Genomic DNA, 142,842 nt, shown 5'->3' with positions numbered 1-142,842 from the left:
TGGAGAACCCATTGCCTCCCCACCCATGCTGCACACACACACACACACACACACGTGCACACTCACACACACACACACACACACACACACTCCATATCCCATTAAGTCTGTTATCTGAAAACAAAGGAAGGGAAAGCTTTGAATTGCCCCTGGGATTAGGATCTCAAACAGATGGCCGTGTAATAACTGAATGTGACCACAACACCCTGGGATCTGCCACTGAACAGTTGGGGCCAGTGACTGGAGAAAAATGGAACTGTTTGCTGTTAATACCCCTGTAATCAGGTTGCTCATTAAACTGACTACAGATGCTCAATGTCAGCTCCCCCTGGAGCATAGACTCCTTGAAGGCAGGGACCACTGGGTCTGGCTCGAGCCCAGGGCCCAGCACAGAGCCGACACATCGTGGGTCCTCAGTCAACATCTGACGTATGGACGAAGAGCCTCCTTCATTAGACAGAAAAGAAACTGAAGCCCAGGGAGGCCATGGCCCTGCCTGGGGCCGCACAACCAGGGAAAGATGGCGGCCAGGACCAGAACCCAGATTTCCATCTCCTGCGGCCCAGGCCCATGACGGGCAGGGCTGGATTCCACGGACAGCCCCTCCTCCAGCTGTGCACATCTGTTGGCCTCAGTGGGATGAGGCAATCACCCAGGAGCCCGGCCAAGAACTCAGACGTACAGGACAGAACAACAGGAGGCACTTCCAATGGGCGGGGTTGGCAGCTTAGGGCCAAGCCCGGGGCCCCACAGGGCTGCCTCCTCCTGCCTGGCTCCGGGAGCTTCATTCCGGAGGCCACACCTCACCCTGTCACCCGAATTCCTCCTGGCTGGGAGGCAGGAGTCCTGGGATCCTCCTGGAGATGATGAGTAGTCTGCTGCTCCCAGGGGGGGATGAACTCAGCAGGTCCCTGGCCCTCCCTGGGTCTCAACTTCCCCTTCAAGGTACTCAAGCTCCGTCCAGTTCCGTGAGTCCCAATCTGCATGGCTCAGCGGACACTGACCTCTGAGAACACTCAGCCCTGCCTGGTTTGAGGGGAGAGACATCCCACCCTGAGATGCCCCAATCCAAGGGGGGAGACACAGCCCTGCGCACACAACCTCCTGACCGTTGGAAGAGGTGTCACGTCACTGGAAGGTTCCCCCCAGTCTAAGAGGGAGAGCATCTCAGATTCAGGAACTCCTAGTCTGCTGGGGGAGACCTGGGCCTAACCCCTCAGCACAGAGCCCACCTTGGATCCTCTGTCCCCTCCTCTCTCTGCCCCTCCCCCACTTGCTCTCTCTCAAAAATAAATAAATATCCAAAAAAAAAAAAAAAAGGAAGTGCCCAGACTGGATAGGTTCCTTCCGCCTGTGCAAGGCCCAGAGCCCAAGGCTGGCCTAAATTTCGGACAACCGCTCTAGAAACCTGGCTCTGAGCTGTCTAGCATCCATGGTCCAGCCTGGTCCTCACAGCACCCCTGAAAATCCAGGTTTATTAATGCTGAAGAAACCCAGAGCTTGTCTCCCCAGCTGTCAGATGAGGTTGGTAAAAGGAACACCCTTCAAAAGAGAATTGAGAAAGAATAAAGGTAAGGCAGGCAAAATGTTAGCACGGTGCCTCGCCAAGGGGAGCATTTGCTGTTTTATGGGTTATTTCTTCCCTGTTCGGCATCCAAACCCTTTGCTTGTTTGGGGGACTACCTCATGGGGTGAACCCTATAGGAAGGCGGCTGTCGTCCCAATGCTGAGGCTGACCCTCTCGCCCCATCCGCCAGGAGCAGGCATGTGACCTGACTCGTCAGTCAGGAGCCCGCCCTGGATTCGGGGATGACCACGGTGCTGCAGAGGACAGCGGGCATCATTCGTGGGGGACAGCCGCTGCGCCCAGGCCGTGACACCCAGCGATGGAGGCCCCGGCAGCAGCATCAAAACCAGACATCTCCAGGGGCCCCCTGATGCGTCCTAAGCTGCCAGCCTCCTCCGCCGCCTGCCCTTTCCTGAGCCCGGCTGGTGCCCTTCCAGCAAATTCCTGCTCTGCTTAAATCAGTGAGCGTCAGTTTCTGTTGTTTCCACCTAAAAAAACTTGACTGGTTTAGAAATTGGTCTGAGGGGGTGGATTTCAGACAACACACCCTCAGGGAAATGGGGAAGATAATTATCTGGTCTAGCTGGGGCTGAAGGTAGCAAAAATCCAGTTAGTATCCAGGGACGAGAATCTAGCAGGCTGTGGTATGTCGTGGTGAAACAGCTAATTAAATTAAATTAATGAATTACATTATGGCCTGTGGCCATCTGGAAAAAAGTGCCATTGAAGGCATAGCTTGGAGGGCCTGAATTGCTCCTGCCATTGAACACACGAACGGCACAGAGATCTTAAAGATCGGGCGGCCGCTTCCATGAGACTGGACAATGAAAAGAATAACAGCTTCCATCCCTAAATTCTTGGCTCCGGGCGTGGACTGGAGCCTAGGAACTTTTTTTTTTTTTTTTTTTTTTTTTTTTTTTACAGCTGGGCTAGGAAATTCTCTTATCTTTTACTGCAGCAGGTTTAAGTGTGAGGAAACCTGAATGCAAACGTGACCTTTGGCATTGCCAAACTACAGTGGCAGCTGGGTTCACAGCCTCCTCTTCCTCTGCCGCATTAACGCCTACGGGTCAAGGCTGGTCCCCGGGTCCCTTCTCGCTCCGCACCCTGCAGCACACGGGATGCATTTGGCTGCAGGTGACAGAACACTCTGGGAAAGAGGAAGCTCTGGGGGGGGGGGGGGCGGTCCTGGGCAGGGCACAGTCACCAGCAGCTCCCAGAGCCCTCGGGGCACCCCTGCTTTTCTCTCTCAGCTCTGCCTGCCTCAGGGTCGGCTTCATCCAGCCGTGCTGGAGCTGGCTTATGCGGGCTTGCAGGTGCTCTACAGCCCTGCGTTCAGGGACGTCCTGTTGGCAGCTTGCAATTGGCCCTGAAGGGGATATTTACACCGTGGAAATCCACAAACGCTACAAATCGGCGCCTTTCTCCCCCCCTTTTTTTTTTTCAGTTGGAAAGGCGGGATACCAGCACAGACCGGCTTCCTGCTAGGTCTGGTTCCCTAAGGGGTGGCAGTGGGGCCACGTGCTTCTTGGTGTGTGTCCTGAAGACGGAGAGGGGGAGAATCTCGCTCCCCCGACCACGGAACCAGGTCAGCTTTTCAGCCTCGTTGAGCACCGGAACCCGGGGGAGTGCCATGACCCGACTGGCGGAGTCTCACCCGATCCCGCTCTGGAGCTGGAGTCAGGTCAGCTGTCCTGAAGAGCACGGGCTGTGTGGAGGGCGGGTCTCTGAACAACATGGGGCCTTCAGGGAATGAGGAAAGAGGGAGTGGAGATGATGGGTGGCACCTGTACCCGCCACCCCGTCTTAGGGTGCCCACCCACAACCCGTGGCTTCACTACCAGAGCCAAGTTCCCGCCCAGACGCGCATACCTGACCAGCCCTGGAAATCTCCACTTGGATAATAAGAAAGATAATCCTGGGGCACTTGGGTGGCTCTGTCCATTAACCATCCGACTCTTGATTTCGGCTCAGGTCATGATCTCCGCGTTCATGGGCTCCCAGCCCCGCTGTGCTGACAGTGCAGAGCCTGCTTGGGATGCTCGCCCTCCCTCCCTCTGTTCATCGCTCCCTCTCTCTCTCTTTCTCTGTCTCAAAGATAAATAAATAAACATTTAAAGAAGAAGGAGGAGGAGGAGGAGGGAGAAGAATGATAATGCTAACAGCTAATGCACACAGCGTTGGCCACCTATCAGCTCATCTAATCACAGAACAGCCCTTACGAGGTGGGTGCCACTGTTGCCCCCTCCACAGATGAGGAAAATGAGGCTCAGAGGGGTGGCATAATTTGCCAGAGTCCCCAGTGGTGGCACTGGGATGGGGAACCAGCCCAGCTACCCAGCTCCAGGTCCTGGCTCCAGAACTCCACTCCGCCCTGCCCCCCTCCACCCCCCCAGGAGCCTCAAAGTCACTGCCTTCTCTCCAAACCTGCTTCAAGCCCTTCCCCTCCTCGTAAAACTCCAACCTCCAACTCAACATTCAGGTGTCACCGAAGGCATCTCTGTTGTAGGAAGCCTTTCTAACCCCACGCCAGGCCAGACGCCCCCTCTATGGCTGGCACAGTCATCTCTGCTTCCCCCACTGGAGTCCCCAGCGCTGGGCCTTGTAACTGTCTGGCGTCTTGTCCGTTTCCCGTGAGGGCGGGAAATGGGTCCGGCCCCTCTCCACATGCCCGGTGTCCTCAGCGGGACCAGTCCCCTCTCCTGCCGCCCCACTTCCCCAGCTGGGTCTACTTCACACGCTCAGCACGGATTTCCCCACCTCCGCTCCTCTGCCTCCTTCCTGCTTTACTCTTTTATTAAGATTCTAATTAAATAATTCTAATGAAATGTAATGAGCTGAATCGACAAACTTACTGCAATAAAGCAGCATTCAAGACATTCTCTCTCCTGCTCTCTCTCTGCGGCAGTGCAAGTGAGGAGGCATGGGGCCTTTACTGCCCCGGGGGACCGAGCGGGGCTGGGACAGACACCACGCCCCAGGGACATCATCATCATGGGCCAGAAACACTGGCCTGGCACCCCCAGCCCGGCTGAGGCCTCCCCTGACAGAGCCACCTTGGGGCACCACGCTGTAGGCAGAGATCTGCCTGGACCTCACCTTCTGGCCCTCTTCTGGTCTATGTCTCAGGCCAGCCTCGATGCCTCTGCCCCATGGCCCCACATTGCCTCCTCCACACCAGGATGGGCGGCCAAAGGCTCTAGACCGATCGAGGTTTGCTAAGTGCATGGGCAGCTGCCCTTCGGCCCTGCTCTCTGAAGAAGAAGAAAAGCCTGGACCTGAGTCTGGCCCCGGCCCTTCAGTGTGGCCTCTGACAAGTTCCTTCCCTTCTCCAGGCCCCAGCCCAGTGTTCGCCGACCATCAGGCTGGTATTGGCATGAAGGAGCTTCTGTGAAGCAGAAAGAGCACGGGTGTGTTGAGTTAGGCCCGGCCTCATACCCTGGTCCTGGCCCTTCCCGCCTGTGTGACCTGAGGCAAACTTCATCTCTCTGAGCCTCAGTTTCCGCATCTATAAAATGGGACCCACATCACCTCCTCTGCAGAGCTCTTGTGAAAACTGCATGAAAACAAAAATGAGGCACAAAGCACTTGATACATTATGACCACGAAATATCCCAACCCATCCACCTGCCTTCCCACCCTGGGTGAGACCAGACCAATCAGCTAGTGTGGCACACAGCACCCTCGTGGCCTCAGGCACGACTTTATATCCCGCCCGGGCAGCGGCCCCAGTTACAGCATCCTGTGAACTCGTTCCTGTGCCTGACCTCACAACCTCCCTGCACGCGAGGCAGAGATTCATTCCTGGTCCCTTTTCACAAAGACAAGGCTCAGAAAGGGGGCAGTGACTTGCTCAAGTCACACAACTGGGCAGCAGGAGTCAGGACTGGACCCCGGGAGCTCTGGCTCTGACACCAGTGAGCCACTAGCCGCCATCTCCCCCTCCAAGTGCCCTGTGGCCCAGGCCGTGAGACCCAACGGCCACGGAGGCAGGCAGGGGTGCGGAGGAGGACGGGGAGAGGCCGCGGAGCAAAGCTGAAGAGCGGCGCCCCGGTTCCTGGGCTGCTCCGGGCTCCCCCGGCCGCCTGGCCTCCAGCCTCGGCCTCTGCTGCCAGGCAGAGCAACACGGACTTTGGAGTCAGGCGGACCTGGGTTCGAGTCCTGGCACTGCACCCACTTGATGTGTGACGCGGCCGCCGATGGCGCCTCTGTGAGCCTGGGTCTCTTCACAGGGTTCGTGGGCGGGGTGGGGTGTTTGTATCCCCAGAAAAAACGGAGGGCATTCTGGATGTTCTGGCACAGCCTGTGTATTAGCTTCCTGGGGCTGCTGTGGCAAAGCACCACAAACGGGGTTGCTTAGAACAACAGAAACGTATCGTCTCGCAGTTGTGGAGGCCAGAAGACGGTGCTCCGTCTGTCACCTGCAGGGGAAGGACCACACCTTGCCTCTGCCAGCGTCTGACTGCCCTAGAGTTCCCTGGCTCACGGCAGCGAGGCTCCAGCCTTCACATGGCGCTCTCCCTGTGTCTCCCCCGTCTTTCCTCTGCGTGTGTCCGTCCTGTCCAAATGCCCCCTTTGATAAGGGTCTCAGTCACATTGGATGAGGGCCCACCCAAATGACCTTGTTTAAACTCAGTTACTGCTGTAAAGACCCTATTTCCAAATAAGGCCACATTCTGGGGCGTCTGGGTGGCTCAGTCGGTTGAGCATCTGACTTCGGCTCAGGTCACGATCTCACAGTTCGTGAGATCGAGCGCCACGTCAGGCGCTCTGCGTGGAGCCTGCTTTGGATCCTCGGTTCCCCCTCACTCTCTGCCTCTCCCCTGGTTTCTCTCTCTTGCTCTCTCTCTCTCTTGCTCTCTCTCCCAACAAATAACCATCAACTAAGGCCACATTCTGAAGTACCGGGGGTTGGAATTTCCATGTATCTTTTTGGGAGGGCACAAGTTGACTCACGACAGGATGCGAAGCCCTTTTGTACACATTTGATCCTTACAGGCAGGCCGGTGTGAGTGTCCTCATGTAAGATGAGAACACGTGGAGGCTCACAAGGTCACACAGTGAAGGACTCTCAGAGCCAGGGTTTGAACTTCTGTCCCCTGTGCCTGGTGCTTTTCCACTACCTTCTCTAAATTTAAAATGAGAGAAGAGAGCCCCGAGCTACCCTTTGGGGTCAGGAGCTTGATCCTGAATAGGATTTGGCCTCAATAATAACAACCACCACTGACCAAACACTGACCAGGAGTCAGGCACCCTGCTTTCTCCTCTCCCGTCTCACGCTGCTGCTTCTACAGCCGGACTACCTGGCCCAAACCCAGACTCTGCCCATTCCCAGCAGAGTGATGGGGTCAGTAACTGCACCTCCCCAGGCCTCGGTTTCCTCTTCTGTGAAATGGGGACAGCAGCCATTTTAGAGGGTTATTGTGAGGAGTAAGTGCGGTGGCTTCACGAAGAGCCCTTAGCACACAGGGAGTGCTCACTTAGACCCCACAATAACACCCTGAGGTGGGTCCCCACTCCACAGATGGGGACGCAGCAGTCATCCGACCAACGTTATGAGGTAGGAGGTGGCAGAAATGGGATTTGATCTCCGGTCCTTCTGAGTCCTAGCTCTGTGTCCTTTCCACAGTTAGTACTGAAGGCGTACGTGGCTTTTCCTGAAGGCCCTCGGGTTTAGGAATCTGGCTATTACTTAAGGTTGGCAGGGATCAAACATCAGTCTTCCCGACTGGGTGGAGGGAACCCTCATCCATCTTGGTCACCGGGGGGAGGAGGAGGTCTCTGGGTTTACAGCACGTGGCTGGGAGTCCTCCCTACTTCAGTGAGACCCCCCCCCAGGGGGCAGACCCTCCACCCAAGTCCCCAAGAAGCACACGCCAGCTCTGCTGGGTCCCACGGGCCATCTGTTTTGATTCACTATAAAAACTAGAGCTGAGCTCTGTGGAAATGTCAGGCAAGCAGGGGGCCCGGACAGCGAGTGAGCCAAAATCAAAGACATTCCCTACTGCTGCCCCCTACAGACAAGCAGGGACCCACATATATGCACAAAGGGATACACACGCCCGCTCCCCGCTGGACTCATGTGTTCCCAGGCTCACGTTCGGGTATGCACGGGCCTGACCTCGGATGACCGTGGTACCCCTGGGGCCTTGCACCAGCTTTGCGTGTGGCCTGTCTGCACTCTCGTCTCTCCCCGCACAGAACTTCCTCATGACTGTCTTGCTCAGAAGCCGGTCGAAGGCCCCTGCCATGGAGGCCCCACACACCTGACCTGCTCTCGGACCTCGCTTCCCAGCTTTCCTCTCCAGCCACACGGATCTTGTTCCTTCTTCTGTCCCTGACACATTCCACATTTCTGCCCGCCTCAGGGGTTTTGCACTTGCTACAATGCCCCGTCCTCAAATACGGCCACAAGTTTGGCTCCTTGCTTCCTGTAGGTCTCTGCTCAAGGTCCCCTGCCCACCCTATCGCCCATCCCCTCGCCCTGAGGCGAGCATCTTCATAGGACTGAGCACCAGAGACTGATTCATATTTGCAGGGGAGGGGGCTCGGTGTCCCCTCCCCATAGTGAAACGTCAACTCCCGTTTCCTGCCACGTTCCAACCACCTAGAACCCTGCCCGGCATGCGGGGGTACTCAATCAGTGGTGAGCCCAGCCAGCATCCAGGGGCAGAGGCCGGGCTCACGTGGAGACAGCTCTGGGGTGCGGTCCTCGTTCTGTCATTTATCAGGTCACTTTGCCTCTCGGAGGCTTGGCTCTCACAGGGCTGTCACGAGGATTAACGATCCCGTGTGACTCTTGGTGCGGCACCTGAGGGGGGTCAGTGTGGCAGGTAGGTTTTCCCTGGACTATCCAGCCCCCGGAGTGCAGGGTGGGAGGGGTGCCAGGTGGTCTGGTGGCTCTTCGGCACCACTTCCCTTCTAAATTTTTTTCGTAAGTTTATTTATGTTGAGAGAGAGAGAGAGAGAGAGAGCGCACAGGGGAGGGGCAGAACGAGAGGGAGAGAGAGAATCCCAAGCAGGCTCCGCCCTGTCGGCCCAGAGCCCAATGTGGGGCTCGAACCCACAAACCGTGAGATCCTGACCTGAGCCGAAACTGGACGCTTGGCCAACTGAGCCCCCCCCAGGCGCCCAGCACCATCTCCCTTCTATGTGCCCTGTTGGATCTCAGGGCTAGAGGCCTACAAACCACTTTCCCACCTCCCTTTGTGAGCTGACCCCAAGCAGCTTCCGCCTGTGAGACCGGATCACATGAGAGCCGCAGGAGAGGGGGCGCCAAGATCCCTGACAGCACTTCCCTCGACCCCAACCTTCCCCGACTCCCCGAGCCCTAGCTGGGGCCTGCTTCATGCCCCTAGCCCTGCCAGCGAAGTCTCTTTATTAAGAGATGTATTTCCTACTTGAAACTGCTAGCATAGAATGTTTCTTGACTGAATCCCGAAAGGACAATGAAGTTTCTCAAGTTTTCCCAGAGGGGCACACTTTGATGGTGGGGACAAGCCGGACTGTGCACTCGAGTGGCATCAGGGTAGAAGGTGGGGGGACACGACTCATCTCCTCCTCCACTCTGCCGCCGGGAAAGGTGGGGTGAGGCTCTCCCCTGGGCTGAGTGAGGTTGGTCTTCCCCACCCCTGCCTCGCCCCGCCCCCAGAGCCACCCTCACAACAAGGACAGAGGGACAGCGCCAGTGGACGGTGTTTTCGGCACCTTATGATACCAACTAGTCCTTAACTCATTCATTCCTCAAAACGCCCTGGCTTGGACAATACTGTTATTCTACTTTACCCGACAGGGAACCGAGGCCCGACTATGAAGTCGTTTACGCGGCCAAGAAGTGGTAAAGCTGAGATTCGGACCCAGGCTGGCTCTAGAGGCTGTGCTCATAACCACAGCTCTTGGTTCTCTCTTTCGGGGCTTGTGAGCTGGCAGCTTGAGCTGCAGATGAGACCTCGGGGCTCGAGGAGGGGCCGAAGAGGTGATGAGTTGACACCCACTCCATGCCTGGGAATTCACCAGGCCCTTTCTCCAGCCCTTCTTCTAATCTTTTCCACTTTCCCAGAAGCCCCCGCGCCTCGAGCACATGGTCCTTCCCAGCGAATGTGGGGAAGGGACTTCTCTTTCCTCCCTCTGGGGTGGAGGATTGAGCAGGAAAAAAAAAAAAAAAACTATGGCTGGAATATCAGCTCTGCTTAACTTCCCGCACAGCTTGGGGAAGTCCAGTCCCTCCGTGGGCCTCAGTTTCCCAGCTATAAGCAAAGTGGGTGGGCTGGAGGACCGTTAGGGGCTCTTCTGGCACTAACATTCTAGAATGCCGCTTTGAAGACATTTGGAAAACTAAGATGTCTGGTCAGGGCAGCAAAGCAGACCACACACGTTTTACCAAACCAGGCTGGGCCGTGCGTGGTGGAGACTAAGAGCACCCAGTCCAGGGCACCTGGAGAAGTCTGTCCTAGGATGGGTTTGTCTCCAGAACAGATACCCTGCCAAATGGACCATGGCGCCCCAGAGGCGGGTCTTGCCTGCTGATCCAGGGTGCCTCCCCCTTCAGGGTCCTCATTAGGAAGCCAGGTTGGCTGACCCCCTTTGGATGAGCTGACTCCAGTGAATGACAGCCACTGTGCCAGGTGCTATGCTGAACACTGGGCCCACAGGGGTCTCAAACACAAGCTCTGGCCGCCCAGAGCTCAGGGTAACGAAGGCAGTCTCCAACCTTTGTGCCCCCCTCCCTTCAAGACCCAGCAGGAACACTCCCCTCTTCCAGAAGTTCTTGCTGGCTTCCTCAGCTCTGATTTCCAATGTCCACCTGGTGTGGTGCAGACCTGGCCCGTGCCCAGCTCCCTGGGGCATCGTGACCCACAACCCCTAGACTGTGAAGAGATCAGGACGGGCCCTGGTGGACCCACCCCACGCGGGGGCTCAGCAGGTGCAGTCAGAATTGTTGCTTGGCAACCAGGACTTGTGACACAGCTCACATCTGTCCGGGCTGGAAGCACCAACCTGATCCAGCATCTGTGTGCCGAGCGCCTGGCTCAGAATGTTCCTAAGGAAGCAAGGTATCGTCCAAACGTTCCAAGTGACCCACAGGGAGGCAGGGCCATTCCAGGTCGGTGGAGAACACACAGGCTTTGAATCCCAGGCCTGCCTCTTACCACGTGCGGGAGGCTGGCAGGCCACATAAGCTCAGCGAGCCTCAGTTTCATGGTCTCTAAAATGGGCATATAATGCCTACTAGCCCAGTCACTGTGCAGCCACTTCAACTAGCTGATGTGTGTAGGTGCTACCAGTGTTCCAGAGCTGTTTTCCCCTTCCTGGTTCCTCTGCGGCTGCCCTGCACCACCAGAAATGCGTGCAGTCTGCTGTCAGAGGAAGCCTTCCTCCTCTCAGAGACCCCCAAGCTCACTCTGGCCACCCCTTCCCTGCCCGCCACAGGCTGGGCAATGCCCACTGGGGGGTGGGGTGGGCACCACCTGGCGCTGACGTGAGGAGACACGGCTGCCAAGCGTTCAACTGGGCGTGTCCAGAGAAGCAGCCCCACAGGGCAGCTACCTGGTTACAGGCAGGCAGGATGTGTTCGGACCAGTCTGGAAGATGGTCCCTGTCCCAGACCCTGCCACTCTGCCCGTGGACGCCCCCACTGGCCGGCAGCTCTCATCTGTCCCCTGGGAGAGGCTGCCCATTGCTGGGTGCGGGCGGCTCGGCTTGGACTTGCCCTTCACTCCACAGGGTGGGTAGTGCCGTGTAAGTACACAAGCACTGCAGTCGGGCCACCCCCCAGGGTGCGAATCCAGGTCTGCTCTTTACTGGCCGTGAGACTTTGCTCAACTCATTTATCCTCCCTGACCCTCAACTTGTCCCATCTTGAAAATGGGACCGCGACCACCCATCTCCTAGCGCGGTTGTTACAACCAGTATCACCAACGTTAGGTGTGAAGGACCTAACAGGGCCTGGCAGGTATCCAACACTGGAGAAAGGTTCACGTCCTCTAACAGATAAAGGGGCCACCTGCTGTGATCTGTATACACGCAGTGGCGGTGGGGCAAGGCCAGACCCCAAGCCATAACTGAGGGCACGGAATCCACCTCAATTCCTTATCTGGGCTTCTTGAGAAGTCCTTGGAGAGGTTTAACTGGGATGGTATCTCCTCCTGGGAGAGGAGACCTCAACACCCACCCGGTGAAGCTGAAGGTCACATCAAATCTGAAAGGCGACTCTGTTCTTCCCGGCTTCATCCGTTATGCATGAAAGAGCAGACGGCGGGTGCTCGGGATTCATAATCTGAGACATCCGGAGACTAAAGGCACTGGCCAAATTTAAACCGAAAGATGAACTTGTTGGGTGTCTTTTCAGATTATGGGAGAAGAAGAAAGGAGAGAATTTCTTAGTCATCTACGATCCACTCAGAATTCACAGTGAGTCTCCTGACCGGCTGACATCACAGGGACCTGTGAACCACCTCTGGGTTCCAGGCATATTAAATATCACTGTTTGGAAGGGACAAAGGGATAAATGTTGGACACCCCCACCGGAGCCTGAAGAGAGGGGCCTTTCTGTGGCAGACACCGGGGGGCTAACAAGAGGCTAGGAGCAACAGGACTACTGGTGTGGCTCCAGGGAGGTCAGGATGTGGTGGGGTCAAGGGTCAGACAAAACTGAGTCTGCCCTATGGTTCTGCAAAGTACTGGGCACATGACTGACTTTCTCCCCAGCCTTAGTGCCTGCAGCAAAAGAGCTAAAAAGCACCTGGGCTCAGATGAGATTACGTTTAGCACAGCACCAGGCACATAGTAAGAGCTCAGTTAACAGCAGGTGCCTTTGCTATCCATTTTACTTGGACTTCCTTAAGTGTACTTAGCCCAGGGGCACCTGGGTGGCTCAGTCAGATTCCGACTCTTGGTGTCAGCTCAGGCTTTGACCTCAGGGTTGCAAGTTCAAGCCCTGCATCGAGTCTTGATCTCTGGGTCATGGGCTGAAGCCCCAGGTCAAGCTCCACACTGGGTGTGGAGCCTGCTTAAATGTATTTGGTCCAAATGCCTTTTGCTCTGAATGAGCTTTGAGCCGTCTCAGTAGCCACAATGACATAATGGTTCCCCCCGAGTCTCACAAAACCCAGGGAGGGTGGGGGGCATGGAGCTTGTTGAACCCTCTTCCCAAACAGGGAAACTGAGGCTCAGGAAAGAAGTGACTGATCCAGTGTCACCGCCTGAGCTAGACACTTTCCATCGTCCTCCACCCTGGTCCCTAGTCACACCAAAGCCACACCTCTGGAGTCCGTCTGGACCCCGTCTGGACTGCCAGCCCCAGCACGGAGCCCCAAGCCCAGTCTGTGTTTAGCAATAGAGTCCATCGAACGAATGAATGTCACGGACCCAAGTGAGAATGAGATGGAAGCGATGGTCATCCTCCCCAAGAAAAGCGCACATGTGGACATACACGTGATCATACGCACATTAGATGGGTTCACAGACCCCTGACCAGGACGCCCTGACCTAGGTCTCTGTGGCCCTGGATCACTGGTGTGGCCTCTCTGAGCTATCCAGGAACGACCTCACCACACCCCACATCTGCTGGGTGAAAAGGGGCTCCCAGCTGGGCTTCCACCAGGGGACCACAGAGCACTCCCCACCACCACATCTCGGCCTGTGGTCACTGCTGTTATAACCACTAAAACCAGGAACTGCCAAACCAACCACGCTCCCACATGGGCCCAGGCCGCTCCCTGCAAGTGCTCTTTGTATTTCAAAAAGAGAACCTTTATTACTTATTCTTTTCCTCATTAGAACAACTTTAACAGCAACACAAAGTAAAGCATAAGACTTATCTGCAGACACACTGGAGCATACCCAAAGGCTTATCAGCCAAAGACCACTGTGAAGGTCAAGTCTCTCTCTCTCTCTCTCACACACACACACACACACACACACACACACACACACACACTCTCAAGCATGGCCTTTCTTGGGGCTCCCAGATCCTCCTGCCAGGGACAGCTTTCAGGCCCAACACGTGCTGCCGCGTAACAAATCCAGGGGCCAATACCAAGGAGGTCTGGGGTGGGCAGCGAGGTGCAAGAGCTGGGCAGGGAAAGAAACGACCCCATATTCTGATAGACTCTACAAGTGCCACCCCACTCCTTGCCCAGGCCCTTCTGTCTTTGTGCTGATTCAAGTGCTTGGACAAGCAGATTCTGAGAAATGGTGTGTGTGTGTCTCCTGGGCTGGTGAAACCTGCTCGAACTGTGATCAGTGACTTGAGCTTAGCAAAGCCAGGCCTGGGAGGCACCTCTGGGTGGAGAAGACTCTGGCAGCTCTGATGGGCGCCCCGAGGGGTGACGTGGTGGGGGGGAGGGGGGAGGAAGGGAGACTGAGGACAGACTGCTGCTGACATGTCCCGACCCAGGGGTGAGAGTCAGGAAGAGGGTGACGCTTCCAGAGTTTGGTTTTGTTTCACCCTCCAAATTAGCATCAGTACTTCCATTTGCACGGAAGTCGGCAGCCAGACAGCTAGCAGGGCACGGAGGCTCAAGCCAGTTCTGTGTGGAAAGGCACCAGATGGTTTGTTATGAAACACATTTTGGTCAGAAAATAGCTGGGGTTTTTGGTTCCTGGGAGGACAACAAAACCAGAAAGGAGGTGCAAGCTGGGAGAAGGGAGGGTGAGAAGGCAACTTTGGCATGGGATCTGGTTCTAGTGTGCGCCCCACCCCTTCCACGTTCGGGGCCCATTTCCTTGCCTGTAAAACGGCGACCAGATAGTCCTGACCAAGTCTAGGTGTTGGGCTCCACGCATTGTCCCAGGGAGCATGGGGACTCGGGGCTCAGAGACACCCGCGCAGACGAAACAGGAGAGTGGGCACACGCTCATCGACGGGGGGAGGGGCGGGGCGGGGGACGCCGACAGGGCAGTCACACAGAGATGATTTCCACTGTTGCAGTCAGACCCTGGGAACCTACGGGCAGCCAGACAGAAAGCTCTATGCCAACAGCACCATCGAGGAGCCCCCGGGGGCCACACCTGCCGTGTGTGCTTTAAAGTGCCAGCTACGCGTTGTCTTTGGTCAGGGGCTGCCCCTCTGTCTCTCAGAGCCCGGGGAGGGCCAGGGGCTCAGGCCCACACCTGCTGGGGCCCCGGCACAAGACTCGGGGCTCCCCTGAAGCCACAGGGCCCTCCTGTGCTCAAAAATGACAGCTTTCTGTAAGGTGTGGGGACGCCTCCAGGGAAATTTGGGTCCTTAGAAAAAGAGAAGGGACAAGAAATGCTTTGGTCACCGTCCTGATACCCACAGCAGAGCAGAGCTTTCTCAGGACAGGGCAAAAAGCTGGTTAAAACACTGCACTTGTGCCTGATGCAAAACTGGCTTCCGAGGTGAACCAGGAGTCGCTGAATAAATATTCAAGGCATCCTTCAGTTCTTAGGATAAGAGTGTGGCAAAAAAAACACACCAACTTCTCCTTTCCCCCTGCTTGACCGGACGCGGCTTTGATTTGCAGGCCAACGGTGCTGCCAACCGGAAGAGGGTGGTTGGGGGCCCTGGAGCTGGCCCCCCCCCCGCCCCCCGCCACAAGAGGCTTTGGTCTGTCACGTGTCCCGCCAGCCCCGGGGACCTCAGAAGCTGAAGAGGTCATCCTGCTCGGCGCCGCTGCTGTCAGGCTTGTCCCAGTCGACAGGTGAGAGGCACTGGGCGTAATGGATGTCCTGTGCTGTCAATCCAGTGTCCAGGACCTGAGGGTTCGTCCGAGACTGGGCAAGCCTGGAAGGCAGAGCTGTGTGAGCCGAGGGTCCCCGAAGGGGCTGGCGGGGACCTGAGCAGCCAGTCCAGGGTCAGAGTGAGAGGGCAGGGATGGGAGAAGGCCAGGACACCGGGGCCAGAAGGGAAACCCCAGGATGTCAGGAGAGGTGGAGCCTCTGACCAGAGTCTACCCTTGAGGGCTAACGGCTCAGAACACTGGGGGGCAGTGGCATTCCCGCCACGGAGAGAGGGGCTCCACACCCCCGGCTCCACCAGGAAAGGGCAGGGAAGGGCCGTGCTGGCGAGGTCAGTGAGGGGCATGTGCGGGACGGAGGCAGTTCAACTAGGAGACTACTGGCTAGAACTGTGTTCAATACAGTGCTGTTCAAAACACAGACTTAAAAAGGAAGAGAACCCAAACATCCAAAGAACAGGGGGGAGTTAAGTAAATTACGACTCAGGTCCTTAGAAGCACGTGAGGGAGCAGTGAACAAATGAGGTGTTTACAAGGAGTTGTTAACAGCCTGGGGAAACACTCCTGGTATGTCAATGTTAGGTGAAAATCGGGATCCCCAAATGCAAATACCATGAGCTGATCAATGCCAAAAAAAAAAAAAAAAAGAAAAAAGAAAAAAGAAAAAGAAAAAAAAAGTGTATATGTATAGGATTAGCGTGAATTAAGCCCAAAAGTCTGGGCTGTGGGATTATAGGATGGTGTTCTTTCCTGTTTAATGCTCTGCTGATTTTCGAAGTTGTTAATAAAGGGCACATGATACTTAAGTAATCTGGAAAAAGCGAACGGAAGATTTTCTTAAAATGAGGGGGTTGCAGTCAGTTAGTGAAGTTAGTGAAGCAGGGAGGACAGTGAAAAGAACGTCTGCCTCCGCGAAAGGGCCAACCGTGCTGACACCCCCCCTCTTCCCTGGGCTGCGCCGAGGGGTATCTACCAGGCTCCAGCAGGAAGGGGCTGGGGAGGAAGCAGAGGGCTGCAGGGGGCTGCCCAGGGTCCCCAGGGAGACAGGGGGTCCTGACTGCCCAGGCCCAGTGCTCAGAACCCTGAGCTGCCCAGGCCTCTCTTCAGCCCAGCCTTCTCAGTGCCATGTTCCCAAGCTGAAGGTAGTCATGGCTACAGGGAGGGCCCCTGGGAAGATGGGGAAATGCCACCACCCTCAGGCAAGACCAAAATACCTCCTTGCTGTGCCTGACATCCCTCCTCTGTGTATCGCTCTACGGGCTTAATTAAGCATTGCCCCCTCCCTGCCCCTTTCCACAACTGTAGAACCTCTGGCGGGAACAAAGCCTGCAAAAAGCCAGGTTCTGAAGGCTACACCAGGTGCAGGGCGAGGAAATCAGCCTGAGCTGCGGAGTGTTCAGTTCAGCTCAGGCTGTGGTAGAGAAGCCACAAGGAATAGCTTTTGATTCAATAGCAGGGGCTTTTTAGCAGACACGGGCAACCCCGGATAGTGAGTTCCCCATCCCTGGAAGTATCCGACTTGAGATTTTTGCTCTGGAGAAGATCAGAGTTCATGTTCTCAGACAGGCAAAGGACCCCGGAGAGCAGCCCACACCTCCTTCCCCAGCACGAGGAGCCCAGCTAATGTTACCTTGAAAATGCTTCATCCAGGCCGTCATCCAGCTCCTTGGGGAAAACAAAGCAGGAGATATGAACCCTCAGTGGGGGAGCACATGCTCACAGCCAGGGTGTCCCAGCCCTGGATAAGCCACAGGGACTCTGGACACAAGCACAGGGGTCTGGCGGGTGCCTGGGGAAAGAGGCACAGGCCGACCCCCCACCTGGCGACTGCATCTCAACCCAGGGACTCAAACCTGGGATGCGGAACAGGAAAAAGAGCACAATTGGGTGGGTACAATTCCCAGCTCTGCCACTAGTCGAGGGACACCTTGGGCAAGTTGCAGCTCCTCTTTGGGACTCAGCTTTTCCTTCCATAAAATGAGTGGGTCGGAGTGGATGAGGTCTATGGCTTTCAAGTTCCAAGAGCAAGAGGGTAGGGAAGACGGTGTTCTTGCTTTCATCCACTTCCAAGAGCCATGCCAGAATTCCAAGCTCATGAGGGATTAAATGATGGCAGGAATCCCAGAGCCTAGGTGGGAAAACACTGGCAAGGGCTCCCTGCAGCCTCCCTGAGTGGATGGGTGGGTGCCAAGGGTGGATCCCAGGCCGCAGAGAACAGGTTTGCGGTGCCTACAGGTGGCCCCCAACAGGGACCAGGATATGAGTTTTCAAGTCTGCCAACATTCCAGATTCTTTAAAATTAAACAGACATGACAAAATAACGATTCTGCAATGGATTCTAGACGAGGAAAAGGACACGGGGAGGCGGTGGGGGGGGGGGGGGACACGTGGAGAAATGTGACTATGGCCTGTAGATTACATAACAGTATCAGATTGATGTTAATGATTTTGATCACTGTAACGCAGTGATGTTAGATGCTGACATTTGGAGAATTTGGGTGAAGGGTGAACAGGAATGTTTTGTACTGTTTTCACAACTTTTTGTAGTTCTAAAATTATTTTCAGATGAAAAAAAATTTTAACTTTTGATAAAAAAAAAAAAAAACCCAGGTTCCTCTGGAAGACTCTGCAGGCAGAGGTCATCATCTTTATTGAAGGGATGAAAAAGCTGAGACACAGAGAGGTCAGGGGGCTTGCCTGGAGTCACAGAGCGAGTCAGAGGCCAACTGCTGACCGCCAGACCTCAGACTCCTCCTTTAGATGGTGGGGCGGGGACGGGTGTCAGGAGCAAACTGTGCCCACACCAAGAACAAGGGAGCCTTTAGCTGGTCCTGTGGTGGGCCGACTATGGACGCTCAGACCAAGAGGCTGGCCATTGTGAGGAGACAGCTGTGCTGGGAGCCAAGCCTGCTGGGGAGGCAGCCCCGAGTTCAAAGGGGACATTGTTTGCCCCCCACCCTGGGCCTGGGCGCTGCTGGGCTGGGTCTGGCCCTCCCAGAGGACTGAAGTCATGCGTGCCAGGGCCCAGGTCCTGGAGCAGCCTTAGGCCTCAACCAGGATCAGGCTGAGGCTCGCTGTGAGATCCCTGTGGGGTCCCCAGGCCACATGACCACTCACCCAGACAACGCTGCTATTGTTCAAGGCTTGAGGCCTCGGTGCCTCATCCATGTTAGTGGTATTAGCGCTGACTGTGGACAGCGGGGCCTTGGCCGTCTCTTCCAAGTCCAGCAGGTTCCCAGTGGCAACCACTAGGAGGGGTCCAGTCAGGTGTGTCAGTGGGAGGAACCGCCTGTTTCCAAGCCCCATCTCCCAGCCCGATCCTGGAGCCTCCTGGGCTGTTGTGGTCTTGACTCCCTCCTCAGGCATGGCCTTCCCAGGCCCATCAAGCAGACCACCCAGAGCCCCACCTGGGCACCTCCCGAAGCAGCTGGACGGTGAGAACCTCTACCCAACTAACATTTTAGGTTGAAACTTTTACATTCGGAACAGGTGTTAAGTTTTGTTAAGCGATCACATAATAAGATGTTAAATGTATACAGAGAGATGTATACATACATTTATATAGCTGCACAGGAACATATTTGCAAGAACATGCACCAAAATGAGCAATCTTCCCTTCTAACCACATGTTCTAATTTATCTATAATGAACATGTATTATTTATTTAACAATAAAACACAAATAAAAAACCAAGGGTTTGCCCCAGCCCAGGAGGGAGGGGGGCCCTCAGGATGAAGGGCAGACCCAGAGACATGCAGCTGATTCTGGTCCCACCCCCTGCCCAGGACTCACAGCTCTTCAACGATGGGGTGTTGTCACGGAGGCCCCCACCCAGGACGTCCCCTCCTTCTTGGCTGGCTTTCTCCCTCTTCTCCTTCTCTGTGGGACCAAGGCACAGGGCGTTGGAGCCCCACTCCCAGCACTCGCTGGGCAGGGGAGGTCTGCGGCCACTCTCAGGCGGCAGGCATTAGATCTCCAGCAGAGAGGAGAGAAACTCTGTAGACTTAATCCTCACAATCACCCTGGGGGGGGGGGGGGAGGGGACAGCTGTTCCCATTTCTTCACAGGGGGAACAGGGACTCACAGAGGTGAAGGGACCTGTCCAAAGTCACCAACCAGGCAGCTGATGAAGTGGACAGTCAGGCCTGGACTCCAGGGACTTTACCACCCCCGCCACCCCCTCCCCCCTCCCGCCAACTCCTCTCTACTCTGTCAGCTTCCTCAGCTCCACCCCCACCCACCACAGTGTCCCTGAACAAGGCTCACCTTCCTTGGACACCTGCCAAAACTCAAAGGCAACTTTGAAGGCCTGGGCTACTGTGAGGGTGACAGCCTGGGCCTGAAAAACAGGAAGCGGGGTGGGGGATGGGTACAGGTCAGGCAGGTAACAGCAAGTGAGAAATGTAGGCCCGGAGGCTGAGGCTCCGCTCCTTCAAGGCTCTGAACTTCCAGACAGGCAAAAGCAGAGTCCTGGCCCCGCCCAGGTCACCGAAGCAGCCTGGGGTGTAATGAGGCCAGAACCACTCCAGGCAGCTGGGGGCCCCAGGTTCAGCACCTGTGGCCCAGCCTCGGCTCCCACCTCTATTCCATTCCCAACCTTTGCAATGACTGCTCACCTCCACCTTTTCCCCTTCCCCTTTGGGCTTCCCTATATTCAATTAACTAGGAGGCTTACTTCCTCCAAGAGCCCTCCCTAATTACCTGTGGACTTCACACAGAAACTGAGTCCTTGAAATTAGACAACAGAAAAGCCAGAACTGGAAAGGGCCCAGTCACTGCCTGAATGAGCCACAGTCAGAAGCAAAGGTTACACTCTGGTTAGCCCTATGCTGGGTTGGAGGGACTTACAACTGGATCCCAAAAAAGGGAGGAGGAGGCTTGTACATTGCCTGACAGGAGCAAAATGTCAATGTGTACCTGTGTCAGGGCACCAAAACCATTCAGCGCCATATACCTGTAAGAGGGGGCCACATCTTGGCCTTTCACCCCTGAGGAACTCCCATCCACCCCTTCAAACCCGACTCAGACGTCACCAGCTCTCTCAGGTCACCAGCACTGGTGCCCCACACCTCCACCTACCTCTCTCTGGCATCATGCATATGGAAGTGTCACCAGTTCACATGCCTGTGTCACCCTATCTGGGCCGCTGCCCAAAGGCAAGAATCTAGTCTAAACACCCCTGATCCCCAGAGCAGGCCAAAGCCCTCCAGAGGTGCAATAGGCTGGCTGCACTCCATCTGCCCAAGGGGCAGGCCTCCTGAGGCCTCGCTTGGCCAGGATCTGCCCCAGCCCACATTCATCTCAGCCCCTTCCTCTCTCTGCTTCCAGTTCAGGGTTAATCACAGTCCGGCTTCTGGGAGCGGGAGTCCCAGAGCTCAGCTGTAGCCGGAAGCGGCATCTAGTTTCCGTCTGACAGCCTGGGCCTAGGGAAGAAAGCACCAGATTCTTTCAAGTGCACAAGTTCAGGCCTAACCAGTCTCAGACCCACTCTCACACCATGCACCAGACAACTTGGTTTAATTGAGAAATGAAGCTGTGGCTACTGCCTTCAAAACGCTTTTTTTTTTTTTTAAATTTAAAATCCTTAAACAAGCTGACTGATCCATGCCAATTAAACTTCACGAAGTATAAAATCTCATTTGAATGTCTCCGTCATTTACATTTTTGATGGAAGTACTGGCGCTTTATGGCAAAAACCTAAATATGGTAATTAAGTATGAAACTCTTCACAGCTGTTTACAATTTAAGCTGTCACGTCTGAATCAAGTTTAATAGACCCAGTTACCATTGAGAATTGCCCATGAACTAAAAATATGGGCTGATTAGCAGCCAGAGTCAAATCACTATACACCCAAGAAAGGGCTGGTCACCTAAGGTGGCAGGGAGATGGAAACACCGCGATTTTTGCCTCCAGGATATCTGCGGGCACAAACCTGATACTGTTTTTGCATAAATCAACTTGTTCATTTGCATACATCCCCGCCCTTTTGCCCCGAAATCCCGAGCTGTAAGTAAACCAAATATAACCCGAGATGCACATGTGTGCAGGTGGCTGCAAGCCCAGGCTGGGCAGGGACTGGGAGCGGGGTGGGCCCGGCTCTCTGGGGCAGCATTACAAGAAAGGACTGCTAGGGCCTGCCCACCCCCCCAACCCCCGGGAGGCCTGTCTTCCCTCACTCCACAGGCTGCGAGCCCAGCCCTCCTCAGAACGCCTCTGGCCCGTGGCATTCTTCTCACCAGGACTGGGTTCTAACACCCAGTGTTTCATGTCCCTGTCTCGTTCCCAGTAACCAGGCTGTTAGCTCCTTCAAGGGGCCAGGTCTATCTAGCTCAGGACCCCCCAGGATCCCAGATCCTAGCTTGGTACTCCCACCAAGTCGGGCCACGTGTCCCTTATGGCCCTGCTGCCCCAGAAGCATAAATCCTGCACAAAAGGATTACCCGAGGCATGCCAGTGCCCACGTGAGGGAGAGCAGCTCTGCCCCCCGCCTGCTCGGGGTAGAATCAGGGGGTGTCACCTTGCTTGCTGTCAGTCCACCTGCACTGTATTCCTGGGTCCCCCACTGAAGCCCTAACCCCACCTTCACTTCAGAACCCAGAGGCAGGCTGCAGTGCTGGCCGAGGCCTCCCAGCTGGGCAGATGGAAACAGTTCCTTGTAGAGAAACTCATCCTGGCCGTGCCTAACAGCAGTCACCGGGAGAGGGAGGCCTGGTGGCATGCTGCCCGAGCTAAGCTGAACCGGTGGGTGACCCAGAAAGGAACCCCTTCCCCCGACCCCGGGTGGCCACAGCTTCTCACTCATGCAGGCAGCCAGGCGAGAAAGAGTGGGGAGGTGGAGACTGTGGGCCGCCGGCCAAAAGCAATGAGGGCTATGTCAGCATCCAAATTCAAGTTCCCCCTGGCGGGCTGCCTCTGCTTTGCCACACCCCAGCTCCAGTGACATGGGAGTCCTCACCCACCAATCCTACCATTTAATTCTGCACCTGTCTTTGCACATGCTGCTTCCTGTGCTGGGGTGCACGCAGCCTTTCACCACCCGGACCCCTTTTGTCTTGGCTGGCAAACTCCCACTCATTACTCAGCTCTCAAAGCTCGATTCAAAATGTCTCCTGCTCTGGGAAGTCTTACGGAACTCCAGTGAGACTTAAGAACTTCCACCCTAGAGCCATGCCCCCCAGTTACTGAATCCTGGCTCTTCCCCCCCAACCATCTTGTTGGTGTCTCCATGGCCGATCCCCTGGGGCCCCAGTGCCCACCACAGGGCTCAGCCCCGGGCCAGGCAGCAGTGACGTCTGTGGAGTGACAAGTGACACTTGTCAGCAGGTGGGCTGCAGAACCTGAGGCCCTCGTTTCACCTCTGCCTCCTTCTCAGATGTGTCCACTAAGCCCTGAGAATCTCAGCATTTCCAACGTGGCCAGGCTCCTGCCAGCTTGCGCTTGGCTGGGGCCTTAGGAAGGGCACAAGAACACCACATCTGCATCAGGTGGCCCATACACTGCCCTGGGCTGGGCGGGCTGAGGGGCTTCCCCGAGGCTCCCTGAAGGGGGAAGGCCAGCTGGGGGAAGGATGGGTACGCTGTGATCGAGCCAGTCAGCCCCTGGCACAGAGGACAACGTGCCGGGAAAAGTGAAGAGCCTGGGCCCAGGTGGCCCGCAGGAGCCGTTCCCTCTGCCGGATTAGGGCGCTGTTGTCAGCACCAAGCAGTGGGTAGGCTGTTTTCCTCAATAACTGACTGACCTATTGGCCTGGGGCAGGGTGATTTTGTTCAGGCCTGTCTAAAGTCCTCTGGCCCGAGGGCAGGCCTCCCTTGAGCCGCTGGGCCAGCATCCGCTTTCTTTTGCCTCCAACCTTCCCTTCCCAGAGGAAGCCTCTGCAGCTCAGAGCCCCTCCACACCAGGGTCCACATTCTGCAGCAGTGGCCGTGGGCCAGCTGCCCCAGCCCAGCGCCTGCTCTGGTCAGTGGAGAGGAAGAGACAAACAATGGAGATGTAATGAGCCTGTATTTTTAAGTCAGTGTGGCCTCATAAGAGACAAAGCCAAGAGTCACTGTGACAACAAGGCTGTCATGGGAGAAGCCACTGTAGCTCAGGGACCTGGGGCATCACGAGGCCTCGGGTGAGTGTCTGGCGACACTGAGTCTGCAGGAAAGAAACAAGGTGCACAAAAGAAAGGGGCCTTTCAGAACAATCCTGGAGGTCACTGAGGTGACCTCTTCATTCTGCTGACGGGCGGGCAGCCCACAGAAGGGCAGGGTCTTATCCGCAGTCACACAGCACATCAGCCAGGATCAGACCCCTAACTGGTCTTGTCCCATAGTGCTCCCTACACGAGACCTGTGAATCACAGCCCCAAAAGATGTCCAGCCCCGTCTAATCCCTGGAACCTCTGAGTGCTACCTGGCACCACAAAAGGGACTTTACAGGTGTGACTGAGTGGAGGATTTTGAGATGGAGGGGGATTATCCTGGATTCCCTAGAGGGCCCAATCGCAAGGGGCCTTGTAAGAGGGAGGCAGGAGGGTCAGAGCTAGAAACGGCAATGTGACAATGGAAGCAGGAGGGAGACTGGAAGGGGCTTCACCGCTGGCTCTCAGGTTGGAGAAGGGGCCCGGAACCAAGGAATGGTGGCCTCTAGAGACTAAAAAAGGCAAGGAAGTGTGTTCTTCCCTAGAGCCTCCAAAAGGAACACAACCCTGCCGACCCACTTAAGACTTCTGACCTCCAGAACTGTAGCAGAATAAATCCAGGCTGTTTTAAACCACTAAGTTTGTGATTTCTCACAACAGCAATAGGAAACTAATACTATATCTCAAGCAGGCCCTGATGCATAGCAGGAAGCCTGAGGGGCACTTAAAGACTGTGATGTCCTTGACGAGTCCTGGATGAGAGGGGTAGGGGAGAGGATCCAAGGACCACTGGGCATGGGGACTGGGGCTCTGGACTCTGTACACAGAGGTCAACGGAGGCCAACACTCAACGAGCAAATGTCAGGAACCTCCTCACAGAGCAGATGCTCAGACCTCAGGGGGCTCCAAAACGAAAGCCCCAACACCAAAGGTGGACACAGCCTGGCTGCTTGTCCCAAAGTTCAAGACAAATGCCCAGAGACCACTGAGGCCCCACCCATCTCAGCTGGACACGGCCAGGGAGTAGCCTGGAAACTGGGGCAGGGAGCTCGTGGCTCCTCACAGTCGCGCCGGGAGGGGAAGAACATGGGTTTGAACCCTCACTCTGCCCAGCTGGCTGTGTCATCTTCAGCAACAGCTGACCTCTGTGAGTCTGCTTCCTCATTAAAGATAAAAACAATAAAGACAGTAACAGCCGCCACCTCACAGAGGGTTAAACAAAAAGATCCCTTAAAGCCTACCACTGAAAGACACACATCGTAGATGCAAAAAATAGCCATTTCCCTCCCCACTCTGGCTACAGCAAGCCAGGTCCCTTTGTCATTCCCGGGACCCTCTGATCACCATTCCCCAAGGACTAATTCCTACAAGACCCTGCACCCCCAGACCATGCTACAGACCGCCCCCACCCAAATCTCAAATCCAATCACTCATGTTACAGAGAGGAAGGTGCCAGGGCACTCACTGGGGACACGGGCCTGTCACCACCCACAGGCCAGGCTGACCGCCTAGGGCAGCCCACTCTGACAGGGCTGCGGCCTTACTCAGTGCTCTCAGCATCGTCTTGGGGTCCCCGGGGATTTCACACTTCCTGTTAAGTGATGCCATCTTTGGGTCCTGCCTCCCCTACCACACAGAGCCCCCAAGGGCAGGGTTGCCAAGGCAAAGCTAAAGCCTGCCTAGGCCCAGCCTCTCCGCACTGACCATTTTCCGCTTGGTGCAGAGGAAGGCATGGCACTCGAGATTCTCGTTGTGCTGGCTCTGTGCGATGTACGCAAACACTTTGTCGTGCATCTTGTCTGCTGTGCAGTAGGAGATCCTGAAAGGCAAGTGGGAAGTGTCACCAAACCCTGGCATGGGGCCTGACCACATCTGGGATGCCCCATAGGGCATCTCCTCTGAGTCCTCCAGAGCCTCCTATCCCACTCCCTGAAGGTAAAACTCAGGAGATGTGGCCTTGATCTCTGGGCCTGGCATTCTGGGTCATTGATGGCATTGGGGGGGGGGGGCGGGTACCCAGGCTAGGCACAAAGGAGCGGAAGGAAAGACTGAGGGCACCTCCCCCCGCTGCCCCCCACTGAGCCACACCTCAAAATGGTAATAGCTAAGCCCTTCCTTCTAGATATCGCTTCATTTAATTCTCAGAGCTGCCCGAGATGGGCTCCATTATTCCCACTTTTCAGATGAGAAAACTGAAGCTTACGGTCTCAGACCACCAAGCTAGTGGCAGAGCTGAGATGTGCGTTCACCTGAGGATTCCAGAGGCTGGAATCCTTCAGGGCTTGGGCTGACTAGACACGGAAGGGGAAGCTGGACACTTCCCCGCCCAGATGCCCTGCACCAGGCCTCCTCTCCTGCCCAGAGGTCGGAGGAGTTCTAGGTCCTCTCTCCCAGGGTGACTGAGACTGCTGGCAAATTCTCCCAGAGCTGTGAGCAGAGGCGGAGGAGCTGGGAATAGCATGAGGGTGTGTGAAGACGGCCAGACCAGGAGCCCCATTGGGTCCAGGAGGAACACAGAACAGCTCCCTTCTCTTGGAAAACATGCCCCTCCCACCGCCCCCCCCCCCCCCCCCCCCCCCCCCCCCCCCCCCCCCGTCTGCTGCCTCCCTGCTGGCTGCTCATCCTGAGAATCTCAATCTGAGAGGAACTGGCAGCCCAGAGGTGGGACAGGAGCTCAGCAGACTCTTTCCCCAGTGTGGCCCCAGCTTTAATCAGACATGGACACGGGGATCAGCACCATTAAGACCCCCAGACCAGCAGCTCCCTCTTCTTTATCTCAGGGGATCAAGCTTCCTGCCACCTCCCCTGGGAGGCCTTCCCAGGTTTCCTCAGACAGGCCCCTTCTTCTCTGCCCTCTTGAGAAACACTCTAATCTCCTATTTCTTCCCCTCCATTCCCTCCTTAAGGGCAGGGGCTGAGGCCTCCCCTGGTTAAAGGAGGCAGGCAGAGTCAGAAAGGTGAGAGGAAGACACCAGCCAGAAACTCTAAAGCCACACCCTCCAACACACCCCCACCCTCAACGCCCCCAACACTGCTTATGCTTCAGCGGATGGAACCACCTGCTTGGAGACAAAGCAAGAGGGTGGAGGAATGCCTGGCAGCTGGGTGCCTGCCGGTCAGAGCTCCAGCCTCGGTGCTCCCAGCTCAGCTACTACCTCACCGTGGGGCCCTGGGCAATTCCCTGGGCCTCAGCTTCTCCATCTATAAAATGGACTGTCCCTTCCAGCGCTGAAATCCTACAACTGATCAGCCAGGAGAGGGAGTGGGAAGAGCTTGAGGTTCCAAGGGCTAGGCTCTGTCTCCTTGAGAATGGCCACCCCCCTGCCCCCATACCATTTATACTCTGGCCTTGGACTCTGCCTTGAGGCCTCCCTGAATGCCTGGCCAGATGTCCAGAGCTGAGCTGCTATATTCACAGCGGAAGGAAAAGGCAGCGACTCCGCAGCCCTCTGCTCCAAGCCTGACTCAGCAGCATGCTTGCGGAAGGGGAGTGGGGAGGAGGGTCCTAGCCCTGACTAGGCCTCAGCTGCCTGCTGCAACTAGCAATAATGACAGCAGCAGCTGCCTTTTAACCAAGTACCCACTGTGAGCCAGGGGCTGTGTACTCAGCACTTCCTAACAGCACTGGGAGGTGGGATCTGGCTCCTCCCCCACATACACACAAGGAAACTGAGGCTCCAAGTTCACCCAGACAGGAAGTGCTGGTGCATGGATTCAGGAAGGGCACCCCACCCACCGCCCCAAGGCACAGAGCGAGGGTGGCCAATGCTGAGCATACCTGTAAATGGACACGTTCTCAATGAGCTGGTTGGTGATGTTGTCGGTCAGGATAATCCCCCGTGGTGACACCTTGAGAGTCACTTTCTGCAGCTTCTTCCCGCTGGCCTTTGCCTTGGGGCAGACATGGGTCAGAGAAGCCTGCCTGCCTCACTTGGGAGCTGCTCTCATGGGCTACACCTAGCTGGTCTAAGTCCCAGACCTGAGGCCCATGTGAGGTCTCAGAGACGGCAGACAAACCGGGGAAGACATTAGTCAACAATGCTCTCTTCTAATAAACACAGGGACAACTGCTGTTCATTAAGTACCCACTGTCTGCCAGACACTGGAACTTGAGTCATCTTATAGGCAACAGAGCTCCTCCCGAGGAGGAAATAAATGAACTCAGAGAGGTCAAGGGACCTGCCCAAGGACACACAGCTAGGAGGGACTTCAGGCTCTGAGTGCTGAGTGGGCGATCTCAACCCAGCAGGATCACTCCTGGGGACTCTCCACTCTACCCACTGCACCTGTGAGGGTCTGAGCTGAGGGGTCTGAGACCACCAAGGGAAGAGCATTTCTAGGCCACGTTTACTCAGGAGGGGGAGTAAGGGAATGGGGAGATCTGGTCTCTGGTGGGCTACCCTGTCCCTCAGGCCACAGGGCAAGTGGTTGGGTGACAGCAACCTCCCCACTACTCCCTGCACTAAGTCACTAACCCTTAGGCAGGGGACCCGAGTTGGGGGGAGGGGAGACTAGGAGGGGCCATGGCCACAACAACGGGAGAGGAGGACACTGACCCTGACCCCACAAGCCCAGTGGCTCCTGTCTACCAGAGTCCCTAGGCCAGATGCAAGGGGACTCAGGGCAAGAACGGCTCAGATGCATCCAATCAGGGGAATGAGCAGGGGATGAGTGGCACCCCAGGAAGAAGCTGGCCCTTGGCTCACGGCTCCCCCACCCTGATCGGGGCTCACCGTGGCCACAATCCTCTTGACGGCAGCAGCCGACAGCTCCTCGCCCTTGGGCTGCTCCACCAGCGTCATGCCCAGGTACTTGAGGCTGAAGAGCATCCCCTCGAGCAGTGTCTCCCGAGTGTCCGTCCAGTTCTCTGGCAGCTCTGGGCAGGACAGGGACAGGCCTCAGACCCTGTCCTCCCGGCCCACATTTCCTAGGAAGACCTAGCAAGGCACACTGGGGTCGTCCATCTATCATTACTTTTTATCTACAATAAAGGAATAACCCACCAAGCACCATGGCAAGAAGTCTTACGTAAAATATTCTCATTAATCCTTAGGACAACCTATGAGGTAGGATGCTTTTATCATACCCACTTACAAAGACACTGAGGCCCGGGGAGGTGAAATCACCCAACCAAGTCCACTGAGCCAGCAAGTACAAGAGCCAAAATCAGAACCCGTATTTTCAAGTTCAAACTCTTTAACACAAACTTGCTGAGAGCAAACTATGCTATTTTCTTCCTGAATCTTTCATACAATCCTGTGAGATGGATTTTATCCTCACCTTACAGATTAGGAAACTGAGGTTCAGAGAGGCAAAGTCATCAAAGTTCACGTGCAGTGAGTAAAGGGCTGGAGTCAGAACATAATTCAAACCTGGGTGGTTCCATGGCTCCAGCCTGCCCTGCATAGCCGTAGAGAGGAAGAGAGGTGTGGTTGTGGTGGGGAGGAGGTGGTTTCTCAAATGACATTGTATGAAGGCTGCTGAATCAGCAAACCTGGGTTCAAGTCCAGAGCAGGGCACATGGGAGGGGTCGTCTGAAAACTCTACCCACAACTGAAGTCAGGAAGGTTGGAAAAGGCCAGCTCACTGGGTAGGGGAACAGACTGGGAGAGAGAACTGGAAAAGCCCCTACATAGCCCTACTCATGTGAGAGAGGACCCTGGTCAGACAGAGGAACAGGAGGGCAAGTGTGGTCTTCATGAGTGGTTTGAACCATCCCCAGGGTTCTTCCTTAGCAGCTCAGGCCCAGAGGCACCAGATCACTCAGCAGGGAAGTAATGAGGACCGAAGAGGAAGGAGGTTTCTAGGAATCCTTCCAAGCCCAATCAGCGGGACGAATGAACACTCCACGATCCTGTCAGTCAGCATCTCTGATGCTGCAATGGAGGAGGTGTTATGATTTTACCCATTTTACAAATGAGAAAACTGTGAGCTCTTCAGCTCACACACAATCTAGGACAGGGCAGGATCCAGATAGGAATCAGTTTCCAGGGTCCACCACAGAGATGGCCAGGGCCAGCTTCTCTGGACTACTTTTTGGGAGAGGAGCTAGGACAATCCTGTGCCCTCCCCGCTCTTCCAGGGGCCCTCAGTGGCTCTGAAGGAAGAGCCATAGGAAGAAAGCTCAGGACTGGGCATCGCTGGTGCCAGGGCAGTGGGCCCCACCTACGAAGCACAGCAGGTTCCGGGGTTCCTGTGCTACTGGGCCCAGCTGGAAGCACTGGGTCCTCTACCCTGTCTGGGCCCATGCTGCTCCTTACAACAACCGTCCTGGAGTTCTAGTCCTCCAGGGGCTCAGCCTCCTTCTCCACCAGCCAGAAGGAGCCTTGTATACCCATATCTCTCTGGGTTTGATTTGAGCAGGCCACTGTCCCTTTCCGAGACTGCTTCCTCATGAAAAAGAATCCATGTGTGTTGAGGGAGGGTACAGGTATACCCAGTCCCCCTATTTGAGACCCAGGTGAGCAGGGACTTGCTGACTGGTCATCCAGAGCCTGGCATGCAGCTGGCACTCCATATTTGCTGAGCGAAGAAATGACCTGGACAACTCCAAGTCTTCTTTCAGGCCTGCAGGGCCACCCTCAGCTCTGGGCCCTGGCCCACTGCCCTCCAACCTGTGCACTTGGGCCACCACCCCAACACGAGGCCCAGTCCCTGCTGAGAAGCCCCCAAAGTGACCTTATCCTCTGCCGTATCAACCACGAGGCCTATTTCATTTGATCTTCCAAAAAAGAATCAGAAAGTCCCTGAGGTGTCCCAGTCCTGCGTTGGGTGACGGGGGCCCCGGAGCAACTCAGACCCGAGCCTTGTTCTTAAAGAAACCAAGAAAACCACCACATCATCAGCGCAGAACAGAACTATCAAGTAACACAGACAACAATAACAAAGCAGCTCTTACCATTACTTCTAACATTCACAGCTGCCTTGCAAGCAGGCATTCTTTCATTCCGGTTTCACAGAGGAAAGGGAGGCTCAAAGGACCAGTAATTTGTCACAATGGTTGACTCTCAAGTTCAAGCTCCTGACCATTAGCCGATACTAACTTCCCATGAGGCAAACTACCTTCATTTTAGCAAAAGGTTAGGAGGAAGTTCCTAGAGCCAGAGATATTTCCTCCCACAATTCCTAATTCCTTAGGCTTCCTCTCTGTAGGTACTCAGAACAGCACTTTCAACCCAACATGCATCTAAGCAAGAACGGCAAACTACATGTCGCCATGCCTATCACTAGTGTCCTTGGCAGACATTGCCAATCAATTGCAGCTCTATTCCCTCTGATTTACAGGCTTTGGACTGTTTCTCAATACAAGGCTCCAGGCAGGCAACACTAATCAATCAGGGGTGGCCTTGTTCATCTGCCTATCCACCCCTGCTCTACAGCAAACATCCTTGCTCCCCCCATTCTTATGTCCCTACTCTCCCATTTCCTCAGGCTCAGCCTTTCCTGGCCCCTCTCCAAAGCCACTTCCGCTCCTTCCATTCCAAAGGGCCAAAGCTTGCCAAGGTCACAGATGACCTTTTTGCTGTCAAAATATTCCCCAGTCCTCCCTGACCTCTGAAATGTTTGTCATAGTCTGCATTCTTCCTTCCCTGGCCTGACCCTTCCCCTATTCTATGGCCCCCTGCATGAGGAGGGCCCCAGTAGACTGGTTGCCACTCATCAGCCATGGAGACCCTTTGCCAGAACTCCTCACATGACAGATGATGAAGCTGAGGCCCAGAGAGGGATGGGACTTGTGCAAGATCACACAGCAAGTCAGAGCTTTCTCCCCCTGCGCCCCCACCCCCACCCCAAGCTCCTAATCTACTACAGGCAATTCTCACAATGACTACTGGGGAATGACAGTCTCCTCTCCCACAATATCCCTGCGTGCACAGACAGGCACACGCACACCCAACACAGAACACACACACGGAAGCTCCAACCATGTAGAACTTCTTCCTCCTGATGTAACATTTACTTTCCCACTCCTACGCCTTTGCTCAAGTTCCTTCTACCAGAAATGCCTTTCCCTTCGTTTGATTGAAACCCCTTGCATCCACCCTCATCCAGGAGGCCTTCCTTAAGGGCAAAGGCCTTAATCCAAGAATCCCAGTTCTGACATTGAGTGATCTTGAACGAATCAATTCCCTTCCCTGAGCCTCAGTTCTCTCATCCATACAATGGGGGTAACAACAGTCCCCAGCTCACAGGGCTGCTGTTTCCACCCTCTGGTGAAATAATAATGAAATTATTAAATGTAATGTGCTTAGCAGAGGGCCTGCCCATGGTCATACCTCCTGATGGGGTCTCATCCCTCCTGTCAGTGGGTTGCCTGTGCCTCTCTCGAGCGTGGACTTCCTTCTCCTCCTCCTACAGCCACATCACCCATAGCCAGCAGCTGTCTTCCATCTGCCTTCTTGAAAGACTTCCAGTCATGTCTGTCTCCCTCAGCAACTGGAAACGGTGAACTCCCGGCTAATGTTGCTTGCTCTGCTTCGCCCTTGTCCCCGTTCCCATTACGCTGCCCTCCCAGGCCCAGCAAGATCCTCCTTCCCCTCTAAGGAGGGAACCCTGCTTCGGCTCATGTACTTCTTTTTTTTGAATGTTTATTTTTGAGAGAGAGACACACAGAGCAAAAGCGGGGAAGGGGCAGTGAGACAGGGAGACACAGAATCCGAAGCAGGCTCCAGGCTCTGAGCTGTCAGCACAGAGCCCGATGCGGGGCTTGAACTCATGAACCATGAGATCATGACCTGAGCCCACTGAGCCACCCAGGCGCCCCCTAGGCTCCTGTCCTTCTAGGTATGACTCATCCTTTCAATATAAGGTCTCCCACACCCTCCCTGAAGAAACCAACACGTAAGAGCACTGGATAAAACAAACACAGAGTTCACGCCTGCTCACCATCCAGAGACTAGAGGCCACATGCTCCTCCCTAGGAAGAGCCTGGGACTTCAGGAAGAACTCCCAGAGGCCCCTGGGCAAATACAGGCCTGAGTCCACAGCCCTGTTCCGGTCCTGGTTATTTTTGGCCCTGTGGTGGGTAATGACTGTGCTATTTTAACTTAGCAATTTTACAGATGACCCTGCTGTCAGAGTTGGCTGGGGATGGACCATATGCCCAGTTTTACTTGCGGCTGCAAACGTGTGCTCTTTCCTCATTAAGGTCCCCTGCCCAGGATTCAGAGCTGGGCGAAGGGACCCTGTGCCCCTTTTGCTGCCCAGGAGACCCAGCCTGGCTGGTGTCTGGAACATCAGAACTACAGCCAAACCCAGGGGCCATGGGGAAATCTCAAAGGGCCTTGGCCTCCAGCCTCCTCCAGCCTGGTGGGGAGATGGCCTCAGAAGCCACAGAGTGACATCTCAGAAGGGGACTCAAGCTCTGCCATGACCTGGAATGCGGTTGCTTCTCTAGGCCATAGCCTTCTTGTCTGACAAATGGGTTCAGTCCCTCAAGAGCATCATTCAGAAACGGGTTCAGCATGTAAAAAGTGCCAGGCAAATTTCAGAAGTTGTTAAGATTATCCAAAGAAAATTATTAAATGATAATGGCACAAGCTTTCACTTCCTAGGCACCTCCTTAGTCTGTAAGAGAAAAGCACGCTGTCAAGGTTAAAACCATGCGGTCTGGAGATGGGCTGTGGGCTTCAGTCACGCCGCCTCCCTGGTCCTCAGTTTCCTCACTTAAAAACTGGGACAAGAAGCATGTCCACCCCGTGGGGTTGCTGTGAGGATGAAATGAGTTCACATGCCAGGTGGGCTTAGAATCATGCTTGGTACACACTGAGGGCCACTGAAGTGCGAGCTACTGTCATCACCACGGGTCAAGTGCAAAGAGCTTGGATGTGCACATAGCCACCTGCAGTATTTTGGGAGGAGAGGCAAGGATATGCAGGACTCCCACTTCACAGATAAAGCAGCTCTGAGGAGTCTGGCCATGACTCATAATTGACAGAGCTGGTCTTGGCCTCCCACAGTGCTGTCCACCCACTCCTGCAGCCCACCAAGCCCCTCCCCGGGCCACGCAGAGGTCAGAGGGCGGGCATCGTGTCCTGCACGGCTGCCTGGACAGAGTGCCCTTCGGTGGGCAGGGGTGACCTGACTCCTGCAAGGCACACATCCCTCCCTCGGCCACCAGACCTGTGAGAAGCAGGGCCCCAGCCTCCAGTTAAATGTCCCCTGCCCCTGCTGTTCCCTCTGGCTGGAATGCTATCCCCAGATTCCTCCCTCCTGTATTCTCATGCGTGCTCCAAGTCACCGTCTTGGAGAGGCCACCCCTGTCTGCACTAACACCGTCAGGAGCCCCCCTCTACCCCCTCCCTGGGTGCCGTTTCCACACATGTCACCCGACGTGCCACCTCTCTGCCTACGGCTCTCTCTGGCTCCTGGAGGTGCCAATGCCCACGCAGACTGGGGCATGAAGGGCTTCCGGCCCCGGCACCCTGTGCCCACCCCTGCCGGGAACTACCCCTCAGATGGAGTTCCCGAAGAGCACATTCTCCACTGCCTCCCAAAGCTCTCCACAGGATGGCACTCCAGTCACTCACGCTGGTGACTTATCCACTTTTTGGACTCTCTTCTCACTTCTCCTAAAGGTATTTCTTGAGATCTCTTCCCAGATAGATGGCTCGCACTCAGATCCTTCTCTCGGCATCTGCTTTCCAGAAGAAGCGGAGTGGTCATACCAGTCTACGGAAGCTGTCCCCATTTCCGCAGTTCCTCGATCTTTCTTCATAGCGCCACCACTACTTGTGACCATACCTCTCGTTTGCACCCTGGTCATTCTGTCTGCCTCCTCCAACAGACGGCAGCACAATGGGCCGACAGACTGGCTTATTCACCAGACGCCCCAGTATCTATCAGTGCATGACACATAGTCTGTGACCAATAAGTAATATGACTAGGGGGGTTATTTATAATATCTTTTATTGTAAATATTACAAGTAAGTACGAACAGATCTTCTGTCCCCCACATACTACCATAAACTAGCTTTACTGGAAACTGTGCCGCGTTTGGAGTTCTCTGACAGCTTGGCACAACCCACGAAGAAGCAAGTCTGAGGGTCAGAGGATCTCTCTCGGAAAAAAGGGTATTGTGTGGCCAGGATAAGCCACCTTTCCAGGCAGATGGAAGAAAGGAAAATCCCTGGCCAGGGACTGAGATCAAATATTCAACGCTCCCGAAGAGATGGGAAAAAGGCCATGTGTGGGAGAAGGAGAGTTCTCCTTCAAACTCAGGACTAGTTGGCAGACAGAGGGCCATGAGGTTCACAGCAAAAAAAAAAAAAAAAAAAAAAAAAAAGCCTGGGGTTTTAGCTTGCTGTGACCTCAAGCAAACTGCCTCCCTTCTTTGGGCTTCAGTTTCTCCACAAATAAAACAATGATCATGCTAATCCCAGCTGAGGATCTTGAGGGGCAGGAGCAAGTCACAGCTGATAGCAGGTGTCAAGTCTATCCTTAACTTCCACTGGCTTCAGTTTGGCCCCAAAAGTCAACCACAGGGCTCTGGCCTTGAGGGATGGGCCCAGGGCCTGTCTGGAACACCCCCCCACGCCAGGCTACCCCAGCACCTCCACCCCAGACACACCCCACGGCCTCCCTCTCTACCCTGTGGCCACCACTGTTCTCAGAGACTGTCGGCACAACCTGGGGTGGCACCTGCCCCAGGAGGCACAGTGATAAGACCCCTGGGCTGGGAAATTTGGAGGGCTGCTTCTAGGAAGCTGTGTTGGAGCCTGAGGCTCAGGTTTTTTTTTTTTTAATCTCTGACAGGAGTGACGGGGGATGTCTGATAAGAATCCCGGCTCTATCACCTGACATGAGCGAATGAAATAACAGAAGCAAAAACACTGTGTAAAACATAAAGTGACAAAAGCAGTTGTTGTTATTTTATTGAATTCTTTTGCCATTCCAGGCAAGCACTATTTCATTTAAGACACACACACACACACACACACACACACCCCACCTGGGTACTACCGTTATGGACAATTTACAGATAAGGAAACTGACACTTAATAACGGGGGACAGGTGAAGATTCCACCCAGATCATTCTGGGTCCAGAAGGCTCAGAACAGCACTCTGGGGGTCTGCAGGGGACAGGAGTTCTCCTTTCCTTTCCTCTGCAGGTGTAGATGGGCTCTGAGCCCCCAAAACTTATTCCACCAGAGCAACAGTCCTGTTGCGGGCCCACATGACAAGAAAGGCGAGTGTGGGACAGAAGGAAACCACCAATTAGGTGCCAGGAGGAAGCATTATCAATAACTTTCTCAACACCCCTGTCAGGTTAGAATTTTCATCCCCATTTTGCAGGCGAGGAAACAGAGTCAGAAAGGAAAATGACTTGTCCAAGATCAGAGCAGCAGGAAAAACTCTCTTCCACCATCCAAGGTGGCTACCTCTCCCCTTTCCCCAGAATCAAAGACACCTCTAAGTGTTCTTCCCGTACGCAGCACCCCGTCCCTCTCCCATCCCAGGAAAAAAACTGTAGGGTTCCCCCGCTGAAACAAACCATTATTCTCAGAAGTCCTAGTCAAATCCCATAAATATTTAAAGGGGCTGTTTGGGAGGCCAATAACGGTGGGAGAGGGTGCATCCCTGGCCTGGCCCGGACCAACCCTAATGGGTCTCTGACCCTACCCCTACCAGCAGTCACCAGCCCAAGTTCTGAACGCCAGTCTCCGTTTAGGGGGTGGCCACAAGTGGAACAGCAGAGTGGGGGCAAGAGGGAGGGGCAGGGCGGGTTCTCTAGGCCCAGACACGCTGGCACTCGTGGTTCGAGGGAACTCGGGCTCCCCTGGCGGAGCCCTGGAAAGAAAAGGAAGCGGGGTGGGGTGCAACTGTACTGTCAGTGGTTTCTAGGTGCAGGGAGAAGCCCAGGTGTTTGACAGGAGGGTGGGAGGGTACGGAAGTCCTGCTTTGGCTCCACATCTACCAGGAAGGCCTGTGTGACCCCAGGCAATCCACGCTCTTTCTCCTGGACAGAAAAGAAGGACTCGGGCTGGGTTTCTCAGGCCTCAGGGGAAGGTGCCAGGTGACGGGTTCCCTGAGAGTAATTCGAGACGAGGAGAGGAGGGGGGGACGGCCTCCCAGCCTCCCAGACGCCCCCGAGAGAGGGTGGCGGCGAGCCTGCCATTCGCCTGGGCGCCGCGGGACTTCGGAGGCCCGAGAGGGAAAGTGTGAGAGAAAACAGGTTTCAAAATCAGCCAGAACGTGGGAAGAGGAGGGGACGCAAGGGTCTGGACGGCTCGGTGTGTGCTACGTCCTGAGACCCCAGGCTGAGCCTCGCCCCCAACCTCAAGTAGGTACCTGCGAACCCCCGCTCACACCTGAGTCGGTTTCTGGGCGTCTAAAGACAACCTCAAGGGCTGGACTGCGGGGAGGGGGCACGTGGCCGCCCGCCGGCCGCGCACCGAGCGGCTGGGGCGCAGGGTGCGGGCATCTCCCCTAAGCCCCGGTGCCCACTCCTCCTGCCCCAGGCACCGACGCTGAGTTCCGGTCTCCCCTCAGCTGCCCCGGGCGGCGAGGGGGTCAGGCGCCGGAGGTCGCGCAGGTCTCTTCGCCTCACCTGCGGCCCCTCCGACTGCCGCTTGCACCTGGGGATCCCGAGCTCCGCGCTCTCCCCCGGCTTCTGCCCCTCCTCCCCAGCCGCACAGAGCAGGCACAGGAGTGGGAGCACAACTTGACCCCGGGCGACCCCCCACCCCCACCCCGCAGGACCCGGCAGGGCCGCAGGGCACCGGGCGGGCAGCGCCTCTGTCCCCGGCACCCGCGGGAGGCCGGTCCGCGCGGCCCGAGCCCCCCTCCCCCCCCCCCCGCCACCCCGGCCCCCGCCCGGCCCGGCGGACGCGCACACACTCACTCCGATGCCGGCCGCCGCCCCCCCAGCTCTGCTTGGCGAGGCTGGGGCTCCGGATCAGCGCCCGCCCCGCGGACTTGAGCGCGTCCATGGCCGCTCCGGCCGCCGCCGCCAAAACTCCGTCAGGGAAAACTTTCCGCCGGGGCCGAGCGGCGCGCGGGCTTCGCGCTCCTCCCCCCGCGGCGCGAGGGCCGCGCAGGCGCCCGACGGGGCGGGGCGATGGTCGGCTAGGCCCCGCCCCTGGGCCCGCCCCCGACGGCTCTGCCTCGCCACGCCTGGCCCGGCTCCTGCTCTCTCCTTCCCGAGGCTGTCCCGGTGAAGGGCGCCATTGAGGTAGGGAGCCTAAAGCCCAAGACGCCCCCTCTTTTCTTCCCTCTTCCAATCCCCTTATTCCTAGGATTTCTAAGCAGCCCAGCTGAAAGGTAGTTGGGGGCCATTTTACAGATGGGTAGATTTAGGGTGGGAAAGAAGAGTCTTGTCCGAGGCTTAGGAGAGTTGGGGTATTAGAACTTTGCTGAGTACTGCGCAGGACTATAAAAGTTTGCCTTAGTAAGACCGGTTGGGGATTTTACTCCTCCAACAGCACCCAGGATGCTCTCTGGCACCACCTGGGCATCTGGGCTGCCCCACCCCACCCCCCAGGTAGTGATACGACCTGGGTGTTACGCTCTGACACTGACTTGCTGTGTTACCTTAGGCAATTTCTTCCCCCCCCCCCCCCCCCCCCCACTATGTCTTCATCTTTATCTGTCAAAGGAAATGGGATCCTATTTCTAGCCATCCTTCCAACCTGGAAGGGCCAGGTGCCGCATGACCTTGACCCAGACCCTGCCATGGTTACTAGGAGGCATTGTGAGGGGAGTGTGGATTCTAGAATTCCTCAAGCACAGATGTTCTAAGGCCAGGATTTAGGATTCTCTCTAGGATCCTATGCCTTCCCGTTACGCTTTGCGGAAGGGAGTCAAAAGAGAGCACTTGTCTTCATGCCACAGCCTTGCTCCTTCTAGATGGGGATGCTTCAGCAAGGCGAACTTCAGCCTCTAGGACTGCTCCTCGCCCAGAAGACAGGAGTCCTGTTCCTGTGTTGGGGGGGAAATGGGGCTGTGCTATCCCCAGCTGGGTAGTGAGGCCCCACTGACATTCCTCTCTCAGAGTATAAACCAAGTGCTTTTTCAGCCATTCTGTCTCATTCTGTCCCAGGCTCATGGGGATTTGAACCTGGCTTTTCTTCATTTGGTGGTTGTGAACTCACCTTTCCGAGCATCATCTGTAAAAGGGGCAACAACACCCATTCCACAGGGCTGCCGGTAAGAATTAAAAACTTGAGTTGGAAAGGCAGACACCTGTTCTTGAGAACTGACCTATGAAGTTGCCTCCTCCAGAAAGCCTTCCCTGACTGCTATCTAGTAGGCTTCTCCCTTTGGGATCTCACAGGCCTGAGCTCTCAGCATTGCAAGTGTTTCTGCTGCCTGTTTCTACTCTTGTTGCCTCCACTAGACTCTGCATCCTTCAAGGGCAGTGCGTTTTTCGGATTCATTCCTGAATGCCTAGCAAGGGGTCCAAATGGAGTTGGATTACAGTCAGTGTTCCTTCCTGTCTTCTTCTCTCCCTCCCTCTATCTTTTTTACCGTATGAGGCTGTCTTCTCCCCAAAGGGCTGTGGCGATGGGTAGATAGGTCCTTAGGGCAGAGCCCCCCAGCTCTCTTACCCTGAGCCAGCTAGGTTCCGGGGCAGCGGGGAGAGCATTCTGGAGCCTGAAGGAAAAGCAGTCACCCAGGGCTGCCAGGTGAAGGGCAGCTGGTGGTGTCCAGCTGGCAGGGGGCACCATATGGGCCTAGCGAGCAGGCGGGCCTGGGAATGCTGAGACTGCAGGGAAGGCTGTTTCCAGGGCCATCGCATCGTCCCGGAGGTGGCTTGCTGGGAGCTGTCAGCCATGAATCCCCCGCAGAGGGGCAGCCGGCTCGTGCCCCTTCTGCCAATCCAGGAACAGAAGCAGGAACAGAAGGTCAGAGCGGCAAGGGGCCTCCTCTGAGGTCACCGTGTCCAAACCCTCATTTCGCAGGTAAGGAGCCTGAGGCCTAGGGAAGGGCAGGGACTTGCCCAAGGACACACAGCAAGCCAGCATCGGAAGCCAAGTCTCTTGCTTCACAGCTTGGATGCTTATAAAAACCGAGAGGGAGCAGAGAAGTCTTGAACATATACCGGTATTCGAGGAGGGGTTTTAAGGTGATTTTTTTTTATTCTTTTCTTTTTGCTCCTCTGACCTAACTTTGTAAAAATTTTTGCAGTGGTCGTATAGCCTTTAGTAATCAGAAAGAAAAATAGAAGCTCCTGGGTGGCTCAGTCGGTTAAGCATCTGACTCTTGATTTCAGCTCAGGTCACAATGTCCCGATTCCTGGGTTCAAGCCCTGAGTAGGTCTCCACACTGACAGTGTAGCGCCTGCTTGGGATTTTCTCTCCGTCTCCCTCTGCCCCTCCCTGGTCACTCTCTGTCTCTCAAAATAAATAAATAAACTTTAAAAAAAAGAGAGAAAGAAAATAAATAAAAGGGAGGGAGAAGCTACCTGTGGTTATAACTGGCTCTTGTCTTTAGGAAAAGGGTGCCAGGATTGTAATCTTACTGTTTTCTCCGCCCTGGGCCCTTTTGGGACCCCAGATGAGATAGTGGGTGCCAGGGGTTGGGAGGGCTCTCAGCTTCTCTCCAGCTATCACTCGGACTTGCACTGGGACCAAGACAGAAGCCTAGCCTACGATCAGGAGCCCCGATTTCCTCCAGTGATCTGTCCTCCCTCCTTGCCTGAGCCAGTCCCTTTACCTGGCTTGGCCTTAGTTTTTCCATCTGTAAAATGGGAGTCTTTACAGCAGAGTGTATTTTCTTTTCCCCCACCAGCAGAGCACAGTAGTTAAACACATGGATACTGGCACCCGGGATCCTGTCTCCCCTGCTTCTTTACTTCGTGACCTTAAGTAAGTCACTTAAATTCCACGGACTTCAGTTTCCTCATCTGTAAAGTGGGGATTATACCTCATGGATTAGTGTAGGGATTAAAAGAGTTAAAGTTTGGAACGTATTTAGAATTATGCCTGGCCTATAATGAGTGCTATATATATTGTGTATTTTAATAAAATCGGAGTCACTCTCCTGACTGGCTAAATAGTAAAGGTAGAATGACTGTTCTTATCATGGTTCTTGACTGGCCCCCAGGGAAGGGAGCCCTCTTGGGTTTGGGACCTGGCCCAGTCCGAGCTGCGGGTCGTCCAGCCTCACCCCAGAGCCCCCACCCCCTCTCCCGACTGGAGAGGTAGGACTTCCCCCTCCACCTCAGGCCCAGGTCTGAGACAGCACTCTCCCCAGGAATCGGAGGGAACTTGGGTTACTGATGAGTCAGGAGCCCAGACATTCCTCCTGAGACTTGGTTCTGACTTTTCACCTGACCTGCCTCCTGTGTCCCACTGATCCAACAACTCTAACCAACTTGTTCGGAACCCTTCCCTCCTCAGACCCTTCTCATGATGCTTCCTTTTCCAGAAACATCCAGCCAGATGGCCTCCTCAACTCTCCCAGCCTACCCACCTTTGCCCTGAAAGTCTAGCTGGCCTCCTCCCCAATACCCAGTCGTAGCTACCCACACACTTGTCTTCCCTCACAAGCTTCCTCTTCTCGCGCGCCCACGCTCTCACTCTCTCTCTCTCCCCTAGTCAACTGTTTGACCTTGGAGTTCTACATACTTGGGCTCTGAACCAAATCCTCCAGGGGCGCCTGGGTGGCTCAGTCAGTTGAGCATCCGACTCTTGGTTTCAGCTCAGGTCATGATCTCACGGTTCGTGAGTTTGAGCCCCATGTCAGGCTCCACGATAAGATTGAGAAGCTTGCTTGGAGATTCTCTCTCTCCCTCTTACTCTCTGGCCCTCCCCCCACTCACTCTCTCTATCAAACAAACAAAAACTTTAAAACCAAATTCTCCATCTATATCTATATCTATATCTATATCTATATCTATATCTATATATATGCAATCCTAGCTAATGGGCTTCAGTTTCCTCATCCGTACAGCAGGAATAATACCCACTTTAGAGGGCTTTGTAAGGCTTCTATTGGATAATATGTGGGAACCGCTTGGCCTAGTGCCTGCCATGTGGCAGGTGCTTAGTAAATGGTAACTCTGGTTGTCATTCATGTTTTATGACTGAACCTGTTTGCTTCCCCCAGCAGCGGGGTATGTCTCAAGCCTGGGGGCTGGAAATCATCATTCACCCCAGGGTTCCCTGGAGCAGCTGACCAGTGCCTGGCACCGAGGCGGTGGCCAGTACGCATCTAAGGACTCGACTTAAGTTCTCTCTTCTGGTGCTCAGCATGTGCCCAGCAAGTGGGTGGCCCTCTGCAGTTGGAGAAGCAGCAGCACCTAAACGCGTTGGGGAAAGTGCTCCTGGGGGACCCCTACCCTCCCAGTCTGCCCCCCCCTGGGTAGCACCAGCCGCTGTCTTCTGCTTCCACGGGGAGGTCTTTGCCTATGGAGCTGCTGAGCTAATTAAGAATGACAAAGCACTGTGTAATTGCCAGCAATTGGTGAGTCCCCTGCCTCCTCGTGCCCCTCCCTCCCTTGCCCTCCTTGGCTCTGTCTGGCCTAGAGGTCAGCGCACAGGCACAGAAGCAGGCAGAGTGGCGACACTGAGGACAGACTTGTGTCAGGAGACCCGGAGGCTGGCTGCTTCCGCCAACCTCGGGTGTGGGACCCTGGGCAAGGAAGTTCCCTTCTTACAATGGTGCCATTTCCCCCCACTGCAGGGCTCTTGACCTTGTGTTAAGAGCAGGGACAAGGCTACAGGGCCAGGCTGGAGGGCTCTGCTGAGAGGGTCTGGGCTGCACCTGGCAGGTGGATTGAGGCAGACAGCCTCAATAAGGCAGACAGCCCTGGGTTTAAATCCTAGCCCTGCCTCTCACCAGCTATGTGATCTTGGGCAGGCCACTTTACCTTCTCTGGACGACAGATTCCTCATCTCCAGAATAGCATTTGTTTGGCAGCGCTTCACTCTCACGAGGAGAACCCTTATTTGTCCTAGATGTGTGCCTATAACAGAGACTGCCTGGACCAGCTCTTTTCTATCAAAGTGAACGCAGAAACTGAGGGTTGAAAACTTGTAGCGCAATCCGATAGAGTAATTGTAGGTCTTGAATCTCATAATAAAAACAAATGGCTGGTATTTTTTTTTTCATTTTATTTTTCTAGTAATTCATTTTTCCCTTGTACTTTATAAAAGTATTAGTCTGGGACAGATTAGAAATTTTTTCAAAAATGGTCCTTCTCCACAGATGGTTTGAGAAGCATTTGCTCCAGGGCAATTTGTAAAAACGGATATAGTAGCAATCTCGCCGAAATACTTACATAGTTCTCGGATATGGGTCCCAGGACCTTCCACTTCCGTGACCCCCAAGCCTTTAGGATAAAAGACCACATCTCTTAGCCTGGCATTCAAGGCCCCTCTCACTAAAGTCCCACCTACCTTCCCATCTTGCCTGCTTCCCCATGATGTAACCTTGTAATCCAACCGTGTTCTCTCTTCCCCCAAACTTCCCATGCCCTCTTACTCCTCCATGCCTTCTCCTGGGCTTCTCCTCCCATCTGGAATGCCTTTCTTGGCGCCCTAAAACCGGCAAATTCTTATTCATCCTTTAAAGCCCAGACTGAATGTCACCACTCTTGGGAAGCCTTTCCCACTGCCAGCCCTGCACCTGCCCCAGGCATGCAGCATGATGTGTGGAGGCAGGGCGCTGCAGCGGTTAAGGAACTTGACACAAGCCCGAGGGAGAACGGTGTGGCTTTTGGACGTGACTTTGCCAGCCGTGTGATCCCGGGCAGGTGACTTTGTCGAGCTTCGTTTTTCCCATCTGTGTAGTGGGATCGGCTGTGAGGAGCGGAGATGATGGAGAAGTTCCCAGCACCATGACCCATAGGAGGGACTCGAGATATAGCAGCTGTTGTTAGCATCATTTCCCTGGTTGAGAACATCCCAGGTTGTGGTTTTTTTGTTGTTGTTGCTGCCTCCCTACAGACCGGTTGCCCCTTGAGAGCAGGGACACTTGAGTGTGTCTGATGTACCTGGCTGTTTCTCGTGCCCTGCACAGGAGGGTGTGTTTTAGATAAGGGTCTCTGGCTACCACCCGCCCCATGATGCTAGTGGCTGTGGCTCCCTTGTCAGTGAAGTGCTGATTAATCAGCTCCGTGGAAGAATTAAAAAAAAAAAAAATCCTTGCTTTTTTGCCAATTTCCATGCTGTATAAACACCCATCAAGGCCAATTTCAAGTTACCAAAATTTAACAACCAGCTTACAAAGTTCCTGAATATTTTTACAGTCTGCTCTTGTGAGCCCGCCAGCTCCAGCACCTAGCTCCAGCACCCCTCTGGGTGTGACTGCTCTGGGGCCCGTAGCAGGCCGCCTCCTGTCCCCTCTGCCCAGCCAACCCATTGAGGGCCACCCAGGGAAGGGCCATGGGTCACCATGCTCCACACGGAGGTCCTCGCTCATCCCCTCCCCCAAGCCTCCAGCCCCTTTGTTCTCTGTGAAATCCGCCCATCCACCTCCTCCCTCAGCAGGAAGAACTCTCCGGGGGCCTGGGCAAAGGGGGCTCTGCCTGTGCAGCCAGCAGGGGCCTCTGCAATAAAGCTGTCCCCACAGCTGTTGCAGGCTGACGAAGCTAACCTTGGTCACTTTGTCCTTTGGTCCCAGTGGGGAGCGAAGAAAGCTGGTGCACAACCTCCTCCCACCCTCCCCCTCTCCCCTTTTCCTCTGGTTGTGCCCAGCCCCCAAGTCTTTGCCTGTGCAGGTGCCTCCATTTGGAATGCCCTCTCCCTCCCTCCCCACTTTCCACCTCCTTCAACACCCGGCTGCAACATTACTTCAAGAAGTCATTCACCAGCAGAAGGCTCCAGGCCCCTCTGCAGGTGCAGCTGATGCCTGTCTCCTGTGCCCCCTTCGCCAGCTGCTTGCCCAGCTGCCTGCCCCTCCCCCTGCAGCAGAGGTTCCCGTGGGGACATCTGTTTAAGATGCAAACTCCTGGCAACACCCTCTGAATTTTCCTAGCTACTAGCTGCTGGTGGGGCAGGAATCTGTGCCCCAGGACATTTGGATATAGAAGACTGAGAACCTCACTTTGAGAAGCCCTGTCCTAACTCGCCCGGACTGTGGCTGATTCACACTGAGGAACCCCTCACCAGGATCAGATGCTCAATATGCCTCCGTTGGATGGAATCCAACGTCTGCTTCTGAGGCCACCCAGTCTGGAGGGCCCATTCCAGGGGCTCAGCTAAGGGCTGCTCTGTACTCCTCCCCTGGCGGGGCTGAGCACCACGACAGGCAAGCACAGGGCGCCTCCTTTCTGCGAACACTGCTGCTCGGGCTTCGGTCTCCTTACTGTGAAATTGGCAGAGAGAACATCTACCTCTTAGGATGACTGTGACAGTTAAATGAGATGATGCCCGTAGGGTCGTTAGCATGTGCCTGGCACATAGGGAGTGCTCAGAAATGGTCAGCCCTTAGAGTAGAATCCAGATTTCCTGGCCTAGTTTGTAAGGCTGTGTGAGCTGCCTGCTGCCCGCCTTGCCCACCTGTGTCTGAAACATTCTCCCCCCGTGCCCACTGGCCTTCTCTTTGCCTTGCCTCGGATTGGCCAAGCTCATTTGCCAACTCAGGGTTCTTTGGACTGAACTGTCTCTCCCCAACCTCAACTCATAAGTTGAGCCTATTGAAGCCCCCCAATGTGGTTGTATGTGGACCTAGGGCTTTTAGGGGGCAAGGATGGTTAAGTGAAGTCAAGAGTATGGGGAACTAATCTGATAGGATTGGTGGCCTTGTAAGAAGAGGAAAGAGGGGCATCTGGGTGGCTCAGTCAGTTGAGTGTCTGACTCTTGATTTCGGCTCAGGTCGTGATCTCACAGGTTCGTGGGTTCAAGCCCCACGTCGGGCTCTCTGCTGCCAGTGTGGAATCCACTTTGGATTCTCTGCCCCCTCCATCTCTGCCTATCCCCTGCTCTAGCTCTGTCTCTCAAAAAATTAAACATTTTTTAAAAATAGAGGAAAGAAAGAGATCACTTGTAGGTGCTGTGGAAAGGCTATGCAAAGACATAGCAAAAAAGGTTGGCCGTCTGCAAGTCAGGAAGAGAGCACTCACCAGGAACTGAATTGGCGGGCACCTTGATCTTGGACTTCCCATCCTTCAAACCTGGGGAAAAATAATAATAAATTTCCGTTTAAGCCACCCAGTCTGCAATATTCTGTTATGGCAGCCTGAGCTGACTAAAGCACATGCTGTGTCCTCTACTTGGAATGATTTTCCCCGATCTCACGGTGGCTCCTTATGTCGCTCAGATTTCAGCTGAAATGACATGTCAGAGAGGCCCTTCTGTTTTGGTTTATCATCTGTTTCTACCTCACTGGAAAGCTCCACAACAGCTGGAACCTGGTGTCTCCTGCTTCATTAACCCCCTGAGCCTTGGCCATAGGAGGTGTACCGGGGGCTGAATAAATATGTTAGAATGTTACTAAATACCCAGGTTCTGACCACCCATCCTTAAAGGCTGGTGGTCCAAGCCACCGTCATCCCTCTCCCGGGTTATTGCCGTAGCCCTTGGCTTATTTCCCTGCTTCCTTCAGTCTAGGCTTAACCCAGCAGGAGCCCCTTGGAAACCTAAATCTGATCATGTCACTCCTCTATAGAAAACCCTTCCTTGGCTTTCCCTTTCTCTCAGACCAAAAGCCCCAATCCCTTAACTGTCCCCCAGGGCCTTGCACAACTGGCCCCTAACCCCTCCACTCCAGCCGCATGGGCCTCTTGGCTGCCCCCTGGATACATTAGGCACATGCACAAACCAGGGCCTTCATACGTACTGTTCCCTCTGCCTGTAACACCCTTCCCTCTGAAATCTGAGTGGTTCATTCCTTCTCATTCTTCAAGTCTTTGCTCAGACATCATCTTTTTAACAAAGCCTTCCGGGAACATTTGTTCAGAGTGACAACCTCTCCTCCCTCCAGGGCTGGCTTCTGGGAGCACAGCCAGCACCCCGACTCAGGACCCTATGCTCAGATGGGTCCCACACTTTGCATTTTATGCTCCACTATCACTGTCTCGAAATTCTTAATAATTTTATCTTTGAATTTGTGTTTTGTAAGTGAAGTCTGATGGGACAAGGGGATACGCGCCAGGAACTTGGCCTCAGCTCACATGTGCCACCTGGCCCCCTGCCCATTAGCACCTCCGACCCCGTTCCGCCTCCCCTCTCTGGCCCTGCTCGAAGACTGTGGCTGTCTTTGGTGGCTGGCAGGACCCCGATCACAGACCCGGGACAGGGGAGGGGAGGTCAGGTGCACACACCCCACGGCATCTTGGGACAGGGCATGGCCATCCCCACCCGGCACTGGCAGCATCATGGCGCGTCCAGTAGGTGACTGGCCAGAGAGGCCACATCTCAGTGGGGGCAAGACCCTGATGCAGGTCCTGAGCACAGCCCAGAATGGAAGCTTTAAGACCTTTGGGGGTTACCCGTTTGCCAAGGGTTGGAAGACTGGCCCCATGGGAAGGAGAGGCCAGGCTTGAGTTCCGTAGGCCCCACCCTCACCTGGGTGCTACCCATCAGTCCTGCATCTGGGGGGAGGGACAATTTGGTGAGGGGAACTTGGCAACGGTCAGGCTCTGGAGAGTGGGTGCCTCCACCATCGTGTGGCAGGGCCCGCGGGTACCCAGGAGACTTTTTACCCCAAGGGTATCTCTGTTCCCAGAAGAGCTCACTTAATCTCTAGCTGGGTGGATCAGCTCTTCCTCTCTCCAGTTCTTTCTGTTTGGCCTCTTCTGGCAGGCTTGGGGCACCCTTGGGGACAAGCCATGAAATACAAATTGTGTAATTTCTGTGACTCCACGTACGAGTTAAATGCTCTGATATTTTCATTTCAAAGCTGGCATTGTACAATATAAAGATGAGTGGTAAAACCCATGCTGATAATTTAAGATTTGTCTTTACTTAGAATGACATTAAACAGCAAATAAAAACACAGTGACAAGTTGAGAGACAGAGAAAGAGAGAGAGGGAGAGAGGAGACTGCAGAAAGAAGGGAAAATTTCCTGTGTACCTTTAACAGCTCTTTTCTCTGCCTTTGGAACAAGGGCCCCGCGTTTTCGTTCTGCGCTGGGCTCTGCAAATTACGCAGTCTGTCTCATCTCCGTCACTCCTGGTCCCATCGTTTTTCGTTTTTATTTTTGTTTTTTTGTTCTTACTGCATCTTGACACAACAGAATTGACTTATTTCTTGTGGTTGTGTTTTACTGTCTGCTTCCCCCACTAGCAGGTGGGGCCCCTGTTTTGTTTTTCCTGTTTGGTTCATGGCTGTATCCCTAGGGTACAGAGGTGCACGGTATACTATCGGTGCTCCATAAATGTGCAGGGAATGTTGAAAAGAAAGAACGTTACCTGGGAAGATTGGAGGCCCATCAGGTTTTCCTTCCCCCTGGCCGTCTGGGCTCCAGGCCCTCCCCAAGGCCATTTTGTCTCTTTTGGCTCAGACAATTCACAGAACTTTGTGGTTCCTGCATTTCCTTTTCAGACCTCAGTGTTTCAGCCTTGGCGTCTTCCTCCAGCCCTAGCGCCACCGTCAGTGTGAATGGTGGCCGCTCAGCAGGCTGTGAGGAACCCCGCCAGGTGCCTGGACCGCAGGCTTCTCTCCTTCCTGCAATTCCTTAGGTCATTTCCATCCATTGTCTTTGGCCACAGCTTCTTGAGTTAATCTTTCCACCTGGGGAGGGTTCCCTTGCTGGTTTCCCCATCTGCTCCCAGGTTCAAATCCTTTTTGGCTCCAAATCCCTTCTTGGGGTTTCCATGGCCCTTCCGCCTCTAACAGCCGGGGTGACCTTGGGCAAGCCTCCCACTCTCCTCTGGGGAGGCCCCTGGGAAAGCAGGGGGCCTGCTGTTGCCCTCCCCTCAGGGAAGGCCGGCAGGGTAAGTAAGAGTCCTGTAGAACAGTGGCGGATGGAACGGAGGTTGTTTCTGTTGCTTTTGAGGGTCTGACAGCGCTGAACCCGGATGCCAGGTGACCCCATTCTTTCCCCTTCCCCTTTGGTTACACAAGAAACCGTCATCATTCGTTTCTGCTGGGAGCACCCCTGGCCGTTCCGTCATTCCACCAAGCGTGTGATGGGACAGAGCCCGTCGTGTGGGAGGCCCGGACTCCGCTCGCCCTTTCTCCTGGAGAAGATTCTGGTTGTAACTGCTCAGCCAGCCTCTCCCCTTCCTGGCTCTCTTACTTACGGGAAAGCCTACACTGCTCTCCGCTGGGGCAAAGACACCCCAACACAGAACAGCGTAAGGAATATAGAAGTGTCCCGGCCTCTCGCACAGCAGGCCCCGTGCGAGGACACCGTCTCTCATACAGGAGGCCCTGGCCATTCAGAGACCCTTCCGCGGTGGGACTCTTCCATCCCATAAGCTTCATCGCCCCCTTTGGGGGTTGTCGCCACGGCTGGCTGCAGCCAAGCAGAGAGGAAAAAGAAGGCACCGGGTGACTTACGGCCTCGGCCTCAAAGTGGCCTCCCTCGCTTGCATTCACGTTCCCACGGCCGGGACTTAGTCCCGTGGCCACTCCTGCCAGGGAGGCCGGGAAACATCACGTCTAGCAGAGCAGCCACGTGCCAGTGAGGAAGAGGGGGACAGGGTTGGGGGACAACCGGCTGATCCGCTACACCTGCCCTCCCTCTGGAATGTGACTCCGGCTCTTGGACAACCTGGTTTCCAGGTTTTGTATCACAGAAGCAAGAAAATAGGTGGAGAGGGCCTGAAATGGAAAAGAGAGAGAGAAAGGGACGGGGACACGGAGGGAAAAGGATTGTAAGGGTGTTAGAGGGACACAAGTCACAGTTGGCATCATTTTTAAATTACTGTTGCTTAACGGTCTGTGTCTTATTAAGTGCTCTGGCCTCGTGGCACCGAGCCTGGGTCCCCAGGGGTCCCAGGAAATGTGGGTGATGCACGCCCAGCGCACTTAGAATTTACCAGGCCGTGTGCTGAGACTGAGGCCGCGGGACACAGTCTCTGCCCTCTAGGAATCCGCAGTCCAGTGGGGAGGACAGACGCGGGATTAGAGGCGAGCCCAAGCTGCTTGAAAAGACGTGGAGGGAATTAACTCGGCCTTGGCAAGGCGGGGGAGGGGCAGGCAAGAAAGGGCATAAAAGGGACATCTGCTTTAGACTCAGCTCTGCCTGTGCAGAGCACTCAGTCGTCTAACATACTGTACTTGAGCGGTAAAAAGTAAAGGGCAGATGAAGTGAAGACTCAAGAAACTCGGGTCCTGGTGCCCTGCTGTTGTGTCCCAGGGCAAGTGCCTTCCCTCTCACGTCACCTTTGCTTCCTGCTGTCTGCAGGGCCATCACTAGCACATTCCATATCTGGCGGGAGGTACTGAAAGCCTCCGTCACCAGCGGATAAAACACCACCAGGTACCCCCTTTTCCAGGGTGACGCAGGCCCCACGCTCAGACACACAGAGTGGAGACAGGTGGATTTCAGCCACACTTACCCCTTGGCGTCACACCCTTGTTCAGTGCACACCCCACGCAGCTGTGTTTAGGCAACAGCCTTGCTCCTGGGAGATGTTGTAGGATCCCTAAGGGGTAGCTGCTATGAACATTACTCAGAACCCCAGTAATCCCCGGAACATCCTTTCACAAGCAGGTTTTCTTTCTCCCGTGTTCTGCAACAGGTGTGGGACTAGGGTGAGGCAAGTGAGGTACCTTGGACACATAGTTAAGGAGACACTCCCCGTCGGGGTGGCCACTGAGAATGGACGTCTGCATAAATTTTGCACCCTGGGCACCTCACTATCCTCACCCTAGTCCTGGCCCGGCTCTACGGGGGTCCCACAGATCTGGGTGGTGGCGGTGGTGGTGGTGGTAGGGTTTCAAAGGAAGGTGCCAGAAAACCACATCAGACTCGAGGGCAGCTTCCCTGGGCAGTGGGGAGACAGGGAGGGGACTGTACCTGGGAGAAGAAGCACAGGGAAGGTGGACCACGGTCCAGGAAGTAGGGTGCCAGGGAACCTCAACTTTACCTACAACGGTAGGGAGTGAGAGGGAGGCCCAAGTAATGGGTGATTTGAGGGGTTTGTAGGAAAAACTGTGGGGAAGGGGGGGTAGGGAAGAGAGGAGGATGACGGTTCTGGGTCCTGGGCCGCAGGTGACAAGGCAGCTCACACACCCAGGAGGAGGCAGCCTCCGAGGGAGGGTGGCCTCCACCCAGGAGCCCGCCTTCAGGGCCTCCAGCGCCCACCCCGGTGTTGCTCTGCAGGCGGGGAGCCTGAATCTGGATGCTTTGCAGGTCAAGGGCTCAGGCCACCGAGAGTCAGTTTGGGGTGGCTCAGGCCACCGAGGATCAGACAGGTCCGGGCCGGGGTCCTTCCAGCAGGGGAAAGCCAGGACTAAGTCAGCCCGGCCTCCCAGACGCGGAAAACCTCCACCGACTGCTTCCCAGACTCCTAGACATTCCAAACCACTTTCCCTTCTGCCTGTGCTGACGGCCACTCAGTGTTGCTAGAAAAATCACCTCGTCTTTACTGAAATAATTTATTTTCAAAGGAAACTATGTAAACGGAGGACTTGCGTGATTGCCCCAAGTAGAAGCGAAGCAATCGTGTGAGTACAATGGTACTCGAGTAGTGTCCTTAAATTCCAGCTGGATCCCAGCGCCCTGGCTGTTCTCAATCTGAGGGCCGGTCTTTGCGTTCGAGGGGAGGTTAGCAAAGGTCAGAAAGGTCGGAAAGACACACAGCATCCACTGAGACTTTCACGTCCGAAATGGAACCCTTTTCACCCTCTGTGAGTCTGTGTCCTTTAATGTGGCATCTGTGCCCGCCGGCCCCATTTCATGAATGTGTCCCCTTCTCCTCAAACACTGCTCCCAGGGCGTCCTGGACAGATGACAGCCAGAGCTACCTCTCGTAGTTGGGGTGGGAGTGGCGGGGGCCCCCGGTTCTGTGGGCCTGGGGCGAGAGAGAGGGGGGGATGTGCTCCCAGACAGAGACCAGTGGGAGGAATGGGTGTGCACGAAGGGAAGCTAGTGGGTTTGGCGTTACAGTTTTGTGGTGACAACTGTTTCCCACGACTAAAGCCGTGAGCAAAACAGGAAGTAGCAAGCTGCAGGGACCTTCCTCGTCTGACTTCAGCTTTCCTCTATCCCGCCAGCCCGCTGTCTCCTCCTTGTCCTCATGCACCTGTCTGGTGCGAGGACCTCAGAGAGGCCCCGAGAGTCTCCCAGCCGTTGCCCAGCCCCGCCTCCTGCCCGCGGACGCGCCACCACCATAGGAGGGACGCCGGGTGTACCGTGGGGCACCTGGGTTTTGGGTCCAGCTCCGCCACCATCTCACTGTGTGACATCAGGCAAATCCCTCCCCCCCCCCACCCCCGCCCCGCCCCGGACCTGGATTTCCTCATTACTGAATGGAAGGGGCTGGATGGCTGATGGCCAAGGGCTTTTCTATCCCAGGCATCCCATAGGATCCCAGGCACCAGGAGGGCCCGGGGAGACTGGAGAAGGGAGGTCGTCCTGTGGCAGGATGTGACCCCTACACGCACGTGGTGTGGGCATAGTTCTGTCGCTGACAGTGAAAGAGAGCACAGGTCACACGCTGAAGGGCGCCCCGGCCAGGGCGACACATCAGCCCACAGAAATGACAGCCCAGAGATGAGGATTATGATGGGAGCTGGCAGTTTTGGGGTGAAGGTGAACAACCCTGCAGGGGGAGGGGGATTTCCCCATTGTTTATTATTTATCAGCATTATTATCTTTTTAATTTTTTTTTTTTAATTTTTTTTCAACGTTTATTTATTTATTTTTTTGGAACAGAGAGAGACAGAGCATGAACGGGGGAGGGGCAGAGAGAGAGGGAGACACAGAATCAGAAACAGGCTCCAGGCTCTGAGCCATCAGCCCAGAGCCTGACGCGGGGCTCGAACTCACGGACCGCGAGATCGTGACCTGGCTGAAGTCGGACGCTCAACCGACTGCGCCACCCAGGCGCCCCTTTAATTTTTTAATAATACTGAGATCCTAATTTTTTTGTAATATTGAGATATAATTCATATAACAAATGTCACCTTTTTAAAAAAAAAATGTGTTTAATGTTTATTTATTTTTGAGAGAGAGAGAGCACAGGGGAGGGGCAGAGAGAGGGAGACACAGAATCCGAAGCAGGCTCCAGGCTCTGAGCTGTCAGCACAGAGCCGGACGCGGGGCTTGAACTCATGAACCATGAGACCAAGACCTGAGCCGAAGTCGGACGCTCAACTGACTGAGCCACCCAGGTGCCCCTCTCAGGTGCTATTTCAAGAGTTATTCAGCATTATACCAGGTAGCCCCTCGCACCAATCCTTTGAAGTAGGTACTATTCTACGCCACTTTATGCAGACAAGGAAGGAGATGGGCTCCAGGATGTGCCTCCGTGCTGTGGTATCTGCATTCAGACTTGGTGAGGATGGCACCTGGTTGGCTCAGTTGGTTAAGCTTCCGACTTCGGCTCAGGTCATGCTCTCGTGGTCCATGAGTTCAAGCCCCGCATCGGGCTCTGTGCTGACAGCTCGGGGCCTGGAGCCTGCTTCCGATTCTGTGTCTCCCTCTCTCTCTGCCTCTCCCCTGCTCGTGCTCTGTTTCTGTCTCTCTCAAAAACAAATAAACATGAAGATAAGAGAGAGACTTGGTGAGGATGTGAATCCCTTCCAGGCCATAGCACTTTATTGCCTGAGCTCTCCTCCAGAGCCTTCTTTTCCTTGGCTACAGGAACAGCAACAATTGAGTTGATAGTTTCTCCTTCAGCCTATGTGCCAGAGTGCCTACCACGGGCAGAGCTCCGACCAAGCCACGAAGGGCAGGGACAGTGACCGAGAGAGCAACCTTTGTTGTCCATAGCCACTGAGATGTGGGGTGATCTGTTTCTGCAGCAGAGCCCAGCCCTCCCCGACTGACCTGGCGTTTCCATGGGCTGGGACCCGAGCAGCCTCTGTGCACAGAAGCAATGCTCGCTCAGACTTGCTTACACACACACATATAGCTTGGGTATATTTTCGAAACAATGAGTTATACACCAAATTGGATAAAAATTGAGGTCAAGCAGTGCGGCTTGAATTTCCAGAGGCTTGGCCTGTACGTTTGGGGAGCTGATTTTCATGAAAATTCTGTCTGCACAGTGGTTGAAGCTTTACTCGGATGAGGCTCTCAATCCTGGATAAGGCTCACCCTTGAGATTGTTTCCAGATGCCTCTCAGACTCCTTGAGAACAACCACTCACCTTGGCGGATAATCAGAGTCAACAATAAGTACACACTGAGAATTTACCAGATGCAGCACTGAGCACTTTTCCTATAGTTTAACCTCCTAACCACCCTATGGGATAGGTACTATTATCACCCCCATTTTCCAGATGAGGAAACTGAGGCTCAGAGAGGTAAGAAGTCTTGCCCAAGATCTCAAAACAAGTAGGTGCAAAAAGCAGAGTTTGAACCTAGGTCGGCCTTCTTCTAGAGCTCACATTCAAGTCACTATCTTTTGACCACGAAAGTCATCTTGATGACCCATGACCAACTCAGCATCTACCAGTGTTTCGTGCTGGAATTTACCATCAGATCTTCTACGGGAGATAACACCATAGTATATAGACAGAGCCCAGAGTTAAAGTCAGGAACCCTGGGTTCAACTTTCAGATCCAGTTTTAGCTTACTCCATGGCTTAGGACAAATTCCTCCCCCTACCCCTGGGCCTCAGTGTTCACATCCGTTAAGTGGGACATTTTATTTTATTATTTTATTTTATTTTATTTTATTTATTTTTCAACGTTTATTTATTTTTGGGACAGAGAGAGACAGAGCATGAACGGGGGAGGGGCAGAGAGAGAGGGAGACACAGAATCGGAAACAGGCTCCAGGCTCTGAGCCATCAGCCCAGAGCCCGACGCGGGGCTCGAACTCCCGGACTGCGAGATCGTGACCTGGCTGAAGTCAGACACTTAACCGACTGCGCCACCCAGGCGCCCCTAAATGGGACATTTTAACTAAATCAGCAGTTCCAGTGTTAGCTGGACATCTGAACTACCTAAGCTGGTTAAAGATACTGAATCTTCCCAAGATATGCATATTCCCAAGATATGCATTATCAGGTCTGGGAACCCTGAGTTCACAGATGATTTGTACCCAAAGAAAGCACTGGGAACCCAGCCTCTAGGAACCTTCTATAGCTCAGCCTCTGTGAGTTTATGGAGGCAAAAAAGACCACCCCAGTAACCATGCTGGGCAGTCTGAGCCAAAGACCAAAGAAAAACAGTTTCCGGATGGTATGTCGTGGAAGAATCTAGAAGAGAAGGAAACTGGTTGGACTGTGGAAGTTGGGGTGTGGGGGAAGCAGAAGCAGAAGCTGGCTTTGGTTGGTTTTCACGGTTTCATTTTCTCCTCGGTTTTCAGTGAAACTACCCTTCCTGGCCCCCTTGCAGTCAGGAGAGGCAGACCTGGCCGTCGAAGTGGGTAGAAGTGATATGCGTAAAACTTGGGGGAACCTGTGCCCGCTCTCTCTCTCTCTCTCCCCGTCCTGGGGTGAACTTGGACATGAGGCGTCCGCGATGGAAGGAAGGTGCGTTCCAGGGGGAGCAGAACCGCCCCCACTCCACCACCACAGGCAGCAATAAACTTAGATTGTGTTTGTTGAATGACTGCGGTTACGGGGTCACGTTCGTCGTAGCAGCTGGCGGTGCTTCCCCTGATACAGCCTGGAGGAAGCGGCACCAGAGCAGCCTCTGAAAAGGCGAGTAAGGTTTGGCGACGTGGACGGGCGGGAAGGGACGTTCCAGAGGGAAGGGACGGGGGCAGCAAAGGGGTGGGAGCCGGAACAGGACGATGTGTTTGCACCCCGGAGAGAAAGTCAGCGTGATCGGTACTGAGGGCTGCCCTGGGCTCCAACCAGGGGTGTGCTGAATCCAGCCCATCCCGGCCCCGGGCAGCCGATGGTTAGCATCGTTTCCCAGCTCGGTGCTCAGTGACAGCCATCACTGCGGTGGCATGAAATCGGCCATGGTGGGAGTATTTACGCCATGGCAACCGGCAAACACTCTGAGCCAGGGCTCTTTCCTCCTATTGTTATCCAGTTATCAGCATGCTACTGCTTACAGCTCACAAGCAAGTGGACCCTGCCCATCTGAGAGGCCGTGCAAGGACCAAAGACCCTGCCCCCGCTGAGCCCTTTAAGCCTCACGTTCCTCATCCGCAGAATGGGGCGCATCACCCTGCCTCCTCTGCCAGGCTGACCGCGGGCAACAGGAAATGAGATCGTGCACGTGGAGCCCTGCCTGCGTCCCCTCAGGATCGTCGTTCCCGTGCACAGGACAGCCTCTGAGGGCTTTCGCTGGCCGGAGGGGCTGCTCACCCACACGGGCAGGCTGGGGGAGTGCTGGGACCTTGATGTCTGTGGGAGCAGACCTCGGCCAAGGGCGGGTGGGAGCTGAGGGGGTGGGGGTGGGGAAATAGCCCAGCCTTCTCCCCTCTTTCTTGGGACAGACGTGAGGCCCATTCCACCCCATCTCCTGGAAGTCTCCAGAGGGGCGGAGCCTCGGCTGTCCCCGCTGCGGCTCGTTCACCAGCGCGTCCTGACTCTGGGATTCTTCCTTCCCTGCCTCAGTTTCCCCCTTTCCCTACCGGCGCGTCCCGGGATTGTTGCAGGATGCTTTTTTAACCTCAATGCCCAGGATTCGTTGTCTCGCCGCAAAGAATGAAGGGGGGGGGGGGAGCACCGAATAAAACGAGCAGCCGGCAAAAGTTTATCAGAGTATAAGATCAGAAAGCAAGAATAGTAGGAAAGCTCTCTTTCCAGAGAAGGGAGCGAATGCCCGAGACTACAGGGAAGGGTCCTTGTTTGATAAGGTTTTGGTCGCCCCCCCCCTTCCGCCCCCACTCATTTCTTCTCTGGTTTTACCCTTATCGGCGTGTAACTCTAAATGCCTAGTCATTCCTTTTTGATTGGCTGGTTTCCATCGTATGAGGGGTGGTCTAGGGCCACACCGTCCCTTGTGGGTCATACATTTTATGGTCGACTGCTCATTTTTAGTCAGGTCTTTGGTCAAATTCCTGAGGGGAACCTGAGGGGGAGCAGGCGGTGTCTGTCACATTCTTAAGAGGAACCTTATGCCCCCGGGAGACTGCTGGGGCCAGACACTCCCAGCCTTGTTTCAAAATATGTGTTTTTCCCCACCCAGGGATCTCACGTCCTAACCTTTCCCTCTCTGCCTGTTTGACCCTCTCTTTCCCTATCATAGGATCACTGCCCAAAGGAACTTCTCTCATCCTTATCTCAGGGTCGGCTTCTGGGGGAACCCAACCAAGATGAGCAGCGACCAGGATCACCTCTGTAAGGGCATGGAGATCACATCTGCCGCTGGCTCCGTCCCTGCGGAAACCCCAGGAGGCAAGCAGCGGGGCGTCATCCGTTCCATTTTGCAGATGGAGACACGGAGGCTCAGAGAAGAGCAGTGATTTGCTCAAGGGCGTACCACCGTCAAGGAGAAGGGTTAGAATGAGGGTGCCCATATCCCAGGGTTTTGGCTTTGACCTGCTCTGGGCTCCTGGAGGGCCCTGAGCTGGCTGGGAGGATGGTCTCTACCCCCTCTGACTCCTGTCCCCTGACAGATGGGGCTGACTCTGGCCGTTACACGGGTCCGGGACTGTGAAGGGCAAATGGGCTGGCGGTAGGAATGGTCTGTTATTAAATCCATCCGTCACCCTACAGGACTGACCTCATTCTGTCCTGGGAAAGCCAGTTTTGCCTGGGGGCAGCTTCAAGGGGGGGGGGGGGGGGATGCTGACCCAGCAGGAAAGGGTAGGTGAGGGCCATGCAAGGCCAGAGTGGCTAGGGCGCCATGAGGTCAGAGACAGCTCCTGGCTATCTGCGTCCCACAGTGTGAGGGCAGCCAGGGGCCCAGGGACAGGCAGAGCCATTGTAATGCCGATGGCCACCGGCACCCCCTGGGGCGGTGGCCTCAAGGGGGGGCCTTTTGGGGGGGGGTCCTGCCTCTAATTCCCCATCACTGCCTCAGCCCACCAGTATCCCAGTATCCCAAACCCCAGAAGATGGGAGTCCGGGGCCATACAGGGGCCGTGACATGAAACTTGGACGTGCCCAAGGGTGCCCACTGGTTCACTATCCAGTGAGGGCACTCGACACATGGCTCGTGTCATCCTCAGGCCGCGGAGGGAATGTCCAGAGGCAGACAGACCCGGGTCAGGTGTGTCTGAGCCCCTCCTCGCCTCGCTAACCTTAGTTTCCACGCTTGTGAACTGTGGTTAGTAGCAACTGCCATCTCGCGAGAGGAATGGGGGACGATTTGATGATAGGTCCTGTGTAAAACTTGCTCAACTCAGAGCCTGGCATATGGGACCCTTATTAAAGTGGCAGCAACAATGATGACATCAGCACCTACGGTGTCCAGGGGGCTGTGCTGAGCACATTACATGGATTATCTTTTTGTTTTAATGTTTATCTATTGTTCAGAGAGACAGAGAGAGAGGGAGAGAGAATCCCAAGCAGGCTCTGGCCATCCGTGCAGAGCCCGACGTGGGGCCCAATCTCATGAACCGTGAGATCATGACCTGAGCCGAGATCAAGAGTCGGACGCTTAACCGACTGAGCCACCCGGGCGCCCGTTCATGGATTATCTTAATCACGGTCACGCCGAGGGAGAGGGACTATTGTTCAGCCTCCTCTTACAGGTAAGGAAGCCAGAGCTCGGAAGGGTGAAGTCACTGGCCCAAGGTCACACAGCTGCTAGGTGGCAGAGGTGGGATTTGAATCCAAGTCTCTCCGCCCCGAAGGTCTGATGAGCAAACCCCCCTGGGCCTCCCCTTTGTACCCCCAGCCCCAACAAGTGAGGTCAACAACCCACTGGCTCGTTCATCTCATGGGGCCTTTGAGAGAGACTGCCGGGTGAAGGTTTACTGGAGGCCCAGAGAGGTCAAGATACCAGCGGGGGGCTACAGACACGATGGGACCGGAGCTGGGACTGAACCCCAAGCCGTCTGGCTCTCTGGCCGGGCCCTCGTTCAGAAGCCTGGATGTCATCTGCAGCTCTGCTCTGGCCTTGCAACAGCCCTACGCCCACCTCGCCCTCTCCCTTGGAAAGGCTTGGGCCCCGTGGGAGTTCCTGCGTTTTTCTTCCCCCGGCCACTGAAGTGTGGGATTGAGGCCACACTTTTCTCTTCCACTGAGAGGTAATTTGCCTGGAACACGTTGAGCACTTAAAAAATTTGGTCACATTGCCACCATCTAGGTTACCATGGTGACCTGACTTTGAATTTTCTTCCCAGGGGGAGTTGGTAATAATTAATACAGCACTCAGCTCTGCTGCCCACAGCGAGTGTGGGGAGCATCACAGAGCTGCCCTGGGACTCACTTCCCCAGGGGAAAGCAGGGTCTCCCCCTCCCAGCAGGGGCCTGGCGTTCCCCAAGGAGACAGGGAGGGGAGAGGACACCCCAACCCTGCCCACCTCTTCAGCAGCCCTGGCTGCCATGTCATGGGAGCCGGACTAGACCTAGACTGGAGAGCTCCCTTTTACCAACGGAATTTGCAGCTCAAGAGAGGAAGTGACTTGTTCAAGGCCACACGACAGGATCTAGGCAGCAGCAGCCTCGGGCTGGAAGGCTGGATTCCCGAACCGTTCGTGGCTGCCAAGGTTGGGGAAGCCCAGCTCTGAAACTCTTCCCTCCCAAGTGCATTTGAGCCATTTGAGAGGGGGGAAGCATGAAGCATTGCCGTCTCTGGAGCCCAAGGCAGGGCCAATGGCCCTTTGCTCGGTCGCTGTCCCTTCAGAGCTAAGTGGATTATAAGACAGTGCAGGGTGTCAGCAACCAGGCTCGGAGAGAGACTGGAAGAGAAAGTGGGTGAACTGGACGGGAAGGGGAACCTGGGAGGTGGCCCCAGGAAGCAAGCGGCCTTGGGCATTTCTGGAAAGGGTCCCCAAGAGGGGTAAGTGCCACGCAGGGGCATTCTGCCTCTCTGCTCCACTCCACCCACTCCTCCCCTTCATTTCTTGGTCCCCACTCACTCCAGCTCTGGATAAAGAGAAAGCCACGGAGTAGAAAGAATAAGAAGTCTCTTGAGTTCCTATTTCTCTGGTGGGGGAACTGAGGCTCATAGGGGCCTTAGAGAGGTCCACAGACCCATAGCCAGTAAGTATTTGAACTCACAGGAGTCCGTAGCGTCTGTGCTCTTTCACTGTGACCACTGGGGTAGGTTCTCTCCCTATCCCCACATCCCCCTGGTGGGCAGGGTGGCGGGCTTAGGGAAGTGTCGGCACCGAAGGAGGAGGAGGAAGTTGACTTCTCCAACTGGAGCAGGCATGGCTCAGGCAAAAAGCTAAGAACTTGGGAGCTTCGACTATGGCAGCCTGGTTGCAGCGAAAGGATAGGGAGAAGGGGTAAGAGGGGAATGGCTCTGAGATCTCTAGTCACATCCAAAAATCGGGCCCGCAGTGTTATGTTACCTCAAACAAAATAAAACAAACCTGGGACTCTAGCATGCTGCCACCAGGTGGCGGTGTCACTTGGCGGCTCATAACCTTAACTGCCATTAAAATAAAAATTTCACTCATTTTTCAAAAAAAAGATAAAAGTCTAAAGAATTAGATTTGCCATTATTTCACATAATTTTTAACATTTAAAACTGTTTATTTATTTTTTTTATTTTTTTTTCAACGTTTTTTATTTATTTTTGGGACAGAGAGAGACAGAGCATGAACGGGGGAGGGGCAGAGAGAGAGGGAGACACAGAATCGGAAACAGGCTCCAGGCTCCGAGCCATCAGCCCAGAGCCTGACGCGGGGCTCGAACTCACGGACCGCGAGATCGTGACCTGGCTGAAGTCGGACGCTTAACCGACTGCGCCACCCAGCCGCCCCAAAACTGTTTATTTTTGAGAGAGAGAGAGAGAGAGAGAGAGCGTGTGAGTGGGGGACGGGCAGAGAGAGAGGGGACAGAGGATCCAAAGCAGGCTCCACACTGACAACAGAGAGAGCCCGACACAGGGCTCAAACCCAGGAACTGTGAGATCATGACAAAGCCAAAGTTGGGACGCTTAACTGATTGAGCCACCTAGGAACCCCTCACATAACTTTTAAAAACCAATATAATATTTCAAGAGAAAAACACCTGACCCTACAAGTTGGTTCTTTCCTCCTCGACCTTCAACTTTTATCTATCTACCTACTCTAAGCCCTGGGCTCTCTGGTCATTTATCTTCTCTTTCCTGTCTGACCTGGGTCGACAACTGGAGCCCATCCCTCATGGTTTCATGCCAACGCACCGGAAAGATCAGAGGACATGGGCTCAGCTCCTGTCCCTCGCCTCAATTAGCTCAACTCGGGAGGTGGCCATTTACACCCCAGGACACCCCACACCCGTACAGCCGACTTTCCATATACCGCGGGATCGCTTCCCGCTGGGTTTTAACTCTTGACTGCCCGCCACACCAGAAGGTTGATTCTCCCAGGCGGAGACCAGAGCCCGTCCATCTGCGTCCCTGCCTCAGATCCTCACCAGACTCCCTGGCACAAGGTGATGGCCAGCAGTCTGTTGAATTCATGAATTCCCGTTTCACCGAGGAGAGAACTGAGGCTCCAGAGGGAAATGAGGAGGATGGGGATGATAATTATAATGATATTTGCTGCGTGTCTACTGTGTGCCAGACGTGTAGTAATTCACTAACTTCCCACGAGAAGTCCAGCAGGTATAGTATTACACCCATGTATTAAGGAACCGAGGCTCTTTTGGGACGGGGAGCCGAGAGGAGGTATCCTTCGTCCATCTATTCGTTTATTCGGGAAAAGTTTACCGCAGCCAGATGCCGGGTGTGTCTGGGATCCCTGGTACGTGCTGGTCCTGTGGTCAGTGAGCACCAGGGAAGCACCGCCCTGTGTCCCCTCTTCAGCTCGGCCAGCCCTCGCGTGGGGCTCTTCCCGCAGTGCCTCCCGTACGGCCCGCAACAGCGGACCAAAAATGGCTGCTGCCACCTTGAACTTCATACCCTCGCACCCAGGGGCAGTTTGGGTGTGAGAGAAAGGAAGGCTCTTGCCCAGAAGACGGACAACGTTTCTTCGAATCCCTTTGGCCCTCGCTGGGTTGCGTTTCCATCCCTGAACCAGTCAGGGTGACCTGAAGGACGCCTGGGCGGACCGGCTCCGTCCCCAGAAGCGGGGAGGCGTTGATTCCGGCCAGAGTTGCAGGGAGGCGGGTCCCCTGAACAAAAGGCAGGGTCCGGGGGAGGGGAAGAAGGAGGTAGATGCTGGAGGTGGCCACACCTGCCCGCTCACTCCTGTTTCCGGAAGCCGAGAACTTGCACAGACCCCCGCCTCGCTCTAGGGAACTAACTGCTGGGCCCTCCGAGTCAGGGAGCTCCCTGACTCCTCCCGCCCAGCTCCTCCTCTTGTCGGCTGGGAGCTGAAGCCCAGACAGGGCCTCCGTCGGCTGGCCTGCCCGGAGCTGTGGTGACAGTCCACCCAGGAAGGCCCCTCGCCCTCCAGACCCTTCCTTGCATGTGCGTGATGTTCTGATGGGGCTGAATCACACTTCCTCTGCACACCTGGGCACAAAGCCCCTCGCCCCGATGGCTGAAGGAGGAGTCCCAGCTGGGGACCCAGGTGGGGGTCTCAGGGAGGCTGGGAAATTGGGAAGCTTCTCTGCTTCCTGTCTGTGTGACCCTGCCTCGCTGCGCCCCAGTTTCCTCACCCAGAGACGGCCTGAGCAACCGGAGGGATAGGGGAAAGATGGGTTTGGGTCAAATCAGGAATTCAGTTTAAACGCCCTGAGTCAGAGATGTCAAGAGGCATCTGGAAATACAAGTCTGGAGCTGAGGAGAGAGGTCTAAGCTGGAGATTATGAATGTGGGTGTCAGCAAAGAAACAATTTAAAACTCTAAAACCCAGGGAGGTGAGATTGCCTGGGGGGGGGGGGGCAGTGGGAGAGGTGATGCAGGCGCGTGTGTATTAGCTCCTGTCCTCCTAGCAACTAACTCCCCTGCCCGCTTCTCGTACTTTCCTCCTGAATCGGTGGTGAGGCAGAGGGAAGGGAGGGGTGAGGTCAAGGGCTAACCAGCCCAGAGTCTGGCAGGGACAAATCCACTGAATCTGGGGACCCTCTGACCTGGGGACCGTTTTCATCATCCCCATTTGGCAGATGAGGAAAGTGAGGCACAGGGAGTTTAGGTGACGTGGCCCAATCTCTTTCCAGCAGAAAGCATCCCAGGGTGGGTGGGCGGGTCACGTCAAGCCTCTCTGTTCTCATAGGGATTTGGTTTATTTGCAGTCAGCGCTGCTTAGCGGGCAGAGAGCAAGCTTACTCACAGGGCCTCCCCGGAGAAGCCTGTCTGTATCCACTGTGCCAGCCTGCCCTGTGCCCAAAAGACACCCCACGCCCCCGTTGGGCCGGTTGCTGTGGTGCTGGCCGCATCTGTGGCTTCCCGGGGCAGTGGCTGGAAGGACACGCCGTCAGGAGAGGGAGCATGTTAGGCGGCCCGTTCCCACCTGGGGGCCCAGATCTAGAGGCCTGGAGGCTGCGACTTGCGTCCCCAAAGCTGTTTCTGGTATTTCAGAAAGGCTGCGCGGGTGACTTAAAAGGTCGAATTCTCTTGCTTTTCAGCTCCACTGGCCACGGCGGTCGATCGGAACTTCTACGGGCTGCATTCTGAACACGCACAACGTTGCCAGTAACGGATTCCTACGTGTAGTCACTTCTGTTTGTTGGCAAAATCCTGAAAACATGGAGCTCATGGGAGACGAGGATCTTCAAGGGGCTGGGGCGGTGGGAAGGCCAGGACCCCACTGCCCTGGGCTCTGGCTACTAGAACGATTGACGTGTGGGCTTCTTGTTCTCCAGCCCCACAGCACCTTGGTTTCTCTTCTGTAACCACGTGTGTGTGTGTGTGTGTGTGTGCGCGCGTGCGTGCGCTGGGGGCATAAGCTCTGTCTCCCACGTGGAGCTGAGGGCCCAGCACCTCCTTCCCCGGGCTCCTCTCTGTCCTAGGGATCAGCCAAGGGGAGGGCCTAGGACCCAGGTATGGACTCTTCCTCTGTATTGGTCGGCTTTTGTTCTAGTAACAAATAGCCCCCAGATCTCAGTGGTTTTTTGTTTTTCTTTTTGGCTCGTGGGCATGAGGGTTGACTTTGACCCCCCTCAGCTCTCAGCCAGGCATGAGAAATACTGTTCTCCTGGCAGACAGAAGCAAGAGGCTAACCCGAACCACTCAGGTGCATTTAAAATCTCTGCTCAGATTGGGCCCATGTGATGTCCACTCACATTCCACAAGCCAGTTCTGACACCGGGGAGGGTGGAGGTGGAATTCTCTCCATGAGGCTGAAGTGGATAACTGGGGAACAGTGATACAAGTCTACCACAGTCTCCGGACTCTTGCTCAAGACTCATTCACCCCAGGGGCAGGGCCCCGGCCCGAGAGCAGTTTTCTGCCTCCCAGACCCGAAGCTGGCTGACCCCCGTCCCTCCCAGACGGCTTCTCGGCTTCCTGGACGTGCTCGCCTCCCTTTCCACTCAATTCCCTCTTGGATTTACACTGGCCACAGTCTGTTCATATGGCTTGCGATATAAAACACCTCAGATAAGAACACAAAATAACAACAAATTCCAGATGAGGCTAGCAGAGTTTCTTTTTGGAAACCAGAGGGCCAACACTTTAAATTGGTGACGATCAGTGGGATAAATGTGGTTGGCAAGGGGACTCAGGACACGATCTGGGAGGGAAGCCCAGGGGTCACGAGGAAGGAGGGAGCTGACAAGGGTCTGCACAGGGAAGGCAGGAAGACAGACCCCCTTCCCTCACATCTCAACTTGGCCAGCTAAACACTCAAAGACCTGGCCCCAGCTCCTGGCCCCCAGATGCCCAGAACATATCCGCTGAGGCCCTGGCCAGGACAGAGGCTTCCTCTTATACTCAAGTTCATTTCTCAACCTTGGCTGCATAGGAGACATCTCTGGGGAATTAACAACAACAACAACAACAACAACAACGTTGCTCCTCCCCAGATTCCTCCACAGCCTATTAAATCAGGTTTTTTGGGGATCCTGGAGACCAGGGTGTGCAAAGAGCTCCCCGGGGTGACTCTAATGAGCAACCAGGGTGGGGACCCGAGGCCCCCTCCAAGCTCCATTGTGCCTGGAGAGGGATGTCAGCCCCTGCGATTTCAGATCTATGGGTATTTCCGCAGAAAAGAAAAAAAAATCTGGATAGTGTGAAACCTCGCCATTTTTATTTTTTTATATAATTTGTTTTAATGTTTATTTATTTTTGAGACAGAGAGAGAGCATGAACGAAGGAGGGTCAGAGAGAGAGGGAGACACAGAATCGGAAGCAGACTCCAGGCTCTGAGCTGTCAGCACAGAGCCCGACGCAGGGCTTGAACTCACGAACTGTGAGATCATGACCTGAGCCGAAGTCGGCCACTTAACCGACTGAGCCGCCCAGGCGCCCCTCGCCATTTTTAAATGTTAGCTCCAAGTTACTCAACTCTATGCAGGTCAGACAAAATGCGTCTGCAGGCCACTAATTCGGAACCTCTGGGCCATAAACCAAGTGTTAACAGCTCTGGGCTGCTCCCATCTGCTTGGCCGGCAGGAAGCGCTGATGCGTGAGATCAGCAGCACTGGACGTGACCTAGGGCTGTGCTGAGATTGGGCATCAGGCCATGAGCTCTAGCAACAGGTGAATTACAGAGGTGACCGAGCCCTCACACGTCATCATCTACCCCTCGGTCCCAGCTGGGCCTTCCTGAGCATGCGGCCTGCTGTGTTTCCCCCTCAGGTAGCTACCTGGGCAGAACCAACAAGCTGCAGAGTGGGGGGCAAGTTCCGGCTGGGAGTTCTCTTTACCCCAACCCTGTGTTCCCCCTTGGGTTGTTGTTGGCTTTTTTTTTTTGGTCCTGTTTTTGTTTTTTGAGTTGATGTTTTTTTAGCTTTTAATTACACTTAAACTGTGTTTTTAAAACAATTACTGTTTTTTACCATAAAAGTATTATTACGTTTATTGTAGAACGTTTGGAATATGAAGTAGACAGAAGAAAATGAAAATCATCTATAATCTTAACTGCCCCTTGGGTTCTGAATATGGAATGACTTCAGGACGTTCTGCAAGAAAGTTCTGCAAGAAAGTCCTTCGGGGTGTGGAGGAGGGGGGGGCCAGGAAGTCGTCTTCTTTCCTGGGAACACACTTCCATTTCCCGAAACCTGGGATATTCAATACCTTCAAAAGGCTTGTCCATCCGAAATCTTCAGGGAAAACTATCTGCTGTCCGGCCGAGCGGCCGGGGGAGGTGAAAAGACTCCCATGTGCCCTCTGGTGGCAGCTGGAGGGGATGGCGTCAGGCCGGGCCGGGGGCCCCAGGGCCAGCCCTTGCTCTCAAGTCCGTGGTTCTCAGAGTGGGGTTCCAGGACCCAGCCTCGCTTGGGACCTTGTTAGAAACACACCGTTCCAGGTCCGTTTCCCCGGACCTCCGGAATCAGAACCGCTGGGGGTGGGACCCTGCAATTTGGGTTTTAACAAGCCATTTGGGGGGTTCTGATGAACCCTGAAGTGTGAGAACCACTGTTCTAGGTAAGTACAGGCCTGGGACCGGAGGGCGTGTCAAACAGCGTCGGCCTGTGAGGACAAGCGGGAGGGCAATGCTGACGACGTGCTGGTGCTGCAGGGGCGGGCGCCAGGCCAAACCAGCTCCTAAAGGTCCCCGGCCGCAGGCCGCGTGGCCTCCCTCTCCATCCTAAGGTGCCTGGGGGCAGGCGGGGCTCCCAGAGTGAACAAACCCGTCCAGGCTTCCCCAGTGGGGCTTAAAAGGCCACAACGCACTGTGTGGAACTAGGCCTGGGATTCTTAGGCCAGAGCTCAGAGGTACACTGGCAGGGGTCATTCCAGAAGCTGAGGGAACGTAAGTGCTCCCTCAGGTAAAGGCGGAGGAATGAAAAGCAAGCATTGAGACAGGAACAGAGCAGGGACAAAGGAGCCCGAGAGGAAAGGAGGCCAGCAGCGAAGTGTGGCCTCCTTAGATCGAAGCAGCCCCTCAAAAGTCCTTTTAACCTTCCTGGAGGAAACGCTTTATAGTCCGATCACTGCCAAAATGAAAAACCCACACTGACTCAAGACGCAGCTGTGCCAGAACTGGGGGAAATCGGTCTAAGGCTCCAACTGGGTGACGGATGGATGGGTGGCTGGACGGATGGATGGGCCCAGCAGGTTCCCTGCGGCAAGGTTTCCCTGACGGAGAAGTGAGCGTCCTCTGCGCACTCGGCTGTTTAGGAAATCCCTGCCCCCGGCGAAGTCAAGCAGGCGTTTGTCGAGAAAATCTGACAAGAAAACAAGGATTCGGCAGAAACGAGACACGGGCAGATGTAAGATGTCATGGTAAATTGTCCCATCTTCTAGAAACCGTTCCGTGCACGCTGACATTCTCACGGTACTGTTACAGAGACGCTGTTAAGAGGCGGTCTTTCAGGTTAACACGTCTAACCCGTTGATTAGCCTTATTCATTCAACACGCATTTACTGAGCACCTACTATGTAGCAGTCATTGTTCTCGGTCACAGCAGTAAATAAACGGATGAAAACCCTTGCCCGCACAGAGCTTACATCCCGATGGGGGTGGGGAATAATAAACAAAATAAGCAAAATGTATAAAGCTCAGGGCCCATCATCTCCAGCTTGCTCATCGACTAGGCTCTTTTCTTTTATATATGTTTATTTTTGATAGCGCGAGAGGGGGAGGGACAGAGAGACAGAGGGACAGAGGATCTGAAGCAGGCGCTGACGGCAGCGAGCCCCATGTGGGGCTCGAACTCACGAACCGCGAGATCATGACTTGAGCCACCCAGGCGCCCCCCCCCCCCATTCCCCCGCATCTACTAAGCCCTTAACTGAATTTTCAAAGCCTGAGAGTTGGCTTTTTCTGAACTAGAAGAGACAGTGCTTTGGTCTTCAGGTTAGGCTTCTAAACAATTAACACTGCAAAGCGACCAAATCACCTGGAGATTTGTTAAAATGCAGATTCGGCTGGGTGGGGTGGGGTGGGGTGGGGGCTGGGGAGAGCTCCCAGGGTGCTGTGGGGGACGCAGCTGGCCCCAGGCACAGGAATTCTGCCAGCTCCCTGCCCCACCACGACTCCTTGCTGCAGTTCTGGACTTGCAGGGGGAGGCCCTGCGTAGTTCCGCAGTTCCCATAGCAACTCCTTCCAGCCAGCAGGGCCAGCAGGGCGACCAGGAACAATACTCCTTCTTAAAGGTGAGGACACCGCACCCACCCCAGAGAGGTTGCGGGAGGTCACGGAACTGGATCCCAGTCTAGAGGGCTTGCCTAAGCCACCGGGCTTTGCGTGGCCTGGGGCAGACGGGGGCCTTTAGAGAGCGGTGCCCTCGGGCAGGTGCAGCAAGCCTGGGAGGAGGCCAGCTCAGCGGCAAAGAGAGCAACTAGACCAGGCACTTACCGGCTCAGAGGTCCTTGTAGCTGCCACGGGCCGCCTGGAAAACAGTTTACTATGCCCTTCACTGGACTGGCTCCCGGTTTACCGCTTCGGCTCCCTCTAACGTGCTGTGAATTTCGCAAGCAGCAGCCCGATAGCAGCTGTTAGACATGTTCGGCCCTCCCGGGTGGCTTTCGCCACGGCCCCATGAGTACAGCCAGGTGAGGCTGACGGGCTGGGATGGGAGGAGGAAGGACGATTCCCTCCCCTCAGGCCCCGAGCCCCGAGGAACTGTTCCTTCTCACTTTATAGGATCCCCTGGAAAGACTGTCACAGAGAATGGACGCACGGTGGCTCTTTCCTGGTCAGGTTGGAGGATGGCAATAAAGAGAGGTTATTCGGCCAGTCAAAACACACTCAGCCCTGCCCCTTCTGTAAATATTTAACCATCCAGAATGGCAAACACGGCTTTATGGCACGTACCGAATGTTTAGTGTATTCAGAAGCGGAACCCCTTTGTCATGGGCCTAAAACAACAAAGACAACAACTGGAGACTTTCTTGGTGTAAAAGAACGTGCCGGTGAGAATGCCGTGGGCAGACACGTTCCTGCGGGAAGGCGAAGGCCAAGGCCAGGCCAAGGTGCTTCCCCCGAGGAGCTCTGCTCACGGTATGAAGTGTGGTGTATCGGCAAGAGCCTAAGTGGCTGAGACTCAGGAAGGCCATGCAGCAACGGGGACAGAGGGTGAGGTGCCAAGAGCAGAATTTTCCAAAACTGGAGCCAAGATCAGTTGTAACAATGGCCAAGAGAGGAAAGCAGGGACCAAGAGAGGAGGCTGGCTTGTCAGAAGATGAAAACAAAGCCTCTAGAAACAAGGGAGGGTTTGGAAGTGGCTACCTTGGAGGTCAGCGCAGGATCTAGAGCAGATAGGAAACCCAACAGGCTGTCGGTCACAAAGCAGCCCCAAAGATTCTGGAAAACGGGAAGGAAATTTGCTCTCAGTATTTCCTTGCCAACTCCCTTCCAACCCCACCCCTGACTTGCCTTTTCAGGAGAGGAGGGTTGTACCAGAAAACAGGTCAGCCTTGGTTCTCATAGGAAGCCAGGGAGAAAGAAAGTGGGCAGGGATGGACCAGGAAGGAGGGAGGGAGGGAAGGAGGGAGGGAGGGAGGAGGGTGGGAGGGAGAATGAGTATGGATACGTCTTAAATTGGACTAGAACTAAAATCAACTTGAGACCCTGGATGGATTCATCCCAAATCCTGTTTCTGCCCCACCACACGGGGGGGGGCACTGCCCCCTGACAGGGCCCGGGATGGGGAGAGAGCAAGGGCGACCATCGAAGGCCCATTCAGAACAATCTACCTTGTGGTCCCTCCTGCAAAGTTTACAAAGGCAGAAAACTAGTTTTATCTGTAAGAAAATGTTTTTATTCTTTTGAACCCCACAGGAAAGAAAAAAAAAAAAAAAAAAAAGAATGCAGCCAAGACCAAGTGTTTAACGAAAATAGTGTCCCAAAAGGCAGCAAAGTGGGGGAAACCTCAACACAAAGTCAGTGACAATTTTCCATGTTTTTGCACAAGGATGAAAAAAACCTATGACAGTTCTGAGTTAACACTTCCATGGTGACAATTACACAAGATGATTCAAAAATGCAAAGTGGCAGCAACATGCACACCTGGCTAAAGCTAGAAGTTTTTTTTTATTTTTTCTTACCCCCAAATAAGATCTGTGATTAAAAGGATGATTCTTTTTAATACTTCGATTTTGCTGACTTGCGCGTCCCACTTAATCTGCTTTCAATACGACGTACACGCCAATTGACAGGAAATTTGAGAAGAACGGTGTCCTTCCAGAATCCATGGCAAGGAAGCAAAACCAATCTATTTGGTTCCTTAATTTTCCTAGTTTCCCAATACAATTTTGCCTCGGCCCTCCCTCTCCCCGGCCCTCCCCCCGCCCTCCCCCCCCCGGATTCTTAAACACTTCCAAAAGTGGCCAGTGCAAACACTTTTCTACCAGTGTCTAATATACACTTGAAACCGAAATCTTTGTGCAGAGTTTTGAGTTTAAAACTCTTAAAAACAAAAACAAAAACAACAAACCCTCCTTGGCACAAGAGCTGAGGAATAGTCAAGTTTCTTTTAAATCATCCAACACAAGATGATGAAGAGAGGAAAAGCACAGTTAAACGAAAGGAGATTAAAAAACGAAACCCAACAAACCCGAACCCAGAACTGCAGCTTTCCTTGGCTGTCTTTGCAGGTCTGTGGCACACACACACACGGCCCGGCTCCCCGCCCCCAGGTGCTTGCCTCGAGAAGTCCAGAACACCCGGGTGCTTTCTCTGAGAGGACACGGGATGCAGCCGGGGTGGCGTCCAAGAGCCCAGCTACACGCCAGTTGTACGGCAGGATCCGCAGTGGGCTCGACACAGAGAGAAGACAGATGACGGGGAAGGGGGAAGATAGTTTAAAGTCATCAAGTTTCCTCTTGAAATGTCTTTTCCCAAGGCACTGCTAGCGATTTTCTAGGACTGCACACCCGAGGGGGATAGGAGCATTTCAGACTCGACCCCAGGGACGCTCGAGAGCTAAGTCCCATCACCTGGCTCCCCTGGGCTTACGGGACACTCCTGGGGTCGGTCTGCTCCTCAGAGGGGTAATCACCTTTTGTTTTCTGTCATGTCAATAATCATCTTGGGTAATGCAGCTATGAGAGCAAAGCTGTGTGAGGTTATTAACCCTTCCACTCTAAAAAAGAAACGTTTCTGTTAGCATCCCACGTGAATCCAACGTGCAGGTTTTGTTGCTTATTTAAGAACAAAACCGAACAAAAATAAAGGATTGGGAAGCAAAAAACACTGCTTTTGTTTGTTTGTCTGTTTTCTTCAAGAGGAAACTGTAAGAATACATAAAAGGCAAAACGGGCTACTTGAAATCCAAGAATGGTTTTAATGTGTTGGCCGAGAAAAATAAACTGCAAAGTTCTGTGAGGTCTTCTAAAAATTTACAAGAAAAACTGATGGGCAGTTCTAATCAGACTTGGATGTTATCTTTCCCCCCTTTTTAAAAACGACAACATATACAGTCCCACAAAATACAATATAAACTTTTTTTTTTTTTTTTTTTTTTTTTTATCTTGACTGCCAGAGACGCTCCTTTGTGATGCCTTCTGGTAACCAAATGGCTGGGCAAAAGCCACAGCTGGCCTTCATTTCTTCAGGGGCTGGTAAACAGAGGCATTGGGATCAAGTCCAGAGGGGCTGGTCTCCACAAATTTGGAAGAGTAGTGGGGGGAAACGGGGCTCAGGGGGCTGGTCGTGGCGCTGTACGTTATGCTGGGCATGACGGCCATGACTTCGGCTATCTTCTGTTTAAGGTCCTTGATTTCCTGGTCTTTCTGAAGAATTTGTCCTGAAAGAGCAAAGACCCACCGTGAGTGAGAAGGGAGGGTCCCTCTAACACAATGCCCTCGAGGAGGCCCAATCCCAAGTGAGTTTGCCTCCAGCTCTGATGGCTTCTAAGGGTAGGAACTTTTCCTGTTAAGGGCCAAACAGTAAATATTTTAGGCATTGCGAGCCACACACTTTGTTTTGTTTTGTTTTTTTTAAGTTGATTTATTTTGAGAGAGAGACAGGGAGCACAGTGGGGGAGGGACAGAGACAGGGAGAGAGAGAATCCGAAGCAGGCTCCGTGCTGTCAGTGTGGAGCCCGACTCGGGACTCGATCTCATGACCTGAGCCGAGTCAAGAGTCAGATGCTCAACTGAGTCACCCAGGCGCTCCCCCCGCCTTTTTCTGACATGCAAAAACCATTCTCAGCCCATGGGGAATACAAGAACAGGTGGCAGGCCAGTCTGGCCTGTGGGCCGTGGTTTTACAGGTGTTTAAAAAGGGATTCTGTTTATGGAGGGGTGACAAGCGACACGTCGAGCCACGTGTGGAGCACGGCAGTCACCCACGGCAGCCGAGAGGGTGCACCACGGCTGCACCTCTTGAGCGGGAATATTTTTCTGGGAGGCTGGACATCTGAGTGTCAGACCGAGGGATACAGAACACCTGAGGCCTGAGAATCCATCACCGCACGCTGGGCCTCCGGGTTCCCCTACAGAAGGCACACGAAGCCCGGCAGCGGCTGCACTGGGGGGTCTAGAGTGACACAGTGTGCTCGTCCCCACCTCTTGGCACTGTGCCGCTCGGCCTGTCGGCCCACTTTGCACCTGCTGGACACTTTCACGTTACCTGACTCGGCCGCCCAGCATCCCCCCTCCCCCCACTATGCTTAGCTTCTTGACCCAACCAACTCCTGCCTTGGGCCACTTCCTCTTCTGTGCTTCTCCTGCTCTGTGTTCACTCCTGAGGTTTCACTTCCTCACCAGACTTTCCCTGACCCTCCCCTTAAAATCAGACCCGACCCTGCACGCACCCCCCCAATCCCTAGATTCTCAACACATCCCATGCTTTCCCTTTTGTCCTTTTCTTCTAATAAGGATAATAATTACAACAGCTAACACACAAGCGCCAGGCACTGTTCTAAGTGCTTACATAGACAAACTCACTTATCACAATGACTCTAGGATGTGGGAATTACCATCATCATCATCATCATCATCCATTTTATAGATGAGGAAACTGAGGCAGAGAGAGGCCAAATGACAGAGCCAGGATTCAACTCTGTGTGGTCTGGCTCCAGTCTGCACTCCCACGTACCACATTCTTTTACCTCCTGTAACTACTCATTTGGGTGATGCTCTGTGCCCGTCATCTCCAGTGGCCTCTGCTCCATGAGGGCAGAAGCTGGGTTTGTCCCTTTGTTCGCTGCCACATCCCTAGTGCCCAGCCCCCCAGAAAGCTCAGGCTCTGCAAGTTATGTCTCCTGCCCAAAGTCATTCCGTGATTAAGAGGTAGAGCGGGATTTTGGGGCACCTGGGTGGCGCAGTCGGTTAAGCGTCCGACTTCAGCCAGGTCACGATCTCGCGGTGAGTTCGAGCCCCGCATCGGGCTCTGGGCTGATGGCTCAGAGCCTGGAGCCTGTTTCCGATTCTGTGTCTCCCTCTCTCTCTGCCCCTCCCCCGTTCATGCTGTGTCTCTCTCTGTCCCAAAAATAAATAAACGTTGAAAAAAAAAAAATTAAAAAAAAAAAAAAAAAAGAGGTAGAGCAGGATTTAAACCTGGCACCACTGTTCCAGAGCCCACGCAATTTGCATCACGCTTTGAAGCTCCCTGGTCTACTGCGGGAAGAACGCTCAGGAGTAGCCCTTCAGAACTTCAGAAATTTAAATGCTTTCAAAAAAAAAAAAAAAGAGGTTGCATTTGAGTTGCACTCATTTTGAGTCCTGCAGAAGGTGGTAATGTATTTGAAATGCAAGAGGGCGCAGTGACATATCTTTAAAAAGCATGTAGTAGAGATGAAAGTCATTTTGGAACTGGGATGAATCAAATGATACAGAAAGTAGGAAGCAGGAAAGCAACAAGGGGTTTGATTTGAATTACAAAGTTGGATCTTATTAGAATATTCTCAGCTTGACAAGGGAGGGAAGTAGTGGGAAGGCCCAGCAAAGAGCAGTAGAAAGGAACTGCTCTGACTTCCTTCGTGGCCCCTCAGCTTCAAGTTCGCATCAAATATCCTCCTTCCCTTTGAACAAAATAAGCCTCAGATGAATAAAATACCTAACGGCATCTGTGAGCTGCTGTATCCTTTTTTTTTTCCCCACGCAGATGCAAGTTTGATTTTTTAATCAGTAACATGCAAACATTCCCAGAGCTTTGAAAAAGGCAGTTCTCTTTGCTTTTTTGTCTCTTTGCAAGAATTCCTGGGCTGACACCGAAGCCCAGTCTGTGCTGGGAAGCCAAACTCCCCTTGGCCATTCAGAGACCAGGTGCTCCCGCACTCCAGGGGGCTGTCCTCCCACAGTGCAAATCAGAGCAACTGAAATGAGGTGGCCCCTTTCGCAGCCAGCTGAGCCAGGAGGGCAAAGGAACCGGTGTGTGGCCAGAAGTTCAGCTTTATTTATTTAAACCAAAAAAAATTTTTTAAGTTTAAGTAATCTCTACAACCCAACGTGGGGCTTGAACACATGACCCGAGGTGAAAAGCTGCGTGCTCTTCCAACTGAGCCAGCCAGGCGCCCCAGAAGGTCAGCTTTAGAACAGAATTCCCAGGAACCTTCTTCCTAAATGCTTTTCTCTGAGTCCACAGATTAATAAGCCCGACTCCCAACCTGCCATTCTTCTTGCTCTATCATCTGGGCCATCCCAAGCCCCTCCTACGGCTCCATTAACTTTTCACAACTTGTATATTCCCCCCTGCTCCCGGGGTTTGGGCCCTCTCGCTGGAGATGAGACCCCAAATGCCCCGACTGACGACGATCTCTCACCTGGGTGTCCAGGAAACGACTCCAACTCAGAGCATCTCCAACCAAAGTCACTCTCTCTTCTCGTTCCCTGATTCTGTTCTGTTCTTCTTCTCTGCTCCCAGCAACTTTATCCTCCCACATCGCCCCAGGTGCCTCCACTTTCCTTCCCTCCCTGTCTGGACCACCCTCCCTCCCCCACGCTCCCCACCTCTGAGACAAAAGACAGTCACAGCCTCCTAGGGAGTCTACCTGCCTCTCCTCAATCTCACCTTCCAGATCCATCTTTCACATTGCTATTGGAAAGACGTTTCCAAAACAATGGCCAGAACACGTCACCCCATCCCTCCTGAAGAATCTAGGGAAGACACAGTCTGGTTTGGCTTCATTCACGGTCCCCCTCATCTCCCAAGTCCTCCAGCCTGAGGCCACTGCTCATCTGGACATTTCTTTCCTTTGCTTGCACGAGCCCCCCAGGTAACAATGACTTTCCCCTGCCATTCTCTGCCCTCAGAATCCATGCTTCAAAGCCCACTCAATGTCCCCTCCCTCGTGAAGCCACCCCTGATCACTGCTCTGGCCCTTCAAGTCCCCCACCTCTACCCACTGGCAATAGGCCTCTCTGCCGTACACAGGGCCCACAGGGTCCAACCATCTTTGTGATCATACTAATACATCGTTGGCCTTCTGCACATTCATTCCCTCCTGGGGGTAAGTGGAGTCTTCTAGAAACCACATGCAAGTAAAATTACAACAGACTGAAGGTAGAAACAGGGATGAGAACCGAACTATCTTCTACTGAACCAGAAACTAAAGAGATTGGCTCAGAGTAAAACAATGCCATTTTTCCTCATTAAATTTTCTCTGGGGTTTTGGGCAAATATAGTTCTTTCTCATACAAATAAGTTATATGGGGCGCCTGGGTGGCGCAGTCGGTTAAGCATCCAACTTCAGCCAGGTCACGATCTCGCGGTCTGTGAGTTCGAGCCCCGCATCGGGCTCTGGGCTGATGGCTCAGAGCCTGGAGCCTGTTTCCGATTCTGTGTCTCCCTCTCTCTCTGCCCCTCCCCCGTTCATGCTCTGTCTCTCTCTGTCCCAAAAATAAATAAACGTTGAAAAAAAAATTTAAAAAAAACAAATAAGTTATATGTTTATTATGCTATTTGAAAATGAATTAATACATGTTTTAAGTTTTAATTTCTTTTAAACAAATTTTTTTTAATGTTTATTTATTTTTGAGAGACAGAGACAGAGCACGAGCGGGGAAGGGCAGAGAAAGAGGGAGACACAGAATCCGAAGCAGCCTCCAGGCTCTGAGCTGTCGGCACAGGGCCCGAGATGGGGCTTGAGCTCACAGACTGCGAGATCATGACCTGAGCCAAAGTCGGATGCTTCACCGACTGAGCCACCCAGGTGCCCCCAAGTTTCAGTTTCTAATAGGTAAATACTGATTGACATAACCCACTTGAGAAAAATCTCCTTGGGTTACTCAATAAATAATTTTAAGAGTGTCAAGGGGTCCCCAAGACCAAAAAGTTTGAACACCCTAGTAGATCCCCCACCACACCGTGTCTTATCTGTACCTCTCTCTCCTTCAGCGTCTCGTACGCATGCTTTGAATGTTCTTTAAGTGCCTGTTGAAATAACCTTCTCCTACTAAGTCAGCTGTTTGATTTCTTTTTTTTTTTCAGTAATCTATGCTGGCTAATTAGTTTCTTGGACAAAATCTAAATTTCTTTTCATCAGGTTGTATCAGGCCTCTGTTCAGAAGCCTCCCAAAGCTCCCCGTGTTACTCAGAGCAAAGTCCCAAGTTCTTTCCAAGGGCTACAAATGTGGCCCGGCCACTCTGACGCCAGCAACCATACCCGCCCCTCAGGCTGTGGCCTATGCTCCTGAGGCCTGAAGTGCTTTTTCCCCGGAGATTTTAGACTTACGTGGTTCCCTCACTCTCTTACTTTCAGCCTCTGCCCAAATGCTACCTCTTCAAAGGATTTTCCACGACCACCGTGTCAAACTAGTGGCCCCACACAGACACACACACTTCTTGCCTGGATACCGCCTCATTTTTATCCCTGCATCCATCAGCACCTGATACGCTCTATGCCTGCTTGTTATTGCCTGTCCCCTTGGGGCGTCTTGCAGTGCCCAGCACACAGTAGGGCCTCAGGAAGTAGCTGTGGAGTGCACGGCCTACTCTCCAGAAGCCGCTCCCAGTGCTCCCTCGTTCGTAACCATGTACAGCCGGCTGCGGCCTGGAACGCGTCAGGCCTTCCTAGCTTCCCTGGCCTCCCTCAAGCTGTTTCTTCTGTTCAGATGCCTCTCTGCCCCTCGCCCTCCTACACTGCTTCGTCACTGAGCTAACCCCTGCTCATCATTCAAAACCCAACTCAGACATCAGCTCCCCTGAGAAACAGCCCTCTAACTCCCAGACTGGCTCAGTCCCTGCCCCTCGGTATGTTCCTACACCACCACCTTTGGGTGACTCCGCAGTTGTCTCTTTCTTCAACAACACCGTGAACTCCTTGAGCACAGAAACTCATCCTCTTCTCTGTGTGCCCTGCACTTGACATACTCTCACCTCAAAATACGTCTGCGGAATGAATTAGTGTGATAATTCCTAGATGTCAAGGTCGGGTACTTACAAACCAAGAAAACTGAATGTCTTTGGTTCTGAGCTCTAAGGGACGTGTGCTGTGTTCCTGTGCATTGTTCGTCACACCACCTCCTCTGGGGCCCGCTGCTCTCCTACCTTGGGCGATCTCGAGCTGTCGCTTGGCGTCCCCCAGTGCAGAGAACAGGTCCAGCTTGATTCTCGTCTCTGCGCTCAGACTGTTCTCCAGGTGCTGTGTTTTGTCTTGCATGGCCGAGAGGGCTGACATTAACACCTCAGTGTCCTTCTCATTTTCCTTATACTTCCGAAGCTCCTATCAACATCATCAAAGCAGCAAGATGTTACAAGATAGTTTTGGCATCGATGTCTACAAATTAGCCTGAAATCACAAATAAAATCCCACTATTACTGACCTGGCCCCTAGAATACAGAATCCGGGTGTTTCATGGGTTAAGAATCTTACCACTTAGAGGGAGTGAAAAGTGTATTTATATGACGATATGACATACAAAACTATCTTAGTAGATGAATTTGATGGCGTTGGGCTGTTTCTAGTAACAGTGGACTCTGTTTCCAAATAAAACACTTTCTTACAAGCCTAACTCAGAACGTACAAAGAACTTTTTCCTTGCCGCCAGTTGCAAATGCTGCTGTAATGCTGTCATCAATTTGCCAAAGTCTACTCTCAATCTGCACTAAAAAGTTATAAAAAATGTTCATTATTTTGATAGGACATACTGCAGAGTAAGCCCACTTAAAACAACTGGTAACGTAGCCAATAAATACATATATTTAAATATAAGTATAAATATACACACATACAGATATTTTAATTTTTTCATTTTAAGAGAAATCCAAACTTCTTACGGAGAATTAGAAATATGTTAAAGTTCAAAGGAGAAAATGAAAATTACTCAAACTCCTGACAGCATAAGAAACTTTATATATTTTTAGTCTTTTAGAAGCATATGTATATCTTTTAGCATAAATGAGATCACACCATATGTAGTCTTGTATAGTTTTTTAAATCAACTGGTTTTTGAAAATGTAATTTTTAACGGCTATATAATATTCTTGTATATGTACCATAATTTATTAAATGAATCTCCCTTTGTTAAGATTTTGTTTTCATTTATATACCACTATGATGAACATCTTTGTTTATCAATCAATGATGAGATTTTAAAATGTTCATCTTAGGCAAGGGTTCTGAAGAGGGAAATACTTAAAAAGTATATGAACTTTTCCAGAAAGTTACACTTCTGCCAGCAATTATGAGGCCTGTTTCTATTACCCTCACCCAGGCTGATATTATCATTTAAAAATTCTTTGCTAATTTCACAAGGGATAAAGAAAATAAAAGCAAAAATGAGCTATTGAGACTACACCAAAATACTTTTGCGAAATGAAAAGGCAACCTACTTCATGGAGAAGATATGTGCAAAAGAGATATTAAGGGGTTAATATCCAAAATATATAAAGAACTTCCAGAACTCAAAACCAAAAAAAACCCAATCTGATTAAAAATGGGCAGAGGATCTGAGTAGACATTTTTCCAAAGAAGACATAACTATGAAAAGATGTTCAACATCACTAATCGTCAGAAAAAGGCAAAATAACAAAATCACCTTATACCTGTCAGAGAGGCTAGTATCAAAAAGACCAGAAATAACAAATGTCGGTGAGGATGTGGAGAAAAAGGAACCCTTGTGCACTGCTTGTGGGAATGTAAACTGGTTCAGCCAGTATGGAGGTTCCGCAAAATATTAAAAGTAGAAATACCATATGATCCAGTAATTCTACTCCTGGGTGTTTACCCACAGAAAACAAAAACACCAAACATGCACCCCTATGTGTTTTTGTAGCATTATTTACAAGAGCAAAGACATGGAAGCAACCCAAGGGTCCATCAAGAGCTGAGTGGATAAATAAAATGTGATATGTATTGTACACACACACACACACAATCCTCACAAGAAGGGGATTGTGAGGTGGGCAAAATGGGTGAGGGGTGAAGTGAGAGGTATAGGCTTCTAGTTCAGAATAAATAAGTCACAAGGATAAAAAGGTACAGAATAGGGAATACAGTCGAGGTACTGCAACTACACCCTAGTGTTGTATGGGGACACTTGCCTTGAACACAGCATGATGTACAGAGTTGTGTGCAATCACTACGTTGTACACCTGCAACTAAAGTCACATGGTATGCCAAATATAATGCCATTAAAAAAAAAAAAAAAAAAAAGAAACGGGGGCACCCGGGTGGCTCTGTCGGTTCAGCGTCCGACTTTGGCTCAGGTCATGATCTCGCGGTTCGTGAGTTCGAGCCCCGTGTCGGGCTCTGGGCTGACGGCTCGGAGCCTGGAGCCTGTTTCAGATTCTGTGTCTCCCTCTCTCTCTCCCCCTCTCCTGCTCATGCTGTCTCTCTCGCTCTCTCTCAAAAGTAAATACACATAAAAAAATTAAAAAAATAAAAAGAAATTTCTACAGGAGAGAAATGATATCTAATTTTAATCTATAGGTCTTTGGTGATTGATGAGGCTATATCCTTATATTCTTTTCAGCCATTTCTTTTTCTTCTGTAAATTATTTGTTCACATCTTTCGCCTATTTTTCCAACTGAGCTTCACTTAACCAATTTTATGAGCTACTTACATATCAAGAGTATTAATTCCTTATATTTGTTGCAATACCTGTACCCCCCTCAATGGATTTTTTTGATTTGTTTTTTTTTGTTTTGTGATTTTTTTCCCCATTATTTTCGTTTAGGACATTTTTCCCGGTTTCAAGATCAAATAAATTCTAGTATATTTTCACTCAGTTTAAAACAAAATGCTTCTTTTCACCCCGAATTCAACCCTTCATCTGGAATTTCTTTTTGTGTAGTAGGAGATGAGCTTCTAATTTTTTTTCCTGGTCACTTAACTGTCCCAAAGCCTTTTTCTGACTGATCCTCACTGTCCCATCCATTTGTGCTGCCACTTTTATTACACACTTTGGGCTTGGTCTCCAAGTTGTGTCACCTACTCTAGCGACTTCCCTTTTTTTTTTTTTTAATTTAAGTTTATTTATTTGAGAGAGAGAGAGAGAGTGTATGCATGTGCAAGTAGGGGAGGGGCAGAGAGAGAGAGAGAGAGAGAGAGAGAGAGAGAGAGAGAGAATCTCGAGCAGGCTCCTCGCTGTCAGCGCAGAGCTCGACGTGGGGCTCGATCTCACAAACTGTGAAATCACAACCTGAGCTGAAATCAAGAATCGGATGCTTAACCGACTGAGCCACCCAGGGACCCTAACGTTACTTTTTTTTTCTTTAATGTACATTCATTTTTGACACAGAGAGAGAGAGAGAGAGAGAGAGAGAGAGCGAGAGAGCGCGCGCATGAGCGGGGGAGGGGCAGAGAGAGAGGGAGACACAGAATGGGAAGCAGGCTCCAGGCTCTGAGCAGTCAGCACAGAGCCCGACGTGGGGCTCGAACCCACAGACCGCGAGATCGTGACCTGAGCCGAAGTCGGACGCTCCACCGACTGAGCCACCTAGGCGCCCCCAACATTACTTTTAAATGTCCCTTTGCAGAACCGATGCCAAATACTTGGCTAAAGTCCACATGGGTCAGAAAACTGGTTGTGTCCATAGCACTGGCAGCTTTTCCTCTCATGCACTGCTCAGAACTGCAATCTGCAAGGTGCAGAGCCATCCAGGACGGTGAATTCCCTGGTGATGGACAGAGGTTTAGGGCTAAGAAGAGGCAGACACGTTCCAAAGATCACTAGTCTGGCCTATAACCTGAAAGAATGAGATGAATCTACAGGAAGTCAAATTCTGGTATAAACCGTGTCAAAGGACCATCAGCATTCCTGGTTGTGTTAGAATCCAGCTAATTAAATATGACTTGAACGAGCTGCATGAGGCTAGAGCTTCTTTTTGGCCTTCAGAGATTTTCCGAGGTGGTGGCATTTGGCCTTTTATCAAAAGGCACCATCTCCACACTGCAGCAGTGAGCACACAGCTAACGCAGAAGAGGAACCCAAGGACGAGAAAGTCCTCTGTGCCCCCCGTACCTGAACTTTCAGTTCTAGTTCTCTGATCTGGTCTTCTTTCACCTTCATGTCCATCGTGAGCTTCTTGCCCTCTGCTTCTAATTCTCTGATCCGATTCCGTAAGGTTTCGGTGCACTCCCCCCTTTTGAAAAAAAAGAGAAGGAAAGAAAGGGATTTAAAAGACTATCTGGTTTACTTACACTGCAGGACTGATACTTCTCTTCTACTCCGGAGTTTGTCAGGTTTTAGTTTTTGGCTCAGTCTGCTCATTCTCTGTTCCTTGATTGTTTCAACAATGATCTAAAATAATTATCATTAATTGGGTATCTAATATAAGCCAGGCGTAAAGTGAGGTACTTTACCCATTCTGCCTTCTTTGCAAGGGCAGGACATATTGTCCCATTTTCCAGATAAGAAAACTGAGACCACACAGATATAATACTAGTCCAACACCACCTCGCTGGTAGCTCTCAGAACTGGGATGAGAAGTGAGGTTTTCCAGCTTCCTAACGCAGCCAGCTTCCACCAGGCCACGTGACCTGAGGCGGTGCCCAGGAGCTGAGTAAGAGAGCCCCGGGCAAGTGCTGTCTCCAGCAGGGGGCAGTGAGCTAAAAAGTTTTCACTTTTGAGGGTCGATGCATCGGCAAGTTCACCTTCCTGGAATCATGAAGTTGCCACAGCATCAGGCTGCTTCTCAGGGCCGTAATAAGGACAAACTAAAAAAGGTGATGGCAATGGCCACTCTGAAGCTGATTAAGCATTTACATCACAGACACAGCCAGATGGAGAAAGCAGGTGTCCTGTGCCTACCAAAAAGGAAGGGCCAGCGAGAGACTTACACCTGGAGATTTACTCGGGAATACAGACGGCCTCTACGGAAGGGATGGCAGACAAGGGCCATCTAAGGGGAAGACCAAAACAAACAGGCTTGACTGGAAACGAAAGGGAGTCAGGGAAGAGACTGAAACCAAGGTCCTGAGTCTCAGGCATCAGGCACTGAGCAACTTGGTTAAGGGACTGTCCTATCCTCCTCAGTGGACTTTTTTTTCAGGGTAGGTGCTGGACGAATTAAGGACAGCACAAGCCACACCAGGTGACTGTTCAGAAAAATCTCCTGCCAGTGTCAGTGCTTCAGGAACTTGGGCTTTTTTCAGAAGTCTGTGCTTACAAATCTTTAAACAAATGAATAAACAAAACCCCCACGTGCTAGGCAGGCTCGTAAAGTGTCTTGTGAGTCTGTATAGACGCTGATGGGCCAAGTGAGCTCAGCTACGTGCACTAGAGAGTCTACTGGGGGTGGCGGGCTCACACAGGAGGAAAGAGTTCTCTCTGGCTATTATTTCCTTAAATGCGAAACGATGGTCCATCAGTTATTCTACAGAGCCCAAGAGAAGGCTTTTAACATGTGTAAGGCAAAGAGCAAAACTTAAGGAAGAACGACAGTAGAGATGTATCACGTAGACACAAATTAGGGTCAAGACTTAAAATGAAATAAATAATAGTTTACCCTCGCTCTGCAACTGTAAACCCATAACTGACCCCTACACACAGATGGAATTCACTAGTCAAAACAGACACAGAAGGGAGAAAGTGATAAAGTGAAGCAGAGCACCCCCTCCCCTCCGCTGCCAGCGCTCTACCCCCGCCCAAGAGTTCTCTAAACGATCTTCTCTCCTGGCTGGAATTCAGGTGGCAATTACATATCAGTTTCTGGAACCCTTACATCCTTTTCAATGGTGTAGAAGTAGTCCCCAGTTCTCCTCACTCCACAAATTCAATGATATCTAATAGTGACCTAAGTTTCCTTTCATCTTTTCCAGTTCATTTGACAGTTTGCTGATATCCAACAAAGACAGGAGCGATCGGTACAAAGTACTTGGGCAAGCAACATTTTCCCTATCTTCTATTTTAAGATAAAAACTCCAGAAACACGCACACCTGAGAGTAGAGAGTAGCGACAGCTCTATAAAGGGAATAAAATCCCAGACTGGAATCTCTCCAAGCGTTTAGTAGTTACTGGCCACACACAAAGTGACTGGAAACCCATTTACAAGCAGCACTTTGCTCCCGGGTGCGGGAACCATGGTGAGTCCCTCCTCCCACCCCATCGATGGGGTCGCCAAAGGACGAAGCTGTTACAAGCCAGTGCGAGTTGCACAGACGGGGCTTGGCCAGTTCATGCAACAGTGCTCGGTGGCCACCTATCCCTGCACGATCGCTCTATTCCAGTCCTGCCCAAGGCCTCAAATCCCCATGCCTGTCTTGCTGCAAGGCAGGCCAACCTCAGAGGAAGCGCTCGGGTGACACAGGCATACCTCGACGCAGCAGCAAATGCGACGGCCCGGGCAGCAGTGGCTTCTTCTAACTTCTTCCTTTTTTTCTCCTCCATTAACTGCTTTTCTACAAAACTCCGGGCTTCCTGCTCAGCTTTTAGCTTTTTCTCCAGCTGGCTGATATTCTGCTTGTCTTTTTGCTTCATTTGCACAGCATTATGTAACCTATATGGAAATGATTATCATAGAGTTTTGTAATTAGAAATGCCCACTCGGAACCCTGGAGAAACATGGCTCCTCTTTTGAACAGCAAATCATAAGAGTCAGCTCCCAGAGATCCCAGGAAAAACATAATGTTGTTATTACTTAACAATTCCAAAACATCAACAGAGAGGTTGCCTACCAAGATACAGAGTAAGACCTAGCCTGTTAAGGTAAGTGATCTACAGAAGGTAATCCAGAAAAGAAGCATAAAACAAGTTTCCATCAGAGGGAAAGATAGTTGTAGAACTAAGTCTAGTGCCCCAAAGCACCTTGAAGAAACTTTATCCAGCCCCGCTGAAACTGAGGTCAAGGGTGGGAAGGGGAGGTTTTTCTTTGCCTGAATACAGGCTTTCCTTTCCAGCTGTGAGATGTTTTCTGAGGATCCCAAAATAGATCCTGGAGTTAGAGTCACACGGTGCTTCATTTCAGACAGAAATTTTAGCCATAGTCCCTTCCCTGCCTCCCACCACCCCCAGCTTTACCTATCAATATAAGGTGAGTTTATCTCAGTATATCAGTGTAAGGTGAGATGTTCTCCATCCCACATGTGAGCCAGAAGCAATGGAGAAGTTATTTGCTTATAACAAGCTGTAACGCTCGAGTTATGCTGTTCAAAAATGCCGAAGGACTTCTCTTTCAATGGGGAAAGCCCACAGCCTAGAATAGTAATCACTACCCCAGGCACACACTGCAGAGACTGAAGAAAATAAAAAAAAATGACATATTCATATTGAGTCAAGAAGAAATTCCAGGATGAATCAATGGGAAGCATAAACAAATTCACACAGAAGAGCTGGCTTTTTGCTTGCCTCTTCAAATAAAATCAAGGTTCAATGTCATTTTTGAGTTCCAGAGATGAAGGTAAATAGAGTGCATTGTTCCCCTGGAAACTTTCATTCAAAGGAGCAAGATTTTCACATTGTAGCAGAACTACTTCTCGTCACTTTTACTGATATTATCACAAAGGCGCAATAACTATTTTAAACTAAGCGAAGAAGTTATTAAATGAGCAAAAAATAGTAATATTAATAAACTGGTTGCAATGTAGTAAGTTTTTATAGATTTTATAATATGTTGGCTACCTAATACTAAATCGAGCATTTTAAACATTTCATCGAAAACCCCCCTTGCCAGGTCCCTCCGTCATCACAAATCCTGTGCTCCAAGCCACAGACGGTGCGGCCGCCTGGCTCCCGACCGAAGGTCCGCGCGGCGCACGTACTTGTTCTGCAGCAGCTCGTTCTCCTGCCGGAGCTGGCCCATCTCTGAGCGGATCCCTCGCTCGGTGCTGGAGAGGGAGCTGATCTGGCTGCGGAGCTCCTGTTCCACTTGTCTGCTGGCCTGCAGATCAGCCTTTAACTTTTTAATATCTTGTTCCAGCCTAGGAGAGGGAGAAATGTGGCATTTTCATCCCGGAAAGGACACACACGGGCCTCTGCGGGAGAGCCTGGCTCAAGTCCCAGACCGCCGGGCACAGGGCAGAAGACCCCTCCCTTCGGTGGCTCCTGCCAGCACCGGGATGCCTGCCTGCGACAGGCTTTCTATGGAGTGCTTCTTTCTGCCTGGGCCCCCGCCTCTTCCCACCACCAGAGAGTAACTGTGGGTTTCCTCCAAATGTTTGTGAACACGGACAGGTGAAGTGCTTGTGAGTTCCTGAGCTGCTAACGAAGGAGGAAGGAAAGACAGAGGGAGGGTGGCTGAAGGCTTGGGTTCCCCCCCAACCCTTCCCCCTGCAACACCCACACACCCTGGTGAATTTCCTTTGCCCCTCAGCAAGGGGGATGTATTAGTAACAACCAGCTTATGACCCACCTGCCCTGGTATATTCTGATAGAGCAGAATTTACCGTCTGAGACTCCCTCCCACCACGGGCCTAGAGGAGTGTCTAAGACAACCTCTGAAATTACTCGCGTCTTTGCTAAATGATGTTCACACTTCCGGTGACTATGACAGCAGGACTCACAAGACTCAACAACAATGAAAAAAAGAACAAATGACATGCTCTGAGAATCATAAGCAAACTCCATCAGTGAACTGAAGCCTATCTTCTCTCTTCAGTTTCTTACGTTGGCTCCATCTGTTTTCTTTAATACAGTAATAGCTTCGCTTTAAGCGATATGTCTTGGGGAACTCTTATATGCACACGTAGGACTGAAGAGCGTCAACAGAAAGTATAAAATCAGGATTCTTTCTTCATGAGAGGGCTTTATAATTTCACTAGGGGCCAATAAGCAGCTACTTAAAGTGATTAAACACTTAACGCAAGGAAGGCCGTGATTAAATATATGCGAGAAGGAATGATAACTAAAATTTAATGAGAACTTACGCGCCAGGCATTGTTCTACAGGCTTTAATGCTACGAACTCATTTAGTACACACAACTGTGGGCTAAGGGTAGATTATGACTCCCATTTTTACGGATGAAGAAGTCTAGATTCAGGAAAGGTTCCAGCCCACGGTTATGCAGGCTCCAGAGCCCATTCTCTCCTTCAGCAGGCTGAGCTGTGGCTCTGTCATCTCCCCGTGGTATGGGTGCAAGTGCCACAGGAGCGCTGACAAGAGAAGATGAGAACCAGGTTGGGCCTCGAAGGCTGGGCAGGATCTAGAGAAGTAGAAGAGGGGAAGGGGGCATTCTAAACAAGGGGAAAACATACTCAAAAGTAAGGACGGTCACAGATGCTTGGGGACGGAACGAGCCTGACCTCTGAGGAAAGCCTGGACTCTGGGAAGAAGTGAGAAAGGGCAGAAAGGGTCTGGTGGATGGGACTGTGGAGGGTGGCACTGAAGGTCAGGCCGAGGTTGGCCGCCATGTGGGACTGAGAGGGTATCCTTTCTGACAAACAGGCAGGCAAAAGTCAGTCTGCTACGATGAGACCCTTGTGCATTTCACTGATCTGATATTCCAACAGAACCGAGATTTCTGGATGGCAGTGGTGATCTCTCCCCGGAACGGCTGGCCCCACAGACGAAGTCCTTACAGCCATGTTTTGTTAAGCACTAAGTCCCCAGGGCCCGCCACAGTGATCAGCACGTACTAAACATATGTTGCCTGGCCTCCCTTAGAAAACCAAAGAGCAGCTTTATTTACCGATCTACCTTTCGTCACCTGAAACAAAATCTCAAAAGCAAAAAAGTCGTAAGCCATCGATGGTCACTGCCCAGGAACAGTAGCCTGTCCCCCTGTCCTGTGTCCCGGAAGAGACTTGAGACCCAGTATTCCAGAACACTGCTGGATCTCCTGACACAGCTCACTCCCCAGGGAAGGGGTCACAAGTCGACATCACGCCATACTTTCCCTACTGCCAGGGTTATTCCAGATGAATGTCCTCCCAGAACTGCTCTAAACAATTACAGACTGGCATTTGTATCAACCCGACACCATCCTTCATTCACCCGAAGCAACCCAAAGCAGGTCAATGCTGTCAGGTTATCCCCATTAAGAAGTTTGGCTGAAAAACATGCTAGGTTATTCATCTTTCCGGAGAAGTCCATTTCAAAGTCTGAGGACTGCATTTTTAGTAGAAAGGGTGAGTTTTAAGAGGAGCATAGAGGCTTAGCGTGGTTTACTAATGGGGTTTAGGATCAGGATTCTAGATTCAGCGCTGGTACCAACTCCGCAACCCTGGGCAAGGCATGTAACCTTCCAGGACTCAGTTTCCCTATCTTGGGCTAATGACCTCTAAAGTCCCTCCCAGCTTGGTCTAGGATTTCTAGGCCTGACACACTTACCGCTGGCTGCTGATCTGCTTCTTCAGATTAGCAACCTGAGCTGTATCATATGCAGAGGCACAGGAATCAAGTTCCACACAACCAGCCGCAGTTGGGAATGAAAGAAAAATTAAATCTGCTGAGCCTAGCTGTCAATAATTTTGCAGTTTTCACTTTTTTGCATCTTTAATCTCTGAAGGCCAATTTCCCTATCCTGAACTAAGAATAACGACAATATTCTGAATGGAAATTTAGAGTTCCTTGAAATATGTAAAAACTCGGAGAGTTAATGTAATCATGAGAACAAAAAAGCAAAATATCTTAAGCGTAACTTCCGGAGACCATAGAACCCTGAACAACAATATATTTTCTTATGTATAATTATGAAATTTTATCAAAGACAATGCAATAAAAATAGAACAGTGTGGCTACGAAGGTTACGAAAATTCATAAATAGTATACTTAGGATTTGTGCACGTTTGCAGATGTGTGTTGTACTTCAATAAAGTTTATTTATTTTTAAAATAAAATCACCTAATCTTACAAGACAGAGAAGTGAAATTAAAATGCTTCAGGATTTTCAGGGCACCTAGGTGGCTCAGTCAGTTAAGTGTCCGACTCTGGATTTCAGCTCAGGTCATGATCTTACAGTTTGTGAATTCAAGCCCCACATTGGACTCCACGCTGACAGCACAGAGCCTGCTTGGGACTCTCTCTCCCCCTCTCTTTCTGCCCCTCCTCTGCTTCTGCTCTCTCAAAATAAATAAATAAACTTAAAAAAATGCTTCAGGGGGCTCCTGGGTGGCTCAGTCGGTTAAGCGGCCGACTTTGGCTCAGGTCATGATCTCGCGGTCCGTGAGTTCGAGCCCCGCGTCGGGCTCTGTGCTGACAGCTCAGAGCCTGGAGCCTGCTTCAGATTCTGTGTCTCCCTCTCTCTCTGCCCCTCCCCCACTCATGCTCTGTCTCCCTCTGTCTCAAAAATCAATAAACATTAAAAAAAAATTCTTTTAATAAAAAAAAATGCTTCAGGATTTTCATAACTGCCCTTAATTTTGTAAAATTCTGAACTGCTATTCTCCAAACAGCTACAGCAAACCTGTGAGCTGACACCAGCATTCCCAGTTTAAGAAACGCCGATCTGTATGAACACCGCGTGATGCGCAAGATACCTTAAAGTGCTAAATGGAAAACTCTCAGGAATTTTTAAAACTTACGAGGGGAAATTTTTCATTGTCTCTCAGAGAAAGCGTTAATCTAACCTTGAATGTTATACATATATAGTGAACATTCAAGGTTAAATTAACGCTTTCTTGGGGTGCGTTGGTGGCTCAGTCGGTTAAGTGACCGGCTCTTGGTTTCGGCTCAAGTCATGATCTTGGGGTTTCGTGGGTTCGAGCCCCATGTTGGGCTGTGCACTGGCAGCACAGAGACCTCTTGGGATTCTCTCCCCCTCCCTCTCTCTGCATGTCCCCCACTCATGCAATCTCTCAAACTAAATAAATAAACTTAAAAAAAAAACCGATGCTTTTCCTGAGAGACAATTACATATATGTGTATATATAAAAATATATATATAAATATAAAAAAATATATATATACATATGTGTGTATATATATATGTGTATATATGTGTGTGTGTATATATATATGTATATATGTATATATACACATATATGTATATATGTATATATGTATGTGTATATATATATATATATATATATATATATATATATATATGTATTTTCTTAAGTAGGCTTCACACCCAGTGCAGAGTCCAATGCAGGGCTTGAACTCATGACTCAGAGATCAAGACTTGAGCTGTGATCAAGAGTCAGATGCTTAACCTACTGAGCCACCCAGGTGCCCCAAATGTTCACTGTATTTTATTTCATTTTTAAATATTCACTATATTTCATTTATTTATTTAAATGTTAATTTATTTTTGAGAGACAGAGAGCATGCACACGCGCACAAGCAGGGGAGGGAGGGGCAGAAAGAGGCGGGGACAGAGGGTCAAAAGCGGGTTCCATGCTGTCAGCACAGAGCCCAACACCGGGCTCAAACTCACGAACTGCAAGATCATGACCTGAGCTAAAGTCAGATGTTTAACCGACTGAGCCACCCAGGTGCCCCTAAATGTTCACTATATTTTAAATCTTTACTGAGGTAGGTGGTAATTTACAATCCCTTATTAGGTTTATTTTTTATTGCAAAAGTGACACCCAGGCAATAGTAAGAACCGCATATAATAGAAAAGCACAAATCTAGAATAAAAAGGTAAATAATATTAGTTCTCTCGTCCAGACGGAACCATTCACTGTTCACATTTGGTTTACTTCCGTTCTGTGTGTTTCTCTTTTCTCTTTCTTCATGCACGTTAATATTGTTTCATGCTGGTGAGAGAGTACCACACACATATCTTAAGTGCCTTCCCACACCATTAGGAATTTTGCATAAACAATTTACCTGCTGCATAATGTTCCATTGTATGGATGCACTATACGTTCCTATTTTCTAAGATATATCTCAATTTTTGAGAACTGGTAAACTGTGAACTAGAACTAGTTTCTGTGAACTGGTAAACTGAACTGAATCAAGCCAGTCAAAGCGCCAGGGACATTCAGCAGACAAATACCTGCTACTTGCCTTAATGGTATGCTTAACCCTTTGGTGCCGAAGGCCAAAAGTTCCTGGGTAAAATGCAGATATGTAATTTATTGGTGTGAAGTCCAAGAGGTACTGATTAAATGGGGTTAGAGGTTAATGCTAAATCTTCAAATGCATTCATGGGATTTTACGAAAATGTCAATAGCTGCCACCTGAATTAGAAGCAAGTGGTCAGGAGGAAAATGAGGCAGAAGTAACAGTTTGTAACCCTTAAAACGGATTTCTGTAAATAGGGATCGAAAGAAAGCTGGAAAAAGAAACAATGCATCCATAAACTCAGGCCCTTTTATCAGAGCTAAATTCTACTCTCTTCCCTATATGACAAGACGATTAAGATATAAAAGGGAACTTTACTCTAGACCTGCAATCTCACCCCCCCCCCAAAAAAAAAAACCAAAAAGAAAAAAAATTGGGCCAGACAGATCTTAACAAAACTTTGGTAAATGCTCAGGCAGGAAATAAACGCACTTCCTGCTTGCCCAACTCCTGTGGCCCCACTTGCCACCCTTGCGAGGTCTGCCCAGTGAGGTCCCCACGTGGGAGACAGACTGCAGCATGGCAAAGGTCTAGAGTCTATGCGTCTAGAGTCTAGAGCCTAACTATGTCCACTTGTGCCCAATTAGCCAAGCCAGGGTTCGAATCAACTCAAAATGTTACCTATCAGGTCCAGACACCTTTCCAGGCCACTTTTACCGATGATTTAAAAAAAAAAATTTTTTTAACGTTTATTTATTTTTGAGAAGAGAGAGACAGAGCATGAGCGGGGGAGGAGAGAGAAAGAGGGAGACAACAGAATCTGAAACAGGCTCCAGGCTCTGAGCGGTCAGCACAGAGCCCGACGCGGGGCTCGAACTCCCGGACCGCGAGATCATGACCTGAGCCGAGGTCGGCCACTTAACCGACTGAGCCACCCAGGCGTCCCACGGATGATTCTAAAAGATGGCACCCAACCTGTAACCTGTGAAGCCACCTCTGACCTCCGGCAGCTACCTCCCTCCCAGCCACAGCGGGGGTTGTTCAGAGCAGTGCCCCTTCAGGACGTCACTCCGATGGGCAGGCCGCCTTCAAAGCACAGCTGCCGGGTAAGGATCCCTCTTACCCACTCCAGACCCTAACTCGATCGATTTTCTCTCTCGTCCCACTCAACTAAGGTAAGCCGTAATATAAATGGTTGGTAGTTATTAAGAGGAAAGATTTACATTTTAATAAGGGGTAATCTTCTAGCCGACCAAAAGAATGAGGCTCAAACATGAGTCTGTCAGGCAGGCTAAGTAGGAAAAATATCTCTGAGGATCTTGAAGTACATCTGGTAGTAAAACAAAGTACGGGATTCAAGTGTCAGCTTTTAGTTGAAAGCGGTTTTGTGTTTAAGTATGTGAAAAGGTAGGGAGATATTTGTGTCTAAATGTGTATAATCCTTAGCTTCTGTGAACTACTTGAATTACCGCCCACAGTACTATGACTTCATTGAAGGTTTAAAAGTCTCCAGTGGGTACTGACAAGAACTTCAGGGTTTTTATAAACCCAGAGGCGTTATGAGACCTAACGGAGAGCTCAGAGAAACTTAAGGCTTTGGGGCGGTAAATTTCCCTAGGAAGTAAGTCCTGCAAAAAAAGGAGGAGATCTTTTCTCAGCCAGGATTTCACCCAGGGATGAGTAGCTATATCCACTATGAGTCACAGTCTATACCCACTCCAGAAAACTACCTGAGTGTATACTTCTAGGGCTGCTGGTTTGACCCCATGAGCCCATCAGGAAGGTGAGAGGCTCTCTCAGCTCTGTTGGTTAGCCCTGAACGCTAAAGAGCTGGTGACAGAGAGGCTACAGGCTCTGCAACACAACACGGAACTAGAAATAACAAGTGTCAACAGGGATGTGGAGAGAAGGGAGTCCTCCTGCACTGGTGCTGGGAATGTAAATTGGGGCAGCCACTCTGGAAAGTAGTATGGAGCCTCCTCAAAAAGCTAATAATAGAAGTGCCATACAATCAGGGTGCCTGGGTGGCTCAGTCGGTTAAGCGTCCGACTTCGGCTCAGGTCACGATCTCACAGTTCGTGCGTTCGAGCCCCGCGTCGGGCTCTGTGCTGACAGCTCAGAGCCGGGAACCTGCTTCGGATTCTATCTCCCTCTCTCGCTGCCCCTTCCCTGCTCACGCTCTGTGTCTTTCTCTCTCAAAAAAAAAATAAATAAAAGATCGAAAAAAAATTTTTTAAGGAAAAAAAAAGTACCATACAATCCAGTAATTCCACTTCTGGGTATTCACCCAAAGAAAACGAAAATCTAATCTGAAAAATATATGCACCCTATGTTTCCTGCAGTGTTATTTACAATAGCCAAGACATGAAAGCAACCTAAATGTCCATCCGTAGATGAATGGATAAAGATGTGGTATATACACACAATGGAATATTACTCAGCCATAAAAAAGAATGAGATGGGATCTTGCCATTCATGGCAACATGGATGGACCTAGTTACGTTAAGTGGAATAAGCCAGAAAAAGACAACTACCGTATGATTTCACTTATACGTGGGATCTAAAAAAACAAATGAACAACAACAAAAAAGAGAGAAACGGACTCATAATCCAGAGAACAAACTGGTGGTTGCCAAAGGGAAGAGGGAGAGGTGAAATGGGTGAAGGGGATGAAGAGGTTCACTCTTCCAGTTACGAAATAAGTAAGTCATGGGGATAAAAAGTACAGCATAGGGAATACAGTCAATAATATAATACACTTATCATGGTGAGCATTTCATAATGTATATAATTGTTGAATCACTTACATTGTACGCCTGAGACTCTAATTCAATATTATGTCAACCACACTTCAAAAAAAACCCCCACTTACAACATGGCTTGCTCTGTAAGAAAAGAGGCTTCAGAAGATTGTCTCCAAATCATGCAGCCGAGTGGCTGAGAGATAGGTGCTTCTAACAACCTCATGGCACCAGCCAAAATTACCCACTCCTGGTTTCCAGACATCTTCTGCCTTTAATTATACCAGCCCTTGGGGAGGAATGGCCTCCAATTTTCAAATCTCACTCTTCAAGGCCCAGTTAAAAAATAAAGACAAAACAAAGCAAGCTCTCCAGCACAAGGTGCAGATCTCCAGGGCCCAAAGTCCTCTCTCTCCCCCCGATATGTGAAAGCCTTTACTGTGGGTGATCCTTGTTGGGCACTAAGCTGTTGCCCTGTGCTGTTTTTTAATTTGTTCTGGTGTTTAATATTTTCCTGTGTATGTATCTTTTTCTCCAAAGACTATATATTCTTTGAAGCCAGGGGCTGAATGTGCTATAAAATTAGAAGCCGGAACTGTAGTTCTTTTTTTATTAACTTTTTTTTAATCCTTATTTATTTTTGAGGGAGAGAGACAGTGTAAGCAGGGGAGGGGCAGAGAGAGGAGACACAGAATCCACAAAGCAGGCTCCAGGCTCTGAGCTGTCAGCATGGAGCCCAACACGGGGCTCGAACCCACAAGCTGTGAGATCATGACCTGAACCGAAATCGGACGCTTAACTGACCGAGCCACCCAGGCACCCGTGGAACTGTATTTCTATTTTTTAACAATTAAAAAAATATTTCTTATTTTTGAGAGGGAGAGAGAGAGATGGCGAGAGCAGGGGAGGGGCAGAGAGAGGGAGACACAGAATTCAAAGCAGGCTCCAGGCTCTGAGCTGACAGCAGCGTGCCCGATGTGGGGCTTGAACTCACGAACTGTGGGATCATGACCTGAGCCAAAGTCAGATGGATGCTCAACCGACTGAGCCACCCAGGCACCCCTGGAACTGTATTTCTAAAGTTTCTTCCAGTCCTTATAGGCCACTGTCTCTAACCCTCACAGTGCTTAGAACAGGGTCAGCCCTGGCAACATTCTACCTACAGCAGGCCGTCAGAGTTTTCGGTTAATAGTGGCTGAAGGAGACAGGGGTAAATGGGCGTTTGCTTATGAAGAAGGCAGGTGTACATGAAAAGAATAAATGAAGGCCAACTGCTTCATCTTGTTAAGGACCTAATTCCATTAGGAGATCCCCTGTTACACATTAATCATACAAGACAAGACTTGTTTAGGACCATACAGCTGTCTATGAGGAACACTGAGCTCATACGTTAAAGCTCTGTCTCCAGAAGAACCAGTACTCACCCTCTCCACCATCTCCTTCCCTTCCCCCTTTCCAGGTCATTCTCGCTGACAGGACGGGCAGCACGGGACAGGCACACACAAGCCTGAATGCACTTCATCTTCAGTAAGGCCTACGATGCTGACTTGAAGTTGCTCCCACATGTCCTGTAGATCACAGCTTTGGATACAGTGACCTGAAGCTGCCTCGGGTCTCACGGTGGTTACTACCATTGCTTACCAGGCACAGATATCCCAAAACACGCAACGGACTGATGATTACTAAGTAAAACCGTTATTACAAAGTACTTAACGTCTCTGCTCCCTAATCTGTCAAATGCAAAAGGTAAACACATTCATTGTCCTCAAGAATGCAAAGAGAGAAAAGGAATCCTAGAGGCATTCACGGAACTGGTCCTATAGGGAAACAGGGGAACTGACTTCTTGAAACACTTCAAGAATAAAGCTGTGAGTGCTACAACTAGTATTTTGAATAAGGTCCTTCAAGGATGTGGTCAGATTTGATAGTTTGTATCAAAAGCCTTTAAAATGTTCATCTCATTCTCTGACATTTATCGGGAGGAGAACCGGAGATCCACACAAAGACTTCCGTAAAAGTGTTTGTTGCAGCATTATTTCGAACAAGAAAAAAAAAAACCAAAACAGAAACACTTAAATATTCAGCAGAAGACTGACTAAATAAATTGTATATTCATGTGTCTGACTGACATGCAGCCAGTAAGAAACCGTTAAGGAAGAATATTTGAGGGCGCAGTAGAATGCTCACGATGTAGTCAGTGAAAGAGACAAGTTACAAAATATTTTACATAGGGGCACCTGGGCGGCTCAGTCGGTTAAGCGTCCGACTTCGGCTCAGGTCGTGATCTCACGGTTCGTGGGTTCGAGCCCCGCATCGGGCTCTGTGCTGACAGCTCGGAGCCTGGAGCCTGCTTCGGATTCTATGTCTCCCTCTCTCTCTCTGCCCCTCCCCTGCTCACACTTTGTCTCTCTCTCTCTGAAGAATAAACAAATATTACAAAAAAAATTAAACAGAACAAAATATTACACATAGTATGAGCTCTGTTTGTAAAAATAATATGTATGCACTAACATATATGCATGCAAGAGAAAAAAGACTGACAGGATATTATATGAAGAGAGTGGCTATCTCTTCTTGATCTTCAAAGTTAGATACAATCAACATACAGAACTTATTTTTATTTTAAGTTTATTTATTTTTGAGAGAGAGAGAGAGAGAGAGGGAGTGAGCAGGGGAGGGGCAGAGAGAGAGGGAGACCCAGAATCCAAAGCAGGCCCCAGACTCCGAGCTGTCAGCACAGAGCCCGACGCGGGCCGGAACCCACGAACCGTGGAGAGCATGACCTGAGCCGAAGTTGGACACTCATCTGACTGAGCCACCCAGGAGGCCCTGGAACTTACTTTTAACATTTTAATTATTATTTTATGATTGGGCGAAACTTATTTTAAAAGAGGAGGCTACGATGAGATTGTCACCTCACACCTTTTAGAATGGCTAAAATCCACACCACAGGAGACAACAGGTGGCGGCGAGGATGTGGAGAAACCCTCTTGCACTGTTGGTGTAGCGCAGCCGCTCTGGAAATCAGTACGGATTCCTCACAAAGTTAAAAACAGAACTCCCCTACGTTCCAGCAATTGTATTACTAGGTATTTACCCAAAGGATACAAAAATACTAATTCAAAGGGATACGCGCGCCCTGATGCTTCCAGCAGCATTATCTACAATAGCCACACTATGGAAACAGTCCACGTGTCCGTCAATTGATGAATCGGTAAAGAAGATGAGGTGTGTATGTGGCAGACCACTCAGCCATAAAAAAGACTGACATCTTGCCACGTGCAACGCCATGGATGGAGCGAGAGAGTATTCTGCTAAGTAAAACCAGTCAGAGAAAGACAAATACCATGTGACTTCACTCACGTGGAATTTAAAAAATGAAACAAATGGGGGCGCCTGGGTGGCGCAGTCGGTTAAGCGTCCGACTTCAGCCAGGTCACGATCTCGCGGTCCGTGAGTTCGAGCCCCGCGTCGGGCTCTGGGCTGATGGCTCAGAGCCTGGAGCCTGTTTCCGATTCTGTGTCTCCCTCTCTCTCTGCCCCTCCCCCGTTCATGCTCTGTCTCTCTCTGTCCCAAAAATAAATAAACGTTGAAAAAAAAAATTAAAAAAAAAAATGAAATGGGCAAAGGGCGGGGGAAAGAGAGGTAAACCAGGAAAGAGACTCTTGACTATAACAGAACAAACTGATGGTTATAAGAAGGAAGGGGGACAGGGGACAGGTTGAACAGGCGATGGGGATTAAGGAGTCTACTAGTCATGGTGAGCACTGGGTCTTGTACGGGAGTGTTGAGTCTATACAGTATACCTAAAACTAACATTATGGTGTATGTTAACTAAATGGAATTTAAATGAAAACTTAAAAAAAAAAAAAGAGGAGGCTATTAATCTGCTTTCCACGGCTTTTCAATGTTCACTGTTACTCTTAGATGTGTCCATGTCACAGGCCAGTTTCAGAATAATCTGAAAGCCTTAGGGAAAGTCCAACTCTTCTACTTTATAAACTTTTTAGGTCACTCCCAAAAAAGGGGAATTTAAGCTTCTGGAGTACAGAATGCCTCACTTCCTGAATCGACATCAACTACTTCCCATTCATCAATTGCTATCAAAACAATAGTTTTTCTAAATCTAGACTCTGGAACTGCAGTTTATTGCCCTGGTCTGGCTCCCTCTGGAAAGGCAAGAGCAGACATCGTTCTGACATCAGGCTTCAAAGTATACACACGTCATAAGGGATGGTGCTGGGAGGCCAGATTCTAAACCAGCTGGCCCGTGAAGTCTGAATAACCAGCATCCCCGTCCCAAATTTTGATGTATTTTATGCTCTAAGGACACGGGAGAGAAACATGTTGGCGTGGGAGAAGTCACCAGTTCTAGGCCCAGGAGGGCTAAGCAGCTCTCTGTACCGTATGGTTGGAGGAACACCGGACACCCAAACCACCCTCATCACAAGGCCGGCTGTCCCTTCTCCTTCTAAGCGCTCCGAAAGCCTCACAGTCAGCTGTGGGCATTTGACTGTGAAGGGGATGGTCTCTGGGGTGGAGGGAGACACTGTCAACAGGTGCATGTTTTCCAAGAATGCCAAGAACTGAAGGAGAGGATAAAGCAAAAAGTTCCCATTCATACGTGGCAAATGAGTTCATGGGATTTACCAGATACTCCGTAACAGAAAAATCCTTCCTATAGGAGTCAAGTTTTGATTGGTAGGGCCAGAGGGGTGGGAGGGAACAAAATACAAGAATAACAGGAAGGGTCAGGTGCAGAGGCTGCAAACTGGTAAGCCAATCTGGCCCATAAACATGTTTTGTTTGACCCTCCCTGACTTCAAAACTGGGAGATTTGACATAGATATCTATCTTTGGCATCTCTTCAAAATCTCAGAAGATTTAGCAACACCCGCCCTGCAATCCCCCACAGCAACAATCGGCTGTCCCGCAGGAAGGGAACGTGCAGTCCCCCATGGTGACAATCAGCTGTCCCGCAGGAAGGGTACGTGCATCCTGACTCCCAGGGGCCAGGCGCAGTAGTGAATGCAAATGGTGCCAACCCCAGCCTGTGCTGTGCCCTGTCCTGCTCCCAGCTCTAGGGCCAGGGGGAGAGTAAGGGCAACGGTCTTTTCCAATTCATTACTCTGTTTCTTTTGCAAGCCTGGAACAACACTGGGCCAAGGGAGTTGTGAAATGCACCTTATGAGAGAGAAGAGCTGTCATTCTTCCCATAAAAGAGAAACCAAAACTTATTCTAACCCCGAGAGCCCCAGCTGGCTGGAAAAAAGGTCTCAGACATTTGCAAAGATTGAAGTATGCCCACACTGGCTGTCAAAGGACTCAAATAGCTAGTTTCTAAATGATGGCGTGAGTAACATTTAAAGAATATAGTTCCTTTTCCTTGGAGTACGTCCCCTTCAGGGAATCCACCACTAATCCCCTTAGCTGGAAATCTCAATTCATTATGTGCCAGCAGGGGTACTGACTCAGAATTTAACACAAAGTTTAATAGTAGTTCCTTCTGAATTCTAGGGAGGGAAACTTTCCAATTGTCTAACTAGAAATCCCTGTTTTGTTAGAATAAACTCTTAGTACTCAACAGAAAAATATTTCCAGTGTGGACTCCCTACAGCAAATAATTTGTGTCATTTCGTAATTTATTTATCTGTACAACATAATTATCTTCTTTGGTTACCTGGATGTGAGGGCAGTAGGCAAATTGGTGGCGTAAAGTCACTGATGCCTAGTTTCTCCCGAGCTACATGGTTTTCAAGTCATACGCTAGCCCTGTTTAAGTATAAAATTATCATGCTCCTATTACTACATTCGTATCTCAGAATATGATAGTTTTAAATAACTGCAGTGGTTAAAATCAACTCAAACTATACTGTGGATTAATGTACACAGAGCCAACCAAATAAAACCTGTAGGTACCGTAAATATTATGAGCATGGCAGAAAGTGGAAATCAGTCACGTCTGCTCAGAGGCAGTGCTACAGAAACATGAATCAAAAACATTTTCCCACAGAGACAGAAAACACACACACCAAATTTACTAAATAGAACTATGGCTCTACTACTTATTTTTTCCACTTAATCATTTCCAAATAATTCGGCAGCCGCTGAATTCGACATATTTAATCTAGTCGGAACCTCTAACTGCCCAGTTTGCATCATCTTTATTCTAAAATTTCACACAGTTTTACTAAATTCTACCTCTGGGCTAGAAATAATACTGTTACAAATAAATTACTCTGTGTACCTATAGAAGCAGAAAGGTCTGCTTTGGTAGCCAGCACTCCCTGGGGAGGGTAGCAAGCAAGTCATTCTGCAGCCACGGTTTGTTAGCTCTGCGGTGTGCAGGGGCCACCCGTAGGGGATGCAGCCGGGGTAAAGTCCCAGGGCCCAAGCCCCAGATTTTCTTCCGCAAACTGTTTCTGGCACCCAGCAAAATGTATTCAGATGCAAAAGAGAACAAATGTTATCATTCTCCCTCTAGCACCAGAGATGATATATAAACAGTCAACACATTTTCTTTTTTAATGTTTATTTATTTTGTGGGTGGGGGAAAGAGAGAGAGAGAGAAGGAGAGACAGAGAGAGACAGAGAGAGAGAGAGAATATTCCAAGCAGGTTCCAAGCTGTCAGGGCAAAGCCGAACACGGGGCTCAAATGCACAAACCGTGAGATCATGACCTGAGCTGAAATCGAGAGTCAAACGCTTAACCGACTGAGCCACCCAGGTGCCTCGAGTCAACACATTTTCTAACCTGGGGGATTTCCTTGGAGCAGAAACGTGGGATCTGAGCTCCCTATCCAGCTACCACACAGACAAAGAGCATGGCCAGGGCTGGCAGGGGAGAGGGCAAGACTCACCAGGAGAGATGAATAAGCAGCAAACTGAGATCTCCTCCAAGTTCTTGGCCGAGGCGTGGCTTGTGCCTAGATTCCCTGGCCCTGAAGCACAACCGACCCACTGCCAGAGCAAATGGCTTTTTCGAGAGGAGTCCCTTGGATGAGTTTTCTCCCCTTGTCCCTGGTAACTTCCAGAAATTCTTGAACCTCCTGAATATCCTTAGAAAATAGTACTGACAGAGTACTAAATTGCAAAACTTCCTAGGAAATACCAAGGAAAGGGGCTTAGAGTGGAAAGTATTTCTATTTTTTAGAAATAAGCTTGTTGGGGCGCCTGGGTGGCGCAGTCGGTTAAGCGTCCGACTTCAGCCAGGTCACGATCTCACGGTCCGTGGGTTCGAGCCCCGCGTCGGGCTCTGGGCTGATGGCTCGGAGCCTGGAACCTGTTTCCGATTCTGTGTCTCCCTCTCTCTCTGCCCCTCCCCTGTTCATGCTCTGTCTCTCTCTGTCCCAAAAATAAATAAACGTTGAAAAAAAAAATTAAAAAAAAAAAAAAAAAAGAAATAAGCTTGTTAACAACCTACTCACGAGCAACAAATAGTGGGACACTGAATGTTCGGTGCTTGGCCTGTCTAATGTAATATGTAACTTTTCTTACTTCAAAAGCCTCTCTGAGCCACATTGCCACTCAACTTTGAACTGCACTGCACTGCGATGACTGAGGCTCATCTTCCTCCCCGCCTCTTTCTAGCATTTTCTCTGCACGAAGGGAATGCTCATTCAACAGGTATTTGTTGAGTATCTACTCTGTGTACCATGGCAGGTAAGAGAAAAGGAGGTCCCTGGCCTCACTGAGCTTAGGTTCTATCCTGGGTATTAACAAACCCGTGTAAAAATTCAAACTCCACAGAAATAGACAATGTAAATAGAAAGTAAATATCCCCTACAATCAACTACAATTGACCATCTGGTATGTGTTATTTCAAGTAATTTTCTGTGTATCTGAGAACCATATCCACCCATATTTTATAATGGCCTCATAAATGCAATGTTTTGCTACTTCCTCCCCTTTAACAATCAATCTTGGAGGCTTTCCATTACTCGCTTTGAAGATGGGTTTCCACCTTTCAAGAGAACCCTCTGTAACCTATCTCACCCAAACCCCTGTGATTCCCCACTGAGGACTCTTCAGGCCTTGGGGGGAGGGCTAGATTAGTCCATACAAGTGCCATCCCCCCCTGGGGCACCTGTCCAAGGGGATGCTCATAGGCTCTACCTCCTGAATCCACTGCTCTTAGTCCTTCCCCACGGTCAGGTCTCAGCTTTGGACTGTATTATGGCTTTGTGCCTACAATCTTGGCTTCAATGCACTGAATCTTCTTCCTCACTTTCTGTTACAACTTGGAACCATCCACCAAGTTCCTTGTCTTTCCTGGCCTCTGGAGCTAGGAGCCAGCCCCACCCACTTCTAACCCTGAGATGGGCAAACACCCGGACAGCTTCCTACAAGGGATGGGAAAGACGGACAGTTGTAAGAAGAACTGGCGTCTCTCTGTTCTTCTGGGACATGGCATCTGCCCTTGTCCCTAACTTTCCTTGTTGCTTTGAAAAGCTTCTCTGAGACGACAAAATACGAGTTTCTTGGAGTCTCTCTTCGCTTAGCTCTTTTTCAGTTATTCACACCAGGTCATACTGAACCCACTGATGATTAAAAACCAGAATCTAAAAACATGGCCCTTTCTTTTCAAAGGATATGTAATTTTTAGTTGTGCACGGACATCTCAAAATGTGGGGTAATGCAAAATGGGAAGTCCTGTAAACCGGTCTCCTGTCGTTTTTCCCCACAGAGCAAGACCACACTAAGAAGGCTTATGTAAGTCAGAGGTTCTACAACAATCTCAAATGCTGGTATTTGGAAGACAAGATTAAATTCAGAAGTACAGAGGCATGTGGGTGGCTCTGTCAGTTGAGCGTCTGACTCTTGATTTCAGCTCAGGTCATGATTCCAGGGTCACGGGATCAAGCCCCACGTCAGGCTCCACACTGAGCATGGAACCTGCTTATTATTCTCTTTCTCTCTCCCTCTGCCCCCACCCCCCGGCCCCACACACTCTCTCTCTGAAATAAAAAGAAAAAAAATGTTTTAAAGTACAACAGATTGTAAACTGCTAGTCACAAGTCACATCTGGGCAATCTGTGCCACCAGCAAGTCCGGTCAAGGGGGAAAGCTGGCTGTTTTAGCTTTGGCCACCTTCGTCCCCCTTTCTAAGAGAAACCTAAAATCATAAATACAAATACAAGGCTTATAGGGGCTAGAAAGTGGAATGAAGAACAATGACATTCTGCCCCCCCCCTCGCCCCCCGCTTAAACCAGAAAGAGAGGAGTCACAAACACATCACAGCCTGCTAAAACATAATACTAATCGATACACTCATTGACAGACTAGAACATTATATAGCCTATTTAATAAAACATGTTGTCATCAATCTATATGTTCCAAAAATATTTCTCTAAGGTCCAGATCTGGTAATATAAGTCAGTCCTTGGGCTGAGTGTTAAATACTCCTCAGTGTAAGTCAACGAGTTAAAATTTCTTTTTTTTTTTTTTAATTTTTTTTAAGATTTATTTTTGAGACAGCACAAGCAGGGAAGGGGTGGAGAGAGAAGGAGACACAGAAGCCAAAGAAGGCTCCAGGCTCCAAACTGTCAGCACAGAGCCGGATGCGGGGCTTGAACCCACAAATTGTGAGATCATGATCTGAGCTGAAGTCGGACACTTAACCGATGGAGCTACCCAGGCGCCCCAGTGAACAAGTTAAAGTTTCTTAAAGGGGGCGCCTGGGTGGCTCCATCGGTTGAGCGTCTGACTTCAGCTCAGGTCATGATCTCACGGTTTGTGGATTCAAGCCCCACGCTGGGCTCTCTGCTATCAGTGCAGAGCCCGCTTCAGATCCTCAGGTCCTCTCTTTCAGCCGTTCACACCCTCTTAAAACTAAGTAAACATTAAAAAAAATTTTTTTTTTAATTTCTTAAAGTACTTCTCTATCCATCCCCTTCCCTCCTTTCCCTCTGAGGCGGGGTCCTGACAAAGTTTTCCCCTCCCCACCACTACCCCCAGGATCTCAAGTCTCCTAACAAGCAGAATTATGTGAACAAATTAAGTTATAAGTAACTACGTTTTGGTGTGTCTAAAGTAACCAAATAAATTTAGAGAGGAATAAAAGAGTGAGAATTGAATAGAGTATAACTTTCCCCAGATCCCATTTTTCCCTAAAGAGAAGGCTCTCCCCGGCTCCCTGGCTTCAAACTTTCTCCAGAACGTACTATCATGGCAGTGTCCCAACCCCAGGATCCCAGGCCTTCCAGGAAGTCACTCGCTAGTGGCCTCTCCTCAGGGTAAGTTGATGGTTCCATCCCTGGGCTTAAGTCTTCCAGTTCAGGGCTCTTGGCTGTCCAGGTGACCAGTTAAGCCTACTCCAGAATTCTCCCTCCCAAAAGGGCAAATTCCATGCTGGGTGGTTCTGGGCTGTCTGAACCAAGCTAGCCCTAAGCAGAGTTGAATTCTCAGAGACCTCGTAAGCTTTCAAGGGTATGAGTGGCTGGCCCCTCTACACTCAGAGATTAAGTACACCCTTGTGTCTTTGGCAAGAGCAAGAATTTGAAAAACACTTCGAACAGCGTCTCTCTACAAAAAAGGAAATGAATGAATTCTGAATAACTCATGAATTAATAAAAAATGAATTCTGAAGTTCTAAGCATTTCTTCCACGGATTTTAGCCACGAGAGCCTAAAATCTAGGTCTGGTGCCAGTCACCGAGCCAGCTTTACTTGTGTGTACACTTAAAATGAATGACAGCACAGAAAGAAAAATATAAAGCAGAAAAATAAAGCAGGTTGACAAACCTTTTTTTTTTTTAATTTTTTTTTTAACGTTTATTCATTTTTGAGACAGAGAGAGACAGAGCATGAACGGGGGAAGGTCAGAGAGAGAGGGAGACACAGAATCCGAAACAGGCTCCAGGCTCTGAGCTGTCAGCACAGAGCCCGACACAGGGCTGGAACTCTCGGACCGCGAAATCATGACCTGAGCCGAAGTTGGCCGCTTAACCGACTGAGCCACCCAGGCGCCCCTGATAAACCTTTTTAAAGCAGCATGGTTAGAACCAAAAAGGCAGAAGTCAAGAAGCGTGGGTTCCAGCCCTGGCACCGCCACTCTAGCTTGGTCACTCAGACTAGCCGTCTACTCTCCCAGGGCTCATCTACTTCACAGACGAAAAGACAGGGTTGGGGAGGCTGGTCTAGACGCCCGAGAACGCTTCCAGCTCCAACAGATAAACACCATCCTAAATCCGACTTGGTTTTGTTAAATGCAGCTCTGCGAGGCAAACCCCGGAGACTTTTCCTTCATGACTCTTTGTACCAGATACGACTCAACTACATTAGAGACAAAGTTGATATCTTATTAAGAACAAGCACTAAAAATAGAAGGGATGAATCTTCTGTCTTGGGTACCAAAGGAAAAAAAAATAGACTGGAAGTGAACCGAGGAGCCTTTTTTTTTGTTTCAGCATTTCAACAGAATGGCGATCACTTTACATTTTGTAGTCAGAGTTTTACATTCTCTCCCTTGACCTGGGAACAAGGGAGAGTGGCGAAGAAGAACCCTCCAGTCTGGGGCTGTATCTGAGCGGGAGCTTCGTGTCGAGCGCACACACGGCTGCCGGCTCTCCCGCTCCCAGGCCCTGAAACTGCAGGAGAGCCACTCCACTGTCACCCTGACCTGCCCCATCTTAGAGCAGCTGCCGAGTGATCTCACAGACTGCCATGGAATATTCCACATCAAGGGAAAAAGAGGGTTCGGCTGCACTGGCAAAATGATATAGATATAATTTAAGAGAAAGAAGCCGGACACGAAACTATGGCCACAACTAGGTAAGTTTAGTTGATGAAAAGAATATACGACAAAATTTTAACAGTGATTTGTGTCACATGGCGCAACTATTTCTCCCTTTTCTCTAAATCTTCTGTAATTTTTTCACATTTAAAATGTTTTAAAATTGACCAGATTTTAGAAGAAATGTAGCAGATCTCATTCTAATTTCCATCATTCCTTTTAACCCAGCTCTTAGTTAAAATAACCCATCTTCGGGGCACCTGGGTGGCTCAGTTGGTTAAGTGTCTGACTTAGGCTCAGGTCATGATCTCATGGTTTGCGGGTTCAAGCACTGCGTCGGGCTCTGTACCAACAGCTCAGAGCCTAGAGCTTGCTTGGGATTCTGGGTCTCTGTCTTTCCCTGTCCTCCCCCCCACCCCCACCCCCCACGTTTTGTCTCTCTCTCTCTCTCTCAAAAATAAACATTTTTAAAAATTAGAAAAACAAATAACTGATCTTCCTTCTTGTATTTTCTGTTTTTATCTAGAATTTTTCTCAGGTCAGAATTTAAATATTTTGGCTACCAACAATATAAGACTGTTTCTAAATATCCTGGGTAAAGGATTCAGAAATCAAGCTGGCAGAAGTCAGGTCATTTTGTAAGATGTATTTTTCAAATGAGAAGAGAAACTTTGGGCTGGCTTTCGCACGTTCCCAAACTTTTCCTGGGAAGGATCCTACAGGCAACACTTCTTCCCAAGTCCCCACCTTCCCGCACATTCTTTAACCGTAGCCATCTATCAGCATATTTTTTCTGCAAAGGGCCGGACCGTTAATATCTTTGTCTTTGTAGGCCACACGGTCTCTGTCTCTCTGTCGCAGCTACTCAACTGCCACTGTGGCACAAAAGCAGCCACAGACGCTACGTAAATGAATGAGCGGGCATGGCTGTGTTCCAATAAAACTATTTTTTACAAAAACAGGCAGTGGGCCAGATTTGGCCTGGGCGCAGTCATTTGCCAACCTGTGGAATACAGTGCACGGTGGGGGGAGCGTGCGTGGGGCTGAGAGGGACAGAGAAAAGACCCGAAGGACTACTTGCTCCTTCCAACAAGGAGTGGCCGTCAACCCTTTTCACAGCCACAAGGACCTACAAGAATTCTCTTTGAAAGTGGTGTCCTAATGAATTTTTCCCCCAAGTCACAGTACCGATTCCTCAAATAGAACAGCTCTCAATCATGATGCTGAGACAGACGAGCTGTGGAATGTTTTGCAATTAACTTACCATTATATTACAGTACTGGTTTTTCAAATGATTTAAAAAAAAAAGTTTTTTTTTAAACAGGAAGCGGGAGATCAGTCTTCTCCCTCCAGCCAGCCTGGCTTGTGCACAACCAGAAGCCTGTCTGCTGTAGCCCAGGGCTCCCATGTAGGCTGTCAGCCCAGTACGTTTGCATCAGAAGGAGCCTTACGGGCCCCTGAATCCAACCCCTCTCCATCTTAAGACACAACCCCACTCTCTAGCTAACAACTCGAGCACGTCAGGTTTGGGTCAGTTATAGTCTTACTAACATTCACCAAAGCATACATGAAGTCAAACAAGAGGAAATGGGAGATGGCCAAGAAGGACGAGAGGAAATGTGATAAGGCCTCCTACAACCAAGCTGAGTAATGTGCTCAGACAGCTTCTGTTTATAAACTTCTATTGTTGTTCGTCTTGGAAAATTTGAAAATCCATGAAAGTAAAAAGAAAAACTAAAGCCCCAATACGATCATGAGGCAGTAATTATTGCTATCATTTTAGTTCCTTCCCCTTCGAATCATTTTTGTGTATATTAGAAAAAAAGATGTTTTTCATAAAACTGTTTTCCACTTTCTTCATTAAATATTGTGTCACGAGCACTTCCCTATATTGTTTAATATGGCTCAAAAATATGATTTTGTAATGTCTATATTAAAAATTCATCAGAAAGGGTGACTCGGTCTGACTCTTGGTTTCAGCTCAGGTCACGATCTCATGGTCCATGAGTTCGAGCCCCGTGTCAGGCTCTGCCCTGGCAGTGTAGAGTCGGCTTGGGATTCTCTCTCCCCTCTCTCTCTCTGCTCTCTTTCTCAAAGATAAATAAACATTAAAAAAAGAAAGTCCATCAAATGGACGGACCATAATTTATTTAGGTTTCTCCCCTGTTGATATTTACAAAGTGTCCTTATTCTTTGTAATACATTAGACGTTGAAAATAATCCTACAGAAGCTTATAAAACATTTTAAATATAGTATTTCCTATTTATGTATTTGACAGCAGGTATTCCCTAAAACAGGGTAATAATATTCTGGGGCCCTTCAGATCAAGGCACATCAGAGTACACATTAGTGACCACAGGAAGAGCCATACCACCCAGGACGAGGCATGGGGGCACTGGACCCACAGAAGGAAGACTGGCCATCTGAGTCCTTGAACTTCTTTACTAGAGGCAGATTAGGTGGCAGAGTCAATCAACATTACAGCTGGGGCCCAAGTGAGATGGTATCACAAGACTGAGTCTTATCTGCTGTTTCTGTAATACCCAACAGCGGAAAACTGTTTTGACTTGACTGCTATTCTTTAAAGTGAATAGGAGGGGCGCCTGGGTGGCTCAGTAGGTAAGAGTCTGACTTCAGCTTGCGTCATGATCTCATTGTTCGTGAGTTTGGGCCCCGTGTCGGGCTCTGTGCTGACAGCTCAGAGCCTGGAGCCTGCTTTGGATTCTGTGTCTCCCTCTCTCTCTGCCCCTCTCCTACCTATGCTCTCTCTAGCTCTCAAAAATAAACAAACATGGGGCGCCTGGGTGGCGCAGTCGGTTAAACGGCCGACTTCAGCCAGGTCACGATCTCACGGTCCGGGAGTTCGAGCCCCGCGTCGGGCTCTGGGCTGATGGCTCAGAGCCTGGAGCCTGTTTCCGATTCTGTGTCTCCCTCTCTCTCTGCCCCTCCCCCGTTCATGCTCTGTCTCTCTCTGTCCCAAAAAAAATAAATAAATAAAATAAATAAAAAAAATAAACAAACATTAAAACACACAAAAAAACTTAAGTGGATAGGAGAAAGGATGTTAAAAAGCTTGTGGCACATATTTCATTTACAGCATATAATAAATTTGTGGGACATTTGGTTTGAAATAGAAGGTTAACTAATTGGTCTTTCTCCCATGGGCCCCTGGAAGAGGGTTCTCTGCTGAGTGTTTTCTCTGCAGGGCATCATGGGCAGAACGTTGCAACAAACAGATGTGGATGCTGGCCTGACATCATCAACAGCATGGTACGCTTCTAAAGGTGGCTGGGGGCTAGGAAACCTCTAGAGCCTTTAGCAGCAGAACCCACATATATTTCTCTTAACCTAACTGCCAGTCAGAAAAGTAAGACAAATTAATAATCTATTTTATATAATTTATAACACTGGAAACCTTCCCTCGTAGAAGACATTGTCTGCTCTTAATTAAGCCAAAGGAAGAGGAATGGAAGATGACTTAGTGGAGGCAGGGAGTTATAACCGTCCTCTTGAGTTACACGTGAAAAAAGCTCCAGTTCAGGAGCGCCTGGGTGGCTCAGTCAGTTGAGCGACCGGCTTCGGCTCAGGTCATGATCTCACGGTTTGTGGGTTCGAGCTCTGCGTCAGGCTCTGTGCTGACAGCTCGGAGCCTGGAGCCTGCTTCGGATTCTGTGTCTCCTTCTCTCTCTGCCCCCCCCCTCTGCTTGCAGTCTGTCTGTCTATCTCTCTCAAATATAAATAATAAACATTTTTTTAAAATCTTAAAAAAAAGGTCCCGTTCAGATCCCAGTTTCCAAATCGAAAAGATACGAGGTAAAAAGAACATATGTGTATTTTAGAAAATATATAAAACACAGCAGACTTAAGGCTGAGCCAGTCAAGGTAAATACAACGATGTTATTCTCTTACTTAAAGATGGGAAAAGGAACATTTGTGATTAAAATTGAAGTTTAACATTGTATTTACCTGTGGGATGTTTAGAGATTACCTTTCAAACTTGATTTCCCCAGAGTTATCTGGGGACATAATCCACGTTTTAAGTGGAATTAACCAAAACAAGCAAAAACAAGCACAAGGTGGTAAGGTCAACTTTCTCCGCACCCACCCCACCCCGCCTTTTGGATCCAGTCTGACGGAGGGACATGTGCGAACAGGACACAGACTCTTCGTCTTGTGTCTATGCCACCAGAACTTTGGATATGCAAACAGAGCAAGACCAGGACCACAGATCTGTCTCTCAAAACCACTGCAAGAATCGAGTTACGTGTAAATTTGGTCACATGTGCAAAGAGAACACTGTCACCTCTTACTCAGAACACTCAAAAGGGCCCGAATCAATGCTTCAGGACAACGGCACTAGGTGACCAGCAAACTCATGTGAAATAAACACTTCAAATACCGCCGGCTTAAAAGCCACAGTACCTGGTCACCAATTCCCACAGGCCCGTATGGAAAGGGTCTGTTTTTCCAGACTTAAGTTGGGTTTCCTGGAAAAGTGGTCGAAGGACACAGCCCGCACACTTACCTCACCAGTGCGTCTGGCTTGCTTAGCTGGTTATTAGGAATACAGTTTTCCATTAAGTCCTTGTGAGCACTTGGGCTCTTGCTAGTGCATTTTTGCTTCTTCTCGTTTTTACTAGATGAGGAAGGAATGCTCCCATTTGTGGCGCTATGACTGCGAGGTGAGGAGTTCGCAACTCCACTGGCGTTTTTGTAATTTTTTGAGGAAGCAGTGCATGAGTCCTCTTTCAAGAGATTTTCTGTACTTCCCACAAGATCGTTATTTAACCTTTTACTATTGATATGGTTTTCCATATACTCAATTTCTTGTATTTTCGAGTCTACAGGCTGTAGAATATTGTTGTTATTTATTCCGAGGTTGTGTTTTTTGGCGTCCTTGTCCTTTTCTTTCCCTTTTTCTCGGTATTCTATCTCTGGCAAAGTTGTGGAGAGTTTTTTGTTGGCTGGAATACCTCCGTTGTGGTGTATAAGGATCGAGGAATCCATATCAGGCAATCCTTTGGCTGCTACAATACCAAAAACAAACCAACAAACAAAAAAACCCACACCGGAACATTCAGTTGTATAAAGACACAGCACAGACGGAGTCAACAAACTGCATTCTCTATGCTTAGAAACTTACTCCATCAGTTTACAAACTCATTTAGAAGCAATAATAACCACACCACATCATGCTAACTTGCGCAAGCAAATCCATGGGGTGCCTAGGGTTAAGGTTAAGCATCCAACTCTTGATTTCAGCTCAGGCCATGATCTCATGGTTCATGGGTTTGAGCCCCACGTCGGGCTCTGTGCTGACAGCATGGAGTCTGCTTGGGATTCTCTCCCTCTCTCGCTCTAAATAAATAAATAAACTTAAAAACCTATCGTTTATGGAAAATCACTATCATTTATAAACACCAAGCCGTTCTAGTTTGGGCCTTGAAAAGAAGATGAGGATTTTACAGTTAGGTCATACTTAATTTATCAGTCAAATCAAACTTGTCTGTCACTGGGATGAGAGGACACAGGCAGGTCAGACTCTTAAAAGACCATCTTTTAAAACAGGCTAAGCAAACTGTTAATAGCTTTACTGAAAAGAAAGTGATTAAATGAAACAAAAGGAGAGGTATGAGGTCAGGATGTGGGGCATCTATGTTTTCCTTGACTCTAGCAATGAGGTAATAAGTCTATGACATTTAGTAGGGCACTCGAAAAGCATTTTCCGTATGAGGTCTACACATTCCAGTCTGTCCAAGTCTACTTGAAGAGATCCTTCTGCACTGTAGCAGAGAGTAAGATTGGTATATTTCAACTAAAAACATGACTCCAAACTTCCAGCCTTCAAAGAAAACTAGTATTGTTGTCAATTCATCTACTGAATTAGATACGTGCTCATTCGAGTGGTCTTACTAGAAACTGCTCACTTTCAGAGCCGCACTGCATTATAGGAACCATTTAGAATGGGGCCGAACCACTTCTGCTCTATTCAGAAGAATTTTAACTTAAAAAACAACTATTTATGTCCACATCACGATCTTGCTTATACTTTGGTTCTTGGCTGGCTTCAATTATAAACTCACATAGTTATATATGCTATGTTGCTACTGAGAATAAACATTTTTAAATATTTGTAACAAATAAAAGGTTGAAATGGAAAATACGCTATAAAAATAATAAAATAAAATAAACATATTTGAAGCACATGGTCTTCAGCTACTAGCTAGAAAACATCCACGCCCTGTATTTCATGATCAAACAAAGCAATGGCCCTGAAGGGGAACACCAGAAAACAGGAAAATCCTTGGTAATCTTCCAAAGTCCTACCAACTTTTCCAGGGCCAAAAAAGAAATCTACCGATAGACAAAATAATGACTAATCTACTGAGCCAACACAGCTTTAGGGTAAAGACCTACCTTCCTCGGCTTCTTTTTCTTGCTTCTGGAGCATCTGTTGCTCCGGGGGGAGGGCTTGTTGAAGAAGCTGCATGTAAAATTCGTTCTCTTTCTGCACTTCCTTTTGCTTCCTTAACCGCATTTTGTAGCTTACGTAACTTTTGAAGCCAAAGCCCAAAGTCACCACGGGGTACCCAATGCTAGAAAGAAGAAAACCTAGCCAGTAATTGCCAGTTAAAAACAAACCACACATGCATCAAGCACACGAGGACACCTACGACTGAAGTTAAGAAATACATTCTAGATGATGATGGCAGTGGAGCATTTAGTACACATAAATATACGTCATGTCTGCTGTGGAAGTGACAGGCAGCGGGCACGTGGAGCAAACCCCCAGGGAACAGAGGGACTGCTAGACCATAAGAGGCTGCTCACCAGACTCTGACATTCTTCAAACCAACTCAAGAACTTTACCCCAGTGACTGCTGGATACAGTTGCTAATGGCTTTGATTAACACTGAACTCCCTTGTGCATTTTTAGAACTTAGGCATCTGGGGGCGCCTGAGTGAGGGGCTCAGTCAGTTAAGCGCTGACTCTTGATTTTGGCTCAGGTCATGATCCCACGGTTCGTGGGATCGAGCCCCGTGCTGGGCTGCGTGCTGACAGCGTGGAGCCTGCTTGAGATTCTCTCTCTCCCTCTCTCTCTCTGCCCCTCCCCATCTTGCACTCTCTCCCTCTCAAAATAAATAAATAAACATTTAAAAAATAAATACATAAACAAGTATTGATATTATCAGGGCCAACATTTGGTTTGTACCACCAAATTAAACCAGCTGTACTTACAACCTCTGGGATAAAAAGTTGAAATATTTTCATTTGACTCATCAGTCTGTCTAATATCATTTCAAAGCTTCTGCAAACACTGTCAAAACTCATATTAAGTCTCATTAACATTCAAACTTATAATTAGTCTAAATGTGCTCTCACTACAAATTTAAAGTGACAAGTTTTATTGACCAAGTTTGTTTAATGCACTTGCTTGTGAAAAGACTTTAAAATACTGGAAACGGTATCTTCTTAGTTGATTCCTGTCTATTTTGGTTTGTCATAAATACTAGCAAAAATTAAGTCAGTTCATTTAAATTTCATGAGAGAGCCATCTATTTCATCAAGACATTTTGGAATCACTATCTGATTAAGATAAAAATAGGTGACATTTATCGGACACCTATGTGCTTGAAATGCAATTAGATACATATATCCCCTCATTTCATCTTTCCCACGACCCCACAAGATAGGTCGCCAATATACAGGTGAGAGGGCTAAGGCTTAGAGCCGGTGACATGTCCAAGGTGACGATGCTATCAGGGGAAAGAAGTGGGGCTCGAATACTCATCTGCCTGAAAGGAGGGCCCACGCTCTTTACTGCCGTATTACGTTGTCTTCGGGTTCGTGTAAAATCTCTGAGAAAAAATTTACAACGGCACTTACCATTCTACACTGAAAACACTGAACTGAATTAGAGACTAAGAAGACACATAATACTCACCAGTGAGCAGCAAAGGGGCGACAAAGGTCTACATGAAAATTTTTGAGATCTTTAAATCTAATCGCTGCTTCAATGTAAACAAAGAGTATCCAGAGGGACACCGTGGGCAAACACACTCCCCTTTCTGTGGGAAACAGCAGAGAGGCAAGCATCAGCGATACATTAAACTAACATAACAGATGGGTTGTTTGGGACACGAGTTCAATTACAGTAACTTTCTTTTTCTTTTTCTTTTTCCTTTTTTGAGTTTAGCTGACATACAACGTTACATTGGTTTCATGGGTACGATATAGTGATTCAATTTCTCTATATGTAATGTTATGCTTACCACAAGTGTAGCTACCATTTGTCACCACACGACGTTATTATGACGTCATTGGCTGTATTCCCTAAGCTGTGCCTTTTATGCCCATGACTTAGTCATTCCAAAACTGTAACCCTGTGCCTTCCACTTCCCTTCATCCATTTCGCCCATCCCCCTATGCTCCTTTCCTCCGGCAACCATCACTTTGCTCTCTTAACTACAGTAACTTTCATTAAAACTTTCAAACTAATTAGGGGTGTCTGGGTGGCTCAGTCAGTGGAGCGCCCGACTTACACTCAGATGATGATCTCGTGGTTCCTGGGTTCAGGCCCTGAGTCAGGCTCTGTGCTGACAGCTCAGAGCCTGGAGCCTGCTTTGGATTCTGTGTCTCCCTCTATCTCTGCCCCTCCCCTGCTCACACTTTGTCTCTCTCTCTCTCTTTTTCAAAAATAAACAAACATTAAAAAATTTTTAAAAAGACTTTCAAACATATAAAAAGAAGTCTGACCCAAACTGAAAGCTTTTATATGACAAAAGATGCAATGGAATCATAGACAAAAATAAAAGACAAACATTCTGGCAAAAAATATTTACAATACGTAAAAGAAAAGAGTCACAGCCCTACTTTACAAAGAGCTCCTACAAATCAATAGAAAGGCAACTGAAGAAAAGAATTTGCAACTTATAAAAGAAAAATATAGATGGCTAAAAAACATATGAAAAGATGCTCAACTTCACTACTACTGATTAGGGAGATACAAATGTTTTAAAAATTAGATTCCATTTTTCACTCTACTAGACAAGCAAAAATTTTAAAGACAAGTAATAATATAGGGAGGGTAAGCCAAAGGGTTCATTCTCATACTTGACAAAAATATAAATTGGGGCAACAAGTTTTAGAAAGCCGTTTGGTTAGTATAATTAAACTTAAAATATTATACCTTTGACCCAGAAATTCCAATTCTGGGAATCTACCCTACAGAAATATTTTAAAACTCCCCGGAATAAATATATAAGAATATAAACTATCTTATTCACAATAGCAAAAATGTAGAATTTAAATGCCTATCAACAGAGAATTGTTTATAATAAATGTGTACAATGTATATGATACAGCTTTTCAAAAGAATGAAGATCTGTACTAACATGAAATGATACGTAAAAAATAAATTCTTAAGAATGAGTTATAACATAAAGAAATGTTTCTGACATTTAAGGGGCACCTGGGAGGCTCAGTTGGTTAAGCCTCTGACTCTTGATTTCAGCTCGGGTCATGATCTCACGGTTTGTGGGTTTGAGCCCCGCGTCCGGCTCTGTGCTGACAGTATGGAGCCTGCTTGGGATTCTGTCTCCCTCTCTCTCTGCCCCTCCCTCGCTTGCTCTGTCTCTCTCTCAAAAATAAATAAATAAACTTAAAAAAAAAAAAAAAAACTAAAAGAAATGTTTCTGACATTTAAGTTCTGTTCTACAAATTGTTTTTCTTGACTATAAGCTTATATTCCTTTTGTAACTAAAAACAAGTTTCAAGGGAGGAAAAAGCAGCTTGCAGTAGAATAAGTAAGATACAAATAATGGGGTAATTTTCACTGATTTTTACAATCAAAATGTGCAAGCTGGGACTATCTATGTGAAGACATGATTAATAATGGGATTTTTTAAATGAAGATGGACTACACAGGCATGAGGTCCAATAACTCTGGAAAAGAGCTCCTTTGAGACTGTATAAGACAAGTGAGTGACAGAAGACGGAATGGGTGGGGGGAGGGAAATCAGTAACCTAAGGTCTTCTTACTAAGGATCTTGGGATGAAATAAAAGAAAAATCATAGCATCTTGAAACTACACAGAAGATCATTTAGTCCAAGCTCCTTATTATACTGAAGAAGAAAGTAAGGCCCAGAGTTCATAGAAATTGGGTCCAAGATCACCGAGATGATGCGGAGTCTGTTCTTAAGGAGAACCTAAATCCCCTGAGACCTAGTGTGTGAGGCAAGAGACACTCAAGGTCCTGTCAAGGCAGCTAATGGCCTCAACCATTCTTATAGATTTAACCTATAAAAAATGGGGCATTTTCACAAGTTCTTTTCAAAATACATTTTCAAAAATTTATATTCCTGGGGCGCCTGGGTGGCTCAGTTGGTTGAGCGTCAGACTTCGGCGCAGGTCGTGATCTCACGGTTGGTGAGTTTGAGCCACGGTTGGTGTTGTGCTTGCTGCTGTCAGCACAGAGCCCCCTTCTGACCCTCTGTCCCCCCTCTCTCTGCCCCTCCCCCACTGCACTCTCTCAAAAATAAATAAGCTTTTTAAAAAATTTATATTTCTTAATTTCTTATATTAATTTCTAAAGTTATCATACACATAATATGCACATTATAGAAAAAAATGGAACCTTTTGGACAAAATATCTATATTTCTATACTTGTCAAATAATAAAATCATGAAAATATTTTGGAGCAAGTGAAAGAGTCATATTGTACACACAGTTTTGTATCGTGTTTTTTTCCCTCTTAATAGCAAGGAAAAGAAGTTCATGATCTAATATTATCATTCTTTTGTGGCAATATATAATTTCGTCGACTATTCCTAATAAAGTTAAGAAAGAATTTTAAATTTTAACAAGTGGCAAGAGAAATGTATCCCGTGTTATAAAAACTGTCCTCGTATTTGTCTGGCCCAATAAGAATACAAAGTTTGCTTTTTTGTTTATTTGAGCACTAATCATTCCAAATTAAAACCTACTTCACAACTTAGCTATTCCAACATGCATTTCTGAGCCTAAGGCTAAAGGGAGCCACCTTATGATCCTAGCTTCACTGCTGCCCTGTGGTCCCCCACCAAACGCGTTCCCAATAGGTTCTATTAACTGTTACAGGGGTAGTTTTCTCCCCGACTACTAAGACATTATTAAAGTAATTTAGAAAATCACTATAGTTCATCACAGTCACAGATTATTGAGCTGGAAGGCCCCCCTAGAGATTATCTAGATTACTTCACCTTCATATGACAAAGGAAAAACTGCAACCCAGACACAATGACGAGTGTAAATGGCAACTCACTTGAACCAAGACCCGGGACCAGGAAATACAAGCAAAAACTAAAGTATGAAGAAAAGCACTTGAATTAGAGGAAAGCGGGCTAAGAAACTGTCATGTGAGCTTATAAATCAAGTCAGATGAGAGAGAGTGCTAAAAGATGGAGAAAACCGTGCTCACGGCGGATACTTCAAATATCAGAGCTGACCCGTGCCTTCTACACGGGCCGACATCATCCCCTTGGCACCTCTGAGAAGAGGATGAACAATGCTCCAGGGAGCTTTTAGGAGCTGGCACTCCCTCCAGGATCAAAATCCTAACAGGTTCCGCAGCTGGGCCTAAGAATCAAGCTTCGTGCAGCTTTGCTGAAAGCGTAGCACGCCGAGAGCCAGTCCTCACGTCCCCATGCCCCCAACTCAGGCTGCCACGGTGGCCTGGAAGAATGTGAGAATGTCTGGTCTCATCTTAGTTTGAGACAGCAGAAGTACAGCTGTAAGGACGGAGGTGACTGTGTGGCTCCACTCCAGTCAGAACACACCTGAAACAGCACGTTTCGGTTAAGAGAACCGCTAAGAGCTAAGAAGGTCAGGATGGTGAAAGTGGTTCAGATGACATACAAGGAAAGCTGATGAAACTAGAGACGTTCTGCCTACACAAAAGAAGACTTGAGAGAGAAGACGTTAAATCTCTGAAGAAATGTTAACTGTGGATGGGAGACCACACTCATTCGGTGTGGCTCTCATGTAGGGATGCAATGCTTGGGCTCAAGGGGATGGTCTGTAGACCCCTCGAATCTGAAGAAAAAGTTCTGTGCACTTCCCTTTATTTGTGGGGGAAAGCCTCTTTATGTCCTCTGTGAGATAAGCAAGCCCCCAAACAGTCAAGATGTGCTGGGTCAAAAATATCAGGAGGAAAATTCTGGGTCAGTATCAGGAAGAACTTTCTATTACAGCTGCCCCAAAAGCTGAGTTCCTTGTCACTGTAGGCTTTCAATCGGCGATTAAACCACCAACTGTCAGTGATGCTGTGGGGATTCTTAGACCGAACAAGGGTTCAACTAAATGACCTCAGACGTTCCTTTCAAAGCTGAAACTCTGGGAACATTTTTCCTATGTGGAACGTGGCTGTCTTCGAGTCTACCTAAAGAGAAATCATTTCAACACACACACACACACACACACACACACACACACACACACAAGAATATCTTCATAATGAGGATTGGTCATTGAAATGCCTACAACGGAGATGTCAAATCATAAAGGCTTAAACTTTTCATTCAATAATGAAAAAACAGACGAAATAAACTTTAAAGATGTAATCTATTAGGAAAAGGCCACTTAAAAATGTCCACATTAAATCCAACCCTAAGTAATGTATTCAAAGAAATCATTTAAAAAGTTGAATCTAAGATTTCTATCCATGTTAAGAAGCCATTAAGACTTACCTGTGTGCCATACGTACTGAACCCACACATAGGTGCTAGCAGCAAAAAAAAGCCATTGTATGGGGATGAACAGCAGACATATTATATTTGACGTGAATGCTACACAAACAAAAAATACTGAGAAGGCCTAAAGGAAACAAAACAAAACAAAATTAAAAACACGTCTTAGAACTTCTTTTTTAAACAGAGGTTATTAAAAGCATGTTGGACAAAGATCTCTGAAACTGCCATGCTATAGAGCAAGTGACAACAGGACATTTTAAACACTGAAAACCCACCATATAAAAAGGAGAGGTTAATTGAACATTAAAGAGTAATCCTATTTATGGCCTCAAATCATGAAGAACAACCGGACCAGACCACACTGAGGCTGGATCACAGTGAGTTCATTTGGACTCCACAGGTGGGTCACCTAAAAGAGTCAGAATTTTAACACAGAAAAGGCTCCTCTCCTCATCAAACATTCCTAAAGAGCCTCATTCTTAAAGAAGAGGCTGTTGGAGCACAAATGAACCACAGTAGTAAGAATTATGCTGATGTTCAGGGTTTTAATAATGCAACCTTTCTCTGGACACACCACTATTAAGTATTACCAACAGGACATGAGCTCAAAGCCATCTCTTCTAGGCTCTGGATTTCGAAGTCGAAGAGTTACAGGTTTAAGGTGTGGTCATGGAACACAAGAGAACTGCAGGTCAACCAAGGGAACAAGCCCAGGTCTTTGCCCTCGTTCTAAACCTATAGTTTTCAAACCACAGCCTGGGGCTGTGTGGGGAGGATGCCTCGGTGACCCAATCAGTTAAGCGTCTGACACTTGGTAAGGGCTCAGGTTATGATCTCATGGTTCCTGAAATAGAGCCCATATCAAGCCCCGAATCAGGCTCCACGGAGCTTGGGATATTCTCTCTCTCTCTCTCTCTCTCTCTCTGTCTCTCCCTCCTTCTCAGCCTCTATCCAGCTCAAGGGTGTGTGCACGCGTGCGCACACTCTCTAAAAATAAATAAACGTAAAAAAACAAAGCAAAACAAAACAAACCTAGTTTGGGGATTCCTGGATCCTTTCAGTGGGTCTCGCAAGTCAGTATCATTTTCATAACAATACCAAGATGTCATCTGCCTGTTACACGCTCATTCACTCAGGCCTAAGGTTTTTTTCTAGAAGCTACGTGATATGTAATATTGCAATCGAGTGAGTTCAGAAACAGATATGAAAATGCAGCTGTCTTCCATTAAGCCAGACATTAAAGAGATTTGCAAAAATGTAGTCAATCTTCGCATTTTTTTGTTTTGGAAAATATAGTTATTTTTCATTTAAAAAATGTAATTTGCATTAACATGTGATGGGCTTGTTACTATTTTCAAGTGAATTACCAAATATCTAAATTTGCTTTCAAAGTTTTAATTTCTAATATAGTAAATATGGACAGATCTAACCCACATAAATAAAAGTTGCTTGGAATCCTCAGCAATTTAAGAGTGTAATGGGGCCCTGAGACCCCCAGAAAGTTTGAGAACCGCTGTTCTAACTCTAACCCAATCACTAACACAGTGATTGGGGCCCCAGAAATACTTCGGAGTAGGACTAGGTAATTATTGTTTCCTTCACTACTTTGTTTCCCTCCCCAGGTCTTCCCTTCTCTTCTTGTCTCTAGAATGGTAGAGGAGGCAGGGAATGTGACGATTTGATCTGTGGGTTTAGACAAAATTGCCTTCAGAGGCCAGTTTCAGTCCATAGGTCCTATTAGCTCAGTACAGTCACCTAAGGACTGCTAATAAGATGTACTTTAGACAGTTTTATCATCAGTTACTGAAGATTTTCTTAGAAAATTACATCGCTTGTACTTGAAATACACGTATTAATAAACATACCAGCCCCTGGTATCTGAAGGAATCATAGACGCTCCTGATGAAAAGCCAAAATGGCCACAGGTATTCAAATCTGAACTCCAGGACAAAATCGGCCAGGAGGACAAGTGCCCACACTACCAGGAATTTCAGGTACAAAAATGTACTGCAAAGTAATAAAAGTAAAGAATTAATTCAAGGTCATCTGGGAAGCACAGAAAAAGAAAACACACTTTTTTTTAAGAGACAAAAAAAAAATATATCTTCACATACCATGAAAACAATGGAGAAAAAGGACAAAAAAGAGTTGTCGCTGGAACCCATTTGATTTTTAACAGCTCTGGCGTTCACTCTGATACCCACAACCCTCAAAGAAAGGTGATGACCAAAAATGCTTAATTCCATTTAAGATAAAAAAATTTTTTTAATCTCACCACTATTTAAAAATGTGCTAACAAAATACTGCAACACTCTCAAAATTACAGCTTTCAGGCTATTCTTCATTAGAAGAAAATGTCACGGTTGAAAGGCTTCAAATTTGCTGTTTCCCCACCCCTCTACAGCTGCTTGAAGAGTCTTTGAAATTCGTGATGTACATCCCTACATGCTTGAAGGGTTCTGTCTTTTTCCCTCTTTTCTCCTCTTGCCTCTCTATGTATTATTCACCTGCATTAACCAAACAAAACTCAAATGACTTCCCTAAACAGAAAGAAATGAACTTCAGGAGCAGATGCCAATCACTGCTAAGGATGTAAAATGTACTTTAAAGAGAGGTGCCTGGATGGCTCAGTCGGTGATGTGTCCGACGTGGGCTCAGGTCATGATCTCATGGTTCGTGGGTTCGAGCCCCATGTCAGGCTCTGCACCGATGGTGCTGAGCCTGCTTGGGATTCTCTTCTCTTCCCCTGCCCCTCCCCCACTTGCTTGGGCTCGCTCTCTCTCTCTCTCAAAATTAATAACTAAACTTAAAAAAATGTACATTAAAGAAAAAATCCTGAAGCATCTTAGCCTTGCTCTAGCTAAGATACAAATATGCGCTTCTATTTCCCTCTGGATATAGGTTAAATAGAAACACACTTTGATAAACTGGGCAGAACACATATTTAACCACTCCAGTAGCTCAAAACAAGGAAATGGATTAAAATCTCAAAGTCCATTCTTCCAGTTCATGAGTTGTATAGTAGATAAGAGTAGCCTTCAGATTAATAAGCCCCTTATTATTTAATAAGCGCCTAATTCTATGTCCCTAACCTAGTCAATTCTGGAGCAGGTTAAGGCTAGGCATTAAAAAAAAAAAAAAAAAAAATGGGGCGCCTGGGTGGTTTGGTCGGTTAAGCATCCGACTTCGGCTCAGGTCATGATCTCACAGCCCGTGAGTTCGAGCCCCACATCGGGCTTTGTGCTGACAGCTCAGAGCCTGAAGCCTGTTTCAGATTCTGTGTCTCCCTCTCTCTCTGACCCTCCCCTGTTCATGCTCTGTCTCTCTCTGTCTCAAAAATAAATAAAAACGTTAAAAAATTAAAAAAAAAAAAAAGGTTTTGTAAGATAGATTGAAAATACCTAACACTCACTTTGACTTGGGCTAGAACTTGCGTGCTGCTTTGTGATACAAATATTCCAATATTGATACGATTACATTAGCTGTTTGAATATATACCACCACCACCAAAATCAAGACTTCAATAAATCATTTTGAAATATATTAAAATAAGCTGCAAAAAAACTTAGAAACTTGGGGGCGGGGGACAACAAAAACAGGATCCAGCACTGAGGATTGTTTCTGTGCCCTCTCAAGTCACAAGGGTAAAAAGATGTCAAGAACAGACATGTATGACCCTCAATGATACAGGAGCAAAATGATGCATAATTTGCAACTAGGGGCAATTTCTAATACTAACTCTTGATAGAACCTCTTAGGGCTCTGATAATAGGTTTCGATCAAGAGGTCTGCAATAGAATCAAGGAACCCAAGGCAAACCAGAAAACAGGCTTGTATTCTAAGTCCCACCTTTTAGTTTTCATCTCCCTAGACTCAATATTAGCCGGGTGACGATGGGGGCCCCATTCCCACTCAACAAATCTATCACTGATCCAGTGGAGAGCAAGACATATTTTATTAGAAGAGACAACTGAGTCCCGAATAGGCAATCGGGAACACAAATCTAGTTTCAAACCAGCTTTCCAAGCTGCTTGGCTTTCAAACGGAACGGTTTTTTCCTTGTGTCTAGAATTGTTTCTAGATGTTAAAGAAGTATGATAATAGCCTCTCGGCCATGTTTCTGAGGCATTTAAGAAATGGCATGCATGGAGATGTTTTTTACTTCTCCTGTGAACACTTTTTCCCATGGGGCTGCCTCCAGACTGCAGCTGAAGGAGACGTGGTGAGTAGGTCAACTTGTGGAGTTGACACCGCTCCCAGGTGAAGGTGGAGTACCACTCTCTGCCCCAAATGCTCCCCAGGTGTGGCACCCCCCTGTCCGGCCAGCAACATCCTACTGCACTAGTTAGACAGCCATTATCCAAAGACTGACAGCCTGTTGAATACTTTTTCATGACCTAATCATCTAAACCTAAGGCAATACAGAAGTTATCATCTTTGTAACAGTGACTACTCGTTTTCAAGTCTGACTTCACAAGAGTTCCTTTTCATATATTCCGTCTTTTCAAAAAACTGCTTTCATGCTTTTCGTGTTCCTTGGCACCCAGTTCTTAGTCACAGTTTAGAAGTGTAGATATCTAAGGAAACTTGATCTTTCACAAACATATGCTGTACCCTCAACTTTCGTCAGGCTCCCCTTTTAGGAGCACCTGCCTCTAAAAATCAAGAGGCGATCTAATTAACAAAGTAGATTTTATGAGTTTTACAAGAAGAGTTCTAGAGTTTAGTTGCACAATCGTGTGAATACACGTGTGGTTACTGACCTGGACATTAAAAATGGTTAAGATGCTAAATTTTACATTATGTATTTGGCCACACTTTTCAATATATGGAAATAAATAATTTACTCGTCTTAAAAAGAAGTGGATTTTACTTTAGGACTAGTACTGAATTGATTCATTTCCGTCTTCAGGGTTTTAGAAAGTTTAAGACAATTGCCTGATTCAGTATTCGCTTAGTTCTTTCTATCAGTAAATTATGCTTATTATCCTTCTATAGGTACCTGTAAAAAAAAAAAAAAAAAAGCCAAAAGACGAGCAATCTAAAATGACTACTCTCCGTGTAGACACCCTAACTAATTCCTTTCCTTCCATGTTTTGAAGGTCGTAAGATTTTGCCAAATCCAAAAAGATGACATTCTAAAGGGACAGAGAATAAGGTTTCAAGCCATTATAGCATTCCACAATATTTCTTTTAAACCATGAAGAAAATATGATTAAATACAAAAGATTTTTATGCATACAGTCCATAACATGGTTCATAGCTTGATGTTACTTTCTCTGATCCAAATACATTTACGAATAACTATAAAATGTCTTGAACGAAAATATAAAGCGTAACTGCAACAAAAAGATAGTTTTCATAATAATATAATGAAACAAAGGCAGACCAATAATGTCTTTTGATGGCCTTACGTGCTTCTGTTCTAGATGCCAGTGAAATAAAGAAGTGACGTGTGTAATTATTAGGCCTAATGGCGGTGACTCTTTCAAAGGGGTTGTTAGCTCTAAGTCCCCCCCCCACCCCCCCCCACACATTCTATTCCTGCCCTTGCCATTTACAACCATTTTTTACCTGAACCTGATATTCAGCAATACTCTCCACCTATGGATTAATCATTTATGATTAATGAGAAGTAGTATTGAACATTTTTCTTTTTCCAAGTAAAGTGCACCTTCTCTCTGCTACCACTAGCTGCTTGTCACTCAGATCATTTTCTGGAGCCCACATAATTACCATAGTGTGGCCATCAATCCTCAGTACCTGACCTTTTCCCTCGGCAGACTAATGGCCATTTAGTTCACTTGGTCCTCACCACAGAAATGACTCTCTAGAACACTTCAGTGGCTGTGCTAGTGGCCATCTATCTCAATTCCTAGCTTTCCCGTCCTCTCAGACAGCAACTGTGAACTGCTTTTAGCTTTCAGGACGTAGCACGATACTTCTTACACCAGACTGCTGTCTCGTCTGTTATCAAATACCTCTCCCTACTCGACATCACCTCTAGAGTATTCCTCCAGTCTTGTCCAGCTGACATTCCTGCTGAAATCTTATCATGTATGATTTTAGTCCTGCTACTCCAAGTGTGGTCCAGGGACCAGCACCATCAGCATTAAGGACGAGGTTTTCAGAAGAGCGGTATTTCAGGGCCCGCCTCAGACCTATTTAATCGAAGCGTGCGTGCTCACCAGATCCCTAGACCGTGTGTGTGTACATTAAAACTTGAGAAGTACTGTCCCGTCATATAAACTTCTCGCTGTCATGGTACCGGTACCGAACTCCACAATGTCTCAGAAAGAAAACAACCATCTCCTCGGATTATCAGTTCTTCTCTCCAAACCGTGAGCTCTCCTTCCCTCAACTAGGAACACTGTTTAAGGTTAATTCGTCCATTTTCTTACCTTTCTTTCTGAGTTACAGACAAGATCCCTACCAAAGTACAACGTAACCACATGACGCACTTCTAATTACTTCTCGCCCTTCAGCGCACAGCATGAGCGTCACTTCCTTAAAAAAGGTCTCCGTGATCCCAAAGTGAAGACTGGTACCCCGTGATATGCTCACACCGCATCCTGGACCCTAAGAACGTTTACTCGCAATTATAAATAAATAGTATTTTATTTCATTCACTGTTTAAAAGTAAAGTCCACCAGAACAAAAGAGCTGCCTATTTTGTTCCCTGCTTTAGCCTCAGTGCCCAGCAGAGCGCCCGCACACTGCAGAAGCTTAACAAATATTTGTCGAATGAATGACCTACAATGCACAAGAGTGTTCAGAATCGACAGTAAGGCCTTTACCAAAGCACACACTTAAAATGAAGGTAGATGGAGAGATCGTGCACAGATGACTGGGAAGGGTATTTAAACAAAGCAACATCAACCAACAAAACAAACACAGCTTCTGCTCCAAAGATTACCATGCACATGCTCCCAATCTGTTTTCTCCTCCACTAGGAACAAACGAATCTAATCACTAATCAGTCTTGCTCTGGGTGCCGGACTATCATTCCATTTGGCCTACCTGCCACTGGCTCTGCCTACAGCGGGAGTTGTCAAAGTATCTTCTGTTAAGCCTAACATTACAGAAATCTGCAAAAATGTAGAGCCACACCCCCCTTCTCATGGGTTTATTACTATTTTCATATGAACTAGTAATTCTTAAAATGTTTCTGTCGTGGGGAGCCTGGGTGGCTTAGTCAGTTAAGCTTCCGACTCTTGGTTTCGGCTCGGGTCATGATCTCACGGTTTCAGGAGTTCAAGCCCCGCATCAGGCTCTGTGCTGGCAGCACGGAGCGTGCTTGGGATTCTCCCTCTCCTCTCTCTCTGCCCCTCCCCAACTTGCACCGTCCCTCTCGCAAAATAAATAAATAAACTTAAAAAAAAGTTTCTGTCTTAATTTCTAATATAGCAAATACTGATAGCTATAACCCATACAAACCAAGAGCGGAAAGAGGTCCTGAGACAAAAACAACTGAGAAATGGTGGACTATAGAAAGTTGTGCGCAAGCATCAAGATCAAATGGTCTAGACCCACTGCTATGTTCTGCACCTGCATCCCGGTGTGCAATCCAGAGAGGAGGGACCGTCTGAGAAGACCTAAGCTGTTCCTTACTTGTCTTTTCTATTCTAGTCCTCCTGCAGACCGCAAAGAGAACTTTTCGAGAGTCAATTACACACACACACACGCACACACACACTCATACACAGGCACCGCAGTGACAAATCTACTGTAAAATACAACCAGTTTAAAAAGAAAAAAGAAAAACTAGGATATAAATCACTTAAAAAAGCTTTTAAGAATTTTTTAAGAATTGTGTGGTATAGTATTTTACGAAGGACTCTATCGACTACACAGATATCAAGGACAGGTACTGGAACCTAAAGCTGCTGGAGAATTTAGAGTTTTAGAAATTCTGTTTCAAAAACACTTTCATCTAAAACACACACACACACACACACACACACACACACCTCTGACAGTGTGGACTCTATGAGGTTTGGGATGGGGAGGGGGCACAGGCACATGAGGAGAAAGAGAACAAGCCACAGTATCTTGTGTCGAAGACACTTCGTATCTTCAACGGTAGTAATCACGCACCTAATCACACCTTACACTTACACCACACGTGTAATTTTTCCAAATGCTTTCATGTTAATTATCTCATTTTAGCCTTACAACTGTGAAATAGGCAGGGTAGTTATTACCATTTCATAAGAAAGAAACCTGAGGAACCAGGAACCTAGAGGCTGCAGGGCACTGTTGAAAGAGCACAGGAATAGGGGTTTGGAGACCACAGAGAACAGAGTGAGTTCTATGTGGAATGCTGTATGGCTGCTAAAAAAAAGAAATAAATACATTTCTTTTTTTTTTTTTTTTTTAGTTTTTAATGTTTGGTTTTTTTTAATTTTTTTTTCAATGTTTATTTATTTTTGGGACAGAGAGAGTCAGAGCATGAACGGGGGAGGGGCAGAAAGAGAGGGAGACACAGAATCGGAAACAGGCTCCAGGCTCTGAGCCATCAGCCCAGAGCCTGACGCAGGGCTCGAACTCACGGACCGCAAGATCGTGACCTGGCTGAAGTTGGACGCTTAACCGACTGCGCCACCCAGGCGCCCCTTTTAATGTTTATTTTTGACAGAGAGAGAGAGAGAGAGAGAGAGAGAGAGAGAGGCAGAGCATGAGTGGGGGAGGGGCAGAGAGAGAGGGAGACGCAGAATCTGAAGGAGGCTCCAGGCTCTGAGCTGTCAGCACAGAGCCCGACGCAGGGCTCGAACGCATGGGCTGTGAGATCATGACCTGAGCCGAGGTCGGACGCTCAACCTACTGAGCCACCCAGGCGTCCCTAAATACATTTCTATGGTAAGAAATGGAGAAGAGATTAAGTGAGGAGAAAAGCCAAGAAACTTTGAGGTAAAATGGAATCCTACTTCTGTTAAGGAAGAAATATACCCATTTGCTTATATAGAAAGAAGAACAGGGGCACCTGGGTGGCGCAGTCGGTTAAGCATCCGACTTCAGCCAGGTCACGATCTCGCGGTCCGTGAGTTCAAGCCCCGCGTCAGGCTCTGGGCTGATGGCTCGGAGCCTGGAGCCTGTTTCCGATTCTGTGTCTCCCTCTCTCTCTGCCCCTCCCCCGTTCATGCTCTGTCTCTCTCTGTCCCAAAAGTAAATAAACGTTGAAAAAAAAAATTAAAAAAAAAAAAAAAAAAAAGAAAGAAGAACAATAATTAAAAACTATGTAATGGCGATTATCCCAGAGCAGGAGCACTAAGGTCTGTTGCATTGTGCTAATACATTGTCATATTAAGTTTTACTTTTATTTATTTAATTTTTCAGTAGACTTCATGCCCAGTGCAGAGCCCAACACGGGCTTGAACTCACAGCCCTGAGATCAAGACCTGAGCTGAGATCAAGAGTCAGATGCTTAACCAGCTGAGCCACCCAGGTACCCCCTCACTACTGTTATTTTTTTAACTCTTCATTTTGAAATGACTTTAGACTTACAGAAAAGGTGCACGAATTGTATAAAGAATTCCCTCCTATCTTTCGCCTAGATTCCATAAATGATAAAATAAGTTATCAAGTTTCTGTTACCATGCTCCCCCTGTTACCATGCCCACATATTGGTTATTTTTTTTAATCAGTCAGGAAATTAACATTGATATGTTACTATTACCTGATCTAGAGACCTTATTCAAATTTCAGTAATTATCTCACTAATGTCCTTTGAAGCAACAGATGAATAAATAGAGATCGAGCCATCGACATATCCTGGTCCAGAATCACATTTTGCATTGTTGTCATACCTATACTGATTTTTTTTTTTAATTTAACAGATATTCTCATTTTGAGAAGAAAAAAGGCTCCTGGTAACTGTTGCTTCACCTGAAGAATGAGGACAATGACACTTGCCCTACATGTAGTAGAGAGTTGAGAGCTCCGTATGAATTATTACACATGCATGACACTCAGAAGTGAGGAAGCAGCACCATACTGTGCGACAAAAAAGAGAACAGACTTTGGGGTTACACAGATATGGGCCTCTATCAAAGGAACTAAACTTGGGGCAAAACTTGGTTTCCTCACATATGAAACTAAAGCTAATACCCTTACTGGAACAAAATAAAAGAATGAAGAGAAAAAAATATATAGTAACAGCAAATAACTTTCCGAGCAACTCTCTGTGTCAGGCATTATGCTAAGTTCTTTATGTGACTTATCTCAATTGTCCTTATATCAGTCCTGTAAAGTAGGTGGTCTTATTTACTATTCTCATTTTATAGATGAGAAAACAGAGAGAGAAAGCAAGTAAATGACTTGTTCAAGATCACACAACTAGGGTCGGGGACATTCCTTGAACTCAAGTTCATATGACTTAAAGCCCATACGATTATCCCTCATACTGGACTTTCTCATCTCACATTAGATATTCAGTAAATATCATTTTCTTCTTTATATCCTTTCCTATGTGTATATTCAAATTATATAATTCTTTAATTTTTCCAACAGGACCAAGTTTTTAAAAAATGAGCAGATGTACTTCAGGAAAGAATACATCCTCAGTGTCTCATTCATAAACTATGAATTTATAAACTTAATTTGTAAACACACTATGAAGCTCTGCAGAAAAAAAAATTAAGTCAAATGTTCTTTACAGAAATAACTATGGCACAAAAGATGGGACAACTCAAGACTGCTTTCCAGCAAAATTCACACTCTTAGAACAGTCATTGTAATAAGGAAACATGTAATTCAAAAATAAAAAGACAACTCATTTAAAAAAAAAATCATAAATACAATGAACCATGACGTATACGGCTTGTCAAGCCTAGAGCAAGACAAGAAAATAATGCTTATTACCCCTGAGAAAGAAGACTCCAACCTTAGTATTTCTCTCATCTGAGACAGGAGTTTTTGTTTGACCATGAACGTGGCACTCACCTCTCTAGAACTCAAGTGTCCTCACTACAAGATAGGCAAAATACTGAATTTAGTACTGAGTAGCTTATTTGGCTTTTAGAAGTGTTTTGAAGATGAAAAAAGTAATAATATAATTTGAAAACAGAGCTAAACTGTTTCCAGCCACCTCCGCCGTACTAGGTAAGGAAACAGATCTCAAGCAGCGCAAATCAATCAGTGATGTCTACAGGTACACCTAAAGTGGACTCGCTGCACTGTTTCAATCCACTAAATGCAAAGCCTCTAAAAAAGAAAAGGCAACAGAAGACATGGACGAGGGATAAATTATTTCTGACGTCACAATCCCATGACTCAATGTGAGTCCATCACCCTTAAAAGAAGCAGGCAGAAACAAAGGAATGAAGGTCAGAGTTATGAAGGGGCTTCAAAGTCTTGGGATGATAAGCATTTTTGGAAGGCTGATGAGCAGAGGCCAACTTGACATCAGTTAAATGTCAGAGTAAAGATATAAAGCCTCAAAGAATACATTCAAACAGTTGATTGCGTTTGTTTTTTTTTTAAAGTCTCCATTACTGGGATCCATGTGCCTAAAGGTGAGAGACCTTGAGGCAACAGTCACTCCTTAGGTACTTGAAGAAATTCATGATGGGAAAAAAAATGTGTAGCAAAGGAGATGTGTTTCTACTGTTGGTATGTGCCACTATGCTTAAGTAGCTTGTTGATTGAGTACACAACTTTTTTCTTCTGGACCTATTTCTTGAAAATGGTCCAAGTAAGATAATTACACCCAAATCTATAAGCCTAGAAAATAAAAGTAATATATTGAAGAGCATACTAAAGAAAAGTAACCCAGGGGCACCTGGCTGGCTTAGTTGGTAGAGCCTGCAATTCTTGATCTCAGGGTTGTGAGTTTGAGCCCCACATTGGGTGTAGAGACAGAAATAAATAAAGGAAGAGAGGAGAGGAGAGGAGGAGAGGAGAAGAGAGGAGAAGAGGAAAGGAAGAAAGAAAAGTAAGCCAATTATAGTATTTCACGTTGAGGTCTTAACCATGTTTATAAAATTTCTATCTGACTCTCCAGGCTCCATGAGGTATGTTATATCTTGTTATATCTCCTGAAGTATCACCTGGATCACGGCCTAGAAAATGACAAAACAAACAAAACACATACACACACACACACACACACACACACACACACACACACACAAAACCCCAAAGGGTTAATATCAATGGGCAGATCTGGGAGAAACGGCCAAAGAAAAAGCCTCTGGAAATATAAGTGCTTATAGAACAAGGATTGGCTCCATGATATTTGGCAAACAACTAACAAGAAAGTGAAAATAATAGGTTATTAAGTCTCCCATTAAAATCAATCTCCAAATCTAGTGAGGTTCAAGAAAGGCCATGAGAAATCAAAGAAAAAGGAAAATATCACTAATAAAACAGGAAGCTTTAAAGCAAATAATCTGAGGGGCGCCTGGGTGGCTCAGTCGGTTGAGCATCCAACTTCGGCTGAGGTCATGATCTCGCGTTCATGAGTTCGAGCCCAGCGTTGGGCTCTGTGCTGACAGCTCAGAGCCTGAAGCCTGCTTCAGATTCTGTGTCTCCATCTCTCTCTGCCCCTCCCCTGCTTGCGCTCTCTGTCTCTCAAAAATTAAAATAAAAAAAGTTAAAAAAATTTTAAAGCGAATAATCTGAAATAGATCACATTCCCTCCTTCCCCTGCTTCAACTTGTAGCAGGAATTTAAAGGGATTTTCAAAGCATCTAATGAAACTAAACTGCCAAGAGCACTCAGGCAAGAAAAATCATAAATGAAACTTAGAGGAAAGTACCTTTTTTTTTTTTTTTAAAGGTAGTACACTACTAGCAAAAACGAAGTACAAAACTCCAGTATGGCAGATTTGTTTAAACGTATTTCATGAAAACTGCAAACATAAGGATTAGGTAAACACGTCACTGGAAAGGTTAGAACGTTTCCATTTCTACACTGTCCTCACCCCCTCCCCCAACACCGCTCTAAAACCATACCGAATTTATCACTTTCACGTCAGGTCCTGCGTTGCTGCCGTTAAAGCCTACCAAGATTACCAAAATGCTTTTAGGCTGTGAGGTTGCAACATTGGTATCTGGGGTTTCGGTTGCAGAACACATGTACAATCAAGGCAGCCAAGGGTCATACCAGCCTCTAGTGGCTTTAATAAGCATAGCCCAGAGGAGGCTAAAACTAGACTTAGGAAACATCATTAATTAAAGAGGCAGGAAAAGCAGGAAAGTGAAATCTCTGGAGATCAGATTATTCAGACTGGGATCCAAAAAAGGAAATTAGGAAGCTGAGAAGGATGCAAATGTTGATCATTTGAAAAAGTCAAAGGTCAGGCAACTCTGGTCTGAAATAAAGATGGGACAAGGTATTGTATCTGCCAGGGAAGTCCTGAGTCCTTGGTTCTGGTTTTAAGGCACTAAGATACCCAAATCTAAGAGCTGGCTACGGTCCTGCACTGCCCACGCTTCAGGCAGCGTGCTACGCAGAGCCCGGCACACGATGACAGGAAGTATTCATAAATTCACAAGGGATGGGGCACTTCCTTCAACCAACAGTAACGAAGATCTAAAATAGCTTCCCGAAGCTTAACACAGGTGCCTTACTTAAAATTCTTATTACACTTACTTGGGTCAGTAACAATTTTGACTGCAGAGACTTCAAACCTCAGCGTTTCTGCCTCTGGCTTCCACATAGCACACCTCGTCTCGCCCTCCTATTATAAAGTCAGTAATTCTCAGGGGGAAGGAAGTGGGGAGTGTGGCGGGGTGACAGGTGGGTAAACCACACAGAATCCCCTTAAGGCTTTTCAAAACTACATAGCACTCCAACCCCACCGGGCCTGGAGAAATCACTGCATGTAATTAGATGTTACCGTGGGGAGCGTCTGGTGCATGTGTGAAGGCAGACGCGGGCAGAGGACCACGGCCGTAAAACCCAAGGACCTCTGAAATGTCGCAGTTAGGTGGACTCATTTACTTTACTTTCTCTTATGAATGACCTTTCTTTACAATTTCCAAAGCACTTTCACATCTATCTCATCTGTGTTAGAAAATACTCCTGCACTAAGTGGCGACCGTCTACTTCATCATAAAATAGCACCGGGCAAAATTAAGCTGTTAGTGCATCCGGTGAACAACTAAAATAGCAAGTTAAAATGTAATGCAACAAAAATATTTTCACATAAAGTTCTCTGGAACCCCCACACCACCGGGCACACTTAAGAGGGCATTGTGATGGTCTGCTGTAAACTCCCTGAAGACAAGAAACTATGCCTTATCCTACATCCTTCACAATTCCCTGAACAACGCAGGTCCTTAACCAAGTAGGATAAATTCGTTTATATTCATGTGTTTATTAGTGCACACGCTCAACATTTATCGAGCACTAAATTCCTACTCTGGCTCTGTGCTGGCTTGGATTGTTTATAAGTGACATTGGATTTTAGTCCTTAGTAATATAAAAGAAATCCATCACCATTTCTGTTTCTTTTCTCCTCTTCTTGATTGTTAATATGACCAGAATAACATATCTCTATACATTTCAATTTTCAAACAAAGGGCACATGTATAAATGGAGATCACGTTGATAGGTCTACAATCCATTTGCCTTCTACCTTGCCCCTGAAACAATTCTACCACAGCCATTATACAGACAATAATCCTATCATTTGACAATCACCTCAGTCACAGTTGCTGGATTGGAGCCCATGATTAAAAGCGTCTCAGCAACAGGATTTTTTTCAGCAAGACCAAGAAGCAACTCACCCTCTGTTTTGACTACTCAACTTCTGTTTATAGCGGTACCAAATCTTCTAGTCTCTCTTGCCTCCTTACAGGATAAACCAAACATGTTAAACTGTGATAACAACAACATGGTAAACAATATTTGTGTTGCGTGCTAGAATTTACAGAGTGTCACAAACTGAACGTGATCTCCTTTGGTCCTCAAGACTCATTTGACAGATGAGCGAACTGGGACTCAAAGTGGGAGAGCTGGGATTGGGAGTCCAAACCCAGGTCTCCTGAGGCCCGCAGTCCAGGGCTCTCTTCATCACAGCTGCCTCCTTGCCGTCCCAGGTTCAAAACACTGTGCAGACTGAGAACGTGAAAATAATGTTCATGAAAGGTTATGCTGTGAAACAGTAGATAGTGGTTATCAAAACTGTCCACAGAGACTCAGAAAAAAACCAAACTTCTCTGTTTAATGAGACCAAAATTGGCCACATGTTGAGAAACAAAATGGGTAAATAGATGGTAGGAAACACAGTTCAGTATAGTTAAATTGGATGATCACAGAAATGTGATACTCACAAATCCTCAAACACCATAATTCATAACGAGCCCACTCATTCTGTTTTCTTTAGAAATAAAGGAGAACTTCCTAAACTTTTTTTAAAAAACAGAATTGGAAAAAACCAAAACTATGATCTTGTGCTTCGGGCCAATACACCATATTATAAACTGAGAAACAGGTAAGTGAATGAAAACATTCATTTGATATATGATGCTCCAAAAGGAAAGACCAGTAAATATATATGTAGGTCTTTTATTAACATTTAACTTTAAAAAAATGCCAAACAGAGAAGGGTAAACAGATTTGAGAGCTACCGGGGTTTTAAAATTTTATAGCGAAACTCTGAATAACTTGCATAGGGTATTTACTATCAACCTTTAGCGTAAGAACATTCGAATTCCAAGAGATCATCACTAAAATAAATAGATCTTCATTAAGAATGAATTCACTTCACACTGTTCATGTTGATTGAGTGGTTACTACCAGGTAGGTACTAAATTGGGCATCATTTGTCCAAATATAAAGAGACGGGGAAATACAACAGAAGACATGTAAACAATATGGGATCCCCAATCTTCTTTCTATAAATAAAAAAGGTACCTCCTCATATGTTACTGTAAATAGCAGCCATTCAAAGCCACACTTGTCTTTGGTCTACAATTCTGTTTAATACGCTTTTTCTATTCTTGTGTCACTATTAAGTTGTTCAAATCTTTTTTCAACGGGCAGAAAAAAAATCCTTTATTCAAGAAGCATTGCGTGTGTAACTTGAAGAGACATTTCCCCCACCCATTAACTTGGTAGGAAAATGGTTTTTACTTTTTCAGTGTAAATGGTCAGGTTTGATTGATTCAGCATGAATTTTGGCTGGTTTTACTGACTGCTGTACTCTCCTAGCTAGAACAGGGCCTGCCATATAATATATATAATTATTATATATAATAATATATATATATTACTGAATGAATGAATTATTCCTAGGATCTACGGCTCATTACATAAGGATATATCTATATGTAAGGACAGATACACAGAAGAACTTTATACTTTGACTTCTCAATGATTTTAAACTTGAAATAAAGAAAACCCCTCCTGTTTACATCACTCAGCTGCTTGTGAAAAGCAATCTTCCACGTATGTAAACAACAGCATGTGCAAAATGTACAGTTATGCTAACACTTGGTCATTAGCTTGGTGACAACCTGGGTGTCATCAGCTACCTCTCTCTAAGTCCCACAGCTAGGAGAGCTAAATTGTAAAATGCCACAAAGACTCAATTAAACCAATATGCACATGCTGAGCATTCTCCTCTGTAAACTAATTATTTCTCCACTAAAATCATTGCTTTACCAAGGCCAGTACCGTTTAGAATGAACATTCTAAGAAGAACCAGAAAATAAGTCATATACAAGTTCTGCCTAGGAAGCTGTGATTGTCACTAAGTTGCCCCATGAACCTGTTGTCGTCCTTCCCCCCTTCTCAGAACAGTGAATTCAATTTCTATTTAAAGAAACATTGCTGTTTTTCGCTAGAAAAATAAAACTGAGTTTGGAGAAAATCTCCTGTGAAAGGTTCAAAGAAAACTATCTGCCTGGAATGATCAAAATAATGTTTGCTGGGAAAAATGACCATCAGCTCCTTCGGAGTCTGGAGCGGGGCCACAGGGCATGATTAGGGGGTATCGGCTTCAGCCCTCGGTGCCAAGTCTGAGATCCCGTAAGAGAAGTAGAGGGCAAAAGAAGGGGCAACGTGGCCACCTGCCCAGTCTGCCGGGGACCGTGGGGCCACCGTCTGCTCCCAACTTTGTCAGCCTTTCCCCCTAGTGCATATGGTCCACGCGTCTCCCGGCTCAGGCCGGCGACTCCCAGGCCAGAGCGGAACTGGGGGACCAGCGGAGGCCCGGCGGCCCCGGGAGCGGCGCCCGGCGCCCCGCGCCGCGGGCTGGGGGCGCAGGAGGGGAGGGGGCTCGCCGCCCCTCCCCCCTGCAGGGCCGGGGCGCTCCCAACGGCGGCGCGGCGGCTTCCTCGACCGGCGCCCGCCGCGCCCTCCCCGCCCGGCCAGCGGCCCTCGCCACGCCCCGCGCCCCCGGGGCGCACCCCTGCGGGCCGGCCGGAGCCCCCCGGGCCGCGCTCCTCCGAAGAGCCCCCGGCGCGGGCGTGCGGCCTAGTCGGGGTTACATAACGGGGCCGGGCCCCTCCGGAGTCGGCTGGGGGCCGCGGGGCCCGCGCGGGCGGAGGCGGGGGCGCCGCCGCTCACCTGCCGTAGATGCCCTCGGTGATCCGATTCCGCTTTAGGGGGCGGCGGAGCTTACTGCAGTCGGCGTTCCGCCGCTTCATCCTCCCGCTGGGGGGCCGGGTGCCCGCGCCGCCTCCGCCGCCGTCTCTCACCTCAGCCGCCGCCGCCGCCGCCGCCGCCGCCGCCGGCCCGCCCCGCGTCGGGCCTGGACTCTACCCCTGGGGCCGGTCACACAGACATGGAGCCAGCACCCGGGGGGAGGGGGTGGGACGGGGAGGGGGGGGGCTCAGAGCCTCCTCCGCCTTCGGAAACAAAGAAATGACAATTCCGGGGCCCGCCCGCCCCAGCACCAGCCAGCCGTCTGCCCCGCCTCCTCGGCTCCGACGGACGGCCCTCGGGACCAATCGAAGGCGCCGGTACGCCTCTGCCGGCCAATCCAAGGGCCCGCTGAGGCAAAACGGACTCTAGAACCCGCCTCTTTGAAGGACAGAAGAATGCGCCAATCATTATAGTGTCTGAGTCCGTGCTTGGGCCTATCAGAAAAGATTTAAATAGAGGCTTATAAATAGGCCCTATAAATATAACATCCTATATTCTGCCTTATTGCGAAGGTACACTTCATGACTGTTGGATTGCGTTTCATTGTATTATAATCCACGCTAGAGCATACCGTGCTATATTCATTGCAGGCTATCACTAGCACCGTATGAAACCGGGAGGCCTGGGTTTGCGGCATGTGCCGTTTCTGCGCTGACATGTGCTCCAGTCAGTCGCGTCATTATGTAAGGGGCTCGCAGCATCCTCCCCCTCGAGGAGCCTCCGGGGTCAGCGCCAGGGGCCCTTTCTGCGGATCCTGGAGGGTTCGGCCAGGCCCGCCGCGTCAGCGCGCGACAGGGGTACGAATGACAAAGCAAACCCCACACACACAGACACACACACACACACCCTGCCAGCTCCCCGCGACGTGGTGACAGCGCGGCGGCCAATCGGAGGAGGCGTGGGGCGGGGCCGCTGCGGTCCCGCCCCCTGGGCGCGCGTCACAGGGGGCGGGGCCGTGGGTGCGCGCGACGTCGCGCTGGGCTGCCGGGGGTGTGTGAGGCGGTGCGACCCCGTCTCCACGTCCGCAGGGTTGGCTGTGCGGCTGGCCCCGTGGGCACCGCGCCTGCTGGACTGGGGGAGCGTCGGCGACATGTCTGTCGGGGACTTCTCTGCCCGGGTGAGGGGCCGGGGCCGCGGGGACTGAGGGCCAGGCGAGAGGCTGCTCAGAGGTTGGGACGCCGGGCCAGTGACCCGTCTCACCCAACCCTCCTAGAACCCCGATTTTATGCCAGGCCCAAAATTTGTGCCGAGTGCTTTGCGTCGATTTGTTCATATACTCATTACTCCCTTGCAACGTAGGTAGGGCAAAATCACTATGAGAAATGACAGCAGAGATTCTTTTGAAAAAGAATGTCATTAAAGAAAACTGGGAAGATGTCGAAAAGTAGCTGGAGGGAGAAGAAACACGCATGGATCTCATCACCTTCACACGATCACTGTTAGCATTCTAAATTTTTTCCCCCTATTTCCCCCCATGGCTGATATTATTATTACTATTACTGTTATTATTGAACAGAGTAATGACCATACTAGATAATTCAGCTTTGTATTCTGTTTTCCCATGTTATCATGCATCCTTCCTAAGTATTTCTGATGGTTGCCAAATCTCCTATCAAGGGCCTGTACCAGCTTAACCACACAGTAACAGTGGGACTGTGAGGTGGTCTTCAGCACATTTCAAAAACTTCCAGGAAGTAGATGGCCTCTGGTTTCGTCCTGAGTTGGGTGGACCTCTTCCTGCTCTATATAATCACCCCCTTAATCAACACCCACCCCAAGGAGGGACTTTAATTTGCATCAAATTCATCATGCTTATCTGCTCTGTGTTACTTTATCCTGCGCACAAATCTTTAAAAGATCCTCTGATGCCTGAAAAAGAAAACGCATTCTCTTTATTATGGCATCCAGAGCCGTCACACCGGGGACCCAGTCTCCTCTTCCAAGCCTACCCAGGCCAGCCAGCCTCAACCCACTGCAACCTCCTCTTCCCTCCTTCCTGCCTTTGCTCCCTCACAGAGCATCTCGAGCAGTGCTGCTCCTAATTTCACGGTTTCTTGGGTGAGGCTTGTTCACCCACCAAGGATGAAAGCTTCTTTAGAAAGCTTTTTTTTTTTTTTTTTTTTAGAAAAATGGCAGGAGTACCTGCTTTTTCAGAGTGGGATTGAAATTCCAGCTTGGCCACTTACTAGCTTGGGCAAGTTACAGGATCTTAGAGCCTCTGTTTCCACTCAGGTATGTTTTAAGGCTTACAGGATAATGAACTTTCAGGGCCAGGCATGCAGCAGGTAGCAGCAAGCAATTACTGTTAATAGTATACTTGTTTTTCATCCCTTACCTCTCTCCAGCATGCTGATAAAGCGGCACTGGTGGCCAAGGATAACACACTTCTGTGAGCTCAAACTTTCACCACGGCTGCCCATCATTGTGAAAGGGTCTGAATGGAATGCTCTGTTTGGAGCGGCAGGAAAAGGCCTCGGCTGCCAAGGTGAATTGTTTCATGGAAGTGGATACAAGCAGGCCTAAATCAATACGCTGGAGGCTTGAATGCATTAGGGGAAGGACAGTTACGTGGTGAGATCCTGGTTCCAGGATCCACGAGTTCAAGGTTCCAGATTACCTGGGCCAGAGACCAACGACCCACTCGGAAGGTGATAACAGGGCCATATCCGTGGTCTTTTCCACTCCTCCTTGTGTCCCTGTTATCCAGGACAGTGCCAAGGCACACCGTGGAACCAATAGGTGAGTAATCCAGGGAAAAGATGACAGAGGCACTAGGAGAGTCGTGCCATTGTTCTGAAACTCACTGCCTAGCCTACCATCCCGACAAGGGCATTCCATGCTGTGGCAAACGTGTGGAGTGCCTGGAAGTTACTGTTGGGCATAGGGCTACGTGGGAGAAAGAAAAAGGACAGAGATCTCAGGGAGATGGGCTGAGAAGAAGCAATCTGGAGGTCTGGGTTCCAGTCTCAACTCGCTGGTGTTGAGTTCCTGCACGTCCTGTGCCAAGATCCCCTCCGGAGACTCTTCAAGCCCTATGTTTAAAGGCAGGTCATGTTAGCTCCATTTTACAGATGAGAAAACTGAGGCTCAGAGAAAATAAAGTTATGCAATTGGCTTGGTGGAACAGCTGAATGAGAGCAAGCTTTGATGCTAGAGGCACGTGCTCTGGTGCTTGTAGATAGTTATTGATGATGAGGGTTGTTGACCTGGCGATTACCTGCAGAGGGATGATGGGAATGGTCCTCTTGCCAAGAGCCCAAGCACAGGCCATCATAAGACTGTCCTTCTCCATTCTCTTCTCTTTTACTCCTCCTGCCTCAGCCAGACGATCTCTTTTTCTGGCCCACCTTAGCCCAAGCCCCTTTGGGCTTTAGTCAAGTGCCAGCCTTTCCCCTCCAAGCCATCAAATGGCTCTTTGGGACCCTAAGGGCACAGACCTGGGCAGAGATGAGGCAGGCCGTCTGCCTACCACAGAGCCCCCAGCTCCCCATGCCTCCACCACCAGTCAGGAACCAGGGGACATCAGCAGTGGCCATTTTACAGATGAGTAAGACAGGGAAGGGAAATCATTTGCTCTCATTAAAAGTTTGTTTACTGAGAGCGAGAGTGAGAGAGAGAGAGAGAGAGAGAGAGAGAGAGAATCCCAAGCAGACTCCTCACTGTCAGCACAGAGCCAGATGTGGGGCTTGAACTCACAAGCTATAAGATCATGACCTGAGCCAAAACCGAGAGACGGACGCTTAACTGACTGAGCCGCCCAGGCACCTCACATTTGGTCTCATTCAAAAGACCAAGGCCCGAACAAGAATTCAGGTCTGTCCCTCCTCTTCTCCTGGGACTCTTGATGGGCAAGGGATTGGGATTTGCACTTGAGCTTCACCTGAGCTCAGAGTAACTCAGAATAGCCTGGAGAGTAACCATCACACCCTGATTCACAAATAAGAAAATGACATTCCCACCTCTTTCAATAGCATTGATCTTCTCAAGTCCATCGGGCAGGCCTGGCCCAGCTGCCTTTAATGTTTTTCCTGTCCCACAGGAGTCACAGAAAAGTCCAGACGTTGGGGTGGCCACCTCTTTTTTTTTTTTTTGAAGTTTATTCGTTTTTGAGAGAGAGAGAGAGAGAGAGAGAGAGCGCGCACAAGCAGGGGAGGGGCAGAAAGAGGGAGACACAGAATCAGAAGCAGGCTCCAGGCTCTGAGCCGTCAGCACAGAGTCCGATGCAGGGCTCGAACCCACAAACCTTGAGATCATGACCTGAGCTGAAGTCAGTAGCTCAACTGACTGAGCCACCCAGGCGCCCCGGGATGGTCACCTCTTATACATGTGTCTGTGTCCCCCAGAGAACCCTGTAAATGGAGGATATTCATTGTGGTGTTTAGAATAACCCAGAAAATCCCATAAATGGGACTGGCCAAACAAATGATCACACATCCTTACTATGGAAGTCAGTGTGGCCTGGAGAATGGTGACACACAGCACTTACCATGTACATATGTACTGGGTACCATACGCACTCTGATCTAATCCTTGCAGCAACCCTATGAAGTAGAGATTATTACTGGAGTCATATTACAAATGAGAAAACTGGCACAGAACAATTCAGTTCTTCGCCTAAGGTCACACAGTAAGTGATAGAGCCCGGATTCAAACTCAGAAATTCTGGTATCAGAGCCTGAGTTCTTAGCCACCATGATTTAGTGTTATAGAAAGACATTCCTGGCTTGGAAATTACTTATGATACACTCTTTGTGAAAAGAGCAAGTTAGCACACAGTATGTGCTATCTAATCCCACTTTTGTAGGGGAAAAAACAAGGCATACGTTCACATGAGTAGAAAAAAAATCAGACAAATATACAAAAAGAAGGAGAACTGGTTTTAGGAGATATTAAAAATCACGGGTGCTTTCTGTAAACTTTGTGCGTGTCTGCATTTTCAAAGTTTTCTACGGTAAATCTGCCCACCCCATGCAATAATAATAATTACTAACATTTATGAAGCATTTTCTATGCTTCTGACACTTACATGAACTTCCTCACTCAATCCTCACAACTGCCCTATCAGGTTGACACTGATTCTCCCTGCTTTACCGATGAGGAAACAGACTCAGAGATACCCATCATCATACCCAAGTTCACACAGCCGATCATTTGCAGAGCCAGGATTTGAAGCCAGCTTGGCTGACTCCGGAGCTCACGTTTGTGGAATGAATGAATGATGGACTTAGCCACACTTCAAACGGGCATGGCCAGAGCAGGATCACACCCTTGGCGTGGACAAACTTCCAGAGAGGGAACGGAGGACCCACCTACTTCCTCGGTCACTGCCCGTGACTGAGCTTTACAATGCTTGACTCAGATGAGGACGGCATGGTGAGTATTCTCACGGAGTCCTGTTTTTCAGAAAACGCATGATTACGTGGGAACTCTGCAGACTCTCTGCCTTGATTCATTGCACCTAGAGGGAGGCTGGTCGCTCGGATCAGATTGCCGCAGGCATGGCCTCCCTTGCCCACCTTCATTTCAATAACCCGGTTGCCGCTCACGCTTACGTAGCTTCACATTTGTAATCACCCCGTGAGGAAAGCAGAGCAGCTCGTCTTCTTTGACTCATAAGGAAATTGAGACTGTGAGTGGGTTACTAAATGGAAAGCAGAATTGCAGAGGAGTCACCAGCATAAGCCGTGGCGTCACATGGCTGTGGGATGAGTCCCAACCCTACCATTTATTGGCTGTGTGACTTTGAGCACTCCCAACCCTTTTCTGAGCAACAGTTCCTTCATCCATAAGAGACGGTGCCTGTACTCGGAGGCTTGAGGGGAAAAGAAAACGAGATGACGTATGCGGAATGCTGGGTCCAGTGCTTGGCATTCTGGAAATGGCAGCTGTTATTTATTCAACAAATATTTATGGATCACCTACTACGGACCGAACACTAGGTGCTGAGCTGCGATAGTCAAAAGTCCCTGTTCTCACGTTGCTCGGATCTGAGCTGCTGAGACCGGGAGGGCTTATCTGGCAGGAAGAGGGTTTCAGGCAGGAGGAACAGCAGGTGCGCACCGTGCTTTGTCCCCAACATTTTCTTAGGAAAAATTTCTAACGTACGCCAAAAAGGTTTGAAAGAATTCTACGACGGAAAGCCATTTACAACCCGCCTCGATTTGGCAAGTAACATTGAACTGTGTTGGGGTTTTTAAATTTTGTTTTATTATTTACTTATTTTTGAGACTGCGTGTGCCTGCGTGAGCAAGTGGGGGAGGGGCAGAGGGCGAGAGAGAATCTTAACCAGGCTCCACACCCAGGATCGTGAGATCATGACCTGAGCCAAAATCAAGAGTCGGACACTTAGCCGACTGAGCCACCCACTGTATTTGTTTTAGGACATAGCTGCCCTCGAATCCCTGTGCTTTCTTGTACCAGGTGAGCTGCCTTGGTGATTTGGGGACAGAGTGTCTGGAACAGTAGTCAGAAAACAGGGACCTTTTGCAAGCGTTAGAAGGGCAGAAAGAAAATGGTGCTTTTGACAAATCTGCTGGGAGAGGTCCAGGGTGGGGGACACCTCCCTTCATTAAAGAAAGCCTGTTTGGCAAGGAGCTTGGTCCTCTCGTGGAGCAGTCAGTCCCTCACTGGGGCACGGGCAGGACCCACGGGGGTTTCAGGTGCTGTGGAACCGGCTTCTGCCCACATTGAGTCTGCCAGCCCGTAAACAACCATCGGGGGGGCTCCAGGCACAGGGGCTGGCAGTGACTGAAAGTCTTTAGTGTTCATCTGGCTGACATTTGGTGCCCCTGGGCAGGTGGGTCGAGCTGCCTGGTTTACAAGCTGCTGGTACAGGACCCAGGCCAGCCAGGGCCTTATTTATCCCCCACACCGGGGAGTTCCTCCTTAAGGAAGGCCAGAAATCAGAACCAGGGGGCTATCATGAGGGAATGGAGACTTCTGTCCCTGATCTCTAGGGGTCAGGGCACCTTCTCTCTGTTGCTACTGTTCAGGTGGCAGAGGGCTGGGAAGCCTCCTTTCCTAGACTTCTAGAATTGGAAGAGGGCTTAGCTAAAGCAAAAGAAACCAGTGTCAGTGGTTTACAGGCTGAATTCATTAATATATTGGTTTGGTTTTTTTTTTTTTTAACAAAAATGGGAACATACCTTACATACTGTATTATTACTTGCTTTTTCTACCAAATAGTGTATCCTCTGTGTCACTTTTGATGCACCTTAAAAGCAATTCTTCTCGACTTTTCCATATATGTTCAGAACCACGGCTTTAGTGGCAAGATGTGTGGCCTGTAGTTTATTTACCTGTCCCTTACTATTAGACATTCAGCTTATTTTTGATTTTTTCTTCTACAAATAAGCCACACTGAGCAAGAATGAACTGATTTCCACTGACTGTACGGCCTTGGGTATGGCCTTCTGGGTGTGAGTCTAGTCAACGAAAAACAAAATGACAAGATTCTACTGGGTGATTAAAATCCCCTGCGGGGCGCCTGGGTGGCGCAGTCGGTTAAGCGTCTGACTTCAGCCAGGTCACGATCTCGCGGTCCGTGAGTTCGAGCCCCGCGTCGGGCTCTGGGCTGATGGCTCAGAGCCTGGAGCCTGTTTCCGATTCTGTGTCTCCCTCTCTCTCTGCCCCTCCCCCGTTCATGCTCTGTCTCTCTCTGTCCCAAAAATAAATAAACGTTGAAAAAAAAAAAATCCCCTGCAAATCACGTATGAGTCACTTATGAGACATCACTGCCAAATAACCGTCAGCTTCTGTTTACATTCCTCTAGTGACAGGGTGCTTACTACCTCATGAGCAGCCTGTTTCACTGGACAGCTGTAATGGTCAATACAGGATGCACTCATGTTGGGCCCAAATGTGTCTCCCTGCAACTCCTAGTCTGGTTTCATTATCTGAGGCCTCACAAATTCAGTCTATACTCAGTGGCCAGTGGCTGGGGCCAGTGTCGAAAGCAAGAAAACTTCAATCCCTCCCTCCCTGCCTCCCTCCCTCTCTTTCTTTATGCTTGTTATATGTCCGAACTTCTGCTAGCCTCAGGGATGTGAGCTACCAAATTAGCTGCAGGGTCAGAACTGGATCCCAGGCGCTCTAAATCCCATGTCAAGGGACTATCGAAGGCTGTGGGACAGGGGTGCTGAGGCTGGTGGCCTGCCTCCAATGAGCTCCAACCACTCATGCCCCAGGCAGGATCCTGGGTCGCTCTGTGAGGAGGTGAGTAGGGCTGGAGACAACCACAGCCTAGGGCTGGGGCAGGACCCTGCCAGGTTTTTACTAGAGCTGGACCCAAGTCTCCTTTTTTATTCCCCCATCTACCCTTAAAAGATTTACAAACAAGTAGATTTAAATACAGATTCAAATACAAATAATTTCAACTGTGTAACTCTGAGAAGTTAGTTCCCCTTGGGCCCTGTCT

At 49.5% G+C, this 142,842-nt stretch overlaps 2 protein-coding genes across 5 annotated transcripts; both read right to left on the bottom strand.

Annotated features, from left to right (window-relative positions):
• Window positions 1-13,296: 13,296 nt before the first annotated feature.
• On the bottom strand, window positions 13,297-37,434 carry LDLRAP1 (low density lipoprotein receptor adaptor protein 1). Of its 4 annotated transcripts, XM_043574094.1 has the most exons (10): window positions 37,238-37,404; window positions 28,127-28,269; window positions 27,172-27,284; window positions 25,098-25,212; window positions 19,534-19,606; window positions 19,060-19,146; window positions 18,385-18,515; window positions 16,898-16,932; window positions 15,169-15,314; window positions 13,297-14,513 (listed from the first exon to the last, which is right to left on the bottom strand). In XM_043574094.1, the coding sequence occupies exons 1-9, from the start codon at window positions 37,323-37,325 to the stop codon at window positions 15,170-15,172; spliced, it is 930 nt and encodes a 309-aa protein (XP_043430029.1). In that variant the 5' UTR covers window positions 37,326-37,404; the 3' UTR covers window positions 13,297-14,513; window position 15,169. The 4 variants fall into 4 exon arrangements, with proteins under 4 accessions (XP_043430029.1, XP_043430028.1, XP_043430030.1 ...); XM_043574093.1 differs by having other exon boundaries at window positions 13,297-15,314; window positions 37,238-37,434; XM_043574095.1 differs by having other exon boundaries at window positions 13,297-15,314; window positions 16,898-16,929; window positions 37,238-37,424.
• A 33,236-nt stretch (window positions 37,435-70,670) lies between these two features.
• Window positions 70,671-134,645, bottom strand: MACO1 (macoilin 1). Its single transcript, XM_043574092.1, has 11 exons — window positions 134,349-134,645; window positions 118,697-118,838; window positions 116,829-116,955; window positions 112,047-112,170; window positions 110,518-110,696; window positions 108,626-109,127; window positions 84,496-84,654; window positions 83,052-83,234; window positions 80,758-80,878; window positions 76,840-77,014; window positions 70,671-71,152 (listed from the first exon to the last, which is right to left on the bottom strand). Exons 1-11 carry the CDS (start codon window positions 134,426-134,428, stop codon window positions 70,950-70,952), a joined length of 1,995 nt encoding a protein of 664 aa, XP_043430027.1. The 5' UTR covers window positions 134,429-134,645; the 3' UTR covers window positions 70,671-70,949.
• Window positions 134,646-142,842: the final 8,197 nt, after the last annotated feature.

The sequence above is a fragment of the Prionailurus bengalensis genome, chromosome C1 (assembly GCF_016509475.1).
Source record: "Prionailurus bengalensis isolate Pbe53 chromosome C1, Fcat_Pben_1.1_paternal_pri, whole genome shotgun sequence".
In the NCBI taxonomy this organism is placed as follows: domain Eukaryota; kingdom Metazoa; phylum Chordata; class Mammalia; order Carnivora; family Felidae; genus Prionailurus; species Prionailurus bengalensis.
The sequence above is the reverse complement of the archived record's forward strand: the minus strand, read 5'-3'. Positions and strand labels throughout refer to the sequence as shown.

What these genes read in the sequence shown, in the direction of transcription:
- LDLRAP1 (XM_043574093.1), bottom strand. Translation starts at nt 37,325, where the DNA reads ATGGACGCGCTCAAGTCCGCGGGGCGGGCGCTGATCCGGAGCCCCAGC. An exon ending in TCAAGAGGATTGTGGCCACG is followed by an intron (nt 27,285 to 28,126) that starts GTGAGCCCCGAT and finishes GTCTGCCCCAAG; the next exon opens with GCAAAGGCCAGCGGGAAGAA. An exon ending in TCTGCACCAAGCGGAAAATG is followed by an intron (nt 19,607 to 25,097) that starts GTCAGTGCGGAG and finishes CCTGTTTTTCAG; the next exon opens with GCCCAGGCTGTCACCCTCAC.
- MACO1 (XM_043574092.1), bottom strand. Translation starts at nt 134,428, where the DNA reads ATGAAGCGGCGGAACGCCGACTGCAGTAAGCTCCGCCGCCCCCTAAAG. An exon ending in CCTTCAGATACCAGGGGCTG is followed by an intron (nt 116,956 to 118,696) that starts GTATGTTTATTA and finishes TGTTTCCTTTAG; the next exon opens with GCCTTCTCAGTATTTTTTGT. An exon ending in CGCCCCTTTGCTGCTCACTG is followed by an intron (nt 110,697 to 112,046) that starts GTGAGTATTATG and finishes TCTTCTTTCTAG; the next exon opens with CATTGGGTACCCCGTGGTGA.